We start from the raw sequence: 144,179 nt of genomic DNA, 5'->3' as shown, positions 1-144,179 counted from the left end.
AAAAATTTCAATTGACTTTTAAAAATATTTTGTTGTAACCACTTCTCACACCTCTCCAATCTTTAGGCTGTCTCCCTGGCCACGCTGACTCAGCCAGCTTCTTCTGAAGTGCCTTTTGGGGGGATTACACAATCTCTTTCCTATGATCAAGGACTCAGATTGTAGCCTTCACCGTTCACTTGGCTTCCTCTGAAGTCAGATTTCTTCTCTCTGGCCGATCCAGCAGCAATTGTGCCCCCAGAAATCAAATTCTTATTCAGGATAAATAAATGTTTATTGGAACATAAGTTAGACTAAGCACTGATGTGTGTATTGCAGTTTAATTAATTACAGGGATATTTGTTAAGCAAGATGAAACATCATATCTGGTAGTAAGTCCTTTTGTTTGACTCAAAAGCTGTCTGAGTGTCCATAGCTAACTCTCCGACAGTTGATCTCAGGCTTGCATGTATATGAAAGGCTCAAGGAGGCATCCCTGTACTATGGCGCTTCTCACCTCTGCATTGGCTGCCAGTATCCTAAGGTTATATGTTGACACCTTCCCAAACCAGTCTGGAGGCTGCCTCATCCTTTCCCCAAGTGTGGGTTGACGGGTTGATGCAAGAGAACCCCCTCTGGCTGTGTGGACCATTGCATCTGAGTGCATTTTGGCAGGGCTGTCAGTCAGTTCCTGGTGCCTAGCGAGTCTGAAACCCCCTCAGTTCTTAAGTCTCTCAGGGGTTTGCTAGGGGAACCCAGGCCCAGCCTACTCCACTGGGTTCCAGCTCAGGGCCCTTAAGCCAGCCAGGCAGAATCAGGACTCAACTATTCCATCAGTGCCCTGAGCTCCTTCCTACCATCCCTGGGTTCTGTAGGCTTTTCAGCCTGTTGGGCCAGGTGCTCAGGGTACTGTGTCTGAGCAGTTTTTCTGCAGTTTGTAGGCAAAAGTTCCTTTCCGCCTGCCTGCTTGCTCATCTGGCAGTCCCATCCGTCTGCTTCCCACCTCTTATTCTGCCAGCTGCTATGAGGCTGCCAATCAGCACAGGTCTGCTAGCAATACCTGCATTCTTGTTGGGTCAGCATGGGGTATATACACTCCTTGACACTAAGCCTCCAATTGTTTTGTTCACTGTAATGACACTTTGGAAATATGTCCTGAACATATTGACTATATTCCTAATCCTTTAAAATTCTTCCTATACTACAGGGGATCTCTCCTGTTCTGTCGGTGAAATTCATTGAACTGAATAATACAGAGTTCTTGTAAAACTTGAATGCTCAGTTCCTTCAGGATAGAAGGAATTTTAAAGGGCGAGGATTGGAGACATAATTGTGTTGGCAGTTTGCCTCCAAACCACCAGTACTAGGTATCTATGCACTACAACAAGGTTCAGAACTCAGATATTCAGTTTACCTAGATTGTAAACTTTTTGGGGCAGGGACCATGTGTGTCTCTTGTATTTGTACAGTAAGCCAAGCACAGTGGGACCCTGATCCATGACTAGGGCTCCTAAGTGCTACAGCAATGCCAATAATTTATTAGAATATAGCTATTGAGACATATAACAGAGAAATTAGGTTATTTTTTAAATAATTATTAGCTAAATTCAGTAGAATTTAGCTAACAGAGCAACATGCATCAGAAATATGGTGGAGCTTGTCCTAATATGTATACCATTAATATTAATGTCTAGTTTCACAAAACAGCACGTCATTATAGTATATTTGTTCTGTTCTAACTTCAAGGAGGGAAAATGGCAGAATTAGATCGAGCAAAATTCCAGAAGAGTATAAAAGTTATTTGAAGAAAAATCACACTCAAACACAGAGGCAGATTAAGGTTTTGTGGGGCCCTGGGCCAGAGCAAGTGGGGGGCCTCTTCCCACCCCTTCAGCCTGAGGCCTGAGCCCGTGTTCTGCTCCTTCCACCTGAGGCCCTGCCCACAGCCCCACCCCTTTCTGCTCATTCTTCAGGGATGGAGGTATTCTGCAGGGGTTCCCCTGTCCTGCAACTTCTGCTGGGAATGGGGGTGTGGCTGGGGGGCTTCCCCCATCCCGTGACTTCTGCCAGGGATGGGGTTGGGAGGTGTGGGGGCTTCCCCTGTCCTGCCCGCTGGGTGACAGAAGCTGTGGGTCCCAGTTGGCCAGGGTCCCTGGGCATGGGCCCAGTGGCTAATCCGCCACTGCTCAAACAATAGTCCCCATACAAGAGATATATTAGCAAAAATCAGTAACGCGTATTGTATATTCCCCATTCTGTTTTACATTAGCCTCATGTGCGAAATAGAATGTGTTTTCAGCATTCATATTCATATCTATTTACTGGTGAAAAGAACAAAAAGGCACATTTTTCTTTAAAGTCGCTAATTGAAATCTCTTATTTCTGGAATTACCAAATATGGTTCCTAGAGCATGAGAGCCAAAACTTTCCAGGCTGGGTTCCTGAAGTTGATTGTCCTCCCTCAGCCATAACGAGGTGCCTATATATAAGTATCCGAACTGTTCATAGGTGCTGAGCACCATCACTGAAAATGGCAGCTGTGGGTGGACTGCTCATGCACCATTTTTGTTGCAGAATCAGCATAGTTGGTGGTCTTTGCTTGGTAGCTTTTTCATCATTCCCAAGCTGCTTTTATGAGACCACTCCCAAAATGACAGTCTTCCTACTTTAGCCATAATTTCTGATCTAACTGCCCTCTTATACCATTCTTGATTCCACCACCACCACCTCTTCTCCACTTGCTCCCACAACACCCCTTATACAACAGATAAAATACGTAGAATGGGGACTTTTTCAAAGTCCATTGAAGTCAACATGAGACTTCAATAGGTTTTGGCTCAGACCCCATATTGGTTTGCAGTGTGACCAATACAACATTATTATGAAGGCCTGATACTAAAGCAGAAATTTTGAGAAAGCTGTTCTTTAATTGTTAAAGAAAGTTTTAAAGTGATGACAAACCTCAAAGGCTGAACAGTGACTTTCATCTTAAATGACTGGTATATGGACAGCTTCTATTGTGTATCTGAAAATCTGATTGGCATCTCAAGGCTACAGAAGTAGGTACTGCACAAATGATTCCCACTTCAAGAGTGCAGAACAAACATTAATTTCAGACATCTTATGAATTTATACAAAACCTAATCCCGTGTTAGATCATTTTTTGCATTTAAATTACATTTACTACTGATATGTGAGCTAGGACTAGAGGTTTACAACAGCTCAGGGAGGTCTGGAAAGAAGGGGGGATTAATATCTGGAGAAAATATTTGTTTGTTAATAATAAAGAATGTTGTGTTTATAGGACCCAGGCATGATTCTCATTTATAATAAGAGCCCTCTAGACCACTCTAGCGGTTTTGAATAGGCCTCAAAGTGTATGTAAATCTTAAGTAATGATTTGGAGAGTCTCCTATTCCTTTTATGAGACCTCTTGAATGAGCATGCAGAGCTGCTGCTGCACCAGGCTGGAACTGGACAACACACTGAACTAGCATCGCACTGCTCGGGCTGAGTATTTCAGAACATTTTGTATAGCCCTACAGCTGAAAAATAACCAAACGGTGCTCATTTTTATTCTATAATAGAGAAGTTCTGAACATAAGAATGGTCATATTGGGTCAGACCAAAGGCCCATCTAGGCCAGTATCCTGTCTTCCAACAGTGGCCAATGCCAGGTGCCCCAGAGGGAATGAACAGAACAGGTAATCATCAAGTGATCCATCCCCTGTCACCCGTCTGTATAACCTCATCTTGCTGTCTTTGTGAGTTCTTACCATTGCTAGTGTGACTGATGACCATAGCCCTGGTCCTGCAATATGATCTACATGGCCTGCAATATGATCTACATGGTCCTGCAATATGATCTACATGGCCTGCCTGGATCTGATTACAGGATTTTGACCTGTTAGGTGTAAGACTTACAGAAGAAAATATGAATCCCCATATAATTAAAATGCTTAATGCAGTTAAAAGATTTGTAGATTTTTACTTATATAGACCTACCTCTGAGTAATTAAGTCAGCAAATGCAGCGACACCTGTTTTGAATAACATCCCAACTGGTAGCCTAGTAAAGGGAAAGGTCTTTCATTAAAGGTCAAACAAATTTAATTCCAGTGACCTTGGTGATACTTTAATGTGGCTAGTTCAGATGCTAAAGTAGGGTGGACTTTCAAAGCAACTACACCAGGGATCCGTAACCTTTGGCCCATGGCCCACCAGGGTAAGCACCCTGGCAGGCCAGGTCAGTTTGTTTACCTGCCACATCCGCAGGTTTAGTTGATTTTGGCTTCCACTGGCCGCAGTTCACCGTCCCAGGCCAATGGGGGCTGCGGGAACTGACACGAGCCAAGGGATGTGCTGGTTGCCACTTTCTGCCACCCCCATTGGCCTGGAACGGTGAACCACGGCCAGTGGGAGCTGCGATCGGCCAAGCCTGCAGACATGGCAGGTAAACAAACCGGGCCGGCCTGCCAGGGTGCTTACCCCAGTGAGCTGCGTGCCAAAGGTTGTCGATTCCTGAACTACACTAAGGAAATATTTTGGGAGAGGTGGTTTGTGCAGCATCATCAATTCACAGCCTCATCATCTCCCGCTGACAGCAGGATTGGAAGGGGAGGGAACTCTCACAGCTGAATTCCTTCCTTCTCCCACTTCTTAATTCTAGCTACAGAGGAGAAAGCAACTCATGACCCCTTATCTTGGTATTTACAGTCATGCTTGAGATGCTGTAAAGCTGGATCTGCTCTGGATGAGCTCCTCAGTGTAGGTTTCACTTTCTGTATGTAAAAAAATAAGAACATTTCCAGATCTGCCTGATGATAGATGTACTCTGTGTGTTTATATAGCATCTTTTATAACTGCGTTTTCTAGATAATGCGCCCCCTGGGAAATGAGGAGAAAGGAAATAACTACCAGTTGTAATGCTGACAGACCTGGTTGGTGGTGGGTGGGATCAATCCTGGGACTTCTGGAGCTTAGTGCTTGAGCCTCTACCGCAGGAGCTAAAAGCCAACTGGCTGTCAGCCCAGTGTCTCTCCTGTGACACTAGAGGGGACATAACACCACACCCAGGAGGTATGTGGGTTACGCAGTCACTATTGTCTGAACCAAAAATCATGAACTTGACTAAAAATGAGACTTAAAGGATATAAAAAGAACCCAAAATGTATTATTTATCTTCTGATTTTTTTCGAGCATTTCAGAGATATGTTTCCAATCTTTTCTCCACGCCCACAAGGGCTAGAAACTTGTATTAATATGAAAAATGAGATTCTCATGTAATTGTAGGATTTTTCTTAAAAAAAATCTCCCAAATATTGCAAGACTTGTGATAAATTCACAAGACTTGGCATCACTGTTTACTACTCTGGGTGAACTCCCGAAAGGGACAAGAATGTCAGTGGTTTTTCCTCTTTGTAACATTTATTCCCATCTTTGTTTTTTAAGGTTTCCTAGATTGCTGAGCCACTCTGGCAATGTTTGTTGGTTTGGCTGGTTTATTTTTTGTGTTTGTTTTTGGTAAGATTTGCAGCAGCTCATGAAAATACATCAGAGCACGGTTCAGCTTCTCCTTATACTCATGACACACATTTCATGTCAGTTACAGGAAGCAGGTAAAATTTCATGAATGTGGAGTTATCTTATAGTTTTGGGGGGAGGGGTATTTTATCTTTGTATTTAGAAAAAATAAAACTCTCAAAGTGAAACCAGCCCAGTGAAATTGTGTTGTTTCATGCATGAGACATTTCTCTCAACTCTAACTGTATCCTAATTCTTAAGTGAGTAACCAAGTTTAAAATTTCTTTCCCAACATTTCCTAAACTTTTAAAGCTTGAACTTGTTCCAGGAAAATAAGCCAGAAACGCTCCTTTTGCAACAGTGCTATGTGTTAAAGGTCTACACATTAATTTATGCATCTTCTGCACACCCAGCCCCGTCTCCGCTAGTCCTTTGCACTGCCTCTACTTTGAGAAATGCTGATGGCAATATTCATAATATGCTCCTTCTCTCCTTTTCTACATCCTTTTGAGCAATGCAATAATGTTAACAGTTCAAGTATCATTGGCACTCACTGAAATGAGTTAGCATCCATTGAAATAAATGGGGCAGTTCGAACTTCAAAGCTACCTTTGTTTTCTTATGACATTGTGTAATGTATTTGATAGATAGCTATGATTTCATCATTAGTACAGGTTGACCATAATCCACATTATAATCAAAACCCCTTTGAATGGGAAGGTATGCATGTGTGTGGGGTAGGGGTGGGTTGCGATGAGATGTAATAATGTGACTCTTTGGATCTTGTCTTGAAATTATGGTTTTAATCCTTGATCTGACTGAAAACTGGAAGGGGCATTGTGATGTTTTGGGGATCACACAGACTCGTTAGGGATTCTGTCACTGCCTGCCTTGTAATCTTTGGTGATCCGACACTGGTAGCCTGCCTGCAAACACAAGGTCTCACCTTTGGTGCAAGGAGCAACTAGGCTGGTGGAAGCCAACAGCCCTTTCAGTTCTGAGGGCTTGTCTACACTTGAAATGCTGCAGCTCTAACACTTCAAATGTAGACACTACCTACACCAACAGGAGGGGTTCCCCTGTCGGCACAGGTAATCAACCTAGCTACCACCTCTCGGGGAAGTGGACAGAAGAATTGTTCTGTCAACCTAGTGCTAGGTTGTTAGGTTGGCTTAGCTGCACTGCTTAAGTGATATAGCTGGGTCAGCCTAACTTTTCAATGTAGAACAGGCCTGAGTCTCCCCAAATCCATCCCTCCTGAGTCCTTAGCTACCAGACACTCTAACTTTTCCCCTCTGGTTCATCACCCTCAAAGATGTGAAACAAGCCCTCCAGTTATCAGCTCACTTTGGCTCACACTCATCACCCAGTTTGTACAACAGATACCTGCTTGAGGTAAAAATAAACAATCACAGATTCAGAGATCAAATAGCAAGGAAAGAAAACATGTGCAAGTTAGATGAAAATAAACAAAGACCTAACCTCAGGCTTTATTTTCTATATTAGATAAAATTCCTTTTTGTAATACAAATTACTTGTTGCCTTTGAACAGATTCCCACCATACCTCTTAGCCATCGGATTCCAGCATTCACAGGCAGCCTCCTCCTGGTTTGAGAAGTTCTAGCTGAAAACCTCAGATTCAAGTTTCCTTTTTAAAAGACTTTTTTTGTCCTTCTGGCATATGGCTCATGATTATTCAGAGTGGGGGAAATTCCTCCTTGTCTCAATGTCATTCCATTAACTTTAATGGTCCACCATGTCTCTTGCTGGACTGTACCATGAATGGAGCTGATTTCATGTATACAACTGGCTTGGGAGATGTCTCTCCTTGTTTGATCTCTCACTGTCCTGCTGTGAAGTGGAACTGAAGTTTTATGAACCCAGTTCCCCATACACAAAAATTCTTAACAATAGTCTGTATGTGTATCTCAGTATAATTATTAAGTTGAGAACATTACAAGCTTTCATAAAATACCGTACTCAACATGTTTTACAGCACAATTACATTGTATACAATCATTTGATTCAGCTGCTTATTCTTTGGATTCAAACTCCCTTTTCTCCCCTTGATGTGTCTGGACCCTGAATGGCACAGGTATCTTTTCCAAATCTGGTTTAGATACAGCCAAAATCTCAGGCAATGTCTATTTGTATGAGATTTAGACTTTAAGATTTCAGAAATCTCACACGACCAAATGATTTCTTCTTTTTGGTCTTGAAATCTTATGACAATAGCTTGAAAAAATTCCAGGTCTGTTAAATACAAACTTTAGCCTTGATTTAATTTGGCCCTCAAACCCTATACTAATCCTTTTATGACAATCCGCCCTCCTATTCCCTGACTAGGGGGAACAGCTGGACTCTGAATGAGCTGGGAAGCCCCTACCCCCAAACTGAGGCTCTAAGGTTCTGAGACTATGCAAGGAGAAGGCTGAGGCCATGACCCAAACTGAAGGAGAAAACAGTGATGGTAGGAAGTGGCCCAGGCAGCTGATCTGGAGTGGTAGCCAGAAGGTAGAGCCATCCCTCACCTCTCTCTGCTGGGACCCAGTGGAGAGGGAGGTCCCAGGTCTCTCCCACTTTTTCTCCTCCCCTGGCTGCTGGAGAGATCCCAAAGGACTTTGGGGGGTGATGAACTGCCACTTGTCCTCTGGGCACTGCGAACAGCCCAGAAGAGAAGCCTCAAGACTTGGAAATGCTGTTTGGCTGCACCCTGATCACTGGTCTTGCTGGACCCCAAGTAAAGCCTGCAATAGCCCCCTGTAACTGTCTCATCATTATGTATGTACGTGAGCACACACGCACACACACACACCCACCACACAAACACACACACACACACACTTATTATTTGAGCAGAAACTCAAAAATATTGACTAAATTGGGATGAAACTGAAAGACCACTGACCGGTTATGTTTTTTCCTTGAAGGCCAGTTCTTTATTTTGTAATCACTTTCTTTGATGGATAATGCCACATGGATATTTTTGTTTTGTGTTGTTTTCGGTACAGCAAGCTGCCTGTTAAAATAAATCTAAAAGAACAGCAAAGTCATGCTGATCTGGTCCCAAGTGTGCATAGAAGCATATGTTGAGACAGGTGCTTAACTTAGCCTCCTGGACAAAAACAATACATGGAGGAATTTCATCTGAACTCCAGGCAGGTGGTCAGCTCATCACAGAGATCTGTGAAAATGTTTGTCCAAAATATGTACATGCATTTAAATTGGAATCGTGGACTCTCTGGGTCTAAGCAAACCCACCATCCCGCAGTTTAAGGTGAGCCATTTAGTCTTCATTAAGTAACTATGTGCGTAGTATTGGAGATAGAACTCCTTTGGTTCAGACAGGTGCAGCGTATCTTCATTGCACTGTGCCTCTGTCCTGTTCTGGAGCGGTTCGGGTCTACTGTTGAGCTAGCTGTCTCTGTATGAAATAATACTTGGTCTATCAGTTGAGTGCACCTGCAGGACACCACCGTTTTGGTAACTTTTGTGTTGTGGACGTAGAATAATTAATCTTTGTATTATAGAAACGTCTGGCAATGGTGCAGTTGCACTGGTGATAAGCAGCAGTCTCTTTACTATCATGGCATGAAAATCAGCTCAGCAACTGCTGACATTCTAAATGCTGCAACTGTCCTCTTCCTTCAGGAACAGGGTAGGTGGAGTGGATAGTAATTTCATTGACACTGATGTAAATTTAGGGAAACATCAATGACGTTTCCATTGTAGCTGAAATCACACAGCCTTGTGTCAGTTACTTTAGATAGCGGGGTCCTTAATCCCAGGATCCATGCCAAATGGTGGCACACACCACTCTATCCTCCTCCGTCCTCAGACAGTGCTCTTCAGCAACCGAGAGAGGCCCCAACCCTTGTCAACATTAGAAAAAATAGGACACGTATCTTTGTAAGTGGTAGCAGTGAGGTAGGAATAATAATATCTAGCTTTTGTATATCACTTTTCATCAGCAGCTCTCAAAGCACTTCCCAATCTTTAATGTATTTATCCTCACAACACATGTGTGAGATAGGGAAGTGTTCTTATTCCCATTTTATAGATAGGAGTTGAGGCACCGTGAGGCTAAGGCCCAGATTTTTAAAGGTATTTAGGTGTTGCTGTGCTCAGTGTTGCAATGCATTGTGATTTAGCAACCTAAATCTCATTTTCAAAAAGGATTTAGGCACCTAGGAGCCTAGTTGATGCAATTTATGTTCCTAAGTGCCTAAATGCTTTTTGAAAATGAGATTTAGGCTCTTAAATCAGTTAGGCATTTCAATACTACATGCAGCAACACCTAAATACCTTTAAAAATCTGGGCCTAAGTGACTTTCCCAAGCTCCGACAGGAAGTCTGTACCCTATGTCTTCTAAGTCTAAGCTAGTCCCCTAACCACTGATTTCCTCTCTGTAAGCACCAGTGTAGAGTAGGCTTATGTGTCTTTTTACCGTTGGGTCATGGACACTTATTGAAACATGGCGAGGCTAATTGTCCTGTTGGTGTGACATTCCCCTCTGGTGTTATCCGGACCAGTGATCTGCTAGGTCACTCCAATCCTTGACTCTGGGAGCCAGTCCTACCCTGCTTTGCTGTGAGAATCCCGCACTTCTGGGCTGTTCATGTACAGCTTCTGGCATGTAAGCTGCTCCTTGGATTGTGCAACTGAATAACACTAGCCAATATCTACTTAGGAACCTCTGTCTTGCAGGGTCCAGTTATGCCCACTGGATGCTAAGTTTTTATGAGTTTGTCAATTTAACAAAGAAATTGCTATGTACCAGGCTTGTTATCCCAACGGGTGTCTCTGACCTGCTTCAAACCAAATGCACTGCTTCAGGTGGAATAAACAAACAAATGTATTAACTATAAAAGATAGATTTTAAGTGATTATAAGTCAAAGCACAACAAGTTGGATTTGGTGAAATGAAATAAAAGCAAAATGCATTCTAAGCTGATCTTAACACTTTCAGTGCCCTTACAAACTTAGATGCTTCTCACCACAGGCTGGCTGGTTGCTCTTCAGCCAGGCTCTCCCCTTTGATCAGCACTTCAGTCTCTTGGTGGTGATGGCCATAGATGTAGGTGGAAGACAGAGAAAGAGCATGGCAAATGTCTCTCCCTTTTATCATGTTCTTTCTTCCCTCTTGGCTTCACCCTCTCTGCCCCTGTTCAGAGTCAGGTGAGCATTACCTCATTGCAGTCCCAAATTGACCAAAGGAAGGAGGATGACTCACTCAAGAATCCAACAGATCCTTTTGTTGCTGCCTAGGCCACTGTCCTTTGTTCCTGTGAGGCTGGGCTGGGTTTGTCCTATACATGCCCTGATGAGGTGTGAACTTCCCCTCTGCTCTCAGAGAGTTTTTGTCTGGGCTTATTTGAAGCCATGAAGACACATTTTCAATCTCATAACTATATACATGAAATTACAACCTATAACATTAAAATAACATTACTATAACAACAATTACTATAATGTCACTATAACAATGCTCAGTGCATTATGAGCCTTCTGAAGACACCAGACTTGAAAAACTTTGCATTAGATACCAAACAATCATATTAGAAGGATGAACATGAGGGTGTAGGGTGTTGCCATGAGGTACAGAATGTCACAATTGAACTTGAGGTTTTTGTGACCTTTCTTAAGACTGTATCAGGGTTTCCATCATTAATTTCTGCTTTCACAGATACAGAACTTACATACAATTTTTTTGGTGGGGTTTTTAAAATTTATGGTATATTAATATATAAAAAGTATTTTCAGGCTCTTTTTAAAGGTCCTGAAAGTTAAAATTTTGCAGTGGAGTTTTATATTATTGGCTTTTGTATTAACATGTTTTAGTATCCTGGTGGATATTAAAGGAAAAAAAACTAGTAATTTAAAAATGACCAAGTTTATCCTTTTAGAAAAGCAGGTTTATGTACTTGTTGGTTTTTTTATTTTTTTGGTTGCTTTTTTTCAAAGGAAATTTCAAAATGAATTCCAGTACATGGCTTTAGTGAATATACGGACCAACAGGGGATTAATTTGTGGCTATAAAAATCCCCAAGCACTCATTGACGTGCTAGGCTGAAATTTCTCCCAGGGATCACTGAGGGTCTAATTTGCTCCAAAACAGTATCAAGTTGCATGAAATAAAGAGCGCTAGCACTGGGAAGCTGCAACTGCGGGCATGTGCTGCCCTTACAATTGACTTTATGGATTTTAGTACTAGTGAAGACTTAATAGTGTACTTTGGAACTACAAGGTATCTCAGGTATACAATGCTAGTGCACAAAACTCACATTTACAATATTTAAACAAATTGGTGTCCTGTGATTTTCAAGGAATGAAAAAGGTTTGCCTTAAATTGTCTTCTTATATTTGGTTAAATTTCATAATACTTTCAGATTATGCTGCAGAAATAAAAATCCTAATTCTTCCCTAATTTCATTCAGGCAAGCCTACTAACTCCAATGAGGGCTCACTACATATCGTCTCTTACAGGATTTTTTGACCCTTTCTTTCTGGAGCATCTGATTGATACTGAACTAGATGAAACACTGGTCTGACCCACTATGTACTTGCTGTCCTCCTACGCAATAAGGGTTGATCCAACTCCCATTGAAATCAAAGGGAATATTTCCAAAGATTTTAGTGGGAACTAGATTGGGCTGCACTGCTGAAATGAGGGCAGACATTCTATGGGTGATACTCTGGCTCCATTGAAGTCAACGGGATCAGGCTTTCACCCTCTGTCTGCAGCATGCAGTTGGACTATCTGAAAATGTGCTTAAATTTAATCAACTATAATAGCCACAAATAGTCATGGCACTCTTTTTATTGCTCAACAATCAAATAACATACTCTTGGGTTGGTAGTACAGAAAATGCAAGTGATCTGCAAGTTAATTGGGAAGTTTGGGTTACACATTATTAAACACATTGCAGAAGTCCATTTTTTTCCTTCATGACAGCGTTTTTAATTTAGTAGACCATAGGATTGCATATATAACTGTCTATAATTCACTAGCTTAACTTCATGTTCCACCTTGGAAGAAACATTTTACCTCAGCATCAGTGGCACTGGAGCTGTTAAATACTCATATCTTTGCCACTAATACTGCCTGAAAAAAAATTAGATTCTGTGTCTTGGTATCAACCAGGGCTTTAAAATTGAAGACAAGAACCCACTGAAATACCCCTGTTTATATATGCTCTATAGATACAATGACATTTTTTCCTTCTGAAGTTTGGTGTCACATTTTATGTTCTGATCTAATGGAATTATAACATGAAAAATGTCACAGCAAATTACTTGAGGAACTGAATACAGATTGAACACATTACCCATGAGGTTAATGAATATTTCAGATCTTACCCAATATATACTTTTACAGATGATTCTTATTAACTAAACTAAGATTTATTAAAAAAGAAAAGAGAGGAAGTATTGGTTAAAAGCTCATATCTGTATGTATATGATTAGAGTTAGGTCAGTTTCATAGTAGCGATGGTGAGCTTTAGAGCTGCAAAAAAGTTCTTTCAGAATTAGTCCATATGTTGAAGTCCAATATCCAGAAGTGATGGAGACCTCAGTCTTGTGACTCAAACTTCCCCTGATGAAGTTTAAGCAGATCTGAGATGAAAGGATCAGGGCCCAAGAGTTTTTATAGACCCCTGGCAAGTTATTGTCAGCCTCTTGACAACAGGCATTCCTTGGGTGAAGAATAGTGTCTTTGAAGTAACCTCTTATTTCCTAAACATCACCAGTAATTAGCTACATGGATTAACATAAGGCAATTGCCTATCTCCTGCCATTTACAGGTAATTTACTATATACTTCAAAGAGAAGTGGAGACAGTGTTATCACTACATTCACAGTTCATTTAAATATTAACATCTCCTTTTGATCTCTGAATTAACAGAATACAGCAATAGACAGGAACTGACTGGTTACATTGTCCACCTCTAATAATATATATGGAAATACACAAAACCCACAAACATCATCTGCTAATATGTCTCTAAAGGTTGACTCTGGGTCAGTTAGCCTGCAAGTTGCTTAACCTTTTCTGGCCATTTGTCACAGTTGGCATAGATTGTCTGCACTAGCAGTGCTACAGCGGCGCAGCCACATCGGTACCGCTGAGCTACTATAGCGAGTCTAGTGTCCCTAAGTATTGGTTGTGAACCAGAAAACAACATATCAGACAAAAAATGTAAAAAGAGAGGTAAATTCCTGAAAAATAATTGTGAAAACACCACAAACTTTTCTATTTTGAAAAAGAGACAAAGCATCTTATAAGCCACCATAAGGCATCTCTGTGGCATAATTGATCAGTATGTCCAGCTTTTACTAAAAGGATGTTGGTTTGAGCCCACCCAGAGGTGATAGTAAGGCAGGGCATGCTGGGCTTGCCCAGTAAGCCCCAAACCAGGCTCCTTTTTGTTATGTTAAATCTTTACATTAAGATTGGATATTTCTCTGGAAGCCAGGCTCTAGCTAAGGCAGAGGTTAAAGGCTTGATGCAGGAATCATTGGGTGAAATTCTATAGGCTGTATGTTATACAGGAGGTCAGACTAGATGATCATAATGGGCCTTTCTGGCCTTAAACATCTTTGAATTTTCTAATGGTGTTTTTTTGCTTTTAACAAATGAGAAGGGCTGAATGATTCTCTGTTGATGTGACTGTTGCTCATGATCTACCTGGGAAAGAGAAAGTAAATACATCAATAATCATCACAGTTTTAATGCTACTTGTCCAATCTTCCCAGCATCCTTTTGTTTTAGAGACTGACACTTCCATATTGTCACACTACTGAGAATTCCAGGGCATGTGGTGATATTCAGTGAGATGTTTAAGGTCCAAAATTTTCAAGTGGTCACTGATCTTTGGTGCCCAACTTGAGACATCTTATTTCTGACTCTTTTTCAGAGGTGCTGAGCACTTGCAGTTTGCATGCATTTCATTTGAACTTATGGATGTTCAGTGCCTCTGAAAATCAGATAACCAGGTGTTTCAAGTTGGATGCACTTGAATTGGTGGTCATATCTGAAAATTTAAGCTTAGTTGTAGACCCCAAGTGCTGAGTGTTCACACCAGCTTGCTGTTCAGCCTCTTACCACTGCAACTAGAAAACATGGCCGTTAACTTAGACATCTCTTCAATGTATTATCCATTCAGTGAACTAACAGAGTAAATAAAATTCAGATCAAGTTCATTTGGAAGAATTTAGGTGATAATTTAATAAAACTTGATGGAAAAATTCGAGCAGAGCTCAGTTACAGTTTGCTGGTTAATGGTCTAAATATAAGCAAAGGTCTCCAAAGGCTGCAGTATGCTGTAAATTACTGAAGGCAAGTTTCCGTTAAATAAAACGAACCTCATTGTTTAAAATGATTTGCATATCTGGCCGATACAAATCTGTGATCGCCACTAGGTAGAAATCTAGTTAGCTTTTCAACTTTGTACTATTGTTTTTCACTTACTGCTCTGAAACACAAAGGGGAAATGTGTGATTATGGGGGACTTCAACTTCCTGGATATAGACTGGAGGACGAGTACTTGCAAGAATAATAGGGGTCAGATTTTTCTGGATGTGATAGCGGATGGATTTCTTCATCAAGTAGTTGAAGCACCTACGAGAGGGGATGCCATTTTAGATTTGGTGTTGGTGAGCAGTGAGGACCTCATAGAAGAATTGGTGGTAGGGGACAACCTTGGTTCGAGTGATCATGAGCTGATTCAGTTCAAACTAGATGGAAGGATAAACAAATGTAGATCTGGGATTAGGGTTTTTGACTTCTCGAGGGCTAATTTTAAAGAGTTAAGGAAATTAGTTAGGGAAGTGGATTGGACAGAGGAATTAGTGGATTTAAATGCGGAGGAGGCCTGGAATTACTTTAAGTCACAGCTGCGGAGACTGTCGGAAGCCTGCATCCCGAGAAAGGGGAAAAAAACCATGGGCAGGAGTTGTAGGCCAAACTGGATGAGCAAGCAACTCAGAGAGGGGATTAGACAAAAGCAGAAAGCTTACAGGGAGTGGAAGAAAGGCAGGATCAGTAAGAAAAGCTACCTTGGTGAGGTCAGAACATGTAGGGATAAAGTGAGGAAGGCTAAAAGCCGCATTGAACTGGAACTTGCAAAGGGAATCAAAACCAATAGTAAAAGGTTCTACAGCCACATAAATAAGAAGAAAACAAAGAAAGAAGAAGTGGGGCCGCTATACACTGAGGATGGAATGGAGGTTAAGGATAACCTAGGCATGGCCCAACATCTAAACAAGTACTTTGCCTCAGTTTTTAATAAGACTAGTGAGGAACCTTGCGATGATGGAGGGATGATAAACGGGAATGTGGATATGGAAGTGGATATTACCGCAACTGAGGTAGAGGCCGTACTTGAACAGCTCGATGGGACGAAGTCGGAGGGCCCGGACAATCTCCATCCGAGGATATTAAAGGAACTGGCGCGTGAAATTGCGAGCCCGTTAGCGAAAATTTTTAATCAATCGATGAACTCGGGGGTTGTGCCATATGACTGGAGGATTGCTAATGTAGTTCCTATTTTTAAGAAAGGGAATAAGAGTGATCCGGGTAATTATAGGCCTGTTAGCTTGACATCTGTAGTATGTAAGGTCTTGGAAAAAATTTTAAGGGAGAAAGTAGTTAAGGACATAGAGGTCAATGGTAATTGGGACGAATTGCAACACGGATTTACTAAAGGTAGATCGTGTCAAACCAATCTGATCTCCTTCTTTGAGAAGGTGACGGATTACTTAGATAAAGGAAATGCGGTAGATATAATTTACCTAGATTTCAGTAAGGCGTTCGACACGGTTCCGCACAGGGAGCTGTTAGTTAAATTGGAAAAGATGGGAATGAATATGAAAGTTGTAAGGTGGATAGGGAACTGGTTAAAGGGGAGACTCCAGAGGGTCGTATTGAAAGGTGAACTGTCAGACTGGAAGGAGGTCACTAGTGGAGTCCCTCAAGGATCGGTTTTGGGACCGATCTTATTTAACCTTTTTATTACTGACCTTGGCACAAAGAGCAGGAATGTGCTAATAAAGTTTGCGGATGACACGAAGCTGGGGGGTATTGCTAACACGGAGAAGGACAGGTATACTATTCAGGAAGATCTGAACCACCTTGTAAACTGGAGTAATAGAAATAGGATGAAATACAATAGTGAAAAGTGCAAGGTCATGCATTTAGGAATTAATAATAAGAATTTTGGATATACGTTGGGGGCGCATCAGTTGGAAGCGACGGAGGAGGAGAGGGACCTTGGGGTACTGGTTGATAGCAGGATGACTATGAGTCGCCAATGTGATACGGCTGTTAAAAAAGCAAATGCGATTTTGGGATGCATCAGGCGGGGTATTTCCTGCAAGGATAAGGATGTGTTAGTACCGTTATATAAGGCGTTGGTGAGACCCCATCTGGAATACTGTGTGCAGTTCTGGTGTCCCATGTTCAAGAAGGATGAATTCAAACTGGAACAGGTTCAGAGGCGGGCTACAAGGATGATCCGAGGAATGGAAAAACTGCCTTATGAAAGGAGACTCAAAGAGCTTGGCTTGTTTAGCCTGGCCAAAAGAAGGCTGAGGGGGGATATGCTCGCTCTATATAAATATATCAAGGGGGTTAACGTTAGGGAGGGAGAGGAATTATTTAAGTTTAGTACTAATGTAGGCACGAGGACGAATGGGTATAAACTGGATATTAGGAAGTTTAGACTTGAAATTAGACGAAGGTTTCTGACCATTAGGGGAGTGAAGTTCTGGAATAGCCTTCCGAGGGAAGTAGTAGGGGCAAAAGACTTTCCTGGCTTTAAGACAAAGCTTGATAAGTATATGGAGGGGATGTTATGATAGGATCGTTAATTTGGGCAATTGATCTTGAATTACCACCAGACAGGTCTGCTCCATGGTCTGCGGGGAGATGTTGGATGGGATGGGTACTGAGTTGCTGCAGAGAATTCCTTCTTGGGTGCTGGCTGGTGACTCTTGCCCACATGCTCAGGGTTTAGCTGATCGCCATATTTGGGGTCGGGAAGGAATTTTCCTCCAGGGCGGATTGGCAGGTGCCCTGGAGGTTTTTCGCCTTCCCCTGCAGCATGGGGCACGGGTCGCTTGCTGGTGGTTTCTCTGCAGCTTGAGGTCTTCAAACCATTTTTGAGGATTTCAATAACTCGGTCCTGGGATAGGGGTTGTTATAAAATTGGATGGGTGGGGTTCTGTGGCCTGCCTTGTGCAGGAGGTCAGACTAGATGATCAGATTGGTCCCTTCTGACCTATGAGTCTATGAGTCTAAATACAGTACTAATTGTTTAAGCGCTCATGGAAGACCTTAAAAATATCTTAGTATGTCACCTTCCCTTTAACCCCTCTCCCCAATATATTGTCAATATTGATCAAGGGGTACTTTCATCAGCTATAAAGTAAGTATTAGTGGTAAAAAGAAGGAGCTGCACATGCTGCAGGGGTTTGGAAAACATGAAGCAATGGTCTTAGCTTTTATTTTGTGGATGAAATAGTGTTCTTGATAGTGGATGAGAGAGCAGGAAGAATGGCTCATAGTTCTGCATAATGAATCTACATTCTCCAGATGAGCCCTTCTGTTGTGAATCTTGGACTGTCTGAGAAGATTTCCAAGCCCAGCAATCAGGCTACAAGAAGACAGCCTGCTTACAAAACAAGTACTTAGAAAAGTTGTGGCAAGGATATAATTAAATTTAATCTACATCAGATGATGCACAGCGCTAACATATTAGATACATGCTGACTGATTCAGATTAGATGTTTTTTCCTATGCAAGTGCATTTCCATTGCATACTGAATGCCTTTTTAAAATATGCCCAGATTGTAAAGCATTTTTTAACATGGACATAAAGATATTAATATATTTTAGATTCAGATACTGAGTGAATAAATTATTTTATAGTCGCTAATCACATTCACCCTTGTGACTGGATAGCTGAACTACTTAGTCATACTAAAGCAGCTTTACTGGTTGACATCTATTGGGAGAACAGATTTCTTTACCAAGCCACTCTCCCTAAAAAATTAATTTAATTTTTATGCATGAATTTATAAACCATTAAATTAAATTGAACATTCTTGCACATAAAAATGCTCCTTGTAATTGTGAAATATAGCAGCTATAAAATATTGATTACAGCTTTTATTAATTTTTTTTGTAAATTGTAATGATTTCTCTAATGTTTCAGGAGTATCTGACATCCTTACACTGTTCTTATAGATTCATTAGTCTTTTTTTTTATCTTAATCTCACAAAGGGAAATAAACATGCGGTACAAACTCTTTCTGAAGCACTCACCATAGGAATTGCGCCTGGATCTTAACATTTCCTTCCGCAATTAGAGTCCACAAGATGGCAGACTTGGACTGAAAGTGTCCGAAATACAGTTCTGTTTATTTGAGGGTGCTGCTGCTGAAGCTGTGGCACTGATTTCTGGGCTATGTGTATAGGTATGGCTAAGATAAGTCAGGGACAGATCACGGATAAAAAAGAAAAATTCATGGAAGCTGTGACCTGTCCCTCACTTTTACTAAAGATATCTGTGACAAACTGGGGATCTGCAGGTACCTACACTGCCTGAAGCAGGGCAGCAGTGCAGGGACTAGGAGCCATCAGCAGTTGGGGATCATGGGGTACCCCTGCCATTTGCATCTCTGGGGGTCCCCCACTGCCTGGGGGGGGCACGAGCTGTAAGGTACCCATGCCCCAACTCCTGTGTCAGCGGGGAGCCCTGGTGGCTGGGATCAATAGGGTACCCCTCCACCCATGGCAGCTTGGAGCTCTGGGGGCTGCCAGAGGTGGCAGGGGTACCCTGCAGCTCCCTGCCCCCTTGCACTACAGGCTGAAGTCAAGGATTCTGTGACTTCCGCGACCTCCACGACTAAATCATAGACTTTTTCAGAGGCTGTGCTGACCACTACTACAATTTTGTCTCAGCCAAGTAGCAGCACTAGCTCTCATGATGGTAGGTCGAGCAAAGTGAAAGTGTGCCTCCTAGCTGTAGCAGCTGGATTCTAGTTTCCTGTATTGTCCATTGTGCTTGAATTCTAAGGGCCAGATTTTAAACCTGCTTAACATGTAGAACTGAAGTAGTCCCTTTGATGTTGTATGCATGAAATCAAACCAGCTCTATATGTTTAAAGCAAACAAGGGCGTAGACTGCAATCTACGGTTGTATGTTTTTTCTGTTGTACTTAAGGGCCCCCATTACTGCAGTACTTCAACATCTCAGACTCTCTTTAATGTATTTATCCTCACAAGACCCCTGTGAGGTACAGAAGTGTTGTTATTGGCATTTTACAGCTGGGCAGAGAGAGATGAAAGGCTAGAGTCACAAGGGCCACTTGGGCTAAGCGATGCAGTGTTCATGTGTCCTGACACCCAGTGGAATCCAGGCTCCCTATCCAAATTATGAGGAGAGCTAGGCCCCCCCAAAAGAGGACCCTGGAAGCCAGCACACTGAATGGGGAGCTGCCTCACATAGCCAGTAGGAAATGTCAAAGTATTTCCCCTTCAAGGGGAGTTAAGTGCCTAACTCTAGGCCAGAGGCAGGCACTTCCCTCCACTTGGGATTCACAGCCATGAACCTTCTCCTGAAGTCAGGCTTCAAAGTCAGGTTAACCCTTTTTCACAGAAAATCAAGGGGCAGGAGGAGTTAGTATTTGTCCCCTCCCACCTAATAGATCAGTTGTTCAAGTGTGGGAGACCTGGGTTCAAATTCCCACTCTGGCTGGTGTGGAGTGGAGACTACAAACAGAGGTCTGCCACTTTATAGGTGTGTGACCTAGCCACTGGCCCATGGACATTCTGGGTTGGATAGGTGTTCCACTTTCTATATAAAACTACAGTCCTTGACTGAGAGAGAAAAAGCAAGTGAGATTGACTCAATAGCCCAGTGGTTAGGACACTCACCTGTGGTGTGGGAGATTTAAATTCAAGTCTCTGCTCCACATAAGGCAACTTGGGTCTCCTGCATCCTGGGTGAGTGCTCTAACCACAGGGCTATTGGGGGACGCTATCCAGGGGCGGCTTCAGGCACCAGCACAGCAAGCGCGTGCCGGGGGTGGCGTGCTGGTCGCCGAGGTCTGCTTGGGATGGCAAAAAACATAGAGCTGCCCCGACGCTACCACCATTGCCTGTTTAGTGCCAGTTCCAATCTGATAGACATGTTCTAAGGTTGCCTCTGAGTACGTCTACTAGATCAGGCCTCACTGGTGAGATAGGTGGGAATGCCTTGCTTTTGAATCCTACCGGGGCTTAGGCATGAGTCAGGCACTGAGCTGCTTAGCAGGGTCAGGAATAAGATGGCTGCCTGCATTCCTGCTGGCAGATATCAAGGAGCCAACTGAGCAGGGGTTTTGAAGCTTTAAATGTTGGATTTAGGCACCTAAGTCCCCCTTGTGGATCCCACCCTAAGGATATGTCTATATGGTAAAGAAAAACCCATGGCTGGCTTGTGCCAGCCGACTCGGGCTTGCAGGGCTCAGGCTGTGGGGTTGTTTCATTGCTGTGTAGACTTTCGGGCTTGGGCTGGAGCCCTGGCTGTAGTACCCTGTGGGGGCCACCCACAGGTTTTTCTTTGCTGTGTAGAGATACCCTGAGCCCAAAGTCACACAGGAAGTTTATGGTTGAGCTGGGCATTAAGCCCAATCCTCCTGAATCCCAGGCTAGGGCCCTGCCGAGTAGACCAATCTTCCTCCTTATATAATCCACGCTATGGACCAGATCCTTAGCTGGTGTAAACTGGTGTAGAGCCATTGATTCCAATGGAGCTATGCTGATTTACGCCAGGTGAGGAGTTGCCCATATCATTCCATGGGGCACTGGAGAATTTAAGTAATGAGGTCTTAAAATTGTTTTAAGATAAGATGGGTTCTATGTGTTATTTAATATGTTCAAGTTGATGGCTCACCCCTCTGAAATAATTCAATTTCAATATAGCGACATTAAAAATGGGTAAACTGAAGCACCTTTTTAAGTAGTTGCACAAGGTCATACAGTGAGTAAGGCCTGATCTATACCTAAAACTTAGGTTGACATAGCTACATTGCTGAGCTGTCAAAAATTTCACACCCTGTGCAATGTAATTAGGTTGACCTAACCCACTTTGTAGATACAGCTATGTTGATAGAAGGATTCCTGTGTGCACCTCGCTTCCACTTCTCAAGGGAATGTATTTTCTACAGCAATGAAAAACTCCCTTCCGTTCATGTAGTAAGTATCTGCACTGCAGTGCTACAGTGATATAGCTGATACAGTATTGTAGACAGCCCCTGAGTGTCAGAGTCAGGAATCAAATCCAGGGTTCTTATCTTCCAATGTTCTCCTCTGTAGAAATACTCCAAGTTTAAAATATCATTTACAGCCTACACCAACAGAAATAAGTACTTGCCAGAGTTTTAATAGCCAAAAGAGTTATATTTTGCTATTTATTTGTAATCATAAGAACAGCCAAACTGGGTCAGACCAGTATTCTGTCTTCTGACAGCGGCCAATGCCAGATGCTTCAAAGGGAATGAACAGAACAGGGCAATCATCGAGTGATCCATTCTATAAACAAACCATATCTACTCATTAATCCTTTCACAGATCTGATGGCATTATGTTCAGCTTAAGCAATTTTAGTATGCTCAGACTGATCACAATTATGCTGTTTTAATATAATTGAGCTGAAAAGCAACAATGAATTCTTTAGGAGAGTCAGTAGAGTTGGTCAGAAATTTTCCAGCCTTCCATTGGAAAATGCTCACTTGTCAAACCTGAAATTTCTCACAAAAGTGTGTTGGGTTTGACAGACTTTCAACAACCTACACGGTTTCCTGCCAGCTTGCCTGGTGGGTTCTAGAGCAACCCCACTGTTCGCACGACCCCGAGGCTTGGAGGCTTTGGTTTTCCAGAGTCTGTAGCAGCTCTGAGCAGCCCTGCTATGTAGATCACCCCATGGACATGGACCCTACTCTTCCAGGTTCTGTGGTTCTGAGGCAGCCGTTCCACGCTAGGGATTCCAGGCTCCCTTTCAGAGAGCTAGGGAGCCTGAAATCCTGGCTCTAGCCGGTGCTTATCTCTCAGCTAGCCAGCTCAAGCCAGGGCTCTCAGGACTACCAAACTCCTTGCTGCAGAGCTGGGAGTCTGAAAGTCCTGGAACTAGTTTCTGAGTTTCAGGGTCTGCTTCTCTGGAGCAGCTCTGCCATGCAGAATACCCCAGCCTATAGACCCCTAGCTGGCTACTGGGGTTGCCAACCGGCCTGGGAGTCTGGAAACCCTGGGGTGCCAGGTCCAGGCAGCTGTCGACCCTGGGAGTTTCTGAGTGAAATTGATATTCTTCTCTGTTTCAACACTGTTCTTAGCAGTGTCAATTTACTCATCAGCCGTCGGGGTTCCTGGGGGCAAAAGTCATTTCCGGAAAACCACAGATTGGTGTGTCTGAAACAGCATTTTTAAGGAGTTCTGTTTCTGGGAAATTTTGGTTTCTTTCCAACTTGGAATGAAACTCAATTTCAAAATGTGAGATTTCCAGTTCGTGGAAAAATTCACATCTCAGACACTTCTAAAAGTCAGTGCCTCTCAACAGGACAAGGCCAGAAACTGGGATAGAAAGTATGACAGAGCCCCAAAAGAGGGATACAAAATACATGAAAAAGCTTAAAATGCAAGCATAAATACTTCTCTTGCATCTTGGTTCCATTTGTTTCTTTGCTTTCAGATGGATTGAACAACTTTCAGCAAACTAAGTGAAGAGACATTATATTTATGTATAATGTTGGGAACTTTGAGACTAAAAGGAGTGACACCCCTTGAGGTGAGTGGTAAGTTGGCAGGAACAAGGGTGGGATAGACCAAAATGCAGAAACTCTTTGAAGAGAATGTATGGACCCAGATCAATTTTCCATTCCAGTGAGAGGAGGAAACATGGGCAATGTGGTTGACTCAAAAGAGCAGAGTGTTGCATCTCCAGCAATATTTCCCTGACTCTGTGGAAAACAGATCATATAGAAGGTTGATATAGAGCTGAGGACTGACTGCTCTATGTGGCATCTTCCCTATCTGGTCTTGGGGATATTGGTGCTGATATCCCAGTGGGAATTGATGCTGCTACACAGATCTAGGGAAATCATCATCATTTCTTGATCTATTCTGGCATTACTCCTTCCCAAGTTTCCACCTCCTAACTGTCTTGATTTACAATAGTCTCACTCAGCTGTATTAGCTTATATTTTTCCAAGAGGAATCTTTCACTTTGGGATCTGTATTTCTAACTTATCTAGGCACTTTTGTGTTATTTTTCTGACCTCACTGGTATTTGAAATATCTTCTGCAAATTCCATTAATGTGGAGGTCTTTCCCCTCCACTTCCAGATCATAAATGGAGATGTTTTAATAAGATTGGACCTAACTCCAATTGCTGTGACATTCACCGGATACTTTCTTACAACGCCACAATTTGCCACTTATCGTTTACCTTTATTTCTGGTGTTTTAGACAATTTTCAATCCACACAATAATGTTCATTACCCAAGGAAATTTCAGTTAATTTTGAAAATTTGATTTACTGAGTCATTGTACCAAGTGCTGTAATAAATCTGTCAACTCTTCACATCATCCACTTTTTTTTTTGCAATTCTAAATATTTTTTAAAATGCATTTGTTGGGCACTTATACTAAAAAATTCCTGAAAAAAGTGCCTGCAAGAATATATTACTGCTGATTATAATATGTGTCATTGGTAGAACTGGTTGAACAATGAATATTGAATATTTCTAAAAAATTTCCCCCTTTTGTCAAAATTTGAAATTTCAAATAAAAATGTAATTGAAGTTGAGAATTTTTTTGACCATCTCTAGTCTGAATATATCTGTCTGAACTATCTAAGGCTGTCCCTCCTGTTTTCATAGGATTATGTTAATACAAACTAGGAACCTTTTAATTCATGCCTCCAGTGTCCACACAGGGGAGTTACAGAGCAGAACTGCGGTGCATACTGCTATTCACACCCCTTAGTCCAGACTGTGTATCAGTGTAGACAAGCCCTTAGACTAATTGTGATTTACAAGCAGTATCACTTTTGACTGAAATGAACAGCTTCCAAAACCAGACTGATTAGCCCTGAGGCTAGAACTGGACTGGCACATATTGAGCTACTCTCATTCATCCACATAGCTACTCACCTGGCTAAGAAAGGCCTGGGTCAGAAAGTTAGCGCCAGCATAGAACTTATCCTGCACACACATGAAAAGTTTAGAACAAAATACAATCTAAAACCTATAAAAACCCACCCGTTGTCATTTCTTTCTTTATCTTTAACACCAGTAAACAACAACACACTTGCATAATGGTGATGTAAATTAAAGGTCTGATTCAACTCCTGTCTAAGTAATGGGGAATCTATCCATTGACTTTAATAGGAGTTGGATCAGGCCAAAAGAGTGTGAACAATAGGCAGTTATTTGTGCTGATTGCTTTTATTCTTTAAATCATCTCAGCAGGATTCTTTCTTTAAAACATCTCAGCAGGGTTCCCCTCTTAATTTTGTCTGCATGAAGAAACAAGCTTTGGTGTATGCTTTTTACCATGTGGGTATAGCTGTGTGTTTGGAGGGAGGGATGTTGTCCTCAGCTTTCTGGTGTTTTACCTCTTATTTATATCTCCCGTGTGAGTTTCTCTTGCTCTTTCTATATGTCTATATTTTTGTGTGTGTGTATGCAGTTAAAGGGTGATCATTTCACTGAAGTAAATACATGTATCTATCTATATTATCATTGTATTAATATTTTATTAACTATCATATACACCAAAACCCCATAAAAGAAAAGACTTGTTTTTACTAAAAACTACTGAAGCAGGCATAGGCTTCCTTATCATTTTAATAGAATGTTTTTAAGCTGTTTGGGTAATCTCCAATAGAATACCCCCAATGGCTACCGGTACTGAAAACATAAACATGGCATTTGTTACATTTTGCAGTAGTAAATATTCTGTTTTATTACAAACTCTGATCTTCATAGCAAAGTCTGGAAAAACTGCATGCCTTTCTAAACCAACACAATAACAATGGGTTATATCATACACAGGCTTGGCAGAATTCAATTTTTATTTTTCTCCAATGTTGACAGTTAATATTGAGGTTATTTTCATTTTAAAGACTTTTTTATGCCCAGTTTTCAACGGTTTTTATTTTTACAGTTGCTGGAAGTTAAGAGGAGTTAGGGCTAGAGTAAAAAGTTATGGCAGCACAGACAGCGGGGCTGAGGGGCTCAAGACACTGGGTTGCAAGGTATAAGGGAGGCTGTGGTCCTGGCCCAGCTGAGCAGAGACCCCTAGCCAGGCTTCAAGGAGGATGATGAGCCCCTTGGCCACAGGATGTTGCTGAACAATTCCTGCCCAGGTATGGCCCCTGTACTCCTGGCTGATGAATGAGTGAGCGCGGCCATGACAGTGGAGCTGCAGAGGGCTCCCTACATGATCACAGGGCTGGTGACTCCCAAGTGCAAGATGCAGGGAATGCTGTGGTCCTAGCCTAGTGGATCAGAAACTCCTGGCCAGGACTGCAAGGACCACGGGGCAGGCCACCCCACTGCTGAGTGGCTTCATCCCTAAGCAGGAGTCATTCAGCAGCAGGGTATCTCCCCCACTGCTGAGGAGTAGGGTTGTCAAGGTTCTATTTGCAGAAAACTGAACACCCTTTCCCTCGTGCTGTCCTGCCCCTTCTCCAAGGCCATGCCCCTCACTCGCTCTCCCCCACCCTCACTCACTCACTCACTCATTTTCACCGAGCTAGGGCAGGGGTTGGGGCACGAGAGGGTTAGAGCTCTGGCTGAGGGTGTGGGCTCTGGGGTAGAACCAGAGATGAGGGTTTGGGATGCAGGAGAGAGCTCCAGGCTGGGGCAAGGGGTTGGGGTGTGAGAGAGGGTACAGGCTCTGGGCTGGGGGTGCCGACTCTGGAGTGGGGCCTGGGAGGAGTGGTTTGAAGTGTGGGAGGGGGATCTGTGCTGGGGCAGGGGGTTGGAGTGTGGGGGAGGGGGAGGGGGAAGGGCTCCGGCTGGGGGTGCGGGCTCTGGGGTGAGGCTAGAGTTTGGCATGCAGGAGGGGAATCCACGCTGTGGCTAAGGGGTTCAGAGTGCAGGAGGGGGATCCGGCAAGGGGTTGGGGCATGGGAGAGGGTTCAGGCTCTGGGTTCTACCTCAGGCGGCTCCTGGGAAGCTGCACGCATCTCCCTCCGGCTTCTAGGCAGAGGCATGACCATATGACTCTGCGCACTGCCCGCACATGTATGTACCGCCCCTTCAACTCCTGTTGGCCACAGGTCCTAGCCAGTGGGAGCTATTGAGCTGGCGCTGGGGGCAGGGGCAGTGTGCAGACCCTCCATGGACATCTCTTCACCTAGGACCCAGAGGGAGATGCTGGCAGCTTCCCAGGAGTTGCACGGAGCTGGGTAGAGAGCATGCCTGTGCCACCAACAGGACTTTTAATAGTCTGGTCAGAGGTGCTGACCGGACCCATCAGGGTCTGGTTTTTAACCAAGCATTACATTCGAAAACCAGACACCTGGCAACCCTACTGAGGAGGGGGACTTTTCTTCATTGCCCTGGCTGGGGTGGTCTCTGCTCCACAAGGCCAGGACTGCAGCCTTCTCTGCACACTGGGCCTGTAGGGATCATGTGCCGCAGGCCCTGTGGCCATGCCAGGATCCCTCTGCAGCTCTGCCACCATGGGAATGAGGGAGCAGGGCCATGCCAGCGAGGCTGCAGAGGGCTCCCAGCGCTGCCACAGGACCAGGGACACTCAGTCCCTTCAGGCATGAGTTGGGAAGGCAGCATTCTGACCAAGTGTTACCGATCGATATTTTTCATTGGTTTCAGCGTGTCAGATTAAATCAATGATATCCAACATCTATTGATTTAAATCGAATCCTGCCAAGCCAAATCCTGTAACATCAGTTAGCTTGCTGATGTTTTACTTTAGAAAAGCACAGCCAGGTATTCAGTTAAAGATTCTTATTACACTGATATCAAAAAGTGACCCCCAACTGTTTTCTCTAAATGTAAGATGTAAACTGGTGGGTGGTTTCAGTAGGTAGGAAAGGCAAGTAAAGCTTTAGGCATTAATCTTTTAAGGCTGTTTCCTCAGGGCTTGTCTTTTTGTTCTTAAAACAAAAGGCAAATCAAATGAAAAATGTCGGTCAATAATTCCTACAGGCTTTCCCTTATGAACTCATCCAGGAGGGACGGACACATTGAGTTTCCCTTTGACCCACCTTCCTCTTCTTTCTGTATTCCACCCCTGCACAGCCATGTGACAAGCAGGGACCTGTTATCCTTTACAGACTGCAGCTCTCTTACCTTGTCCCACAACCTGATGTTAATTTTGTAAATAGAAATTGCTGTACTACGCATAATAAAAAATATGCACCCTGAGAGGGAACTGAGTGGCTCAGCAGACTGGTAATAAGATACAAAGGCCAAGACTGGCAGAGGACTGGTAGACAAGATCTTGTGAGAAGCAAGTCTATGGGGAAAAAAGAGTTCAAGAGAATTGGCAATTTTTAGAGAGACATTATCAAGTACACAAGAGAAAACTATCACGATGCATAGGAAAGATAGGAAGTAAAGTAAGTGATCACTCTGGCTTAACCAGGAGATCATCAATGAACGGAAACTCAAAAAAAAGTCAGGTCAAATTACAAAGGATGACTATATATAACACAAGCCTGTAGAGATGAAATTAGAAAGACCAGGGAACAAAATTAGATTAAACTAGATAGGGACATAAAGTGTTTTCTTGTTACCCTTTACAAATACGTTAGAAGCAAGAGGAAGACCAAGGACTAAGTAGACCCATTACTGAATGCTGAGGGGAAGACAAAAACAGAAAATCAGCATTTATTGAAGAGTTAAATGCCTTTTTTGTTTCAGTTTTCACCAAAAAGGTTAGCAATGATCGGACAACTTGCATAGTGAACATCTGTGTACATGAGGTTGGTTCTGAGGTTAAAATAGGGAAAGAATAAGTTAAGAATTACTTAGACAAGTTAGACATCTTCCAGTCGGTGGGGCCTGATGAAATACTTTCTAGAATACTTAAGGAACTGGCTGAGAAGATCACTGAGCCATTAGTGCTTATCTTTGAGAATGGGAAAGATCCTGGAGGACTGGAAAAGGGCAAATATAGTACCTATCCATACAAAGGGGAATAAGGACAACCCAAGAATTTATAGACCTATAACTTCGGTACCTGAAAGGACAATAGCACAAATAATCAAACAATCAGGGTGTAAGCATCTAGAGGATAATAAGGCCATACCTAACAGTCAGCATGAATTTGTCAAGAACAAACTATGCCAAATCATTCTAATATTCTTCTTCGAGAGGGGGAAAATGGTAGATGTTGTACATCTCTATTTTTGTCATGCTTTTGATACTGTCTCACAAGAGCTTCTCATAAGCAAATTAGGGAAATATAGCCTAGATCAGAGGTTCTCAAACTGTGGTCTGCGAGCTCCATTCACGTGGTCCATGAATAGTTCTCTCTAAGGTGTGAGCCTAAGAGAATGAAAGGCCACCCAACCAATTAGTGGAGCCATGCAGGCGTGATTCCACTAATTAGGTGCCTAGACCCTGGAGAAGATGCACATGTGAGGTGGTGGCCTTGCGGGGAACAGGTGGTAAGTGGAAGGGGGAAGTGGGTGTGAGAAGAGGAGTTGGGTGATTTTGGGATGTGCAGGGCTGTGGTGGCCAGAGAAAATAGCAACTTTCCCCAGCTCCAGGGCTGCAGCTGCCAGGGAGAGATGGCCCTCCTTCCCAACTCTAGCTTGGGGGCTGCTGTGGCAGGGAAGAGAGGGAGAGCCCCTCCTCCTTCCCAGCCCCAGGGCTGCCGCAGTGGGGGAGAGTGGGCACATCCATCACATTAGAAAGGTAAGACTACTGATATTAAAATATGAGTTGTGTGCTTTTATTTGTAGAACAAAAACATTATTTTAAAGCTTTTTTTTATATAGTGCTATTATCCAAAGCACTTTATGATAGTTAGATAACAGTACAAATAACATTTGGAAAGATCATTATGTGGTCCACCAAGACCCTCAGGAATTTTCAAGTGGTCCACTGGGAGAAAAAGAGAACCATTGGCCTACATGAACCCACTATAATGCTGGTGCACAACTGTACTCAGAGTAGTTATCTATGCTTTGCAATTGAGATGGAAGGGCACATCGAGTGGGGTTCCACCGGGATCTGTTCTGGATCTGGTTCTATTCAATAGCTTCCAAAAGGATCTGGCTAATGTAATAGAGCGTACACTTATGAAGTTTGTGGATGGAACCAACCTGGGAGTGGTTGTAAGTGTTTTGTAGGACAGGATTAGAGTAAATGATTTTGACAAACTGGAGAAATGGTCTGAAATGTAAATAGGATGAAACTCAATAAATACAAATGAAAAGTACTACACTTAAGAAGGAATAATCAACTGCACAAATACAAAATAGGAAATGACTACCTAGGAAGAAGTACTGCAGAAAAGGATCTGGGAGTTATAGTGGATCACAGAATAAATATGAGACAACAATGTAATGCTATAGCAATAAAAAAGTGAACATCATTCTGGGATGTATTTGCATGAGTGTTGTAAGCAAGACATGATAAGTAATTCTTCCATTCTAGTCAGCACTGATAAGACCTCAAGTGGATTACTGTGTCTAGTTCTGGGCATCACACTTTGGAAATGATATGGACAGGCTGGAGAAAGTCCAGAGGAGAGCAACAAAAATTTTTAGAAAACATGACCTCTGAGGAAAGAGATTAAAAATGGGTTTGTTTAGTCTGGAGAAGAGGAAACTGAGTGGGGACATGGTAACAGTCTTCAAGTACATAAAGGGTTATAAAGAAGAAGTTCTGCACTGAGGACAGGACAAGAATCAATGGGTTTAAATTGCGGGAAGAGAGATTTAGGTTAGACATTAGGAAAAACTTCCTAACTATAAGGGTAGTTAAGCACTAGAACAAATTACAGAGATTCCATGGCCTCTCTAGGTAACTGGAAGCTTTTAAGAACAGGTTAGACAAACACCTGTAAGTAATACTCATACTGAGGCTTGCAAGCTGCAAGTGGCTCTTTGCAGCACATCATATTAAAACACTGTGATTTGGTTATTTTTCTGTACGAATATATGCCCCGTGCCCCTAAGAGGGCCCCGCAACGTCTGTAAGAACCCTCCGCTGATGTGCCGCCAAAGTCCTGCCGCTATCCTCAGTGACATCTCTTTTGAATTGGGCCCCGCAGTGCCTAAAGCCAGCCCTGAGTGTCACTGGTTTAAGTAATATTTGTCCATGCCTCTGTGCAGGGGTCTGGACTAGTTGACCTATCAACTTCCCATCCAGTCGTACATTTCCATGATTTTCTAAAGCATTCAGCATTGACCTATTTCCACTGAAGTCCAATAGGAGTTTTACCATTGATTTCAATGCACGCAGTTTAGTACCATCATTGAATGCTTTATTAAAAATGGTTCAAGTTACTAGTAGGTTGCTGGGTGCTTGTCACTTTTGAAAATTGGGTCATTTATTTAAGTGTCTAAATGTGGAGTTGGGAGCCTTATTTTTGGCACCAGTTTTTGAAAATTGGCCTTCGACTTTCACTTTTTAGTTGCCAGTTTCTGTGCTCAAATCCAGCTCCTGTTGGCAGTGATTGTTCCGTTTTCTTGGTGAAATGACTTGGATGCTAGATCCTGTTCTTATTTGATATCCACATCACTTGCAGAGGCCAATGACAGAACTGACTCTGGAAACTGAATGACCTCCTCACTCAAAGGGTTATCGCTCCAGACTAGGGCTGGGACACATGGATTGGGAAGCTTACACTGCCATTGCCCAGACTGTACCAGCTTTCTGGGGAGACCATTCCCATTACCTGGCATCTGTCATGAGCATGAAATTTATTTCAAGTTTTAAAAAGAAGGCCCTAATACATCTCTAAAAAAAAAAAATCCTATCGTTGTCAGAAATGCTTCTTGACAGTTGTCAGTGTTACATCTGAGGTACAAGGTAGGTGAGAGAAACAAGCTTTCCGGCTTACACAAAAGTTGGTCCAATAAAAGTTATCACCTCACCCACCTTGTCTCTCTAATGTCCTAGGAACAAAATGGCTACAACAACACTGCATACAACAGTCTCTTATATTTGGTTGAATAATCTAGCAGTGTTTCCTATTATTCACACAGGAATAAATTACTACTTGTTACTTAGATGAATCTGACTAATCAACCGTTTTGTACTGAGATACATTGCCTTGTGGACTATGCACAGGTTCAGACTAGGATCTTCTTGGGTCTTGTTCAAGTTCAATTTAAAACCTGCTTCAGTTACCACCTCTATAGACTGGAGATAACAATATAGCCATCTCAAAATGTTAAATCAGGACATATCAGGCTCCATCAAAATCTTGGCTTAAAAATCTTGAGGGTAGAGCTGGTTTGTTTTATTTATTAAACAGTGGCTTATTTTTGTTGTTTTGGGGGTGAGGGATAGCCCAGTGGTTTGAGTATTGGCCTGTTAAACCCAAGGTTGTAAGTTCAATCCTTGAGGGAGCCACTTAGGGATCTGGGGCAAAATCAGTGCTTGATCCTGCTAGTGAAGGCAGGGGCTGGACTCAATGACCTTTCAGGGTCCCTTCCAATTCTATAAGATAGGCATATCTCCATATATTTGTTTGTTTTCTTGGATTTTTGGAGCCTTTAGGATACACTAGGGTCACATTCTCGTTTTTCTTTGCAGCCATAAACTTACTTTAAAAAAATTCTCATGTATTCATACCACATCTTCAGCTGGGGTTTTAATATAGACTCCAATTATCATGAGACAAACAATAAAATTATGAGATTTGGCCCATGTCATGAGGATAAGTTAGTGTGCATAAATATGAACTATAATGTTCAACTGTTGATGAAACATACTTTTTCCAATCAAAAATATGGTAACAAATCATTTTGACTTTCTCATTGCATTTTTAAAATGTTGTTGAAGCATTTCATTTTGATAAGGAAAAAATAATTGTTTCAACTTTATAATTTTGATATCTTTTATTTTGATTTTTATATCAAACACATTTTAATATTTATTAACGTATGTGTAATATATTAAATATTTTATTTTGTAATGATTCAGGATTAGCTACATGATATGATTTGATATTATCAATTAAATGATTCAATAGTTTCTAATTGAAAGTTTTCATTTTGTGGGAAATTTCAGCTTTTTGTTACTTTCTAAGGTTGTTGTGTGTTTTGTTTTGTTTTCCCCAGCTAAAAATGAGCTCTTTCTACTAAGATCAGTGCATAAAATCTATTCATATTTTAACTGATTTTGCCCAGACTCTGAATGAAGAAGTTGCTGCAGTTTCAGTTCATAAATAAGGGTATCCTCTAGCAGAAGACATCTGGTGACAGAGGGTCATTATGGCTTTGTTAGAAGAATAATGACCTTGATGGCCTGTTGACCTAAGATGAGGTTGAACCAGGGCTTATGGTGCTCCATCACTGGACCTTCCCCTATTTCGAATAATGATAGTCTCCACTCCTCCCTACCTCCGCCGTTCCCAGAATGAGAGGATATGAGAGAGCCTCTTCTCCTCAACCCCAAGGAGGAAGAGGAAAGTGGTCTCATCTTCATGGAATCCTCTGCCACAAAATAAAATATAATGAAATATGTCTTATGTGACCACTCAAGACATCAATAAAAACTGGTTGTCAATGACAGGGAGAGAGGTGTCTAATTTAAGGGAAAAGAAATGTGTACTAGGAACCCTGATGGGAGGCCACCTGTTTTTAGACCCACTTGAGAGGAGGTCACCCAGTCGAGGAGTTGCTCTGCTCAGAATTCAATGCAAAATAAAAATAATGAAAGCCGGATGCTGTTACAAATAAATAATACATCACTGTGAAATTCAGAAGATGGCAGTTTAGAGGTCAACCCAAATAAGTTGTAAGAAAGCCACTGATGTTTCTGCTTTTTAACGAGTGGACATTTATTAAAGGCTTTGGTCATATTATGATTTATTTTGAAATGCAATATCAGAGGGGTAGCCGTGTTAGTCTGGATCTGTAAAAAGCAGCAAAGAATCCTGTGGCACCTTATAGACTAACAGACGTTTTGGAGCATGAACTTTCATGGGTGAATACGCACTTCGTCAGATGCATGTCACGACATGCATCTGACGAAGTGGGTATTCACCCACGAAAACTCATGCTCCAAAACGTCTGTTAGTCTGTAAGGTGCCACAGGATTCTTTGCTGCTTTTGAAATGAAAAGCACTGAGGTTGATTTAAGGCAGTGCCCAGCATTATAATTGTGTATCTTTTTAATGTAATGATTCACTTAACTGGAGAACCTAGCCCCAGAGCTTGCTGAATCTATTTATATGTTTACTTGCCCCAAGGTACCTGCAGTGAAAATCCTGTGAAAAAGCACCATCATTGGCACCGAATTAAAGAGAAAACTTATGCTAATGAAGCCAGGAGTAGTTTTAAAAGGCTAGGAAAAGAAAGTGTTTAATGAATATATTTCTGGAAACCTTTTGATGTTCATGATAATTAGTTTAGTCCTGCTTCTAAATTAAGGACAGTTTAAACATTGCACAGGCATTTGAAGGTTGCTGTATTCAGAGAAGACCTTTTGCAGTCTTCTGGCAGTGAGCTACATCTTACTGAGTATTCAGATTTAGCCAAAGTGCTTTACCAGTGGAAAAATCTACTAAAGAATTCTATTTGTTTTTTAGATACTTTTTGTAAATCTTGGGATGTGGAAGTATAAACTAAAACATTTGAAACTGAAGCTGTATAACAGCAGAAATTTATAGTTCCTACATTCACAACTTTGACAACTATTATTGTCTATGCAGTACACTGAAAAATCCATATTATGTCACTATTTAGTCTATGCAGTCGCTATGAGTTTTAGGACTGAGTTCAGGCAAAGTTAGAAATGCTGGAAGTGCTTTAGTTCTGTGCAAATACCACTCTTTGCTCAATGACCTCATGTTCCTAAGAGACAAGAATTTCAGAGGACTTTTATAAATATTCATTTTTGAAAACTCTAAGTTGGATCCTGATCCTTGTTCAGATCAGTTCAAAGGGACCAAACACTTCTCTAGATAAGCACCTAGCATGTCCGATGGCGGAGGGGGCATGCTAAAGTACAGAGAGTTTGCAGCTGGAGCAATCCAGCAATCCCTGGCTGCTCCCAGAGTCTAAATGGGGGCTGTAATATGCTGATGTGATTTAGCATAGCCCTGTGGCTCCTCTAAGTTATGTCAGCAACCTAATAGCACCGCAGCTGCTCTGGGCATCTAAGGACTGCAAAGGTTTTAAAGCCTCACTTACCCGACTCTCTTCCTTTGATGAAGGGTGTCATAACATTGCCTGATTGATATTAATTAATCTTGTGCTTGCTTAGCTCATCTTTCTCTCTAATGTCAAGATAAATAACAAATCAAGGCACACCTGGTTGTTGTTTGTTGTTGTTGAAGACCTTCATGTGTGAGGGCTGGCTGGCTGGGCATCACCCTCATTAAACTCCCATGCCAACTTCAGTTTTTTTATTCCTTGTCTCTCTCTTTCTTCTCATCTAGTTCTCTCTCTCTTTGTTGATTCTCCCCAGGAAGCTCCTAAATGAAACACAGACCATAGAAAAAAATTTTTTTTGAAAGTGACTGGTGATTTTGGGTGTCTCTGTTTTTGGGTGACCAACTTGAGACCCCTTGAAGAGACTGAGCTTCCAAACCCTGCAAATCAGGCCCTTTAAAGTGTTCAAAACTGGGAACCCAAAATCACTAGACAGTTTTGAAAATCTTGGCCCAAGTCCAACTGTAAAGAATGTTTTACGGTGCCATCACTTAGGCAAGGTGTTCAGGTACTACAGTGATGACAGCTGTATAAGAACCTAGCTGTACTATCTTCAGCTCAGAAAGGAAAGAGCATATTCTGCTTTTGAGTGATGAAACTATCTCCAAGACTGAGCTGAAAGGTCTGTCTGACTCGTCATTGAGCAAATCATTTAAATGAACATGCGTAAAAATACAACATTTAATACAAGTAGTGTAAGTGTATCTGCATAAAGGCATGCACAAAATAGCAATATCTCAAAAGCAATGGAGAAAAGAAACAGGATTAGAAAGCCCTGCTCAGGTGCACACATACAGATCTCCAAATAAATGCTGCCACCTGCACTCAAAGTTTGCAGTCATAACCTGTAGTGAGTCCAAATCACATAAACCTGACAGGCATGACAATTCTGGCCAGTAAGATGCTGCTCTCAGCCTCAGTAGATCACGTCCACAGGCTGTGTTGAGTTTGGAACAGTGATTTGTACTGTAAGCTAGTTCAGCTGTGAAGTCCTTCTGCTTGGTAATTCCTGAGCGCTTCTGTAAATACATGTACAGAATTGCTAACTGTGGGCATTAGGTTCTATGAAGGTCTACTGATTCTATCTGCTGTGCAAGCCAAGGACTTGATCTAACACAGACTTCTTATGTGACCTTGTTATTTAGTCCCTTGTGCCTCAGTTCCCCATCTGTAAAATGGGGATAATAGCTCTTTCCTACATCACAAGGATGTTGTAAGGATAAATACATTAAAGATTGTGAGGTGCTCAGACACTACAGGAATGATAGTCATGTAAGTATTTAATATAGCCAGATATAATATGGCTTGTATTGTGTTCCTGTCCATCATACATGGAGTGCACCATGTAAGAGTATTTGAGCATGCATTGATACTGCTTCCTTTAATTTGCTAAGGGCAGTTGTTGCAATATTATTCATTGGTTGCATTGTGGCTATACCCTGGGTCTGTAGTGATGCTGTGGGATAGTACTGGCTGGGGATGGCATGTACACCACACTTGAATAGTTTGTAGTTAGCATTGGTGGGGAGCAAGTGTGTTGTGCTGCATTAATGTGTGATAGCTTACTGAACTATGTTTTCAGAACTGCTTCATAAACTGTAACGTTTCTTTTGCATGACCTGTGGCTAGTGCCACCTTTGGCCACACAATGAATTTTGAGATTAAGGTTTGGAAACATAGACCCTATCTGGAAACAGGATCTTCCATATACCACAATTTCCATTGATATATGTTTTTCTGCAGACCACATTTTCTGCAATGTAAATGTCTACCTGCCAACAGTTCTGGCCTGTATGGATATGCAGTTTGGAGCTGATGCAAGCATATACTGCAACATTAGCCACAGAATACAAATTGCACTATACCACACAATCAGTGGTGAGTTTCTGGGTTTTAAAATGAAACTTGCTTTCTCTACCACAGGCTCCCAAGATCTGGGCAAATTCTGTTCTCTGGTGCACAGGAGTAAATTTGGAGAGTAGTTCCACTGAATTGCTTTTATTTTCCTCCTGAGTCTTGGTAGGACTCCATACATACGTGGACCCTGCCCTGTCTAGGGCCTTCAGGAGTGACTGCAATGAAAATAATAGATAATACTTTACAGGTGAAAGCAAGATCAGAACTTGACTCACTAAGTAGCAAACACATGAAATATGGAATGTCATCTTAGCTTTGAGCTGGCTACATTTGTTAGTTTGAATCAGACTCATAACCCCAAAGTCTGACCTCAGGCACATATGTGCAAAGGCTGTGGCAAGGGGGAGGCAGTTGAGAAAGACTCAGTCTCTTCCCATTGCTTCCCCTCTACCAGTGCTTTTCTTCACCTCAGAGAAAGACTCTGGCAGTGGGAAAAGTCTCTGCTGGCTCCCTGTTGCTGGAGCCTTCCCTAGCTGCAGTGAAAGGCTCCGGTAGGGGGGAGCTGATGAAGTCTTCTCTTGCTGCCTCTCTTCTGCCAGACCCTTTCACTGACATGTAGCTAGTGGTGTATATTGTAGATGCAGCCAAAAAGGTGGTCCCTGCCCCAAAGAGCTTACAATGTAAGTAAAGTACCTCATTCCTCAAAGCCCTTCCAGACATCAAAGGAACATAAGAGCTATCTGGTGCAAGTCTAAAATTACTGCAGAATTTTTTTACTCTAATAAGGACAAGGGGCATCTATATGTGTCATTTCACAATTCCTCACTCTCCCTTGCGGATAGCTGTGCTGCCATAATGCATTTTTGACAATTTGGTGTAAACAGATTTATTTGTCTTTTGCTTTTTACACAGAAAACATAACATGAAGGAACCACAGGCATAGAGGGGTTTACATAACTATATTTACTAGCTGTACACAACATGAAATGCCCTGTTATACATATACAATGCTGCTATGGCTGGTTTCTAAAGCACAGAAAATGATGAGCACCACTAGTGCTTACTGGCTACTTAAAGGGATACTACTCAATTCTTATATACTACAAGATCACATGTAATTTGGAAATCAGTAAAGGTTTGATAAAGTAATTTTTCAGTCTCTTTTAGGGGCATGAAGAAGTGGGTTTTGTTGGACAACTTGGTAAAGAAATAGTTGAAGTGAAAGACAGAAAGATAGCAAAAGTAACCTCTCATTCCAAGTCAATGGAAGTTGTCTTATTGACTTCAGTGGGCTATAGATCAAGCCTTTGAAGCATGATCGATTAGCTATTACTTGAGATATAGGGTTGGATCCTTGACTTAGCTCTGGCTGATTTATGCCACTCTTCCTGTGCAAAATAGCCTCAAAAGAGTCTTAATGTGTTCTTGGGAGATTTCTCCAGTGCAGCGGGATCCCCAGGCGGTACAGAGTCACCATAGTGACTCTGGTGCCACCCCCTCCCAGTCCACAGTGCAGGAGGCCAGGCAGGAGCATCTCCACATCCTGGCAACCTGCCAGTGCCAGAATGGCCCCTTTTGGGGACTGTGGGCAGCCAGGACTAGTCAAGCAGTTCACTTGCACTATGAGTCCAGAATGGCACAGATCAGCCCAAAGAATAGTGCTTAAAGCCATCTTTGCCCCACTCCTTTGGTCTTGAACCAGGAGCAACTCAGCCAGACTAAAGGCTTCTGCCCATTAGTTTTGTATTAGTTCAATGCAGATACATCAGAGCTTTCATGGGGTTGCTCCCTGACCTCCAAATAATTTTTTTAAAGAAAAGGATTAGGATTAAAATTTTCACAAAGGCTCCTAAACTATTCAAGCCTTTTGGCAAATCTTACCTTGCAGAGTGAGATGGTCATTAAATTATCAATACAGTAAATTAAAGAATAGGCTGTTGACTTTCACAGTTATTCTTTTAAAAGCAATAATACATTGAAAGGGGATTTATTTTCAAGTGTGCACTCAGGGGCAAGGGGAACAGGTGGAAGGTCCTAGCAATGGGACACGGAGCCTTTCTTTCAGTGTAGCTGCTTTTACATCTGGCCAAGTCAGTAACTAAATTTCATTATCATGTGATGGTTGTTGGGTGGGCTGTGGACAACGACGTGGATGTTTGGGGATGGGAACAGAGCTTTTGGAATTGTGTTAATGAAACAAGGAGAGAATAAATTTAAAGCTGTTTGCTTTTCACAGTTTTGAAGTGTCTTCTGAATCTGGCACCATTGAGACATCTATGGTTTTTTGTTTGTTTTTCCCATTAGTAAATTGCTGAGCATATCTTACAAAGAATAAAATAAATGAGACTCCTTGATATGCATGAGGAATTCTGGGCAGGACAGCAGAAATCTGAATCCTCTGGAAATGGTTGTAAGCATGGTGTAAAATGAAAATTATGGTGCCCTGTTTCTCATTAAGCAGTTATTTTCCTATTCCTTTAGAAAGCTCTGTCTCCTTTTGTGGATTCACTGTATCTCAGGTGGAAAGGAATGACACTCCACAGTGACACTTGTCTGAGAGACAGATTCTTCAGTTTCAGAATCTTGAACGGGCACAGCAGAAAGGTGAAGCATGCACACGAATGCCCGTCCCTGATCCCAAAGAAATCTGCTATCTGCACTGTTGTGACTGATTCTCAAAACAGAGCAGCTGAGATTTTTAACAGCATGACAACCTTCTCTTTGACTCACTGCTACCATTTTGATGTAACTTTTTGAGGGTTTATGCTTAGGTTTATTGAGCTGGTCACTCATAAGGGGTAGAGGCTTACTTGTTGTTCTTCCATTATCTGAGGGAAGGAAGCACTCGCTAAATGTTTTATTTTATTTAACTGCAAGCCTTTTACACAAATTTTCTCTTTCTCTAATGACTCTTTTTATGATGAAGGCAAATGCAAGCTAAGGGTTTTTTAATCAAAATATAAGGATTTTTTGGATGTATTTGCATGTGTGTATTTCCTATCTATACACACAGATATATCTATATTGATATCTAGATCTAGATTAGATATAGATATTCAAGGAGTAGCTCTGTTAGGTGGTAATAGCAACAGGCTTTTATCCTCTATGATCCTGTGACCTTAAGAGCCGCTTAATGCCCACTGGCAGAGGGTTTATGTAACAACAACCCCTTTCAAGCCTGACAAACACACTACACCTAACACATTGCTGTCACAATAGTTACCTATAAAGAATGTTGTGTGAGATAGCAAATGTAAGCTAGTGACACACTGGTCATTAATGTCATTGTGAAATGTATGTATTACCACCACAGAGGAATTCTGAGTGCTTACTGACAGTATGCTTGAAAGTCTGTAGCCAAACAAAGTGAGGAACAGGTTTTCTTCTAGACAAGAGGGAGGTTAGTTATCTCCATGTCCCCAGTGTAAACTGAGCCTGGTGATGCCAGAGATAATGATGAGTTCATTTGCCTGGAAGATAAACAGCAGGCACAAATTAACAAGAGGATGTGAAATCAGCAGGGGAAGGCACTGGAGTCTGAACTCCAAGGGTTCATCCTGATGCTAGTGACAAAGACAACAAACTTTGGGTAATATAAGGAGAAGCAAGAAGACATTTGTGTTGTCCATCACTGAGGGAACAAAGAGGTCAGCACTCTTTGCAACTATGAACAGTGAATCCCCAGCTGTGTAGGCTGGTGATGCTAACAAGTGACTGTAGGTGAGAAAACTGCCTTAGGCATGATTGTAGCCTGCTGAGTTAAGTTTTAGTCACTGGAAAGGCTGATTACACGTTTGTTTTATTTATAAACATTTTTTATTACCTCTGCTTAGTATCACTTACATCTCTGGTCTTTCTTAATAAATTTATTCTTTGTATTATAAATTCATCTCAGTACTGCTGTGTTAAAGTGAGGTGTGCATCCTCTGCTGAGCCAACAATCTGGTGTGTGTTCTGCCTCTTTGGAGACAGCAGACTCAGTGACTTCTGTGAGTGTCCGATGGCAGGGGCTGGGTACCACAGAACAATCCTTCAGGGAATTCAGGAGCTGAGGAAACAGCATGTTACGTGCAAATCAAATGGATGTTTTGCAAAGGAGTTGTCGAAGTGAAGGAGGAGTGACTACATACCCCTCAGGGTGAGTTGGTATGTCTGTTTGCTTGTAGTGTGCTTGCTTGCTTGCCTTGAGTCTGCTTGATTTGAAGTTTATAGTGTGGTCTGGTTGTGGGGCTGTGTGCTGAGCCTAGTGGCCTGAGAGGCAAGGCTGAGAGCTTCCTAACGAGGCTATAGCCTGCTATTCTTTGATCCCTAATCCTGTTAGCCCCATCTTCTTGCTAAGGGCTCCTAACTCAGAGAGAACAGGGGTTTAAAAAGCCAGCTCTGAAGTGACCAGAGGAGCTAGCGAACAGGAACAGCAAATGGGAGTTTTGCAAAAGGAGTCTACAGAGGGAGTGTGAAATCCTGATCCTCCTAATAAACATTATCTAAACTTAGACCAATAACTCCCACTTTAAAAACACGCATGCACACGCACAAAGAAGACACAGAAAACCACCCCTGCAAGCATAAAAATAATGCAGGCAGAAGTCCACAGCAGAGTAGGGGCTATCCAGTTTATTGTCCTGAATTCAGCATGTATGATTTACTTGCCTGTGAGCCAATGGCATGTGTGTGCATTCGGTGCAAGCAGCTCATGGCCCTCAGAGGCAGAGTATGGTCTCTTGAGACCAGAGTGGTGGAACTGGAGGAGCTAAGGGAGACCGAGAGGTATGTATATGAGACTTTCTGGGACACAGTAAACTGGTTCCAACTCCAGTCTGACAGATTCTGTGCTGCTGAGGTGGATGAATGTCTCAGGAAAAAAGAACATCAAGCTGGAGCAGAGGGAAACAATCTTGTAGTTGAGAACCTCCTCCAGATAATGTCATGGTAAATCCTCATACTGGGGATATCTCTCCTAGGGAGAGGACCCATGTTATTAGGAAGAGACAGGTAATAGTGATAGGGGAAAATGATTATTGGAAATATAGATAGCTGGGTTTGTGATGACTGGGAGAACTGCAAGGTGAATTGCTTGCTGAGTGCAAAGGTTGCGGATCTCTCGAAACACCTAGACAGACTTACGTGCACTTCCAGGGAGGAGCCGGTGGTTGTGGTACATATAGGTACCAATGACATGGGGAAAGCTAGGAAAGGAGTCCTGGAGGCCAAATATGGGTTGCTAGAAAATGCTTCCAGTTCCAATCACAGGACCCGTTAGACAGGCAGAACTGCAAGGTCTCAATGCATGGTTGAGATGATGGTGTTTGGAGGAGGGTTTTAGGTTTATTAGGAAATGGAGAACCTTTTGAGAAAGATGGAGCCTATACAATAAGTATAGGTTCCACTTTTGAAAAAATGGAAGTCAAATCCTAGTGAGGTAAATAGAAAGGAGCATAAACACTGCCAAGTTAAGTGTAAAAATGTAATAAGAAAAGCCAAAAACGAGTTTGAAAAACAGCTAGTGAAAAACTCTAAAGGTAATAACAAAATCTTTTTTAAGTACATCAGAAGCAGGAAGCCTGCTAAACAACCAGTGAGGCCCCTGGATGATTGAGATACAAAAGGAGCACTTAAAGATGATAAAGTAATTGCAGAGAAACTAAATGAATTCTTTGCTTCAGTCTTCACTGCTAAGGATTTTAGGGAGATTCCCAAACCTGAGCCGTCCTTTGTAGGTGACAAATCTGCGGAATTGTCACAGATTGAAGTGTCATTAGAGGAGGCTTTGGAATGAATTGATAAATTTAACAGTAACAAGTCACTGGGACCAGATTGCATTCACTCAAGAGTTCTGAAAGAACTCAAATGTGAAATTGCAGAACTATTAACTATGGTTTGTAACCTGTCCTTTAAATCAGCTTCTGTACCCACCGACTGGAAGATAGCTAATGTAATGCCAATATTTAAAAAGGGCTCTAGAGGTGATCCTGGCAATTACAGACCGGTAAGTCTAGTGTCAGTACCGGGCAAATTAGTTGAAACAATAGTAAAAAATAAAATTGTCAGACACATAGAAGAACATAAATTGTTGGGCAAAAGTCAACATGGTTTCTGTAAAGGGAAATCATGTCTTGCTAATCTATTAGAGTTCTTTTAAGGGGTCAACAAACATGGACAAGGTGGATCCAGTGGACATAATGTGCTTAGATTTCCTGAAAGCCTTTGGCAAGGTCCCTACCAAAGGTTCTTATGTAAATTAAGTTGTCATGGGATAAGAGGGAAGATCCTTTCATGGACTGAGAACTGGTTAAAAGAGAGGGAACAAAGGTTAGGAATAAATGGTAAATTTTCAGAATGGAGAGGGGTAACTAGTGGTGCTCCCCAAAGGTCAGTCTTAGGACCAATCCTTTTCAACTTATTCATAAATGATCTGGAGAAAGGGGTAAATAGTGAAGTGGCAAAGTTTGCAGGTGATACTAAACTGCTCAAGATAGTTATGACCAAAGCAGACTGTGAAGAACTTCAAAAAGATCTCACAAAACTAAATGATTGGACAACAAAATGGCAAATGAAATTTAATGTGGATAAATATAAAGTAATGCACATTGGAAAAAATAACCCCAACTATACATACAATATGATGGGTGCTAATTTAGCTACAATGAATCAGGAAAGAGATCTTGGAGTCATTGTGGATAGTTCTCTGGAGCCTTCCACGCAATGTGCAGCAGAAGTCAAAAAAGCAAACAGTATGTTAGGAATCATTAAAGAAAGGATAGAGAATAAGACAGAGAATATTTTACTACTCTTATATAAATCCATGGTACGCCCACATCTTGAATACTGCATACAGATGTGGTCTCCTCATCTCAAAACAGATATATTGGTACTAGAAAAGGTTCAGAGAAGGGCAACTAAAATGATTAGGGGTTTGGAATGGGTCCCATATGAGGAGAGACTAAAGAGGCTAGGACTTTTCATCTTGGAAAAGAGGAGACTAAAGGGGGATATGATAGAGGTATATAAAATCATGAGTGGTGTGGAGAAAGTGAACAAGGAAAAGTTATTTACTTGTTCCCATAATATAAGAACTAGGGGCCACCAAATGATATTAATGGGCAGCAGGTTTAAAGGAAATAAAATGAAGTTCTTCACACAGTGCACAGCCAACCTCTGGAACTCCTTGCCTGAGGAGGTTGTGAAGGCTAGGACTATAACAGCGTTTAAAAGAGAACTAGATAAATTCATGGAGGTTAAGTCCATTAATGGCTATTAGCCAGGATGGGTAAGGAATGGTGTCCCTAGCCTCTGTTTGTCAGAGAGTGGAGATGGATGGCAGGAGAGAGATCACTTGATCATTGCCTGTTAGGTTCACTCCCTCTAGGACACCTGGCATTGGCCACTGTCTGCAGGCAGGATGCTGGGCTGGATGAACCCTTGGTCTGACCCAGTATGGCCATTCTTATGTTCTTATCTAAATCAAAATGGAACCAAATTTCTGGAATGTAAAATTAAAAAGGTTGCAGAGGAGTTTTTAAACTAGGGTCTAGGGGAATGCTGGCAGGTGTGGAAGAGAACATGGTTCAGACAGACACTTCCTCTGGGGGAGGATTTATTGAGGGGGATATTCTACATCTTAGGAAAGAGAAGAGGATAAAAGTTGATAAAGTACAGGTAAGAGCTGATGAGAAACAGACAAACAAAAGAGTTCCATTCAATTACAGCACATGAAGACAGACAACAAAATAATGACAAATTTTATAAGTGCTTGTATACAAATGCAAGAAGTTCAAATACTAAAATGGGTGAAACTTAGTGTCTGGTATTAAATAAGGATATTACTTTAATAGGCATCACAGAAACTTGGTGGAGCAATGATAATCAGTGGGACCCAAAATACCATGGTACACAATATGACAAAGTAGGCTGCATTGGTGGGAGAGTGGCACTATGTGAAAGAAATCATAGAGTCAAAAATAGTAAAAATCTTACGTAAATCGAACAGTACCATAGAATCTCTATGGATAGAAATTCCATGCTTGAATAATAAGAGTATAGCAGTAGGAATATACTGTCAATCACTTTGACTGGGATAGTGATGATGATTGTGAAATGCCGGAGACATTAGAAAGGCTACAAAAACAGAAAGCCCAGTAATAAGGGGGCATTTCAGCTATTCCCATATCAACTGGGAACACGTCACTTCAGGATGGAATGCAGAGATAAAATTTCTAGACACCATTAATGACTGCTCTAGTCCTGGAACCCATAAGGGGAGTGACAATTTTTGATTTAGTCCTAGCAGTGAAGAGGCTCTAGTCCAAGAGTGAATAATAGCAACCATAATGTAATTAAAGTTAACATCTTTATGGGGGGGAGGGTGAATACCAAAGAAACTCATCACAGTAGCATTTAACATAAAAAAGGGGAACTACACAAAATTGAGGAGGATAATTAAATATAAATTAAAAGGAACAGTCATGAGTAAAATGTCTGTAAGTTGCATGGAAACTTTAAAAAATCTGCATAATACAGGATCAAACTATATGTTTACCTGCCCACATCACCCCAAATAAAAAGTCAGTAAGAGGACCAAAAAATGCAACCATGGCTAAACAGTAAGAATTAGTTAGAGGCAAAAAGACATCTTTTCAAAATTGGAAGTCAAATCCTACTGAGGAAAATAGAAAGGAATACAAACTCTGTCAAGTCAGGTATAATTAGGCAGGCCAAAAAAGAATTTTAAGAGCAACTAACCAAACACAAAAACTAACAGCAAATTTTTTTTAGGTACATCAGTAGCAGAAAGCCTGCCAAACAATCGAGGAGCTAAAGAAGCACTCAAGGAAGAAAAGGCTGTTGTGGAGAAGCTAAGTGAACTATTTGCTTTCTTTTTTCAGTGCAGAGGATGTGAGGGAGATTCCCATTCTTTTTAGGTGACAAATCTGAGGAACCATCCCAGATTGAGGTGTCAGTAGAGGAGGTTTTGGAACAAATTGCTACCAGTCACCAGGGCCAGATGGTAATCACACAAGAGTTCTGAAGGAACTCAAATATGAAATTGCAGAACTACTAACTGTGGTATGTAACCTGTCACTTGAATCAGCCTCTATACCAAATGACTGGGTGGAAAGTTAATATAATGTTGATTTAAAAAAAAAAAGGCTCTGGAGGAGATCCTGGCAATTATAGGTCGGTAAGCCTAACTTCAGTACCAGGCAAACTGGTTGAAACTATAGTAAAGAATAGTATTATCAGACACATAGATGAACACGATATATTGGAGGAGGAGTCAACACGGCTTTTGTAAAGGGAAATCATGACTCACAAATGTATTAGAATTCCTTGATGGTGTCAACAAACGTGGACAAGTGTGATCCAGTGAATAGAATGTACTTGAACTTTCAGAAAGCCTTTGACAAGGGCTCTTGACCTTAAGCAAAATAAGCAGTCATGGGATAAGAGGGAAGGTCCTCTCATGCATCAGTCACTGATAGGAAACAAAGGTTAGGAATAAATGGTCTGTTTTCAGAGTGGAGTGGGTAAATAGCAGGATCAATACTGGGACCAGTGCTGTTCAGTATAGTCATAAATGATCTGGAAAAAGAGGTAAACAGTGACGTAGATGATACACAATTCGTAGATGATACAAAATTACTGAAGATAGGTAAGTTGAAAGCTAATTGTGAAGAGTTACAAAGAAATCTCACAAAACTGCATGACTGAGCCAAAAATGTTAGATGAAATTCAATGTGGATAAATGCAAAGTAATGGACTTTGGAAAACATAATCCCGATCCTTACATACAAAATGACGGGGTACAAATGAGCTATTATCACTCAAGAAAAAACTTGGAGTCATCATGGTTAGTTCTCTGTAAACATCCCCTCAATGTGCAGCGCAGTCAAAAAAGCTAACGGAATGTTAGGAACCATTATGAAAGGGATAGATAATAAACCAGAAAATATTATAATGCTCTATATAAATCCATGGTATGCCCACACCTTGAATACTGCATGCAGTTGTGGTTGCCTCATCTCAAAAAAGATACATTAGAATTGAAAAAAGTACAGAGAAGAGCAACAAAAGTCATTAGGGGTCTGGAATAGCTTCCATATGAGGAGAGATTAAAAAGGCTAGGACTGTTCATCTTAGAAAAAAGATGACTAAGGGGTGGTGTGATAAAGGTCTATAAAATCATGAATGGTGTGGAACAAAAGAGTTAATCCTTCACATAACACAAGAACCATGAGTCACCCAATGAACTTAATAGGCAGCAGATTTTAAACAAAAGGAGTACTTCTTCACACAACACATAGTCAACCTGTGGAACGCATTGCCAGGGGATGTTGTGAAGGCCATAAGTACACCTGGGTTCAAAAATGAATTAGATAAGTTCATGGAGGACAGGTCTATCAATGGTTATTAGCCAAGATGGTCAGGGCCACAACCCCATGTTCTGGTTATCCCTAAACCTCTGACTACCAGAAGTTGGGACAGGATGACAGGGGATCAATCACTTGATAAATTGCCCATTTCTGTTCATTCTCTCTGAAGCATGTGGTGCCTGCTCCTGTCAGAAGACAGATGCTGGGCTAGATGGATGATTGGTTTGACACAGTATGGACATGCTTATATATTTTTTGGGGGAACAGGCCACTTACAGAGAAATGTTACCAGTTCCCATCTCTAGCTAGCCAGGACTCCAAATTCCTGTGGAGCTCAGCACACACATTCTTCACAGGGACAGGATTCTATTAGCTTAAAGAGTGCCTTTCTTGTCCCTTCAGAGTTCTGCAGCTTGTCTGCCCACTAATAATATGCATTTGCCCCCTCTCTGACAAGTAACTTAATATATGACATGAAGTTATTACAAAGTACTCAGATGGTGACTAGTGCACCATTATGTTTTGTAAATCAGTACATAGGAGGTAAATTCTCTAACCTTCTTTTCAGCTGTGGAGGTACTTAGCTGCAGTAGAGCAAACCTATGTGGTTTCACTGAGCAGGGGGACCAAGATTTGAGAAGCCCATGAAAGAAGTTTGAATCCCATCTTCCCTGACTCATGTCTTTCTGTCCTGCAATCTTCAAAAGCCCTCTCACCATTTTTCCATATTCTTCCTCATCGTTGTGGGGACACATCTAGTCTTGCTATGCAGGCTGCAGTTTTCTAAGCCAGATTTTCAAAAGCACCCAGCAGCTTCCTTTATTCTCAATTCTCTGTCCTCTTACACACTCGGATGCATAGCAGGAATGAGGCATCTTTATTGTCCTCAATGGGAGTCGCTCTGCTACTGGACATATTTGAAAACTTGGTCATATATCTGAGTGCTCTTGGAGCTTCCTCAGGTTTGAAATGCCTAGAAAAAAATTCACACTTGTGACTAAAGTAACTAGACAAGGTTTTAGAGTAGTATGGAACAGGTACAACTGATAGGACCTACAGTGGTCCTGATAAACTACCTGTCTTGAAATGTTCATTTCTTGATTGTATTTTATATAAAACAGTGCCATGTTGATGCTGGAATATATGTCTATAGCTCCATCAAAAGCATCCACTGATTTGGCTATCTGTTGTGCAAGGAGTTATGACTTGGGGCCATGATCCAAAGGCCACTGAAATCAATAGAATAGCCTATTAACTTGAATAGGCTTTGGATCAGGCCCTCTGTAAATATGGCACATATATTCCCAAGAATTGAAGCTGGCTAGAACTTACCTAAAAACCTTGGTTGGTTGATAAATAACAAAATTGATCTGTTTTGTTCATACAATGGCTAACGTTTGGAATGTGGCTTCTCCTCTGACAACTTATTTATAATTATTTTCCCCCCATGGAATTTTTCATACTTCTTACATGATGCATCAGCAGAAAAATCTTGTTCTATTCCTGTGAATACACAGTGAAAGAAATCTGAGTTATGAGAGAAGTATTGCTTAGAGGGGGAAAAAAGAACAACAAAAATACCCATTTAACTACTTGCAAAAGTTATGGGTCAAGTGCTTGCAATTTAAAACTTTTTTTGCAAGACCCTAAGCCTATATCTATTAAAATTCTAGTAGACATTTGATGAGTGTGTTTAAGTGTTATAGAATTTGCTATAGTTATTTGTTTTATGCCAACTAAATGCCAAAACGTCCTGTGTGTGTCAAAACAAAATTAATTTAATATGTTAATAAAAAATGCAATTTTATCCCTATTTCTTCTTATGTAATTGAGTTAACTGAGTTAATCTTGAGAAATTGGGTTTATCTTTCATAAGTGCCATTCAGTTTACACTGAAATTTGCAATAACTACCACATTAAATGCAAATTACTGCCAAGACTTTGCGCAGCTCAGCTGGCCCCAGGAATTGGTCCCAGTCTCTCTCTGGGAAGCCAATGTGAAGGGAGTGTAGGGGGTGGGGTGGGCAGATTGCATTGTCCTTCAGTTGCCTGGTACCTGCCCTGGTGCACTTGGTGTGCTCTATGCCCTTTGGGATGATGTGCCAGGACTGCTTCCTGATGCATCACACATTGAGGCTGGCCCTTGTGTTGGCTACTCAGTTAGGTAGCCTGTTTATGCCCTTCCTTGTGCAAGCAGCAGGTATAATTTGACTTTTGGTCTTCATATAAAAGAAGTAGATACCCAATTATAACAAAGCCACCGTAGCTTATTCAGAATGACACAAAGGACATCCTTCTTATTCAGATGTATGCTCTTCCCCCACCCTCATTGGTTTGTTTAGCTGTGAGTTTGGAACAGAAGGTCTATACGTCAGCAGTTGGATTAGTAAAAAACTCAGGCCATTATCTGGTATGCCTGCAGCTAGGCAGCTGTACTCACGTTACTGAATTAAGCTGTTTCCTACTATGCATCACACACAACATTGTTTCCCCTTAAACTCTTGAATTCCATTAAAGTGAACTAGGCTGGTGTTGTGCTAGTTGTGTGGCCAGCCCAGGAGGCATTGCTTTAGGACTTGTTTTAGGACTTTGGCTTCTCCCATTCCCCACTACACCCACAAGCTTGAGACTAGGACCTCAATTCATCCCTGCACTGGTGTGGAGATTGGTACAAAGAAGCTTGTGCCTCCCTTGTCTTGGGGATGACTAGTTTGCTCCCCAGCACAAAGTAATGCATCCTGAGGGCTATACAACGTGTACAATAGCTGCCATGACCGCTGTGGGCCTTGCATCAGCCAGGGAACAGCTAGGGCATAGGAACACCCAGCCAGACCTCTTGCACAACTCTGCTTGCCCCCCAGAGCCGAGGGCTCCTTGAGGTGTGTGTGTAAAGTTGGTAGATTCAGCTTGGCATCTGCTGGAGAGGCTGTCATGGTATAATTCCCCAATCTGAACCTTAGAGTCCCAAAGATGGGGTACCAGCATGAATTCCCCTAAGCTTAATTACCAGCTTAGATCTGATAGCTGCCACCAATCAGGACTTGGAGTGCCTGATACACTCTGGTCCCCCCAAAACCTTCCCTGGGGACCCCCAAGACCCAGACCCCCTGGATCTTAACACAAGGAAAGTAAACTCTTTCCCTCACCAGTGCCTCTCCTAGGCTTTCCCTCCTGGGTTACCCTGGAAGATCACTGTGATTCAAACCCCTTGAATCTTAAAACAGGGAGGAATGTCCCTTCCCCTCTCCCCTTTGCCTTCCTCGCTCTCCTTTCCCCCACCAATTCCCTGGTGAGTACAGACTCAGTTCCTTTGAGCCTTACAAGGGGAAAAAATCAATCAGGTCTTTAAAATAGAAAACTTTTAACAAAAGAAAGAAAGAGTAAAGATAATCACTGTAAATTCAAGATGGAATATTACAGGGTCTTTCAGCTTATAAACTCTAGAGAAAAGCCTCCCCCAGCAGAAATACAATTTAAAATACTTCCAGCCAAATACATATTAAATTCCTACCAGCCAGATACACATTTGCAAATAAAGAAAAACAATTAAAAAGACTAAACCGCCTTTCTACCTTTGTACTTACTAAATTTGAATAGAAGATTAGAGAGCCTGTAGGTACGTGCAGTTACTCTCAGAACCCAGAGAGAACAACAGACAAAGAAAAAGAATACACAAACAGACTTCCCTCCACCGAGATTTGAAAGTATTTTGTCTCCTGATTGGTCCTCTGGTCAGGTGTTCCTGGTTTCACTGTTTGTTAACCCCTTACAGGTAAAGGAAACATTAACCCTTAACTCTCTGTTTATGACAGAGGCCCTCTCCACCAAGGATATTTCCTGGGCATGTGCATGTGTGTAATTCAAATGGGATTCAAGGTGTGCTGCAGAAGTGAGGCACCTGAGGCTCTCTGATGAGAGTGGAGAAAGATCAGCAATCAGTATGTTTATATGCTATTTTGGTCAATAAGCAGAAGAGCTCTCCACAGTAAATCTTAACAGACCCATTGCCTTCTCCATGTTCCGCTTGACTGTTTAGTTTTCTGGAAATAATTTATCTTCCTTTCTCTTACATATAATCAATTGGAATAAATAAAAGCATAAAGAGCTCACAAGTAGCTCAGGATCAGTCTTGCCCTCCTTCAAACCTGCCTGGCTTATGATAAGATGACCCATAACCAGAACAAAGATGAAAAGGAAAACAGGTTAGAAGCATCAACATAAAATTCAGTTAAAAACATGACTGAACTGAAAAGCCTGAGGAGGATTTCTTTTGTTCATCAGTGGTATCCACATTACAGTAAATTGGGCTACTTTCCATCAAGCCAAGCAAGAAGAACACAGAGAAGGAATATAAACTCAGAACTAGTAGGCGAGGAAAAGAGCCATAACAAATTATATATTTTTTCAGTCCAAGCAAGTAATTTAAGGAGATTCAGTACATGGCACACCAGAAAAATATTTTTTTTTTCCTAGCAAAACATTTGATTTCAAAAGCAGCAGCAAATGGTTACTAAGCAATTGACATTTTCATAAGAAATTAAGCATTGTAAGCCTAGGGGATAGCAAACTGTATTTCAGCAAGCATATAGTTCCACTTCGATAATGTAGAAGATACTATTGGCCTAAAAAAGTTTCTGTGAAAGAATGCTCATATTAGCAATTTACCTGCAAGGTTAAATACTACAAAATCCAGTCCACTATCTTTATTTAGCTTTCCATATCAGGCTTGAAATTGAACTGGAATGGTTGACAAAAAGAAATTGTAATGACATATACCTTCGGAGGGTCTGACTGCATCTTAGTGAGGTTGTGTATTGAGCTGCCTTTGTGCAAGTCTTTCTATCTGTATTTTCTACCTTCTGGACTGCTACCTTTTTTTTTTAAAGTCAATTCAGTGCTTCAAAAATGTTGTCAACCTAGCAACTGTAGAAGAGGCCAAAATCGTTCATGGCTCCATGGTAGAGAGATGCCAGATCCTACCAGGCAATCTGCTTGGGTGGACCCCTGCTCTTTGCCAGAGCGTTAATCTATACATGTCCAGTCATGCAAATCATGAATGACAATGTGGACAGTGGTGGATCAGGACTCCCCATCGCACCCCGCTGATGAACATCTCCTTGACGTGGAGGGGGCTCCTAAGGATGAGAGTTCAATCTCTTTGCCATTTTCATTTTGGGGAGCTAAACTGTGCCTCCCTCAGCTCAGCAATCAGATATAAACCCAGCACTGGGGAGTGCTTGTAGGAAAAGCAACTAGCATAGCTAGTAATGCTAATGACCCTAGAAGGACATTTCTATATGAGTCTCCCTGTACCAAGCATGGCTGCTTGGAGTTGTGGGGTGTGTGATGGCTAGTCCCCTGAAAAGATCCCCCTTCTCCTCTCTATTTTTCCTCTGGCTTCTAGAGAGATTATGCCAGTCAAAGTCAGAACATCTCCAGGCAGTACGACTCAGCCAGTGTTCTTCCTCAACTCTGACTGTTAGAGTCATACCTGTGCACTTGGAATTCTGAGATTGCTTCCAAGAGAAGATGTGTCTATTTCACCTTGTTCACAAAACAATTGCTAGATGGTCACAGCTTTCTGCCACAGTGCCCCACTTACAACTTATTGTATGGTTTGGGGTCTGTAAATGTCATTTATGCTACTTTGGGGTTTCCCTTTTTTAGCTTCAAAGCTCATTAACTAGATTGGAGCTTCCTCTCTTTGCAAACATTGAAAACTACTTACATGGAACATTGAACCTTGGTTCTATTAGGGAATGGCCTTGGTGAGGCTTCCAGCAGATGTCATCGACTCCCCATAGATGAGCCTAAATAAATCTGCAGCTGACAAAATCCACACTCAGACATGCTCAAACAACATGAACATGCCTGCCGCAGCCTACAGCCAACTGGAAAATGGGTGGCCAAAGGAGCTAGAAGGAAACAATAGCATGCTCATTCAGCAAAGAGGCACCTACTGCCAAGTGAACCTTTTTCATAGACTGGGGAGTCAACTACCACAGAAGCTAAGTACTTGCCTCTTCCCCAGAAATGAGTGCCAGGGAAAGCTACTGAATTCTCATTGTTTCTTGCTATTAGATGGGAAGGATGGTTTTGGGGCTAAAGTACAGAACTAAGAGTAAAAGAAATCCAGGAGATATATACACAGATTTGCTACAGATTTCCTTAGGGACATGGGGCAAGTCACTTAACCTCTCTGTGCTTTACTTTCCACATCTCCAAAATGCAGATAATTCTGACCTTCCTCAGAGGGCTGTTATTAGGCTTAAAATTCAATACACCTATCGATACAAGACCATATGTGGCACCATTTCCAAAGTGGCCAAAACCTGTCCCCCAGCTCTGCTTCTCTTGTACTGCAAAGGAGCATAAAGCAGATGAAATTCTGCAGGAGAGGGAAGAGCTGACATAGCCAGTTCATATGCCGCAGCCCTACAGCACCTGGCAGCGGGCACCTGTGAGGACTAAGAAGGGGTGGAGAGATAGCACTATGCTTTTGCAATCCTCAGCTGGTGAATGGCCTCTGAGGGCCATAGCTGGCCAGTGTAACACAGAACAGGCTTTAGGCCGCTCTAATTTACCCTAATGCCCGTGCTTGCTTAGAACTGACTGTGGCTTTCTTTCACTCTCCCGTCACTAGCTGAGCCTTGACTTTCTGGCCCAAAGAGTTGAAGCAATTGCATTTTCTTTAGTTCACTGAAATTACTTTGAGTGTTTTAATTGTGACTAGGAGTTAATAATGTTATATAATAACAATAATAATTCTTAGCACTTTCCTAGCACTTTTCATTTTCAAAGCATATTACAAACATTAGCTAATTAATCTTCTAGGTTTCTTCCAAGACACAAAATTGCAGATTGATCCTTCAGACCACCTAAATAATTATAATTCTCTTTGTAATGAAGATTATTCTGAACAGTCTTTTTGTTATTTTAGGCATAGCCTGACAAATGCTAATTTTATCAGATAAGGGTTGAAGCTAAAATGATTAAATGATAGATCTTCTGTTTTAAAAACTTCAAGAGCAGCACCCTAGTAATCCTTTTTGAAAGAGAACATCTTTCATCTAAGCTTGACTAGTAAGTACTAAAAAGTAGTGCTAAAATGTTGAAATGTCTGTTTTTGACAGAATCCAGGCACAGCCAGGAAATGAATTAATCCAACTTTTATCCTACCAGAAAAGTAAATAGCTGAAGCTAAATATTTAAAATTGCACACGTACTTTTTTTTTCCAATTTTCATATTGGTTTCTTTAGAACACACTGAGCAATGATTTTCATGTAACATTTAGTGAAAATTGGTTCTTTTCAGTCCTTTTCACCTAAAAGGACAATTACAAAAGCTGCAGTTTGCAATAAATAATTTGCTAAGAATATATAAATCATGACCTACTGTGTTCTACTGACCCTGGATTTCTAAATTATTGACTACTATTGTCTATTATTTAAGTGATTATTTCACATTCCCTAAGGGATAGCAAGTGGTTAAAAAGATGAACTGCCCTAACTGTGTTTTCCATACAATAATCATCATCAGAATTAGACAATAAAAGTATTCATTCTGAGCAATAGTTCAAGTTCCTTAAATGTCTCCTTTCTCTTTGCTCTCCAGAGATGAGTGAAATGAGGTGAATCTCATCATTATTCGACTTTTCAAGGGCAAAGCTGTGATAGACAGGGCTTAATGTGTATCTTGGTAGAATTGGATTTGATCCTCAGGGCTGGGCCAGAGGGCTGCTTTGTTAGATTTGTTAGATTTACTTTCTCTCCCACAAACAAAATTACCTCTTGGAGGCCTGCATCAACCCCAGCATCCTGAGACTATCCTCTTTTCATGATTTCAGTCACATCTAAATCTGTTTAAATTGTCGACATGATGATTTGTGGAGAGACAGGGATTAAGCAGAGGGGAGATTAACACAGTTGTCTGTCTTTGAAATAATATACCTGCTGACAGTAAGGGCATTCTTCAATTTACATAACTTAGTTCACAAGGAAGCCTTTGCAGTTGTTACTGGGTTGTTTTTTTACCATCAGTAGTACAAATTCAACTGCTCCCTACACACTTAAAACCTTGACAGATCATCTCTTCAATTCCTGTAAGATTGAAGAGACATGCCCTGTCCTTTTTCCAGATGAAAAGAGTTTCTTTGGCATCTGACTAATATGCCAGTTGTATTATTGAAGAAATATGCATTAAATTCCCCTGGGAAAAAGATGATCTTCCCTTGCTCCAAACAAAATGTTTACATTCTAGCATTCTAGAATGTAAACCAGTAGAGTCAACGTTCTTTGGATGATCAATCTGAAACAGAGGCATGGTTTGTTGGCTATTTTCTTTTGACTTGTTGGGAGAAAAACATAGATTGTTTATTTTTCTAATTGCTGGGAAAGGAATATGCAATGTTCTCATCTTGATACCTCAATGTGTAATTCTCACTGGTGTTAATGAGGGTTACCTATGTGTTATGTTCTTGGCACTGATATGCCAGAAAAGAAGGTATTATGGAAGAGTTAATTCTGGGCAAGAAGAAAATCTATACTTCATCTATAAAATGGAAATAATTATATCCCTCCCACTCTTTGTCTTTCTGTGTGTATGTACAGTGTCTTGAACAAGGGGAGCTTGATTTCAGTTGGGACCTCTATTATTGTTACCACAAAACAAATAATTAACGGAGGAAAGGAATCTTGTGCCACCAAACTGGTAAACAAGACATAGGGGACTAGGCTTTATAGGGTACAGAAAAATGGTGCATATTCTAGAATAAGGGAAATGATGATAGTGAAAGTCAAAAGGAAGCTGTTGATTTTTTTTGTATTTTTTTGTCTGAAATTTCTCTTTTTTAAAAGGCTGATTAATTATTGTCCAGTAATATGCTGTCTCAGTAAGACAAAAGTGCTGAAAAGCTATCTCAAAATATTGACTATTCCATAGTCAACCTGTGGAACTCCTTGCCAGAGGATGTTGTGAAGGCCAAGATTATAACAGGGTTCAAAAAAGTACTAGATAAGTTCATGGAGGATAGGTCCATCAATGGCTATTAGCCAGGATGGGCAGGGATGGTGTTCTAGCCTCTGTTTGCCAGAAGCTGGGAATGGGCGACAGGGGATGGATCACTTGATGATTACGTGTTCTGTTCATTCCCTCTGGGGCACTTGGCATTGGTCACTGTTGGAAGACAGGATACAGGGCTAGATGGACCTTTGGTCTGACCCAGTATGGCTGTTCTTATGTTCTAAAATTTCCTTCATGGAGGGTGTAGGCACTGATGGAACAGAATCAGGAAATGTGATAGTGTTCCAGCCAGCAACTTTCCAACTTGAACATGGCTGTGTGTGAGATACGGAAATTCCTCATGTTTTCATCTCTCTCCTGTTTATTCTGAGAGATTTTAGAAAGTGGTTTTAGGGTGGGATAAAATTTCTCCTTAAAGACTAGCAATTAAGGATGGTAATTTTTAATAAAATAAGATCTAAGCCAAACCTTCATCCATCTCTCTAATCACATCTGAAACAAACTTTATTGCGGAGGTTTGAAAGAGTCTGATTAATCTCTCTCTTAAAACATTATCTTTAATAGTTGTCTCTGAATTTCCTAATTCAAGTCAGTAGAGAGAATTTCCAGAAATCTTGTGGGACAGGATCTTCTCATAAGACTGCCTGCCAAATTAAGCAGATTCAGGGCATTTGGATTGTTTGGGTAAACCTTTGGGGGCTCACCCAAATTTGTATTGCTCTTCCAATAGTGAAGAAATGCAAAGTAAAAACTACTTTGCTGGATCAGTACTAAAGGAGCACTTATGAATACTTATTTAATATTTGTTTTTTAACACTTATAGGTAATACCATTCATTATCGAGAATAAAGATGTGTCAGCTGTCCTGAGAAGTACATAAATACTAAATAAAACATGACATAAAAACATATCAATCAGGAGGGAAGGAGAAATGTGGACAAATGAGGTGGTGAGCAGAATACCTGCTCTTATGAAGTATGCACTACAGTCTTGCTCTAAAGCCAAATGAAATCAATGGGAATCTTTCCATTGTCTTCAGTGGGCTTTGGATCAGGTTCCATGTAACTTCCAACTATTATTCTTCTATTTTTTTGTTGTGCTTAACTTAGAAGGTTGCTATGGGAGTTGAGAGAATCACTGCAACCTGGAAGAAGAGATTTGAAAGAGGAGGAGGAGGTGTTATGTGTCACACAGGACTTCATTAGAGAAGGCACATAATGATTAACAGAATGGAAATACTTGATTAATGTCTTCTGATGAAGTATAGATTTGAGTGGTTATACAATCTGCCTAATGCCTGGTCTACTCTACATGGCTAGATCGATGCAAGGCAGCTTATGTTGACCTAGTTGTTCATGTGTCTACACTCAAATTGGTCTCCCACTGATGTAAGTGCCCCATTAGGTCAATATAGTAACACCACCTCCCCTAATGGTCTTGACCCACAGTCGATGTACTTACATCCGTGCACTGTACACACCGCATTAGTTACGTCAACTCTAACTGTCCTTCAGAAGCTGTCCCACAATGCCCCTCACTGACTGCTCTGGTCACCATTATGAACTTCATTGCCCAGGGATCATGAAGACTGGAAGATCCCCCTCCCCTTTAAAGTCCTTTTGAAATTCCTTTTCTTTATTGCATGGCTTTGTGATCACACCTAGCAGCTCTCCATTGTTGAGTGCAACTATCCAAGTGACCATGACACGCTCCTGCCTGCAGTGCACAGGAGATACTGGATTCCTGGGCCTCTGGGAAGAAGAGGCTGAGCAGGCACAGCTCTGATCCAGCCACAATGTCAACATTTACAAGCTGATTGCTCAGGGGATGTAGGAGATGGGCTGTGACAGGGACCAGCAGCAGTGCCCCATGAAAGCCAGGGAGCTGCAGCAGGCATACCAGAAGGCCAGGGAGGACAACAATCAAATTTGATGCCAAGCCGCAGACCTGCTGCTTTTACAAAGAGCTGCAAGCCATACCTGGCAGAGAGCCCACCCCCACCAGCACTGTGAATATTTCCTAGAAAACTGAGCATAGCCCCCTGCTGTGAACAGTGGGGAGGAGGAGGCGGTGGATGAGGAAAGGAGGAGTATGGGGACAGGTAATCAGAGGATCAGGCTGCACAGTGAGCCAGAACCTGTTTTTTATTCCATTGCATTCCAGCCTGTCCCACCAGTCGAGCTTGATGCAGGGGATGAAACCTTGGGTAAGTGTATAGATACATTTTCAATTACAAGGATGCCCTCCACTCCAAGAAGCAGGATACATTTTGTGATTTTTTCATTACTTTCCTCATGCTAGCAGAGATAATGGTACAAGCAAGAGAGGTAGAACCGCTATCTGCTTTTCATTCCCCTCTAGAATTAGATGGGGTAGAACAGGCAGAGCAGTTTGTTTATGTACACAGGGATGTCCCTTGAATCCTCCTGAGAGATCTCAGTGAAACTTTCAAGGGGTACCCTGCAATATTCTACAAAGATTTCTAGGGAAGTGTAGTGAGGTGGACAGACCTCCCTCCTCTGGGGTGAGTGAGGGAATATTACACGCCCCTTGGAGGGTGGAGCCCAGGACTCCCTTACCGGAATGACAGGGGCATGGCCAACAGTATAAAAGACCAGATCCGCAGCCCATTTGGGGGAAGCCTGCAGAGGGGAAGGATGTTTCACTGGTTCCAGAGGAGCACAGAGCCGGATCACCCCAGTTGCGACCCACAACTGGCCCGGGGTGCACGCCACCGCTTATCTGGAGGAGCCAGATGATGACTGGACATCAGAGGTACCCACCACAGAGGAGGCAGGAAGTGGCCCAGGGGCAACCCCCAGAGCACTGGCTGCAAAGCCCCGAGCCTCCACATGTTGTGGTTGGTTCCCCGCCGACCCTGGGGATCTGATCCCACCCCTGCCAGGGCCCTGGGCTGGGATGCGGTGGAGTAGGGAGGGCCTGTGTCCCCCTGCCTGGGTGGCTGATCCTCGTGCCTTTGCAAGAGGCTCTCACTCTGAAGACGAGTGGCCCTAGCCCCTGGAGACTGTAGTGCAGGGGGTAGGCAACCTATGGCACGTATGCCGAAGGCGGCACACGAGCTGATTTTCAGTGGCACTCACGTTGCCTGAGTCCCGGCCGTCGGTCATGGGGGCTCTTCATTTTAATTTAATTTTAAATGAAGCTTCTTAAACATTTAAAAAATCTTATTTACTTTACATACAACAATAGTTTAGTTATATATTATAGACTTAGAGAAAGAGACCTTCTAAAAACATTAAAATGTATTACTGGCACGCAAAACCTTAAATTAGAATGAATAAACAAGACTCAGCACACCGCTTCTGAAAGGTTGCCAACCCTGCTGTAGTGTTTGCTGGCTGCCTGAGCCCCACCCAGGCTATAGCCAGCCCCTTGAGACTGTGTTGTTTGCTGGCTGCCAGAACCCAGACAGGCTCCGGCCCTAGTTAAGCTGCGACAAGCTTGGTGGCTGGCAACCGCCAGCCCTTCAGTGACCTCCCTCCTCCGGGGTGAGTGAGGGAGTATTACAGGAAGGCTGTCTTATTTCTTCTGCTGTGGTAGGACACTTTCCCATGCCATTCAGCAATAGCTTTAGCAGGCACTTTGCAGCAAACAGGTTAGCATTACATAGGCCTGGGCAGCTTCAGGGACCCCAGCAGCTGGGCTCTTTGCCTTTGTTACCTGCAGAAGTGAGATATCAGCTAAAATCTCCACCACCTATGGAAAATGGTACCAGTATTCAGTGACATTGTGCTATATTACCATAGACTCATAGACTCATAGGTCAGAAGGGACCAATATGATCATCTAGTCTGACCTCCTGCACAAGGCAGGCCACAGAACCCTACCCATCCACTTTTATAACAACCCCTAACCCAGGACTGAGTTATTGAAATCCTCAAAATTGGTTTGAAGACCTCAAGCTGCAGAGAATCCACCAGCAAGCGACCCACGCCCCACGCTGCAGGGGAAGGCGAAAAACCTCCAGGGCCCCTGCCAATCCGCCCTGGAGGAAAATTCCTTTCCGACCCCAAATATGGCGATCAGCTAAACCCTGAGCATGTGGGCAAGACCCACCAGCCAGCACCCAAGAAGGAATTCTCTGTAGTAACTCAGTTCCCATCCCATCCAACATCTCCCCGCAGACCATTGAGCAGACTTATCTGGTGATAATTCAAGATCAATTGCCCAAATCATGCAGCCAAGTAATTCTCTCCTCATTTCCCCAATCCCCTGTGGGCCATACTCACCATGGATGGTCCTTTGACTGGCACAATGCTTAAGCAATCCCAAGCAGAAATGAGAAAGTAGTGCTTAAAACTTCAGGGGAGCAAGAGGAGTGAGTACAGCCACTTAAATTTCAATTTCTGTTAGAGGTGCCAACTTTGAGAATTCCCGGGTGGTGCTCAAGCCCCGCTCTGCCCCAAGCCCTACTCCCACTTCACCCCTTTCCTCAAGCCCCCACCTCGTGCTCCAGCTCTGGCATACTCACCGAATTGGTGCCTATGTTTTCTGTAGTGAATGTGCTGATGACGGGACCTCTGTGTATTTTATCTTCAGCTACTGCACCTGCAGACTTCAGGCTCTCCTCCTCTACACCCACAAAATGCCTGAGCCAGATAAGGAGGAGAAAGAAGAGAACTCAGGATGACATATTCATTGATATCCTGCAGACAGTGCTGCATCAGGCTGTGAGCACAAAGCCTGGAGGATGAATACTGGGGACAGCCTGGAGAAGGAAAGTGGCGAGGAGAAGGGTCCAGGAGTCCCATCAGGAAAAGGAGAGGGAGATGCACCAAGACATAATGTGGCTCCTGAGGCACCAAACACAGATGCTTCAGACTCTGATGGACCTGCAGAGTCAGCAGTCCCTGGCTGACCTCCCTGGGCAGCCCACTGAGAGCTCAATGACGGGGCTTACCTATACCCCACCCCCAACATTCCACATGGCCTCAGGTTGCTGCACTACTCTGACCACTCCAACCAGGTGACATTAAAAGACAATCACAGGTTCACATACACAGACCTGTAAAACCCATGGTTGGTGTATGTGTAGCTAAAATGGACATGATTGTTCTTTCCCCTTCATGAATTCTGTTCTCTTAATTTTGTAAGTTTTGTTATTTTTTTTAGTGTATTTGTTTTAAAACTGCATGGGTTATTTATGCATTGATTTTGTTACAGAATAAAATTCTATTATTTTGAACATAACTCATCTTTATTAGTTCACAACATATGCTGCTGAGCGCTCAATAGTTCTGAAAACAATCAATGATCCGTTATTTCACAATGTCCCTCAACTCAGAGGATCATTCACAAACAAAATTAATAGGTGCATTGACTTTATGCATTACATTTCGACCTATACAGCAATAACTACACAATTCCTACCGGGCGACAGAAGAGCAGGCCAGATAGAGCACACTATAACAACAACACGCACTACTCTGGCTCACTGTTAAAATGGTCTTTCAAAATAGTTCACGGAGCAGCTGCAGGTGTACAAGATTGGACCTCAGTGAGAAAAATATCAAAAATAGTTATAGCTTCCTGCTATGTCTTGCATAATATATGTGAAGCAAAGCAGGAAAAGCTTTCACCAGGGTGGAGGGTGAAGGTAGGGCCTCTATCTGCTGAATGTGAACAGCCAGATAAAAGGGCTCTCAGAAGAGCTCAATGTGGAGCTATACAGCTCAGGGAGGCAGCTCTTATTTTGGTGTCCCTGTGCTGGAAGGCAGGTGTGAGCTCAGCGTGCAGATCCAGGAATGTGGCCTTGTGAATCCAAAAGTTCTTCAGCCACTGCTCATCATCTCACGCCTGCATTATGATGCAGTCCCACCACTCAGTACTTATTTCTTGGGCCCCAAAATGGCACTCCTCCACCTGCAGCTGCTCTGTGAACACCATTAACAACCTTGAATTGGTTCTCGCTATGTCCCCCAGCAATCTGTCCTCCAAGAAGTTGTCATGTTCCTCACTCATTTAGTTCTTCTCACAGCTCTGCAAATATTCCAGGACTGTGCGCCCAGTGCTTGCAATGTCCATGACAATAGAGCTAAGCTGTGCAGGCTCCATGTTTCTGTCAATGAGGGGGGCAACACTAGTTTGTGGGATTTGGGGAAAAAAGGCACAAAAATGATGGGATATACTATAGATGGCATTACAGGATGGAGACAGTTGCAAACTGGGAAGTTGACCCCATGCCCTCACATTACCCCTGCTTGATTCATCTCAGCCCTATCCTGGATGGTTAGCACTGACCCCTCCACTTGGTAAGGCAACTCCCATCTTTTCATGTGCTGTGTATTTATACCTCCCTACTGTATTTTCCATTCCATGCATCTGATGAAGTGGGTTTTAGCCCACGAAAGCTTATGCCCAAATAAATTTGTTAGTCTCTAAGGTGCCACAAGGACGCCTAGTTGTTTTTGCTGATACAGACTATCACGGCTACCACTCTGGTAACCGTGGTCTGTAACCTATCATTTAAATCAGCTTCTGTACCAAATGACTGGAGATTGCTAATGTGACACCAATTTTTAAAAAGGGCTCCAGAGGTGATCCTGTCAATTACAGGCTGGTAAGCCTGACTTCAGTACCAGGCAAAATGGTTGAAATTATAGTAAAAAACAAAATTGTCAGACACATAGATTAACATAACTTGTTGGGGAAGAGTCAACATGGTTTTTGTAAAGGGAAATCATGCCTCACCAATCTGCTAGAATTCATTGATGGGGTCAACAAGCATGTAGACAAGGGGGAACCAGTGGATATAGTGTAGTTATATTTTCAGAGAGCCTTTGAAGGCTCTTAAGCAAAGTAAGCTGTCATGGGCTAAGAGGGAAGGTCTTCTCATGGATTGGTAACTGGTTAAAAGTTAGGAAACAAAGGGTAGGAATAAATGATCAGTTTTCAGAATGGAGGGAGGTAAATAGTGGTGTCCCCCAGGGATCTGTACTGGGACCAGTCCTATTCAACGTATTAATAAATGATGTGGAAAAAGGGGTAAACAGTGAGGTGGCAAAATTTGCAGATGATACAAAACTACTCAAGATAGTTAAGTCCCAGGCACACTGCAAAGAGCTACAGAAGGATCTCACAAAACTAGGTGATTATGCAACAAAATCACTGATGAAATTCAATGTTGATAAATGCAAAGTAATGCACATTGGGAAACATAATCCCAACTATACATATAAAATGATGGGGTCTAAATGTGGGGGAAGGATAGCTAAGTGGTTTGAGCATTGGCCTACTAAATCCAGGTTGTGAGTTCAGTCCTTGACGGGGCCACTTAGGGATCTGGGGCAAAATCAGTGCTTGGTCCTGCTAGTGAAGGTAGGGGGCTGGACTCAATTCGATGACCTTTCAGGGTCCCTTCCAGCTCTATGAGATAAGTATATCTCCATATATAAATTAGCTGTTACCACTCAAGAAAGAGATATTGGAGTCATTGTGGATAGTGTTCTGAAAAAATTCACTCAATGTGCAGCATCAGTCAAAAAAGCAAACAGAATGTTGGGAATCATTAAGAAAGGGAGAGATGATAATAAGACCAAAAATATCATATTACCTCTATATCAGAGATCAGCAGCCTTTGGCACATGGCTCACCAAGGTAAGCACCCTGGCAGGCCAGGCCAGTTTGCTTACCTGCCACATCTGCAGGTTTGGCTGATCGCGGCTCCCACTGGCCGCAGTTCACCACTCCAGCTCAATGAGGGCTGCAGGAAGCAGCATGGGCCAAGGAATGTGCTGGCCACCGCTGCCCTCATTGGGCTGGAGCGGTGAACCACTGCCAGTGGGAGCCACAATCAGCCAAACCTGCAGATGTGTCAGGTAAACAAACTGGCCTGGCCCACCAGGGTACTTACCCTGGCAGGCCTTTTGACAAAGGTTACCGACCTCTGCTCTATATAAATCCATGATATGCCCACACCTTAAATACTGTGTGCAGATGTGGTCACCCTATCTCAAAAAAGACATATTGGAATTGGAAAAGGTTCAGAAAAGGGCAACAAAAATGATTAAGGTATGGAATGGCTTCTGTATGAGGACAGATTAATAAAACTGGGACTTTTCAGCTTGGAAAAGAGACAACTAAGGGGGGATATGATTGAGGACTATAAAATCATGACTGATGTGGAGAAAGTAAATAAGGAAGTGTTATTTACTCCTTCTCATAACACAAGAACCTGGAGTCCTCAAATAAAATTAATAAGCAGCAGATTTAAAACAAACAAAAGGAAGTATTTTTTCACACAATGCACAGTCAACCTGTGGAACTCCTTGCCAAGGGATGTTGTGAAGGCCAAGACTATAATAGGGTTTAAAAAAGAACTAGATAAATTCACAGAGGATAGGTCTATCAATGGCTATTAGCCAGGATGGGCAGGGATGGCGTTCCTAGTCTCTGTTTGCCAGAAGCTGGGAATGAGCAAAAGGGAATGGATCACTTGATGATTATCTGTTCTGTTCATTCCCACTGGGGCACCTGGCATTGGCCACTGTCAGAGACAGGATACTGGGCTAGATGGACCTTTGTCTGACCCAGTATGGCCATTCTTATGTTCTTATGTTGCGAATTCCATTTTATATCAGGATGCCTAAAAGCTGAGTACTACAATGCTCAACTTAAGTCCCCCTTGTGAACCTGGCTCTAGTCTAGCTCTGCCCCCATGGGTAAAATTCAATAGGAGTTTTACCACTGACATATGGCAACATAAATAAGCAAACATGGGCCCACTTAGAAAATCTCATCCACATAGACATTCCCAATTCTCCTCTCAGATACTTCTATACACTCTCATTGTATTTGATTGAGTTGCACGAGTAAAACTAATTTGGCCCCATATATTTCATTTAAGCTCATCTTATTGAGATGCAGGCTATATAACATTTTAGCCCAGTATGATAATTTTTCATTAAAAAAAGAATGTCAGTTTTAAACTCTCTCAAAGTTATGTTTCACTATTTGATTTTAATAGCTACTAGATCCTGGAGCTCCAAGGCTAAATTCAGGCCATAAACCTATTTAGCACAAAACTCAGATTCATGTTAACATCACTTCAGCATTCCTGTGAGCCTATCTTCAGACCAGCAACTTTCCACACTGCCTCTTGCACAGTTTATTTCTGCAGCATGACTATTCTGTTTGAGACATAGGGCAGCCAGGTAAGCAAAAGAACATGTTAAAACCCATGGATTACATCTTTGAAATGCCTTCTTTTGCTGTTGCAGACAGGGCCAACGCCAGGCACCAGCTTAGGAAGCAGGTGCTTGGGGCGGCCAATACAAAGGGGCGGCATGTCCAGGCCTTCAACGGGAATTCAGCAGCAGGTCCCTCAGTCCCTCTCTTCCTCTTTGAGCTGCTGCCAAAGTGTCGCTGAAGAGGAGGAGAGGGAGTGAAGGACCCACTGCAGAACTGCCGCCAATGATTGGAGTGGTGTGATCGAGCTGCCGCCGACATATCACTGATCGCCTTTTTTTTTTTCCCCTCCCACTGCTTGGGGCGGCAGAAAACCTGGAGCCAGCCCTGGTTGCAGAACTGTGTGAACTGTGTGAACTCTGCAGCTTTTGGGAAGCTAGCAGTGAGGTACAATTGCACCCTCATAAATTTCTCCTTCCAGCCTCAGCACTGTAGATCTGTTCCTAAGTGTGGCCCATGTCTGGAATTTGACCTCCTGTGTAAAACAACTGTAGCAAAGAAAATGGCATTCTGCAGTGGCATTTGATAAAAGCAGAGTTCTATTTTAAATTATATAAATGAAAGATTCCTCTGCACATGCAAACACAGATATGCAACAACTACAGTACTAGCATTATGCATCAGTCCCCTGCTTATAAGCAAGCACATTGACATTCAATAAACAGTGCAGCATAAAATTTCATTTCCCTGTAGGGAAAATTTAAACTTACTTTATTATTCCATTGGAATATTTTAAATGAGGAAAAAATGAAGATAAAGTGCAGTTGACCCTAGGCATTATAAATGCCATTAAGGGTCTCGCTCTGCTAGGCCTATCTGTTGCTTTTCAGACCTTCTATTCATTAACCTTATTAGCGCCAGCCCCTCTAGCCTTGAATTGACATTTCCCTGGTTAAATTGGAAGGCCCATTTCCTAGCACACATGGAATGGTTGGTTAAAGAATTCGTATGATTCGTCTAATAGATGCAGTAGGAAAGAGCAACAACTGGTCTGCTGGCTGATAGGTCCAACTGAGAAATTCGCTATGATTGTTTCCAGGGGACTTCAACGTTCTTGCATATTAAAATGCAGCTTTCTATAGCCACACTCCTAATCAAATCAGCAGAAAAATCAGTCTTCTTGACATCAGTAATAATCTCTGTCTGCTGAAGCAATATAAATTTTACTGGTATACTATCGGAATTTGTACTAGATTTACTGATGAGCCAAAAAAAAAGAAAAGGCAAATTTATTCACTTAGCTGATGTACCCCACAGCTTGAGGTGATATGAATATACATAAATTGTTTATCCAAGTTAACCCATTGATATGATACCACAGTTAGTTGACTAGCTTGACTTTTAATCCACATTCTTCTTCCCATAGGGCATTTATCCAAATTCTTCCTTATACTGGACATACTAACACGCATTCAGATTGCATGCAGGTATAAAAGGAGATTTTTTTCTTCTGTTTCTCTATTGATTAGATTACATATCATTGGGGATAAGAATTCATCATTTTTTCTGAGCTGACTCACATGAGCAAGTCATACATAAAGGTGACACTTTGAAGGTCTTCAATGTCTAGAGCTTGGCAGCATTCAGTGATGGTATTTCACATCACAAGTAAAAAGGAAATATCAGTTGTTCCTTGACAAAAGGTTGGTGTGACAGTCCATGCCCCTAGAGTCAGGGCAGCATGGGCTATTGGTCACAGTCCGTAAAGCTGCCCTTAAGTGCAGGGCAGCATGGCCTAGCAGCCAGAGTCTATAGCACACCTTCAGTGCAGGGCAGCGTGACCTAGCGGCCAGAGTCTATAGCGCCACCCTTCAGTGCTGGGCAGCGTGATCTCAAGACCCAAGTCTAAGGAACCGTCTTTTGCTACAGGGCAGTGGGGCCTGATGGCCGAAATCCATAAAGCAACCCTTTGGCATAGGGTAGCATGGCCTAGTGGCCAGAGTCTCTAGCGTTGGGGTGTGGCAGCCCTGGTAGGGGGGCTTGGGCCCACCCGACTCCACTGGGCCCCAACCCAGGGTCCTAACAGTCGTGTAGAAGCTTGCCATTGAGTCAATGGGTGGGGGGTCCTATCGAAACACGCTGAGCTTCCCTGGGTGGGAGGTACCACTCCTTCACCCTCCCTGGGTCACTTCCTACCAGAGTCTATGTAGGAGTTTCCCATGAGATGTTGGGTCCTCTGTGGTCGGCTGGGCCGGTCATCTCCAGGGTTTCCTCCAGTCACCGGGGTGCAGGTGGGCCATGGACAGCTTCGATTCCTGGTGCAGTCAGAGGCTGTGGTTGGCCCTCCGCAGGAGCTTCCCAGGCAGGTCCTTCCCCTGTAGCCTCCAGCCCAGAATGAGCTGGACTCCCTCCCTTTATACTACTAGAGCACTTGGAGTGTGCCCAGTCTTGCCAGGGGGGCAGAACTTCCGCTGTCAATACTTGGGGCTTAACCCTCTGGGCTGGTGCGAGGTAAGCGGACCCCGTCACAGTTGGTTACAATTATGGCTGAAAAGATCAGGAGTGAAGTGGGATAAATTAAGGGGTTAAACTAGAAAGAAGAGTTCAGAAGCCATTCACATCATCCTGTTGGCATTTCTGGTCCTTCCTGTCTCTGTGACAATGAAGGTAATTATCAGACTTTTTCCCAAAAGTGAAATGCCAAGATAATTTGTAGAAGCACCCTAATCTCTCTGAGTGGTTTATGTATTTGAAACAGGCTTTTCACAGTACTGAGGCTAGAGTTACAATGTCTCTCCCACAAATATCAGAGGGGTAGCCGTGTTAGTCTGGATCTGTAAAAGCAGCAAAGAATCCTGTGGCACCTTATAGACTAACAGACGTTTTGGAGCATGAGCTTTCATGGGTGAATACATCTGAAGAAGTGGGTATTCACCCACGAAAGCTCATGCTCCAAAACGTCTGTTAGTCTATAAAGTGCCACAGGATTCTTTGCTGCTCTCCCACAAATGTCCAGTTTAACTCCTACTCCAGCAAGTTAGCAATGTAACTAGCTAAAAACTGACTATTTCTGTGAGCCAGAGATATAGTTGCTGTAAGTGCAGTGGAAGGCCATGTCTACACTACAAACTTATGTTAACTCAAGTTACATCAGCACACAGCCTCTGCAGTTAGTACATTGCCGGGGTGTGCATACTTGGCTCCTGGTATTGGTGGTGTATGTACTCACCAGGAGTGCATGTTTTGCTGCAGAGTTCAGTGCATCATGGGTAGGTATCTCACTCTGCCACTTGCCACTGTCCAGTTGGGGGGCTGTAGGTGACGGCTAGTGGTGTTCTGTTACTTTCTTTGTTGAGTTGTATCTTAGTGCTTGGCTATAGACAGTGGATTGTGTGATGTGGTCTGGATGAAAGCTGGAGGCATGTAGGTAAGAGACAAACACCTACAGGATCTCTATCAAGTGTACACGTACATATCTACAATACCCACCTGGTGAAGTGAAGAAACAGATTGACAGAGCCAGAAGGGTATCCAGAAGTTACCTACAAAGAAAGTAACAGAACACCACTAGCCATCACCTACAGACCCCAACTAAAACCTCTCCAGCACATCATCAAGACTCTACAACCTATCCTGAAGGACGATCCCTCACTCTCACAGACCTTGGGAGACAAGCCAGTCCTTGCTTACAGACAGCCCCCCAACCTGAAGCAAATACTCACCAGCAACTACACACCACACAACAAAAACACTAACCAGGAACCAATCCCTGAAACAAACCCCGGTGCCAACTCTGTCCGCATTTCTATTCAAGGAACACCATCATAGGACCTAACCACATCAGCCACACCATCAGGGGTTCGTTCACCAGAACATCTACCATTGTGATATATGCCATCATGTGCCAGCAATGCCCCTCTGCCGTGTACATTGGCCAAACTGGACAGTCTCTACACAAAAGAATAAATGGACAGAAATCAGACATCAAGAATTATAACATTCAAAAACTAGTAGGAGAACACTTCAATCTTCCTGGACACTCAATAACAGACTTAAAAGTGGCAATTCTTCAACAAGAAAAATTCAGAAACAGACTCCAATGAGAAACTGCAGAACTGGAATTAATTTTCAAACTGGACACCATCAAATTAGGCCTAAATAAAGAGTGGGAGTGTGTATGGGTCATTACATTAATTAATTTCCCCCTGCTGATACTCACACCTTCTTGTCAACTGTTTGAAATGGGCCACCTTGATTACGTTGGCCTCATTAGCATTACAAAAGTGATTTTTCCTCCCTTAGTATTCACCCTTCTTGTCAACCATTGAGAATAGCCCACTTCCACCTTAATTGAATTGGCTTATTAGCACTGATCCCCACACTTGGTCAGGCAACTCCCATCTTTTCATGTGCTGTGTATTTATATTTGTCTGCTGTATTTTGCACTCCATGCATCTGATGAAGTTGGTTTTAGCCCATGAAAGCTTATGCCCAAATAAATTTGTTAGTCTCTAAGGTGCCACAGAGACTCCTCATTGTTTAGACTACAATTAGTAGTTCTGCAAATTCACATTTGAGTTCCTTCAGAACTCTTGGGTGAATGCCATCTGGTCCTGGTGACTTATTACTTTTTAGTTCACCAATTTGTTCCAAAACCTCTTCTAATGATACCTCAAGCTGGAACAGTTCTCAGATTTATCACCTAAATGAATGGCTCAGGTTTGGGAATCTCTCTCACATCCTCAGCCATGAAGACCGATGCAAATAATTTAGTTTCTCCTCAGTGGCCTTATCGTCCTTGAATGCTCCTTTAGCATCTTGATCATCCAGTGCCCCCACTGGTTGTTTAGCAGGCTTCCTGCTTCTGATGTACTTAATTTTTTTTATTACTTTTTGAGTTTTGGCTAGCTGTTCTTCAAATTCTTTGTTGGCCTTCCTAATTATATTTTTACACTTCATTTGCCAGAGTTTATCCTCTTTTCTATTTTTGTCACTGGGATTTAACTTTCACTTTTTAAAGGATGCCTTTTTGCCTTTCACTGCTTATTTTATTTTGTTGTTTAGTCATGGTGGTACTTTTTTGTTTCTCTTACTGTGTTTTTTAATTTGGGGTATGCATTTAAGTTGAGCCTTTATTTGGTGTCTTAAAAAAGTTCCCATGCAGCTTGCAGGGATTTCACTTTTGGTGCTGTTCCTTTTAATTTTTGTTTAACTAACCTCCTTATTTTTGTGTAGTCCCCCTTTCTGAAATTAAATGCTACAGTGTTGGGCTGCTGTGGTGATTTTCCCACCACAGGAATGTTAAATTTAATTATATTATAGTCTCTATTACCAACTGGTCCAGCTATATTCACCACTTGAACCAGATCCTGTGCTTCCCTTAGGACTAAATTAAGAATTGCCTCTTCTCTTGTGCGTTCCAGGCCTCGCTGCTCCAAGAAGTAGTCATTTACGGTGTCAAGAAACTTTATCTCTGCATCCCATCCTGAGGTGACATGTACCCAATCAATATAGGGATAGCTGAAATCCCCCATTAAGTTTTTAGTAGCCTCTGTAATCTTCCTGATTATTTCACAGTTACTATCACCATCCTGGTCAGGTGGTCGGTAATATATCCTTACTGCTATATTTTTATTATTGGAACATGGAAAAACTATCCATAGAGATTCTATTGTATAGTTTGGTTCATTTAAGATTTTTACTTAATTTGATTATATGCTTTTTTTCACATATAGTGCCACTCCCCCACCAGCATGACCTGTTCTGTCTTTCCAATATATTTTGTACCCTGGTATTATTGTGTCCCATTGATTATCCTCATTCCATATTTTTCTGTAATGCTTATTATATCGATATCCTCATTTAATAGGAGGCACTCTTGTTCCATCTTAGTATTTAGACTTCTAGCATTGGTGTATAAGCACTTTAAAAACTTGTCATTTTTTAGCTGTCTGCCATTACATAATGTAATTGAATGGGACTTTTTTTTCATTTAACTCTTTCTCATTAGATTCTACCCGTATTGTATCATCTTCCATCCTCTCCTCCATATAGGACATAGAGAATCTCCATTACTAGATCCTCCCATAAGGAATGTCTCCGTCCGAACCATGTGCTTCTCCGCACCTGTCGGCTTTCCCTCAGCCTTTAGTTTAAAAACTGCTTTATGACCATTTTAATTTTAAGTGCCAGCAACCTGATTCTATTTTGGTTTAGGTGGAGTCCATCCTTTCTGTATAGGCTCCCCATTTCCCAAAAGTTTCCCCAGTTCCTAATAAATCTAATCCCCTCCTCCCTACACCAATGTCTCATCCGCACATTGAGACCCTGCAGTTCTGCCTGTTCAACTTGCCCTATGAGTGGAACTGGAAGCATTTCAGAGAATGCTAGCATGGAGGTCCTGGACTTCAATCTCTTACCTAGCAGCCAAAATTTGGCCTCCAGGACCTCTCTCCTATCCTTCCCTATGTCTCTCCTATCCTAACGTAAGCCAGCCCTAACCACTGGACTACAGAATCAATCTCTCTCAGCTGCAATGGCTAGTTAAGTATTTTATATGGCATGGAACAGCTTCAACAAGAGAGATTCATCCCATATTACCCAGGCCCAATGGTTCAAGTCCTTGTTTTACATCTGGTAGAGTAAGTATTTGAATCTAGCTCTCTCATATGCTGAGTGCTTAACCACTGGTCTTTTGGTTATAAGGATGTGGCACCACCTCCTCTTCTGTTTTGTGTGGGACCTGGTTCAATAGGCCTGCAGGCAAGAGGGGCAGGTGGGGGAAATGCCTAGTTTGTGAATCCCACTGAGGCTTAGTTGTGAACTAGGGGCTGAGTGCTTGGTGCTGTTAGGACTGAGGTGGCTGTGCACATGCCCAGTTGCAGAAATTTAGGTGTTACAGATATAATAATATCCTAGACAAGCCTACTCAATTCAGTTAAACCTTACTGAATTAAGTTGAATACCTCTAGGGTCCACTGTATTAAAATGCAATTGTTTATGTGTTATTGTGAGATTGTATGTAACTTCTCTAGGAGTAGGGGATGCTAATACAATTCCTCTGCTTATCAGCCCTTTGAAGCCACCACTTGGAGAGATTCACATAGACTAGTTTCAACTAATTCCCCAGGGACCAACAGCTAAAGAAAAGATTTTTGGATAAATAGCCTGGTTTTAAACAGGCTTAGGGGCTTTGTTCTGATTCAACAATTGGCCAAGATCTCTGGTCCCTGGAAGGCCCTAATCCTTAGGGAAGGGTTGGATGGATTGACACTGCCCGGATCCCTTGTAAAGATGTGGTGGGGATTGGTCTCTGGCAAACTTATTAGCATGCGTGTAGGTTCTTTAAATATTTTTAATATGTTTTCTCTGAAATGCTTTTTCTGTAAGAATAAAATATGCTTGCTTAGAAAGAACTGTGTGTTAGCTTGTAACTATGGGCAGCTACAGTGTTATTAATCTCTGGAGAAAAAGCAAGCAGGCCTGCTTAGGTAAACTGTCTTTTGCTGGGAATAACAGAGTGCAGGCAGGGAACTGGTTAGCCTGGGAATACTAGGCTAAACAGAAAGGAGAGAGATGCAAGTCTCCTCCCAAGACAGGCAACAGCTAGGGGGCTGGAAGCCTGAGACTGGGAGCCCTTGCAAGGCCACTAAGGGGAAATACAGGTGCAGTTGCCCTGAAAATTTAGGCGCATAGGGGACTTTACCAGTGGAAACTTTGGTGCCTAGAGGGCTAGGTGGAGACTGAGTGGAGGTTTTGAGGAACTACATTTTGAACTTAGATGCCTGAAGTGGCAGATAGGCACCTAAGTGCCCCTTGTCAGCGCCTCCCTGAGTGCTTTTGAAAATCCTATTATATATCAACCTAAACTGTAGCAGAGTAGAGGCCTAGTGATCAAGCAGTAGTCCATCATTTTAAGTAGTTCTGGGTTCTCCCAGCTGGCATGGGGGGAAAGGAAGGAAGGGAGGAGGACCCAGGTCCTCTTTCTCCATCAGCTCCCAGCTCAAGGCCAAAGGGGTAGAGGCATAGAGTGCCTTAGTTGTGTCTTCCTTATGTACCTGACCAGCTTCCCATGGGCCACGTCTGCCTCCCCTCACTCTTTGCTGTTTGGGGTGTGGTCACAGCCCCTTTCCCCCACAGTGGAATCAGTCTCAGCAGCTCAGTTGGTTAAATAAATATTTCCCAGCTCTCCTCCCAGTGTCCAGTTATATTCCCTCAATAGAAAGAGGGGGAGGGAAGAGTCAGGGCCCTGCCCTCCTGGCTGGGGTCTTACCCACAGTCTAGACCCTTCTCCTGTGGATTGCTCTGTCCTCAGGAGCTGAAAACTGGTTTCCACACTTTGGACAGTCTTTCCCTCATATACTTGCTCCTTCTCCCACTTGGCTATCAAAGTCTCATTAGGAGCAAGCTCCACAGCTGCTGAGGTGGGGAAGTCTTAGCCCAGTACTGCTCCTGGACTCCTTTAGTCTTTGTGTGGGGTCTGTAAACCTCGTCACATGAGGACTTCATTTCTGCATTTGTTAGTAGTTGAGCTACTCCTCTTTAAGCAACTGGCAGACATCTTAGAGCTACCTGTCATAAACAGATAGTTAAGGGTTAATGTCTCTTTTACCTGTAAAGGGTTATAAGCAGTGAACCTGGACCACCTGACCAGAGGACCAATCAGAAGACAAGATACTTTCAAATCTCGGTGGAGGGAAGTCTTTGTTTTGTGTTGTTTGTTTGTCTATTGTTCTCTCTGGGTTCTGAGAGTAACCAGATGTACCTACAGGCTCTCTAATTTTCTGTTCAAATAGTAAGTACAAGTACAAAGGCGCTTTAGTCTTTTTGATTGTTTTCTTTATTTGCAAATGTATATTTTGCTGGAAGGATTTTAATTTGTATTTGTGCTGGGGGGAAGGCTTCTCTCTAGTGTTTATAAGCTGAAAGACCCTGTAACCTTTACCATCTTAATTACAGAGACAACTTTTACGTTTTTCTTTCTTTTATTAAAAACTTTTCTTTTTTAAGACCTGATTGGTTTTTTCCCCCTTTTTGAGGCTCAAGGAATTGAGTCTGTACTCACCAGGGAATTGGCGGGAGACAGGGAAAGAGAAGGGATGGGGAAAGGTGGAAATCCTCTGTTTTAGATTCATGGAGCTTGAATCTATTACCTCTTGGGGAGGGGAAAAGTGGGGGGGGAAAGGTGCATTTCCCTTTGTTTTAAGATTCAAGGAGTTTGAATCACAGTGATCTTCCAGGGTAACGCAGGGAGGGAAAGCCTGGGAGAGGCGACGGTGGGGGAAAGGGTTTACTGTCCTTGTGTAAGATCCAGGGGGTCTGGTCTTGGGGTCCTCTGAGAAGGTTTTGGGGGGACCACAGTGTACCAGGCACTGCAAGTCCTGGTTGGTGGCAGCACTACAAGATCTAAGCTGGTAATTAAGCTTAGGGGGATTCATGCTGGTACCCCATCACATGAGGACTTCATTTCTGCATTTGTTAGTAGTTGAGCTACTCCTCTTTAAGCAACTGGCAGACATCTTAGGGCTACCAAGTTCTGTTTGTGTAATATTATTGATTTAAACACACAAAGAACCTTTGGATTTTTAGCTGAAACTCATCCATAAGCCACTCCTTCTGCTTATGTACCACAGGACCTAGGTTGGCAACATCTTGAATGCAAAAATCCATACACCTGTCATTGGGGACAATGGAATGTTTCTAATGAGGCAAAAAGTGTTGGGAGCTATAGGGAAGAGAGAAAAGATCATGAACTCTGCTGTTTCTCACTTGGCAGGGTACCAGGATGGTTCCATGGGCTTTTTATGAGCAAGTAATGTGAGCACTGTATAGGTACTGTGAGTTCAGATCTAACCCAGGAATCTGAAATAAACAAGGAAACATATTGCTCTAAGCTGCCTTCTACCTTGTCAGCTGAATAATATCCCTCTTTCCCTTCACACTGTTATGTTCCAACCTATGTACATAGAAATGAAATAAAAACACAAGTACTCTTGCTGAGAGTTTGCATCATGCTATTTCCTAGAATTCAGAACAATAACACACAATTGCTATATGGAATCAGCCAAAACATCTCAGAACTGGCTTATTTCTTTGGTGTTTTTTGTTGATGGCTATATTATTATGAATATACCAATCTATCCAGACTGCCTGTGTTTCCACAGACCAGAAGAGGTATTCAACCCTCTCTTAATAATTTACTAATTATTCAATCATTTTTATAAACTGGGCAAAAATGAAGAAAAATATCCCTAATAATTGTATGGACTGAAATTCATTAAATTTGTCAAATAATCTCTTTGCTATGATTGGTTCAGCCATCTCTAGCTGTAGGTCCCAGCAAGACTGTCAGGGCTTGGAATAAATCCCTCAGGAGAAAGTCAGTCTCAGAAACGTGTAATTTTGAGGCCCAATCTATCAGAGAGATGGCTGCATCTGCAGCACTGAGGGATGTGATGTGACACATGCACAGTGTCTACTCATTTGGGAATGGAACCTTTATGAAACCTCACTCTAGAACCTCAGATGAGGGCCAGGACAAGCCGGCAGCTGCAAATCTCAGTTAGTGGGAAGCGGTGCTGCCCAGCTTCAGGAAAATATCATTGAATTATTCCTAGACATATAAAAACAGATCATCTTTGATTTTAAGAAGGGGTAGTTCTGTGTATTTGAAGGGAATTATGACATCTTACTTTTCCCCAGCTGAGTGTAATATCAAGAGAGGCAGAGTAGGTACATACATTCAAGGCCGCCCAAAGGATTCAGGGGGCCTGGGGTCTTCGGTGGCGGGAGGCCCCCACTTCAGCAGTAATTCGGCGGCAGGGGGTCCTTCAGCTCTGGGACCTGCCGCCAAAGTGCCTTGAAGACCTGTGGCAGGGACCTCCCGCCCCCGAATTGCCACCAAAGACCCGGAGCGGAAGAAGGTCCAGGGGCCCGGGCCCCGCAAGAGTTTTCCAGGGCCCCCGAAAAACTCTCATGGGGGCCTGGGGCAAATTGCCCCATTTTCTCCCCCCCCCAGGGGGCCCTGCATACATTTCCTACTCTTTGGTCACCTGTACCTAATATATTTGCTTTATTTACATGACAGCAAACATCCATCATTTAATTTTCTCCTTTGTAGGAAGAGGAAAATCTCAAACTGATGTCCTCGGTTGAAACCAAAGGAAACTCCTACTTCTAGAAAGCATAACTGGATGCTTTCTGTTGTGGACTTTACAAGATGCCTGAATTTTGTTTTTTATATGAGATTAAATATAATAATAAATATTTCATAATTTACCTAGTCTTCCCAACTTCTCCATTTCAATACTTTCTGCGAAGGGTAACTTTTTCATAATTTCATTTTATAAAATTATTTTATTCATGAGACCAGTAGAATTTCCTCCTGCTGTTGGTTATATTAAACTTGTTCTGTTTTACAGGCACCATGATCTTGTTTTTGCACATGTCTGATTCAAAGTGTTCTGTTACTGGAAGGTAAGTCCTTTATGTGTAAGAGAGGATGTCAAACTTTTGGCACAAGTGATCTGTCAGTTTAGAGCGAGATGATAAACCAGTTGTTGAAAAAAATTGCGAATATTGCTCTCCAATGAACAGAAATACCTACTTTAAAAGTCAAAGATAATCAGTTTCTTGCTGCTGGAACAGAGGCAACAGTGTGTTTACCATGGTACTATATTTAAAATGTATCATATTTCTTTGAGCTGGTAGTGCCCTGCAAATCTGAGTTAGTGTATGAATGGGCATTTTTTGCTCTATATCATAGCTTCTGCAATTTAAGCGTTATAAGCGTTTAATCGTTACAGAACGAAGTTTGGATTTGTGCTGGCCTAAGGAACAATATTATTTTAATGAAATCTGATAGATGGCAGTGTTGGATTGCTGATGATGGGAATATGGAAATGTTTAAAGTCCATCTTCTACATTATTGGTATTCTAAAACTCAGAAGCTTATGATCAATTGTTTGCAAAACAGTCACCTTTAAGAGTCTGGTAGAAACACATTTATTTTTTAAATAATGTATTTTTGGTGGTAACAGCAGCAATAATGATCTGAAAGTTGTGTTCCTTAGCAAGGCTACTTAACCCAGAGAGAATACTTAGCAAGGGATGGGTGCTCATTACCTCAGAGCAAGGGACATCTTTGCAGATGGATATAACCTTGTTTCTTTCACCTATTCCTTTATTGTGGGCCACAGCTTTTCACATACATAGCCCCATTCTTCCCATCTTCCTGAGATTACTAGTAGACAAGCAACCTCCTTTGAGACTGCCTTTACCTGAAGAAAATTGAGTCTGATTACCTACATCAATTAAAGGGGGCTTATCCTGCTCGTGCACTGGTTTAGGGACAGCTGGACCAGGAAGAGCTATTTCATTTAGACTGGTCCAGGAACAGCTACTGCATTTGCAAGAATGGTAGAATAAGAATCTTCTTCGCACAGTGTCTGCTATACAATATGAGGGAATAACAAATGAATCTAAATAATGTGCAGCAAGGCAATGATGCTCCTCAGCTTCAATACATAATGATGCTGTTGAGTAACATGTACATTAAAGAGTTATTTTTATACAGAACTGGGATTCTGTTATACATAAATCTGCATACCAGTAGTGAACTCCTGATTGCTAAGACAAAATTCAAAGCTAGATAGAGACTTGTTGAACATCTGCTTTACAGTATTAATTCTGTCTCTGCTGTGTCATTTAGTCCCAATTTCCTCAGCATTTTCAGCAAATTAGATCCATATTAGAAGCTTTTATGCAAGCAGTAAAACATATAGCATTATTAAATACTTTGTACAATTTTTGCTGTATTGCAATCAATGATAATTGTGCAATTTGTGTCATTTTCAACCATAAAAAATTTACCCAAAATCACTAAATCCACTTAGAGGACCTAAGGAATGCTTTGGAGGAGCTAATGGATTTAACGAGGTGGGATGAATCTGTGCTATTATCATAACTCTAAATTTTCCAAACACCATCTGAATTGTCCCTTATGATACCATTAAAAATTATCTGAAAATGAGTTTACTGGTTAATTCCTTTTGGATTTCAGGCATTTGATAATTATAGGACCAGATCATCCCTATTGTCTAGGAAAAACTGGGAGAAGGGACCTAAAGGGGAAGTTATCTCTGTACGTTTCCTCTTGGGGAATCTTCTTCCCATTCATTCAGTTGGGGTGGGGAAGAGAGGAGGAATATTTTCTGTGCTGTGGAATAGGTTGCAGGGCCTGTCCTCAAACACTCTGGAGCCTGATGTGGTATTGGGGACTTTGTCTTTTAGCACAGCTTCCTAGATGGAGTCTGAGTAAAGTGCTAGGAAGCTCTTGTTACTCACAGCCAGTTGGAAGAGGACACAGAATGAAGCAGATCTCTTGTAAGCATCTTAAGCACTGAGTGGGACCCATGAGGTATTTAGGCATCTAAGTCCTCTGTTTAGGCCCCTAAGTTCTGTTTTAAAAAGTTCCCGAGGTGCCTATATTTTTGATTCAGAGCTTGCACACTGCTGCCTCCCTGTAGGTGCCTGGGCACCTATCTCCTCCCTAAACCCCAGAGCAATCCAGGAACCAAGGGAAAGACAGGTTTTTGAAAGGGGGAGGGGAGGAGTGGAGAGGAGCAACAGACAAGGCAGCCCATTCCTCAGCCCAGTGGTGCCAGTACTCACCTGAAATGAGGGAGACTATGGGTTCTAGTCCCCCTTGCCCCTGAATATAAGGGGACAGCTATCTCTCCAGTCAGTGCCCTACCCTCTGAAGTATTCTGATGTGGGTTTTCTTCCATTACTCTTATTGGAGTTCTTCCTCTTTAACTGAATATTAATTGGGCCAAAGCAAAAGTCAGAATGACTATGCCTAGTGGTTAGGGCCTTCACATGGAAGGTGGTAGATCCCTGTTCATATCTCTAGTCCTCACCAGAGAGAACTTGAACTAGGGATCTCCTATGCTGGGCTAAAGAGTAGAAGGGAGGCAGGTTGTCACAGGAGTTCCCTCTACCCCCAGCTGTTTTGTGTAGAGCTAGGCAGCTTCTGATTGGGCCACACATCCAACTTAGGCAGTTGAATACCTATTTTCCCCAGGTTCATGGATTGCTAGCAGAGCTGGGCACCTCTCTGCAGCTCAGACTCTGAGAGAGAGGTGGAGCTTAGCACATACCGTTCTCACCAGCTTCTCTCATTGGCTAGCTTAGGTGGGGCATTGCTTACCATGCTGGCTTTGTAGATTGCATTCTAAGGTGCCTGTCTTTCTTTTTAGCTGCCTACCTCAGGATCTGTGGATCACAAGGTTGTTCCATTCATTTTCTGGCATCTGAAAGTGAGACAATCCTGAGTGTCACAACACCCTTTTGTGGATCTGGGTGTGAATGATCACTGAACACCACCTCTCAGCTACCAGTGAGAGGCTCAAACTATTCTTGTTGTGGTCCTGTGCCTCCATGCTGGCTCTGTGTACCAAACACATTCATTCTCCAACAACACCACTTCAGTACAGCTCTCTTCCCATGGTGCCTGCTGCTAGTGGCAGCCCCAAGGCCTCTGCTTTAAAAGGGGAGCCACAGGACAGGTGGGGATCCTGCCTGTTTTCCTGTACTTAAGTCCACGAGGAGAAGTAAGAGAGTGCATGTCTCTCCCTACTCCCTGCTGTGTCTTTGGCCTATCCAATCCTCCCACCCCCTATTCTATGTAGATCCTTTGATCTGCAGAACACTTTCACAGGGTGCAGAAGAAGAAGTTGATGGGACTGACTTCAGCCTGTCCCCCAACCTCCTTCTACTTTAAAGAGGGGGAAATCTGTAAGCGGAGTGTCCCACCATATGAAAGGCTCAAGGGAATGATCCAGGTTTAGAGCTTGTCTGCACAAGGGATTCTGATTAACTGTTCCTGATTAATTGTTCCTGATTAACTCCATGTGTAGACAAGGTTATTTTAGTGGTTAATGATTTAAGATCAGATAAAGAAACTAATTTAGCAGGCTGATGTCTATCTGCACTGAGCTGAATTACAACACCGAGATATGATTTTTTCTGCAAATAAAAGTATTTGTGCAAAAATATATCATCCCTACTATTCATGTCTTGCAAGGTTTTAAAATTTCATGGCTATATAGGGTTACCACGCTATAATCAAGATGCTAAGTGAGTACAGCTAATTCAGCAATTCAGATTCAGTAGAATCCTCTAATAATAACATCTGCTACAGTGGGAGTCTGTTTGTAATGAACTGCTTGAGTTTTTAATGAAACAGAAAACAATTATGGTAATGAATTTTACCCCTTTCTTTTTTGGAGGCATTTTTCGAAAAAAAAAGAAAAAAAAAAAGGTTCCTGCATAGGTAAGCGAAAAACAATGGATTATTTGGTGATTATTTTTCTGATCATAAACTGCATGCAGGGTCGTGCACAAGGGGGGGAAGCAGGGGCATTCCCCCAATAATAGTCGGGGCACAGAACTCCTCTGGCCTAGGGGCTGTAGCATGGGAGGGAGAGCAAGCTCCTCTCAGTCCTGGGGCTGTCATGGGAGCTGACTGCTCCTCCAGCCCCGAGGCCATGGTGAGAAGGGTAAGGAAGATAGTGAGCTCCTCCCAGGTGCAGGGTTACAGTGGGAGCTGACAGTTTCTCTGGCCCCAGGCCTCAGTGAGGGCACAGAATGTGCCCCTCCAAAATGGATCACATTTAAATTCCTGCATATACCCCTGACTACGTGCGGTGCATTGCCGAGATTATCTTAGTGTTACTTCTTACTGGGCCAGAATTGTCCTGAATCTAACTCCAGTTACACCAGAGTAACTTGATCATTGTATTTATGGACATTTTATATCTTAAAAATGTCACAGGACTTCAAAATCCTATTTAGAATGGTCCTGATTTAGCAAAGCACTGAAGTATGTGCTTAAGTGCTTTGCTGAACTGGGGCCTCAGCAAAACCTTTATAAGTATATACAGTAGACGTGCCTAACCTATAACTGCCATGGGTGACCAGCGGAGCCATTTGTTGTGCATTAATATCTCAAATGCTTCTGTGACCAGATGCTTAATATTCAGAAAAAAATGAGTTAGTAGATGTTAAAAAGAAATCTGCTCACTTAGGCAGAATACAACAGGCCCTGGAAGTAATCAGGGACTACTTGAATGTCTGCAAGAATTCATCAAGGCAGCTTTTTTGCCTAATGATCCAACCATGCCCATAAATTATTTGAGCAATGTAGTTTCAGCTAGTTTTTGTTTCAACTATAGGAGAAAAAAAAAGATGTGATTTGGCAAGAGGAGGAAAAATAATCTCAACTAGTGGTTTGTTTGTGTTTAAAGTCTGAAAATAACCATGCATTTAATTTTTTTTAAATGTGTGAATTGCCTTCCAATGAGATCTCTCACTGTCATCTCAGTAGCATGTTCATGGTTGTGATTTTTTTCTCTCCTGAAGCCAGAGGATGGTTTTGTCTTGTAAAAAGTTAATAGGAAGGTGCCATCCAATAATTTATCCCAAACACTCAGAAAATCCACAGGAATTTTAGAAGAAAGTTGTTCCAGTATGACAAATCCAATTTAGAACTGTACTCAAGTACTCATGCAAATATACTCATTTTTAAAAACAAATGAGATAAACTCTGTTGAGCAACAAATATTAATTTCTGTATTATGCAGTGTTGTTGTAGCCATGTCAGTCCCAGAGTATTAGAGATACAAAGTGGGTGAGGTAATATTTTTTATTAGATCAACTTCTGTTGGTGAGAGACAAATAAGCTTTCAAGCTTGCACAGTTTAAGCACAAGACTACCTCTCTCTCACCAACAGAAGCTGGTCCAATAAAAGATATTACCTCATCCACCTTGTCTCTCTAATTTCTTATTGCAGTTTCTGACAGAGTTGGATTAAATTGGTCAAGAAACTTTTGCTCTTAAAAATGAGATTTGAAGCTTTGAAAGTCTGGCAACATTTTGATAGTGGATTGCAGTAAACCATTGTTGTGATGAGGACATGCACAGTTCCAAAGAGAGGGTAAGAGACACACAGTGGGACAAGTTCAGATCCCACTCAGAACCTAGCAGTAGGATCATGAGCATTGAATGCAAAGAGGCTATTCTTATTTCCATGCTATTATGCATACTTTTATAATGTGATTGGTCCTTATACAACCTGAGGGTCTTGCAAAGAAACCTCTTATAGATGTGTTCTCTGGAACTAGCTACACCTCTACCCGATATAACGCTGTCCTTGGGAGCCAAAAAATCTTACTGCATTATAGGTGAAACCACGTTATATTGAACTTGCTTTGATCTGCTGGAGTGCGCAGCCCCGCCCCCCCGGAGCGCTGCTTTATTATGTTACATCAGAATTCATGTTATATCGTGTCGCTTTATATCGGCGTAGAGGTGTATGTGCAAAGTCCACGACCTAGCAAAGATGAGTATCCAGAAACATATATACCATGCTGTCATAAACAGATGGTTAAGGGTTAATGTCTCTTTTACCTGTAAAGGGTTAAGAAACTCAGTGAATCTGGCTGATACCTGACCAGAGGACGAATTGGGGGACAAGATACTTTCAAATCTTGGTGGAGGGAAGTCTTTGTTTGTGCTGTTTGTGTCATTCGTTGTTCGCTCTTGGGGCTAAGAGGGGCCAGACGTGCAACCAGGTCTTTCTCCAATCTTTCTAAAACAGTCTCTCATGTTCAAAATAGTAAGTACTAGCTAGAAAAGGCGGATTAGTCTTATGTTTGTTTTCTTAACTTGCAAATGTGTATTTTGCTGGAAGGATATTTTACCTCTGTTTGCTGTAACTTGTATCTTAGGCTAGTGGGGAGGGAGTCCCTCTAGTCTACATAAGCTGAAGACCCTGTAAACATCTTCTATCCTGGTTTTACAGAGATAATTTTTACTTTTTCTTTCTTTAATTAAAAGCTTTCTTTTTTAAGAACCTGATTGATTTTTTCCCTTGTTTAAGACCCAAGGGGATTGGGTCTAAACTCACCAGGGGACTGGTGGGGGGAAAAAGGAGGTGGGGGGAAGGTTAATTCCTCTCTGTTTTAAGATCCAAGGAGTTTGGATCAGTGTAGCCTCTCAGAGTAACCCAGGGAGGGGAAAGTCTGGGAAGGGGAAGGAGGGGAAATGGTTTATTTCTCCTTGTTGTAAGACCCAAGGGGTTTGGGTCCTGGGTCCCCTAGGGAAGGTTTTGGGGGAACAGGCAATGTACAAGACACTGGAATTTCTGGTTGGTGGCAGTGCTATCAGATCTAAACTAGGAATTAACCTTAGAAGGGTACATGCAGGTCCCCACTTTTTGGACGCTAAAGTTCAAAGTGGGAAAAATACCTTGACATGATGTGCAGTGATTGGGATTTCTAGGACCAAAAACCAGTGAGTTTTTTTTCTCTCCTTTCTAACTGCTTGGAAAGCAGCCTGAGAGGGTTGGGATTTAAAAACCAAAGCCAGTGAATTTTTTTTCTCTTCTTTCTGGCTGCTCGGATAGGAGCCTGAGGGCAGAGGTGTTACGTTTTTTAACAAAGGTCTTTGTTAAAAAGGAGGCTCAAGCTGCAAGACACCAACAAAAGGCATTTACAAGTGAATTGATTTTTTTTCTTTCTAACTCTCGGCATAGTTAGTTAGAAAATCTCTGTTAACCAAACAGTCAGTAAGCTGCAGAGGGGGCAGCCAGCACAAGAAAGCAGAAAAATGAGTACCAGTGGAGCAACTAAACTAAAAATGGCTAGACTGAAAGCAACAAAGAAAGACAACGAATATAAAAGACGGATGGAACTAATTAAGGCAGAAATAGCCAGCGAAGAGGCTGCCCACAGGAGAGAGCTAGAGATAAAAGAAAAAGAGATGGAAGAGAAGGAAAGAGAGAGAAAGCATGAACTGGAATTAGCAAAGACTAAGCCAGATGTTCCAGCCAACCCTAACAATCCTTCTCCAGGTACTGTTTCCCATCCCAGAAAATTTCCCACCTACAAGGCAGGTGATGACACTGAGGCCTTCTTAGAAAATTTTGAAAGGACCTGCCATGGGTACAACATCTCTGCAGAACAGTACATGATAGAGCTGAGGCCACTGCTCAGTGGACCCTTAGCAGAGGTGGCGGCTGAAATGCCTAAGGAACACATGAACGATTATAAACTTTTTCAAACCAAGGCCAGAATCAGAATGGGGCTAACACCTGAGCATGCCCGTCGGCCGTTCAGAGCCCTAAGGTGGAAACCAAATGTGTCACTTACCCGACATGCCTACCACATTGGAAAGAATTGGGATGCCTGGATATCAGGAGCAAATGTTAAATCTCTGGACAAGCTGTCCCTCCTGATGCAAATGGAACAGTTCTTAGAGGGTGTTCCTGAGGAAATAGAAAGGTACATCCTAGATGGGAAGCCCAAAACTGTAACCGAGGCGGGGCAGATTGGAGCCAGATGGGTGGAAGTGGCAGAAAAGAAAAAAGCTACTAGCAAGGGGAGTGAATATCACAGGGGGCAAACAGACAATAAACTCTATCACCAAGGGCAACCCAAGACCCCACCTACAACCCAAGGAAAGCCCCAGACTCCCTGTTGTCCCACCTCACCAGTCTCCAGCAACCCACCTCGGCGCAGTGACCAGTCAGCTGGGCGATGCTTTAAATGTAATGAACTGGGACATATAAAGGCCAACTGCCCAAAGAACCCCAACCGAGTTCAGTTCATTACACCACCATCACACCAACGATCCCCAGGCCCAGATGCCTCTCAAATACCCTCGGAGCGAAGGGAAACTTTGAGAGTGGGCAGACAGAAGGTTATCACTTGGAGAGACACGGGGACACAAGTGTCAGCTATCCACCAATCCTTAGTGGACCCCAAGTTCATCAACCCAGAGGCCCAAGTGACAATTTACCCATTCATGTCAAAATCTGTAGATTTGCCTACAGCTGAACTGCCTGTCTAGTACAAAGGCTGGTTAGGAATGTGGACTTTTGCAGTCTATGACAATTATCCCATCCCCATGCTACTGGGGGAAGACTTGGCCAACCAGGTAAAGCGGGCCAAGAGGCTGGGAATGGTTACACGCAGCCAAGCCAGGCAAGCTTCCAGACCCATCCCTGTTCCCTGAGCCGTCCACTGGGCCCCGTCTGTGTTACCAGAGACCCAGACAGAGGTGGTGGATCCGGATCCCCTGCCAACGACTGCAACAGCCACAGTGCCTCCAGTCCCAGAACTGGAACTGGAAAAGCAACCAGCACCAGAACCGTTGCCAACACTGACGCTAGCGCTTGCAAACCCATCTCCAACCCCAACGCCAGAGGGTGCCAGAGGGCCTGAACTGGCAGAAGCAGCAGACAACCCTACACAAGAGGCTCAGCCAGAGCCTGAAATATTGCATAGTGCACCAGCGGAGAGCGGTTCACCATCAACGACAACAACCCCATCACCTACAATGTTTCCAGAGGGACCAAGCCCAAGTCCACAGTCTAAGGAGGAACTGGCGTCTCCAGCCTCAAGGGAACAGTTCCAGACTGAGCAGGAAGCAGATGACAGCCTTCAAAAAACTTGGGCGGTGGCACGGAGCACCTCACTGCCTCTCAGCTCTTCTAACCGATCCCGGTTTGTGGTAGAACAAGGACTTTTATACAAGGAGACTCTTTCTGGTGGACACCAGGAAGACTGGCATCCTCAAAAACAGTTGATGGTTCTAACTAAGTACCGGGGGAAGCTCTTAAGCTTAGCCCATGATCATCCTAGTGGCCATTATGGGGTGAACAGAACCAAAGACAGGTTGGGGAGGTCCTTCCACTGGGAGGGGATGGGCAAGGACGTTGCTAATTATGTCGGCTCTTGTGAGGTGTGCCAAAGAGTGGGAAAGCCCCAAGACCAGGTCAAGGCCCTCTCCAGCCACTCCCCATAATTGAGGTCCCATTTCAGCTAGTAGCTGTGGATATTCTGGGTCCTTTCCCAAAAAAGACCCCCAGAGGAAAGCAGTACATACTGACTTTCGTGGACTTTGCTACCCGATGGCCGGAAGCAGTAGCTCTAAGCAACACCAGAGCTAAAACTGTGTGCCAGGCCTTAACAGACATTTTTGCCAGGGTAGGTTACAGATTCAGGAACTAATTTCCTGGCAGGGACCATGAAAGATCTGTGGGAAGCTCATGGGGTGAATCACTTGGTTGCCAACCCTTACCACCATCAAACCAATGCCCTGGTGGAGAGGTTTAATGGAACTTTGGGGACCATGATACGTAAATTCGTAAATGAACACTCCAATGATTGGGACCTAGTGTTGCAGCAGTTACTTTTTGCCTACAGGGCTGTACTACATCCCAGTTTGGGGTTTTCACCATTTGAACTTGTGTATGGCCACGAGGTTAAGGGGCCATTAAAGTTGGTGAAGCAGCAATGGGAGGGGTTTACGCCTTCTCCAGGAACTAACATTCTAGACTTTGTAAGCAACCTACAAAGGACCCTCCGACACTCTTTAACCCTTGCTAAAGAAAACCTAAAGGATGCTCAGAAAGAGCAAAAGGCCTGGTATGATAAACGTACCAGGGAGCGTTCCTTCAAGGTAGAAGACCAAGTTATGGTCTTGAAGGCACAACAGGCCCATAAGATGGAAGCGTCATGGGAAGGGCCATTCATGGTCCAAGAGCGCCTGGGAGCTGTTAACTATCTCATAGCATTTCCCACCTCCTCCCTAAAGCCTAAAGTGTACCATTTTAATTCTCTCAAGCCCTTTTATTCCAGAGACTTAAAGATTTGTCAGTTTAAAGCCCAGGGAGAAGATGACACTGAGTGGCCTGAAGGTGTCTACTACAAAGGAAAAAGTGATGGTGCCATGGAAGAGGTGAGCCTCTTCACAACCTTGGAACGTCTGCAGCGGCAACAGATCAAGAAGCGTGCACTAGCTTTGCCCCATTGTTCTCAGCCACCCCAGGACGGACTGAACAGGCATACCACTCCATTGACACAGGTAATGCTCACTCAATTAGAACCCCACCCTACCGGGTGTCTCCTCATGCCCAAGCTGCTATAGAATGGGAGATCTAAAACATGCTACAGATGGGTATAATCTGCTCCTCTACCAGTGCATGGGCATCTTCAGTGGTTCTGGTACCCAAACCAGATGGGGAAATACACTTTTGCATGGATTACCGTAAGCTAAATGCTGTAACTCGTCCCGACAACTATCCAATGCCATGCACCGATGAGCTATTGGAGAAATTGGGACGTGCCCAGTTCATCTCTACAATAGACTTAACCAAGGGGTACTGGCAAGTACCGCTAGATGAACCCGCCAAAGAAAGATCAGCCTTCATCACCCATGCAGAGGTGTATGAATTTAATATGCTTCCTTTTGGGCTGTGAAATGCACCTGCCACCTTCCAAAGACTTGCGGATGGTCTCCTAGCAGGATTGGGAGACTATGCAGTTGCCTACTTCGATGATGTGGCCATTTTTTCTGACTCCTGGCCCGAACACCTAGAACACCTGGAAAAAGTCTTTGAGCGCATCAGGCAGGCAGGACTAACTGTTAAGGCTAAAAGGTGTCAAATAGGCCAAAACAGAGTGACTTACCTGGGACACCAGTTGGGTCAAGGAACAATAAGCCTCTTACAGGCCAAGGTGGAGGCTATTGAGAAGTGGCCTGTCCCAAAGTCAAAGAAACAGGTCCAATCCTTCTTAGGCTTGGCCGGGTATTACAGGCGATTTGTACCACTACAGCCAAATCACTGCCCTCCTAACAGACCTGATCAAAAAGACCCAGCCAAATGCAGTTAAGTGGACTGATGAGTGTCAGAAGGACTTTACTCAGCTTAAGGTGACATTCATGTCTGATCCTGTGCTAAGGGCCCCAGACTTTTACAAACCATTCCTAGTAACCACAGATGCATTTGAGCATGGTGTGGGAACAGTTTTAATGCAGGAAGGACTGGATCAAAACTTCCATCCTGTCGTGTTTCTCAGCATGAAACTGTCTGAGAGGGAAAGCCACTGGTCAATCAGTGAAAAAGAATGTTACGCCATTGTGTACGCCCTGGAAAAGCTACGCCCATATGTTTGGGGACGGCGGTTCCAGCTACAAACCGACCATGCTGCGCTAAAGTGGCTTCATACTGCTAAGGGAAATGACAAAAAACTTCTTCGATGGAGTTTAGCTCTCCAAGATTTTGATTTTGAAATTCAACACATTTCAGGAGCTTCTAACAAAGTAACTGATGCACTCTCCCGTTGAAGTTTCCCAGAATCAACTGGTTAAAAATTGTCCTTGAAATGTGGAAAGTCTTGTAGTTTTACATAATTAGTAGTATATGTAAAGGTGCATGTGTTTTATTAATCTGTTTATTCTAAAGTTCTAGGAAGAAATCACAGCCAGTATGGTTCCACACTGTCTGAGATTTGGGGGGCGTGTCATAAACAGATAGTTAAGGGTTAATGTCTTTTTTACCTGTAAAGGGTTAAGAAACTCAGTGAACCTGACTGACACTTGATCAGAGGACCAATCGAGGGACAAGATACTTTCAAATCTTGGTGGAGGGAAGTCTTTGTTTGTGCTGTTTGTGTTGTTCATTGTTCGCTCTTGGGGCTAAGGGGGGCCAGACGTGCAACCAGGTCTTTCTCCAATCTTTCTAAAACAGTCTCTCATGTTCAAAATAGTAAATACTAGCTAGAAAAGGCGAATTAGTCTTATGTTTGTTTTCTTAACTTGCAAATGTGTATTTTGCTGGAAGGATATTTTACCTCTGTTTGCTGTAACTTGTATCTTAGGCTAGGGGGGAGGGAGTCCCTCTAGTCTATATGAATCTGAGTACCCTGTAAAGCATTTTCCATCCTGATTTTACAGAGATAACTTTTGCTTTTTTTCTTTCTTTAATTAAAAGTTTTCTTTTTAAGAACCTGATTGATTTTTCCTTGTTGTAAAATCCAAGAGATTGAGTCTAAACTCACCAGGGATTGGTGGAGGGAAAGGAGGGAGGATGGTTAATTCCTCCTTGTTTTAAGATCCAAGGAGTTTGGATCAGTGTGAAGCCTCTCAAGGCAACTCATGGAGGGGAAAGTCTGGGGAGAAAAGGAGGGGGATGGTTAATTTCTCCTTGTTTTAAGACCCAAGGGGTTTGGGTCTGGGTTCCCTAGGGAAGGTTTTGGGGGAACAGAAAGTGTGCCAGACACTAAATTCTGGCAGGTGGTAGCGTATCAGATTTAAGCTAGTAATTAAGCTTAAAAGTGTTCATGCAGGTCCCCACTTTTTGTACCCTAAAGTTCAAAGTGGGGGAAAAAACCTTGACACATGCTGATGAGATCAAAGGGCATTATCAAATGTGGAGAGAGGTCAACCTGAACCTGAGAATGATAGTGGTTCAAACTACCAGCCCAGCATATTAGGTTTCAGGGTTTGTAGTTAGATTCCCTAATTGGCAAAAGAGCCATTAGATCTTGATAATTAGTATGGAAAGGTAGATGTGTCATTTTCAACCACATAGGCCCTGTAGCTAGTCAGACAGAAGTAGAGAAGCTGTGATGGAATGTGCTCTGGAAAAAAATAAATAAATAAGAGGTATGAGAAGATTCTACCCTTGAATCATATAAAATGCTACTTGTGACTTAATGTATTGTTGAAGATTTTAAGACATTTAAAAACAAAAAAATTACATATTTCTAAAATGCAGATATAATGGTTATTTACCTAGAAAGCTGTAGTAGAATGAATTGCCAGTGGCAAATTATGTTCTGTTAAATGATCAACAAACATTATGCACCAAAACCACAAAGCCCCAAGTGCTCCAGTGCATTCTCCATCATAAATGCATGCAAAATATATTCAATATACTTAAACTCATCCCAGTTTATCAGAAATATGTGCAGTTATATTACATACAAAATGACACACACACACATACACACATATTTTGTAGTAGTAACCATTTGAAATGAGATAATTTAAAATTAATTCCTAGAAAAATCAATCACTTACTATGTCTCCCCTGCTGTTTTTCATACTTCATTTCCCCTTTTTTCCTCGTTCCATTAGTGCATTTTTGATATATCTTTTCCAGGTTATGTAAAAGCAGAAATGCAGTACTATTGTTGGCACGTTTCCTTAGTTAATCTCTCTTGATTTGCTGGGATTCCAATGGGACATTGGCCCTGAAAAGTACTCAACAGTGGACTGCAGCACCAAAGTAGTAGAACTTATTTGAGGTGATAATTCCATGAATCTATTCTATTTTAGATATTTACATGGCACATTACCATAATCTCTGAGAACCTTAGAAATTTTAATGTATTTATCTTCACAACACTCTTGTGAGGTAAGGAAGTACTAATTATCCCAGTTTTACAGATGGGAAATTGAGGAACAGAGAGACTAATTAGGCTCAGATTCGTTTTTAAATTTATGTAAGCGTTGTTCTACTCAGAGTCATAATGCCTAACTGATTTAGGAACCTAAACATCTTTTTCATAAAGTGATTTAGGTACTTGGGAAGCTGATTTTTAAAGGAATTTAAGCACCTAAACAGGCAGATAGGCACTAAGTCCACAATATAGGTTCCACTGACATTTTCAAAGCTGCAGGTAAGAGGTTGTCATACCCCCTAGATGTTTAAATCCTCTATGTACCTATGTAACCCAATCCTGAGTCATGGATGCAGCTTTTTCCTTTTTCTCCTCAGGGATATGGATCCTGGGCTTGCCTATGAAGTTCAAGGAAACCCCTCTTAGTGAAGACGGGTTAGTGAAAAAAGGATTAGGATAATAAAAGACAAAAATTAACAATACATAAACTCTCCCCCTTCCCAAAATTACAGCCAACAAATGACACTCTGCTCCCTTCCAGCACCTGCCTACCCAAATAGTGAATTTAGACTCAGTCTTTGATAGGTGGTGCAGTGCTGAAATCAGAGGCCATCTTAAAACACAGTATCAAAATAAATGAACAAAGGTGTTCTTACAAAGTAAGATCATCCTTGTAGTTCTTTGGTCTGGGATTCCAATGTACAGTCAGGCTGGTTCTTGGGTAGCCTGACCTTGCCTCTCTCCTCAGCCTCCTGGGTTTCTGGTCTCTGCTGTTCAGTGTCCCGGAAATCCCCAAAGAACTGAAAGTCTTCCCTTGCATAGGAAAGTGGAGAGTAAAAGTATCTCCTCTGGCTGTGTAGTGCCTTTCCCTACTGCAAGTCCCCTAAAGGCTCAGTATGTTACTTCAGGAGCACCCCCTTCAGAGGGGTTTACACCCTCCTCCACCTAAGAAAACTTCATTAAACATTTAAATTAATACATAATAAAAAACATCAATAATACATCACATAATGTCCTATTAAAACTTGAGAACAACATAGAGGGGTTTCAAACACTGGATAGTACACTTCTGATACCCACTTATGAAGAACCTGGAGAGTCACGTTGGAAAAGACAACAGGGGATTCATGGGTTAACCTTATAATGGGTTTTATCTCTCATCCAGAGCTTCTGGGTACTACTGGATTTTTGGTGGCAGTATGGCATGCACTCCGCAGCTTAAGCTCCACTCCTGGGCTTTTCCTTCGTAATCATGGCCATGTCTTCTGGATTTTGTGGGAGAATGAAGAGTTCTGCCAAAGGGTTTAACTCCCCTAGGACGGTATCAGGCATAGAGTGATCAGATATTGGAGGTTTTGTTGAAAATGGAGTTTTAGTTTAATTGTGAGTCTTGTTCCTGCGAAACATAATCAGACTGATATGTCATAAACCATTTCTCCATATAGGAAACTATACTCACTATTAATATCTGAAACAACTAGTTCTTCAGCTGTGGCTGAACATGCTATATCAGGTGAAGATGGAGAATGCAGTAACACCCTCTTGCCTGTATTTCTGTTTCTAATGATAGGAGTCCATTGAAGACATGTTTGGGATGTAATTACTGCTTAGGGTAAATAGTTCAGTTGGTAACAGATCATTCCTGTGAAGGGTCTTGTTAGATCCTCTCCCATCCTCTGACAGAACTTTATAAACAGGTAGGTTCAGTAAATTTTCTACAGTGCCATAGGGGTCAAATTTCCACCACTCTGCAATTTGATGTTTTCCCTGAAATCCCAGATTCCTTCTTAACATCTGCTTGCCAGTTGCAGGATATGATTTCTTATTCAGTTATCACAGCGGGCCTTGTTAGATTCTTTGCTTTTTCTTGCAGCATCCATTACTGTTTTATAGGCCTCCTTTAGCTGCTTTCTTGGTTGATTAGCACTATGACAAGGGCCCTTTGTGTTGAGCAAGGGCACTCCCATTGGCCTAGTGTGTGGTTGGTACACTCTGTCGTTCAATTGTCGGGATTCCCCATTAAGTGGGTGACTTTGGTCAACTGGGTCCCGGCCCCCTGATTGGATCACTTAAATGAACAGTCCATGGTCTCTAGGTGGGCAAAACAAACAGTCTGCAGCCCTGCAGCTTCCTGGCTGGGGTGGAAGTGGCACTCGGAGAATTAGCCCCCTGGGCAGGGCAAAGCAGCAATCAGGCTGTAGCCCCAGGGAGGGCAAAACAAACAAACAGTCTGTAGGCCTTACTTCTCTCTGGGTGGGGAGGTACAGTAGGCAGCAGCCTCCTCAGCGGGTAGTGGCTTGGCTTCCCTGGCAGTCTCCGCAGTCGGCAAGTTACCTGGAGTGTACTCCAGGTCTTCGGTCTACCACCAGGAGAATTGCAGGCACCTCTGCAGGAACCAGCAGCATACGTCCTTCCTCCTCCATTGCTCGCCTCGACTGAGCTGGACTGTCAGCTTCTAAACCTGAAGCATGCACAGCAGGGGAAAGGGGGCATGGCCACCTGGGCCCACAATGATTGGTCCACCTCGAGTGGCCCAGTGCGGGATTGGTACACCCTGTCACAAGCACACTGGGACTATGTCTCAGGGTAAGCTCCATCAGCTGGCACAAATCTACTAGCAGTCTAGCTTCTCTTCCAAACAGTAAGTAATCTGGAGAATATCCAGTAGACTCATTTTGTGTACAGTTACAGACATGCACCAGAAACCTGATGTGCTGACTCCATTTGGGTTTTTGATTGGGACTTAAAGTGCCCAACCTGTTTAACAGTGTTCTGTTAAATCTTTCTGGCTGATGGTCTCTTTGGGGATGGTATGGCATGATTTTGGATTTCCTCACAACCACCATTTGCAACAGTCCTTTAATAAACTGACTCTCAAAGTCTCTTCCTTGAGCTGAATGGATTCTACAAAGCAATCCATACTGTAAAAAGAATTTTTCCCACAACAGTTTAGCTACAGTAGTGGCTGTTTTGGTCCCTGGTAGGGAAAGACTGTGCATATAGGTGGAATGATCTGTTACCATGAACATATTTCTAATGTTCTTAGTATCACTTTCCAAAATTACAAGGTCCATGCATACAAGATCAAGGAGTCCACTGCTGGTGATGTTAACCAAAGGAGCAGATTTTCTTGGCAATGTCTTCCTCTGTATACATCTAAAAAAGCCTTACAATGCTTTCCCATATCATTAGCCACATGTGGCCAATAGAACTGGCATTTCACTAAATCAAGTGTCTCATTCTCTTCTGAGTGTCCCTTCATGGCAAGAAGGTAGTACAATCCTCCTAAACTTAACCAGAAGCGCTAGTTGTTTCTTCAGAGCTGCTGAACCTTGACTTGTGAGATATAGCAGACCATTTATGAGGGTAAGCTTACTCCATTCTCTTAAAAGCATCCTGGTGAGAAGACTTTTCTGACAAATCGGGCTGTCCCTTTTCTAGAGCATAAATAAAGACTGTCAAATCCATATTTCTTGTCACTGAGGGAAAGAAAAGTTCAGACCTCTGTATAAGCAAGTATAAGCATCAAGTTTTAATAATTGTATCTGGCTATGTTGAGCGGAGCATCAGCTATTTGGCCTGTTGATACTGAAGAAAGAAGAAAGAAGAGGCTATAATTTCAGCTAGTGGCATTTCTTACTGTTTGAAGACGGCACTGCATGTCCATACAAAGCTCTTTAATTTCTGGGAGGCTGTTTTTATTAGTATCATTTCCTCATAACAGAAATAAATCTGAAATAACCAGAACAGTTTGTAAGAGCTATGTATAACAGTCAGATTTCATATATTCATAACTCTACACAACATAGACTTGTTTTCAGTTTTAGATTTTGTCATTATTTAATTTAATGGCACACCTTATGAGTTCAGAAAAACAAATGAACTTGTATAGAGTAATAAATTTAACCCTTCTGTTACTCAGTGAATATGCACTCGGCCATGTACCTGTGTCACAGAAATAAAACCGCAGATTGTGTAAATCACATACAAGAATGTAGCCTTTGTTGTTAAATGTGAGTGAGGTGTTATGATGACTGATTATTAATATTAAGTATGTGGAGCTGTAGACTAACTTTACGTTCCAGTATGTTGTGGATCATTATGGTAGAATTCTTTAGATACTATTGAGAAGGAGTCCAGCTTACTATGTAATTTTATTTGTTTCAGGAAAAAGAAGAGGATGTTTCTGCATAATCTTACTTTGATGCTTTTGGAGGGAAGGTATTACTGCACATTTTTTCTCCTTTCCTGGAGGTTTTGGAATGTTATAATTTAAGCAGCTCACTGTACTGCAGTCATTCTTTATAAGATAAGGTGGTAAATAATAGCCAGTGATTTTACAATAAAATTCTATTGATCAATCAAAATAGTATTTTATAGTAATTTCATTGCTGTAGTAATTTGTAACTAATTGGGAAAGATAATATGTCTTCCCTGTAAAAAAGGAGACTGGTAAAATTAAAGAGAAGAGAAAAATGGTAAAATACAAGAATGAAGAAAAACCTTTTTTCATATAAAAATGAATATATTCTGAGTTAGGAAACATGAGCCAACTTATGTTGTTATCAATATAATTATCCCCACATTCCATCTCTAAAACAAGTAAAGAACACAACTAATCCAGTTCAGTTTCAATCTGCAATATACATAGAAAAACACAAAAATATCTGGTCATACAGTTAAAGTGTTAGAAGAATACATTTGCTGAGCATAATATTTAAATTCTGTCCAAGTTTTGTCTCCCCTAAATTAGTATTGTTCTGTATATGTTAAAGGAATACAGGTGGCAGATAAACAGATATGTTCCAAAAAAGAAGCATACATATTAAACTGATTATACACTTTTTCTTATGTTCTCTAATTTCTGCTTAAACCAGAAACTGAGACACATAGTTCTGGTTTAACCTCATTAAAGTCAAAGGAACTGTGGGGTGATGGTCCCTAATATCTCTCAATATCTAGGTTATTTATTTTATGCTGTAGCTGAATCTTCTATTGAGGTAAAATATTTTGGGCCTGGTCATTTAGTCCTTCACCCCAAACTCTTACTGGGTCAGATTCAGTAGGAGGTAAATGGTGATGTTATTTAATAGTGGTAACCACTCCATAGTAAAGACTGAAGCTAGTTGTTCATTAGAAACTGGGTTTACATTCTCCCAGCTTCCACAAAAACAAGCCACATTTACTCTGACGTTTCATATTGTACATTTCCTCCTGGGCTCAAATGCCTAGCAACTAAATTAAAATAATGATATAACACTCATGCATTTGTCTTTGCAATTTGTTATGATTCAATATAAAGAAAAAGCATAACTGGCAGAATTATAACTTCATTTATTTTACCCTCTTCAATATATTAAATCATGTCAATCACAATCCTGAGTATGATTTTAAGGGCACATAGCTAAAATGCCCCCAATCCTGCACTGAAATAAAGAGGCTCCTCATGGGTGCAGAGGTCCGCTTCCAGGATCAGGGCTTAATAACTAAAAATCCAAATTTTGATATAGATGGCAAATAGCAAGCAAGCAGAGCTGCAGGACGTTTGTGATTCCACAATAATTTTCAAATCTACTGTAAGGCAGAAACAGATTATTTTAAAGCATGAGGCATTGTACTTGCATTACAGTTACAATTTGCGAAAAATCCCATTGCATTCTTAAAGTGTGTCATGTTTAAAGGAAACATCTGAATGCAGTATTTCTGAAAATTACAAAAGTCAAGGTGGTGAGAAGAGGTTGTAGTAGATATCAGTAGATTGAACTGCACTAAAGGTCCCCGGTGTGTATAAATAACAACACAAATGTTGAGATTGGGGTGGCAATGCTTGTGGAGGCATGATCCATGCAATTTGCTGATTTGCTTGATTTTCTTGGAATGATGGAAAAAACACCTACTGGTTGTTAAAAGCCATCATGATATCAGCTGTACTGAAAAAAAAATAGAACTTTTACCATCTGCACATATACCTGTAACTTTATAGTACATAGCCCCATTAGTTTAACACAACGCTTAAGAAAAAAGCTAATGACAATAGACAATCTGATGCACTTTTTTTTTCTTTTAGCATAAGGAATGGCAAATAGCCCTTTTTCAATTAAACTCAACTGCACTATGGGAAAAGATGCTTTTTTTATTCTGTTTCTGGGTCTCAGATAAGCTCTTCCTTATGGGATTCTCCTTTATTATTATTTTTTCTTATTGTTAGTAACATGTTATTTTTCATGATAACCTGACTGGGGAATCTGCTTGTGGATCTTTCATTTAAAAACAAAAACAGAAAAACCCAGCTAATCATTTACCAGATTTTGAAGGCCAGATTTTGATACCCATACTCATCTTGAGTAGCGCTTTTCTTCACGAGTCCACTGAGGGCAACAGTACTACTCAGACAGTAGTGTGTTGTTCATCATGTGAATAAGGGCATCAGAATCTGGCCCATATTAAATAATAAAATCAACATATTTTTCATACAAGAAGGGCTTTTCTACATTAAAGTGTTCAAAACAGAAGACTATAATGAGAAAAAGATAAAATTGTTTGAGTGAATAAATCTGTCCTGTTGTTCAAGCAGTGGGATGCTTTTAGGCTTTTGTAGCAGTTGCTTTCAGTAACCTCTCCAGTTCAGCAGCCATAGTGCTGATCGAGTATTCAGATTCCTTTTTCCTCTACTTGATTGGTACTGTGTGAGAACTGGGTTGTTTATGATATTTTCTCCCTTTCTAACTTGAGCCTTCAGATAAAGGTTCACTGTATCATTCTGCACCATCAAATAATACATTTTATGGATGTATGCCTGTTCAGATAGTATGTCAATAACTTGTAATTTTTTATTTGGAAGACACTGTGTATGTTTGTGAGCTGGCCATCATCTTCAAAACTGAACCTTGAGTCTCTTTCAAAGAGCTCTCTCAGAATTTCTATTCTGCTTTACAATAAAAATAGCTTTAAGAGTGTTTTCAGATTTTGACAAAAATATCATCTTTTTTGCACTGAAAATATTAAACACTAAGATGTTATAAATAGACGTTCAAATAACCAGTGAACTTCAATTGCTGTCTTTGACACCATTCACTTGAATGTGTAGGTGAGAAATTTGAAATGATAATCATTAATTTAAAATGAGGTGAAAAGCATATCATTTAACAAGTTTAAAACTCTGATTTAGGAAGGTACTTAAGTGTGTTCCTAACTTTAAGTTTGCAAGTAGTCCCATTAAAGTCAAGGGCATGTGCTTAAATGCATTCCTGAATCAGGTATTAAGGCTGGATCCTGTACACAAGGAAGTCAATAGCAATTCTGCCATAGATATTAGTGAGAGCAGGATCTGGCCCTTATATCTTATCTGCTGGATTTATTATATGATCAATCAATTTTTTTCAACTAGACTCTATATAACTCCTAGGGGAATTCTGCTCCACTACACATGCAGAATTTGTGCAGAAAATAACGTTGTGTGTGCAGAATTTCCTTTTTCACACACAGAAATGTGCTGCAGATCTGCTGGCCACCACTAGGGGTCGACAGACCCAGCAGAGCCCAGCTCACAATAGAAGACACTGTGGTTGGGTGGGGTAGAGGAAAGCTGGAAGGTTCCCAGCAGCTGCCATTCTCAGCATGCCCTGAAGGAAGGAGGCAGCGTGCAGGAAACTCCACACAGCATCAGGCTGTTTCTCCCTCTGGATTCCTGGGTTCTGAGGTTAGGCAGTTTAGCTGTCTGGGTTGGGGGGGCCATAGCTGGGGTCTGGTGGGGGAAGGGAGTGCAAGCGTCTGGGCTGGGGGGGGCAGAGCTGGGGTGGAGGAGGTGCGAGTGTCTGGGCAGGGATGGGCTCTGCAGCTAGGCTTTGTGCGGTGGGGATGCAGGTGATTGGGCTGGGGGGGCACTCCATGGCTGGGCTGTGGGAGATAGGGGAGTGTCTTGCACCACCCACCGCTGGACTCTGAGCAGGAGGGGGCAGAGAAACAAGGGTTTCTTTAACTCTCTACTCCTGAGGGAATTTTATATGTCTGCAGTGTTACAGACATAGTTGCTGACAGGTATTTTGAAAGAAATTACTGAAATAATTGAAACTGGAGTGTTTATACAGTGGTATTTTGACAAATAAAATATGCATAATTTTAAAATAATTTGCTTGGAATTTTTAATTTTTTGGCACAAAATTCCTCCAAGAGTATCATAGTCACGTTTACCAGGATATTCTGACTCAGGCTATATCTACCCTTCAAGATGGAGGTGTAAATTCCAGCATGAAGAGACATACCTGTGCTAACACTGATCAAGCTAGCATGCTAAAAATAGAAGTGTAGCCACTGCAGCATGAGTGGTGGGATGGGCTAGCTGCTCTGAGAATGATCCCATCTGAAATCATAGGGACATATGTGGGTGGCTAGCTTGTCATGTCACTGCTGCTACACTCTATTTTTAGTGCAATAGCTCGATCAGAGCTGGCACAGGTATGTCTTCTCAAGCTGGAAATTACACTTTCAGATCGAAGTGTAGACCTACCCTTAGTTTACACATTAATGATACAAACCTGCTCCTGTTGAAGTCAGTTGGAATCCTTCCAATGAATTGTGAGATTTGCTCAGCCACTTACCAAGCATGAGTAGTTAATATGGTACTTTTTAGCACTAAACAGAACAGTAAGTATTGCTGTGATAAAAAATTGCCCTGTAGAGTCTGGAACTTGATCCTACAATCTTTACTCACATAAATAGTCTAACAAGGGTAAGGAATATGGAATCAAGCACTTGGACACCATATTGTAAGACTTTTCAATTATATATATTAATGACTATGGAAAAAACTGTGTGTGAGCATGTAATTAAAAGCTGTATCATAATGAATACACACAACGGGCAGAGTTAAGGTTGCATGACCAACCTTAATTCTGGCATTTCCTAATTTTTGAGTGCTCAACTTTTCAGCCCTAAATGTTATTTTAATGACATTTTTAAAATGTGAACTAGATCTAGGTTCTTATACTGTCCTCATCCCTGTAGCATCCGAGTGGCTTCCAGTAGTGCATTGAAGCAACATGGCTAACATCTGTTATGTGTGGGTTTTTCTGTCTCCCATCCTCCCCAGGGGGAGAGCTGTCTGTGCAGTGGAGTGTTTTGTTTTGGCAGTTCTCTGTTGTTTTTTAAATGTACATGTTATGTCCATGGAAAAGGAGGTAACCCATTGCTACACTGATAGCAAGGCCACATATCATGCATTTATTGGGAATGCAATAAAATACATTCCATAACAATGGATAACAATACTAAAGCATAAACAAAAAATCTTCCTGAAATACTTTGTTAGGCAAACACATTAAAAGCTAAAGCCTCATAAAGCCAATTATACTATCATTTACTAAAATCCTGTCCTAATGTAGTCAGGAACAAAGCTCTCATTGAATTCAAAGGGGCATTATTTCATTTAATGTGTAACAAACAATAATGCTGGTTAAGATCACACTTACATTACTTCAGTGTTTGCCCCAAATAATGTACCTTACATTAAGATGATATAGTATGTGTGATATTACTTAAGAAAGCCCACTAATGAACTCCTTTATTTTTTTCTATCTCCCAAACTCTGCTCAACTGCAGTGGGAGTTTTGGGTGTGTAAATAATGCAGAAACACATTAATTTATAGCTAAGATCACGTAGCTGTTTTTCAAATGTGTCGGAGATGCTTAATACAGCTTCAGCAATAAATAAAACCAGAATCCTATACAATACCTGACTGCGCACTTAGCTTTGCCAGGTATGTTAGTCTGCACACAGTGACAGTCATTGTTGGTATAAATGTGATTATGCGTTTGGGTGCACGTTTTTGGTAAGCACAGTTTGCTTTTGCAGTATCAATTCAGTTGTAACAAAATATCTGTTGCCATGTGTTAACGCTCAAGGGGGCGTGTGCAGAAATTTAAATGTGACTGCTTTTGGAGGGGCACGTTAAACACACACAAAAGAAAAGTTTGCGTGACCTGCACTCTCAGATTTCTCAGGACACCCAGCAGCGAGGAGACAGTGGCTCCCTGAGAACTTTCTGTGTCCCTGCAGTTTGGGGAAGGAGGAGGCGGCAGGGCTGCTGGCTGAGCTCCTCCCCAGCACCTACAGCTGCTGCATCTCTTTCCTGGCTGCTGGAGTTGCAGTGCTGCTTTGCAGATAGAGTGACCAGACAGGAAGTGTGAAAATCGGGATGGGGTGGGGGGTAATAGGCGCCTATATAAGACACATCCCCTAATATTGGGTCTGTCCCTATAAAACCAGGACATCGGGTCACCCTATTTGCAGACCACCCGCTGAGGTGAGTCGGGGTGGAGGTAGAGGCAATGCGTGGGACTCCAGCAGCAGGGAAGGAGAAGCAGCAGCTGTAGGCATGGAGGGAGCTTCCTCCCTCCATGGGCTACAGGGAGACATGGATTTTTCGGGGGAGGGGGCATGCCCCTGCTTTCCCCTTCATTGTGCATGCCCCTGTTAGCACCAAATGCTCATAGCAGTGCTACATATTCTACTCTGAATTATTTCTTCCCTAGCAGTGCCACTGTTCTAGCAAACCAGACATAAAAATAATCTAATTTAAAAATGTGCTATCTCAGAACTTCATTTCCCAGAGCAATGTCATGCCATGCAGATTTCATATTCATTTTAATAAGGAGGTCTGCTTAAATGCTAGTGGCACAGTATCACTTTTATATTACATTTACAAGCATTAAAAATCAAGGGGGAATACTTGGTATCCAAATTAGAAAATTACATCTATCATATTGCACTAAGGCCTTGATTCAACAAGTTTCCTTTAAAGCTAGGCAAACATGCTTATGAACCTTGCTGAATTAGAGCCTAGGGAGTTGTGAAATCCTTATCACTCGAGGTTTTTAAGAACACATTAGACAAACACCTGTCAGGGATGGGCTTCTTTAAATTCATTTCATGCAGCAGAACAATGGGAACAACAGAACATTTCATTGTAGCTATTGTAAGAGAAGACCCAAACTTTTTTTTTTAAAGGGCGCAGGGCTTACAAGTAGCAGGTGACAATACTTACAATACAAATTATTTGCAAATGTGAAATGATAACTGTGACAGGTTACCCCTGAGGTGACATTTGGAACTGGGGTACCATAGACCTCGCCTGACCCACCAGCCTGGGCTCCCTTTCACACTGTGGTGCTGTGATAAATTGCTAAGCTCTCCAAGCCTGCTGTTTCACCAGCATACACACAGATAGGGACACACCCAGCCGCAGCTTAACACAGATACAGAGGTCAGCTCTGCATGGGAAGGCTCAGCTAAGGCACCTCCCAGTTGTTAAGGCAGGGACTCTTCTCTGGAGGGTAAACCCAAAGTTAAACGGTCTTGTGCTCCTCTCTCAATGTGAAGAGAGAAATGCAACAGCTTTCTGCCCCGAGTTATAATTTCTACACACTGGTTTGAGACAAAACAAAAACAAATTTATTAACTATAAAAGATAGATTTTAAGTGATTATAAGTGCTGGCAAACAGATCAAAGCAGATTACCTCAGTAAATAAACAAAACCACAAACTGAGTTTAACATGCTAGATAGGCAGGATACGAATTAGCAAATTCTCACCGTGAGTGATAAACATACTGGCAGATTCTTAAAGCACAAGCTGCCTTGGCTTTCCCAGGTTTTCATTAAAAATTCATTAGCCTGGGACCATCACTTCTCACAATTCAGTCCTTGTCCCTTAGGTGTTTCCAGGTGTGTTGTTATAGGGAGAGTGACATTGTTTCCCTTTTATATCTTCTTCCCACTTGCCAGAAAGCTCTTTTGCTGTGACTTGGGTCAAATAGTTCCCATTGTGTAGTGCTATCTCTGAGAGGTTTCTATTGTACACAGGGATTAATAACAAGAATTTTTGTTATAAATTGGGGACTCATCTGTTGGAAATAACAGAGGAGGAGAAGGACTCGGAGTATTGCGGACGATACCAAGTTTGCGGACGATACCAAACTGGGAGGGATTGCAACTGCTTTGGAGGACAGGGTCAAAATTCAAAATGATCTGGACAAATTGGAGAAATGGTCTGAGGTAAACAGGATGAAGTTCAATAAAGATAAATGCAAAGTGCTCCACTTAGGAAGGAACAATCAGTTTCACACATACAGAATGGGAAGAGACTGTCTAGGAAGGAGTATGGCAGAAAGAGATCTAGGGGTCATAGTAGACCACAAGCTTAATATGAGTCAACAGTGTGATACTGTTGCAAAAAAAGCAAACATGATTCTGGGATGCATTAACAGGTGTGTTGTAAACAAGACACGAGAAGTCATTCTTCCGCTTTACTCTGCGCTGGTTAGGCCTCAACTGGAGTATTGTGTCCAGTTCTGGGCACCGCATTTCAAGCAAGATCTGGAGAAATTGGAGAGGGTCCAGAGAAGAGCAACAAGAATGATTAAAGGTCTTGAGAACATGACCTATGAAGGAAGGCTGAAGGAATTGGGTTTGTTTAGTTTGGAAAAGAGAAGACTGAGAGGGGACATGATAGCAGTTTTCAGGTATCTAAAAGGGTGTCATCAGGAGGAAGGAGAAAACTTGTTCACCTTAGCCTCCAATGATAGAACAAGAAACAATGGGCTTAAACTGCAGCAAGGGAGATTTAGGTTGGACATTAGGAAAAAGTTCCTAACTGTCAGGGTAGTTAAACACTGGAATAGATTGCCTAGGGAAGTTGTGGAATCTCCATCTCTGGAGATATTTAAGAGTAGGTTAGATAAATGTCTATCAGGGATGGTCTAGACAGTATTTAGTCCTGCCATGAGGGCAGGGGACTGGACTCGATGACCTCTCGAGGTCCCTTCCAGTCCTAGAGTCTATGAGTCTATGAGTCTATTGGTTGATCACAGGATGACTATGAGCTGCCAATGTGATATGGCTGTGAAAAAAGCTAATGAGGTCTTGGGATGCATCAGGAGAGGTATTTCCGGTAGAGATAAGGAGGTGTCAGTAGCGTTATACAAGGCTCTGGTGAGACCTCATCTGGAATACTGTGTGCAATTCTGGTCTCCCACGTTTAAGAAGGATAAATTCAAATGGGTACAGGTACAGAGAAGGGCTACTAGGATGATCCGAGGAATGGAAAACCTGTCTTATGAAAGGAGACTCAAAGAGCTTGGCTTGTTTAGCCTAACCAAAAGAAGACTGAGGGGAGATATGGTTGCTCTATAAATATATCAGAGGGATAAATATCAGGGAGGGAGAGGAATTGTTTAAGATCAGTACCAATGTGGACACAAGAACAAATGAATGTAAACTGGACATCAGGAAGTTTAGGCTTGAAATTAGACGAAAGTTTCTAACCATCAGAGGACTGAAGTTCTGGAACAGCCTTCCAAGGGGAATAGTGGGGGAAAAAGACATATCTGACTTCAAGACTAAGCTTTATAAGTTTATGGAGAGGATAGTATGATGGGATAGCCTAATTTTGGCAATTAATTGACCTTTGACTATTAGCGGTAAATATGCCCAATGGCTTGTGATGGGATGTTAGATGGGGTGGGATCTGAGTTACTACAGAAAATTCTCTCCTGGGTGTCTGACTGGGGAGTCTTGCCCACATGCTCAGGGTTTAGCAGATCTCCATATCTGGGGTCGGGAAGGAATTTTCCTCCAGGGCAGATTGGCAGAGGCCTTGGATGTTTTTCGCCTTCCTCTGCAGCATGGGGCATTGGTCACTTGCTGGAGGATTCTCTGCATCTTAAAGTCTTTCAACTATGATTTGAGGACTTCAATAGCTCAGACATCTGTTAGGGATTTATTACAGGACTGAGTGGGTGGGATTGTGGCCTGTGTTGTGCAGGAGGTCAGTCTAGACGATCATAATGGTCCGTTCTGACCTTAAAGTCTATGAGTCTATGAGTTCCTCGGGCAATCCTTGTGCTTGTGTGCATTTCCTCAATAAACTATTAACATTGTTTGGCCTTTTTGCTGTTGTACCTGAAGGGCTGCTTGTGGGTGTTTTCAACCTCACAACATGTTTCAGTAACACATATGTAGCCGTACTTCATAACTTCACATACGATGATAGCACATACAATCCAATGAGATATTAATGTCTAGCATATCACGACTTTTAGAATGATAACTCACAAGGCATACTTTGTACAAAACATATCCTAATTACATGACAGTGGTGAATATTGGGGTGCCAGGGTGTCACAATGACATATTTCTCAGTGAACTAGGAAGAGGTATGTAGTGGGGCAGCTGCCCTACTCTCTGAGAGGGGGGACTAGAGTAGGCCAGAGAGGCTGCGCAGGCTAGCAGCCAATCAGGAAAGGGATTATTGGGAGCTGATCAGGGCCAATATTAGAGCCAGCCAGTGAGGGCTAGGCTAGGCCCTATATAAACGCTGCTCAGGGAGAGAAGAGTCAGTCTGTCCCAAGCTTTTGATAGGGGAGGGTCTGTCTCCAGAGCTAGGAGACTAGCACCTGGGACAGCGCAGTGCTGGGCAGGCCTGGGGGAGCAGAAGGGAACTCCAGCCCAGTGTCTGCCAGGCTGCAGGCCCTGAGGGGAAGGGCCTAGCTGTGCGAGGGGCTGAAAGGGAAGCGGCCCAGGGACATGGACAGATGGAGGGAGAGGAGGGCAGGACGGCTGCCACTAGAGGGTCCCTGGGTTGGGACCCAGAGTAGTGGGTGGACCTGGATCTCCCCTCTTCTCCCTTGCCTTACACTCGGCTGATGGGAGTGGCTGTCTAGGGCTGCACCAACCCCCTGCCAAGAGAGGTGTGACTTTGGGGGTGCAGTTGCCCACATTGGCTGGGGTGCAGAGAGACAGCTGATTGTCCCCCCCTCCCCCTGGAAGGGGGTGAGGATGGACTAAGGGGCACTGCCGGCAGGCAGTGGCTCGAAGAGGACGCCGCAAGTTGGGAGCAACGCGGGTCCACATGCCAACCGAGGGTGAGATAACAGAGAGGATGCCACCAGGAGGGGGTGCTCCACTGGACTGAGCTAATTCTCAAAGCAACCGGGGGAGGTGCTGTGGTGGTGAGTCCCAACACCCTTACAGGGTATTTTTAGACTAGGGAAGAAAGTCACACATGATTCTCTCTCAGCCCCTTCCTCAAAGGTTCATGTTGTTCTATAGAGATGGTTCTAGCGTGGCCTTACACTTTATCACAGAAATTACTGGATAATATTGATCTCTTCCATTGCTAATGTGGATCCCAACAAGTGCTGTAAAAGGATTTTGTGTGTGTCTGATAGACATCTTAGAGTGTACCATGGTGAAAGATAACTATGCCATAATTATTTTAAACTAGACCATTGAATTTAAGTTTCATTTTTGTTGTCCTGGACCTCATGGTAAAGAGACTTTTCTGATACCCTCCTTCCACATTTAGTTATGGGTTGGTTCAACTCTTACTGTACAAAAAGGAGAGACATTTTATGATAAGTCAAAAGTAAATGGCTGATAATAAGTTCATGGCATGTAATCCTTCCCTATCAAGCTGTGCTTTTCTGTAAGATTAAAGGGGATTCATATATCACTGCTGTCTTATCTGCTAATTCACTAACACTGGGCACAGGACACGCATTATTTTATCTTTTTCATTGCTATATTCATTGCTAAACAATGATACTTTTTTATAAACTGTTGATTATATTTGACTCAAAGTTCCAAGCATGTTTTATATTTTCAAGAGCTATAAGCCAAGGCCCTGGGAAATCCTTTTCTACACCATGGCTGGTGAAATAAAATGTCTTCTGAATAATTAAATGACCTAGCCAGTGATTTGACTGCAAAGACAAATAGTTGCATTTTGCAGGCAATTGTGGCAGTGCTTCAGGTTGAATAACATTATGGTAGCAACAAAATACTTATCTTTTATGAAGGTATTTAAACTTAATTAGGTAAAAAGAAATTAAGCAACCCAGTATCATTACAGCATAAACATAAATGCATTTTGATTGTTCTGTGAAGGTTTTATTTTCTCTTTATACAATCTATAGCTGCAACACACTGAGGATAAAGAACTAACTCCATGGATCAGGTACGGTATAAAGGCCCCATAACAGAGCTCAATGCCCAACTTTAGTTGCAGTGTCTGGAACCATGTGAAACTTTGCTGTGTGTGTGTGTGGTGTTGTTTTTTTTTTGTCTTGTCATCTGTCTGTCTTTTCCCATTTAGGTATAGGCCCCAATTCAGTAAGCTACTTAAGCACATGCCATTGACTTCAATGGAATTACTAACATTTTAAAATTGGGCATGTACTTAAATATCGTGCTAAATTGTAGCCTTAATAGAGTGATGCACTTTTATGGCGAAAAGTTTCTTTAAAATTTACATGAAATAAGATTTGGAGGCATTTGCCTGTGGAGTTTTGATTTCTCATACTATGGCTTTTCAGGCTAGCTGCAGACTTTGAATCCATACATTCTCAAAGCAAGATGGGTGATCTGATTCAGATAACTAAGATACAGTGATCTTGTATTTAAGCACTGCACTAGGACTTAGAAGACCTGAATACACTTTCTTCTCTGATGCAACTTCCTGGCTACCTTGGTCAAGACACATAGGCCTGGATCAACACAAGGACTTAGTTGATTTAATGTAATGCCTAACTTTTGTGAACTTAATCATTGGAACAACAACAGGATACAGAAAACATGAGTTAGGCACCTAGGATCCCTGTACAGCGCAAGGGGAGAAGCAGGAACCTAAGAATGTGTTCCACAAAGGCCAGCACACTAAGTGGGGAGCTGAGTAAACTCACAAATGAGAAATGCTGATGGTAGAGGGTGTCCTAAGCCTGCTCCTCTTGCAAGCAACGACAGCGGACTTGGTTCTGCCTTCCTTGTAACTTTTACCCCAGTGGTTAGAGCATTTATTCAGGATGTGAGACCCAGATTCAGTTCCCTGCTCTGCTTCTCTGTAGAAGCTCTTACTTCAGATACACTGTATTACATTTACTAAAGAAAAGCAATCTCCGATTTTAGTAACAACGTTAGGACATGATCTTTTGAGCTGCCAATCATCATATGAAAGGCGCAGAGCACCTGCAACTCTCATAGACACTAGTGGAAAATGAAAGGCACAGGGTACCTCAAGATTTATGCACTGATCTTTTTATTTAGTTTTTGGCTAATGATGAAAAGTGAGGCTTTGTTTTGTTTGCATTTTAAAGTAAAATAAAAAGATATATTTTAAATGGAGTTTAAATATAACTATCCTAACTAGGTTATTATGATATCATATGTCTTAGGTCTGGTCCTCGTGATTGCTTCATATGAAATGACTGATTGTTTCACTGTGTAATATCTAAACAGGAAGAATATATCATCTCCTCCTAAAGTATGACCTTTAAAAAGAACTAGGTCAACTCTGATATCTCACTGGTATTAAGCCTCAGGCTATTCCAATTTTCAACTTCAGACCCTGATTATTGAACAATTCCCTACCTAATTACATCTTGCTCCCTAAGAGGCACACCCCCCAGCGGTGAGAGTATGTTTCATTAACTCTGATCTCTACTGCATGGGCTTTTGGTATAATGGAAATGCTATGTCTGAGTACATTGGTTAGTAATATCAATGAAAAATTTTCTGCAAACTAGTTTCTGCTTCATTCAGTCCAATAAAATAGAATAAATATATAGTTGAGTGGAGAATATCAAAATACATTTTCAAAAACCATTAAATATTGCTTGTATCACAAAAGAAGAATGGGCTTGTGTTCAAGCACTGCGCAGAACCCAGGGAGATCTGGAGTCAATTCCTGGCTCTGCCACAAACTTCTTGTACGGCTTTGGGCAAGGCACTTACTGGCAATCTCTCTGGCCTGGATCCAAAAGAGGACTTAGGTGTTGCAATGCTTAACCTTTAGGTGCCTGAAAAAATCACCGGAACAACGCTGAGGTTCACAAAGCATGAGTAAGGTGCCTAGACTCTCTATATAATGAATGGTGCCTAAGAATGGGATCCACAAAACCTAGTGTGCTAGGTGGGGAGCTGCTTATACTAACCAATGAGAGATACCAATGAGGGGCGTGTCCACAGTGCCACCCATCTCCCAGAAATAAGTCTAGGGTGCAGGCAGGAGCTGATCTCTGCCTGTGATCCATAGGCAGGAACCCACTCCTGAATCAGGTGGCTCAGGAATTTAAGCTCTTTCTTGTAAAAAGGAGTTAGGTTGATGCCTAACTCCACACAAAACAATTGGAGAAGGAGCTCTTTATAACCTTTACTCCAGGGGTTAGGGTGGGAACCCTCCCACTTAACCTGATGAGAAGATGGAATCTCTCACTTCCCAAGTGAGTGCCCTAGCCACTGGAGGATAGAGTGATTCTCTCAATTATTTAATTAAAGTGGAACACTTTCAGTAGAGATTGAGAGAGACCCACATCATAGTATCCCAGAGTCCAAAGGCTAGAGTAATCACTGCAGAGATGGGAGATGTCTGTTCAAATCCCTTCTCTTCATTAGGCAGAAGGGGGACTTGAGCTATGGTTTCCTATCTCCTAGATGCATAACCTAGCTACTGGGCTAATTTTTATAAGGGAGGTACTCCATCTTCCCCTGCCCTGCCACTTTTTGTTGTTGCCATGCTCTGAGCACTCCTACTAGATCAAGCCCCCCAGGCAAGCTAGGTGGAGCAATGGTTCTCTTCCCTGTCTTGTGTATTGCACTGTGGCTTAGGCAGGAGACAGAGATCTGGGTAACTACAGGGAGGCAGCAGTGCACATGCCCAGAAGCAGAAACACAGGTACCTAGGGAACTTCCAAGTGAAAATCTTGGCACCAAATGAGTTTAGGTGCCTACAGTGTTAGGCAGTATCTGAGTGGGTGTTTTGTTGATTTCAGTGGTGCCTACAACTTGAACTAAGGTGCCTAAAACTGGCGTTTAGGCACCTAAGTCCCTTTGTGGATATAGCCCCTTCTGCCTCAGTTTCCAGCTTTAAAATGGGGTTAATAATACCGTCTTTACTCCCCCTTTGTCTGTCTTGTGTCTTGAAATTGTAAACTCCTCTGGGCAAGGACTGACTTTCATTCTGCGTGTGTGCAACATCTAGCACAATGGGGCTCTAATCTCAGCTGGGACCCCGAGGAGATACTGTAATAACAAATGAAGAGATTAAATCAATTAATTAAATATACTATGCAAATAATTTTTTTTGGCCATGGTGGGCAAAGGGAATATGTAAGTAGGTGTGCTGGCCCTTTAAAATCAGGCCCAGACCTGTTACAGATTTCAGCCCAGAATGAAATCTGGGATAGTAAGAAGTGCTGGGAAATGAGGGTGTGGATATAAAAAAGCTCACTTTTCCTTACAAGCTGACAGATAGTGATAAGTGATTAGGGACTTCTTGTGGGCCTTTCTCTGTTGTTGCCAGATCTTGAGATTTTATTGTGAGTCTCATTATATTTGTCTTTTTTCCATCTAAGTCCCAGCTCCTAGACCCAGTGGTAAACAAGAGAATCTCACCTCCAAAGAGAAAAGCTTGAAAGTGTCTATCCTAAAGGCTCAGAAAGTAGAAGGCAAATAAGTAAAACTCAAATTTATTATTTAAAAAAAAATCTCATGACTTTTAAGCTAATCTCATGACTTCTGACAGCTTGGGTCTGGTAATGCTGTGACGGGGCAGAGCACAGTGGAGCATTTATAAGGAAAGCCTCATGGCTGGAGGAGAGAAACCCAGGAAGGGAATGTCTGAATTCCTTTTTTTGTGAGGCTCGGAGTCAAGAACCTGAGTGCAAGAGGAAATAGATCCCCCTCCTCACTCCACTCTCCTGAAGTAAGTGAAGAATGGTGCATGGATCTGGGAAGAAAGCTGGTGGCCTTTCATTCACTCTAGAAGGGAAGGAGGGTTTTGTTCTCCACCATTTAATCTTAGGGATAACCTACACTTCCAAGAAGAGAGAAAGTGAGGCAGTGACTGTACTTGGGGCTGGGGAGAAGGGTAAGCTGCTTCAGAGTAGAAGGAGTCTTTCTCCTTCCTGAATATGTCTGCAAAGAGTAGCCACCATAATCCTACTCGCTGCATACCCAAAATGAAAGAAGGCAGGGGAGGGTATATAGCAGGCATGCCCAAATTGTGGCTCACAAGCTGCACACGACTCTTTTAGAGTTAAAATGTGGCTTGCAGAGCCCCCTCCTGCCCCCATTCTTCACCTACCAGACTGGGGTGGAGGGAGGCTTGAGGTTTCTGCCCTGCGACAGGGTGATGGGGCTAGGGGCTTCTGCCAGAGATGACTGGTAACTGATAAGTGTGAGGAGTACAATTTAAAGGTACATGCCCCCAGCAGCACACACACTCTCTAACCCTCAGTGGCCCCTCTCTGCAGCTCCCAGGTGTTAGCTCCTTGTGGAGAGGTAGCAGCAAAGAGCTGGGAACTGCAGGGAGAGCTGCTGCTTTTGCTGCTGCCTCTCCCCATGGCTTCAGTTCCCAGCTTACCCGCTCCAGCAGCTGCCATGCACCATGTGACTGAGCAGGGCCAGCAAAACTCAGGGCGATGGGAGGCGGCAGGAAATGACCACACACTTCCCCCCCACCATGTGCCATCTAAAGCCCTGAGATCCCCTTTCCTACTGGGCAGAAACCCCAAGCCTTGGCAGGAGTGTCCTGGCTCTTGAAATTCTGAAGATTATTGTATGTGGCTCGGTAAGTTTGGCCATCCCTGGTATATAGCAACACTAGGAGTATGATTCCCAGTTCATGCAGACATATCCATATTAACTGTCATTGAGCTAGTGCACTAAAAATAGTAGTGTAACCATGGTTGCACAGGCAGCAGGGAGCATCGACACAGGTGTGCCACCTTGAACACGTGGTGTTCAGGCAGGTCTGTATCAGCACAGCTAGCGCATGCCACTGCCCATGCTACTATTGACATAGCCTTAGAGTGAGGCATTAGACTCCTCAGAGGGAACAAGGCCATGGCCCCACTGCACTGCTCTATCCGTAGGCCAAAATCAGTGCAGTAGGGAGCACATCTAGCCCCCTTTGGAAATAGGTAGGAGTTGCTGTTCTGACATTCCCTGAGGGGTTTTGCCCGCCTGCCTGAGGAGGCTTCTTGGAACTACTACTGATGCAGAGCTTGTAGCTGTATGCTGGAGATCTGCTATTAAAAATCCCAAATCCGTCTAGCTCTGCATATATCTATGTAGGTACTTTAATGAAAAACATGCAGTACATATCTCTCCCTGCTGGAGTGGTGCTTCTTTAGGCTGCCTGAGTTGGTGTAGTTTAAAAAAAGAAAAGCTATTTTATACTAAAGCACTGTACATAGTTGTAGTTTTGATAATTGGCCAAACAAGCTAATTTGGTGAACTTAATTTGATTACTTCTTGCATTCAAACACTTTGTTGTCCCTCAGCTGGTTAGTTATGTCAGATCACAGAAATGTTGCAAAGAATTTCTCATCTCATTGATGTGGTTTGCCAAACACACACCAATCTAGTTCAGTGCCCACATGGGTCCCCTGTAAATCCTACAGCAGATCAAGTGTGTAATGATGTAAACAGTTTAGAAAGAGAGGTCATTTTTCAAAAGTTTAGTACTTAAAAAATTTGAGACTCTTCTGAGAGATTAGGGCTTCAGTTCTGCAAGGCATTTAAGCACATATGTAATTTTCAGCATGAGTATTCCCATTGAAGTCAGTGGGACTACACACATACTTAAAAATATGCACATATTTAAATATCTTAAAGAAGTGGGACCTAAGCACACAATCTGTGATGTGCTGAGGATCCTGCAACCAGAATTAAGGGTGCAGTAGTCTTGCAATTGTGGTACCAAAGTGATAATTTGTCTAAAACATGGACAAGAAATTAGTAAGAGCATATTTATGTGTTACTTTAATTTTAGCTCTCCGTGTTGGCTGGCTACCCAATGGCCAACATGTTCAAAGGTTGGCACCTAAAGTTGGACAGCTGAAGAAGCAGCTTAACTTTAAGAGGTGTTGGACACTCAACTGCCATTCAGCTTTATGGCAGTTGCAAGTTTTTGGCACCTCCCCAAACCTGTCTATTTGTTTGTAAGCTCTTAGGGGCAGGGTCTGTTTGCTATTCTGTGCGTATACAGTACCTGGCACAATGAGACCCCATTCTTGGTTGGTCTTTAGGAACTACTGTAATAAACATGATTGATAATAACATTAATAGGTGCCTAAAAGATTATTTGGGTTTCATTTGAATACAGTTTCACAGTATTTATCTAAATCTATTGGGGACCTTTTCAATTCTCAGTCACATCTTTATAGGCTGATAACACTACATGTAACAACTGTAATGCATATAAGAGAGAACTTGGAAATAGATAATAAGTGTATTACTATGGAAGCATATCTGGTAATAACAGTGATGTTAAGTAAATATTCTAATTTTCCTTTGGGATAAAAATCACTGTAAAACGGAAGGAAAGTGTTCTTAAAATAAAAATTTTAATATAGTTTTATCAGCAATTCACATTAAATACTGTGAGTGATAATTTTTTAAAAAAGATCTAATGTTTTTCTATTAAACTGTCATGAACGTCCTCATCTTTTCAAAACATAACAGTTTGTGAACAGAATGCTAAAGACAACTGTGGATCATTGCTAATTCTGTTAACTAGATGATTAAAATGACAAGAACATCTGCAAACAACTGTTGCTAGTAGTATAACTGTGCCTGGAAGCTCTGGTATATTTAAGGATCTGATAGTGTTTCTATTATTAAATCTCATTTTAATTCTCATTGGGCTTAAATTTGGCATGCCTATGCTCAGACCAAATGACAGTTTTTGCACAACATTTTCAGCTGGCATATTTTAGTTACAGAAAAGCAAGCCACCAGTATTTGACATTTGATATGATGTTTTTTATGCTCTAATGAAATAAGACATTATTTTGCAAAATTATTTTTAAATGATAAATTTATGGAGTTGATTAGGCTGTCTTACTGTTTTGAAGAACAGCAGCAATTACTGGAGCTTTCACTTTAAATTTGAAAAGTGGCTAATGTACCTGGACATTCATTCTGTAAACTCTTACACACATACTTAATTGTGTGAACGTGAGTAGTGGTTTCAATAGAGCTACTCAAGTGCAGAAAATTAAGCACTAATGCAAGTGTTTTCAGGACTAGGGTAAAAACAATAAGTAACTATGGTGCTTGTCATAACTTTATTTTAATGCTTATTTCCTGTCTCTTTGTATATTGTGGATGAAATCCTGGCTCCATTGAGGTCAATAGCAAAACTCTTGATTCAGTGGCGCCCAAATTCCACCCTATATGCATAATACAAATATTTAATATCACTGGGCCTTTCTTCACTGTCTTTCACAGTAGATATAGCATGCAGAATCTCATGGGCTACTTTTTTTTTTCAGCTCACCTTGCAGGATAGCTCAGAAGACAGCCTGAATAGTCATCCCAGTGAAACTAGTGCACGTATCCCATCATCACTTCTAGAAGTAAGGCTCAGCAATGGTCAATATACGGCAGGTATGAGAGAAGAAGGAAAAGTAGCAAATGCTGACCTTCAGTGTAAAAATAAAGCAAAAAGAAATCAACTGGGAATGACTTTCAGGTTAAAGTCGGGTATGGTAAGGGAGAACCAAACAGAGAAAACCCAGAATCATGTATCCTTAAATTGTACATATACATCTCATATATGTTGGCAGAGTCATCTAATAAGCACTTACTCATAAGGCTGTGAGTCTTTCAAGGAAGTCACGGAAGTCAAGGATTCCATGACTTTCCTTGATCTCTGTGACTTCTGCAGTGGCCAGCGGCAGCAGTTTGGGTATACGGGAGGGGGTTGAGGGCTAGGGGCAAGAGATTGGGGGATGTGGGAGGTTGCTTGTCTCCGGGCGGGGGACTCCCCGGCTCCCACTGGCATGGCCCTGCAGCTTTTAGGTGGGAGGTCCGGGGGTCTGCATGTTGCCCGTGCCCGCAGGCCCTGCCCCTGCAGCTCCCATAGACTGTGGTACCTGGCCAATGGGAACTGCGCAGCCGGTGCTTGTGGAAGCAGCAGTGCATGGATCTCTCTGGCCCCTCCGTGCCTAGGAGCTGCAGTGACATACGGAGCCAGGTAGGGAGCCTCTGCCAGCCCCATCAACCTCCCCTCCTCCCAGCACCAGCAGAGGTCCCAGCCCACGTGCCACTGCCTGCCCCCTCCCAGCACCAGTGAGGTGCTGGGCCACCTCCCCCAGCACCCGCGGCACCCCTGAACTGCCTCCCCCAGAGCACCTGCGGCCCCTCGCCCAAGTTTTAGTTAGGGGTATATAGTAAAAGCCGTGGACAGGTCACGGGACATGAATTTTTGTTTGCTGCCCGTGACCAGTGCATGACTTTTACTAAAAATACCCATGACTAAAACGTAGCCTTACTTATGAGGGACAGCTGTTAGAGCTACGGAGAGGGACTATTAAAGTGTATTCTGCATAAGTATTAGAGATGGGTCCAAGCTGTAAAATTTGTACCTGGATTCACATTTCAAATACTCTAAAAATCTGGGGCTGTTTGGATCTGTATCAAGATACTGGACATAACCATAAGCATTAGCTCTCCTATAGTATTGAATATTACAGTCGGTAACTGTAGTAACAAAATAGCAATTATTTCTTTATAAGAAAACTTCACCTAACTTTCCTTGAGCAATCATCTTGGATGCTCAAAAAGAGGGAGAATTTCTGATAATGTACAAATCATGTATCTGAAAAATACATTTGTAAAGTATAGTTAGCATTTTAATGCTATTATTTTAAAGCAGTTTGTGATATTTAAAATACTATATAGAAGCCCAGAGTCAGAGACTGTAAATGTATATCCTATTTTAAATGACTATGCAATACAAATTTGTTACTGTTTGGTGTAACTGCCTATAATTTAACACATCCTTCCTGATGCAAGTCATAAAACAAACAATTTTATGCTATAATTCTAAAGAAATATCTCTTTGTGGAAGTGGTTTGTAGGCGATAATTACATACAGGTGTATTTATGATTTTATTATACCCACAAAATGAACTGTGCATTTTCACATGCAAATGTTTTCATGGCGTATAAACCATACTGCACTGGGCAGACAGTCAGGAGGCATCGTTTCTATTCATGAAGCTGCCACTGATTCTGTATGTCCTCAGGCAAATAACTTAGGCAGTACTTTTCAAAATAGGGTAGCTGTACATAGCTATCTAACTCTATAATTTTGTCCCCCAGAATAAGTGACCTGATTTTCAGAGGTGCTGCATACCAGAGAGAAAGAACTTTGGGAAAGAAATAACAAAAGAGGAAAGACAACAAAAACATTAAGGTCAGTTGGTTTTATTTTCCAATAGTGACCTAATTAACAAAAATATCTGAGTTTCATTGTTATATAGCTGAAAAATAACATAAGACCAAATTAGTATAGAAAACATTTCCCAATAATAGGAGACTTCTTCAACGAACATAAATATTATACTGCGGATTATTATTTATGAACACCACAGGTGTGCATTGTGCTGTACAAATAGAATCAAAGATTTGCCATAGGTAGTTTAAAATCTTAAGGTCTAACCCTCTGAAAATGTCAAGGACTCTCAACTGCCAGTGACTTTGATACTGGATTCCTCACTTCGGCAAAACTTCCACTAAAGCTAATGGGAAATTTGCCTGAATAATGACTTCAGCAGTAAGTGTTCATTCAGACAGAGTATCATACAGTATCAGCAGGGATGAGATGTAAAGTGAGTGCCCAGTCTCAGAGGAGCCTAGAGGTGTGTGCATTCATCTGTCTGTTGTGTGTGGTGCTGCTGCAGGTCTCTGGGGAGGAAGTGAAGATTTAAGGGGGAGCAGTTCAGTTAGGTTTCAGGGGATTCCCTATTACACATGAGTTTTAAATGTATTCTTTTTACCTTATTCTATCCTCCTGGAAATATATTTTTATACATAATCCTCACAAGGGAGTGAAAAAGAATGGGTCGTATCCATTTCTAATTTATTAATTAATTTTCTTTCCCTAGATATGTTTTGCAGACAAGTAATCTGAGTTCTGTTGTTAACCCTCAATGTTTTCTCACAGGAGAACCATTGCTAATCCTTCTGCTTGCAGATATCACCCACTCCTGATTTTCCACCAGCCTGCTATACACTTCCTAGAAAGATACCGATATTAAGCCTTTTGGTCTTGAAGTATTAGTGTAACACCCAGCAATGTCACACAGTGAAGGGTCTTGTCAGTTTCTATTATAAACTATGATTTTCAAGAGATTGTACATTATTTTTTCTAATTACATCTGGCTGAAATTTGATTTGCACAAGTTGCCTGCCCCCCAAACCTCTTCCTTGTCTTCAAAACCTCTCCAAACCCCAAGAGCCCTATGTAATACTTTATATTGGGTGAACCAGATGAAATTATGCTGTTATACTGATATAAATCTGAAATAACTCCATTGTCGTCAATGGGGTTACTCCAGATTAACACCATCATAAATGAAGACAGAATTTGTTCCATAGATTGATTCTTTTTTTAAAGCTTCAGACTTTTGTGCCAACTTCTAGTTGAGGAAACCAAAAGGTTTTAGCACTTTGACCTAGACTGCACAAGCCCTTGTGTTGTGTACAGTAGGGAATGCAAGGTTGTTACTTTCCAGCAAAAGTGATAGCGGAAGCTACGCATGTGTGCAATAGACTTGAAACACTAGGCATAGTCTTCACTGCAAAGAAGTGAATCCCAAGGCCTTATCTCATCCACTACCTTTTCCATAAGAATGCATGGTAACAAAGTGGTAGGATATGGACAGAAGATGGATATGTTTGAGGAGATGCAGATTTAGGTGATATCTGCATCATACTAGTGAAGCACTTAGTTACTGAGGCTCTTTTCTTTGACCTCAGTTCTGTTACCAGGTAAACAGATGGCTGCACAGTAGTTTTTTTCCGTTTAAGGCAGGAATAGGTTTGCCTGTGTTCTCTGTGTCCTTACCTTGCTGGATGTGCATTCCTGTAGGATCAAGTCTGTTGTGTTGATATTTGAGACCTGAGTGTAAGTGAGAGGAGCAGGGATAAATGATTGCTTTGCCAATTGGGGAATACTAAGATGTGTGTGGGCTAGGAAAGAGGCAAAATGGTGGTTTGAAAAATCCTGGCTAATCTTACCAAGTGCTTTTTTCCTTGAGTCACAGTACAACACAGTATGTTGAGTTGATGGCAGTTGAGGATGTATATGTGAACATCTCATCTCCATGATTCAAAGGGTTCATTTTTAATCCAATTAAAGCTTAATCATCTAAATCATGATCCTACAAGCAGAGCCTGAGTAGAAGGGCTTTGCCTGAGGCAGGTATTTAAGAATTGAGTGTGGGGGCAGCAGGGCCACCCAGAGGTTTCTGGGGGCCTGGGGTCTTTGGCAGTGGGGGGCCCCTGCTTCGGCAGTAATTTGGTAGCAGGGGGTCCTTCTACTCTGGGACCCACCGCTGAAGTGCCCCAAAGACCCATGGCTGGCCCCCCCCGCCGCTGACTTACTGCCAAAGTGCAGCCGGGTCTTTGAGGCACTTCAGCGGTGGGTCCCAGAACGGAAGGACCCCCCCGCCGCCAAATTACCACCAAAGACCTGGCTGCACTTCAGCAGTGGGTCCCACTTTGGTGATAATTCAGCGACGGGGGGTCCTTCCGCCCCGGAGCGGAAGACCCCCCACCGCCGAAGACCGGGAGAGGAAGAAGCTCTAGGGCCCCGGGCCCCGTGAGAGTTTTCCAGAGCCCCCAGAGCGAGTGAAGGACCCTGCTCCAGGGGCCCTGAAAAACTCTCGTGGGGCCCCTGCGGAGCCTGGGGCAAATTGCCCCACTTGCCCCTCCCTGGGCAGCCCTGGGAGGCAGATGGAATCCTAAGCTGCTTCTGCCTCTCTACCCTCTGCCTTTCAGTGTCAGCCTCGGCCCATGCTGCTTTTTGTAGCCCCCAGCAGTGGGACCCGTGATCTGCTGAACCTGCAGACGCGGCAGGTAAACAAACCAGCCCGGCCTGCCAGGGGTCTTATCGTGGTGAGCCGTGTGCCAAAGGTTGCCAATCCTTGTCCTAGATAATTCAGTCCTACCCAACCCATACATACCTCTATATTTTTTATTCCTACCTAACTCTGTGTGTCTAAGGAGGCTTGTATGATAAATACATGTAACATGCTGCATAGTGCACCAGAAATGTGCTTTTAAAAATCTACTCTACATGCAATCAAGTATATGAAACACAGGTGCATAGAGTTAAAACTATCAGGCCAAGCCAAGTCTCAGCTTTATTGCTTTTAAACACAAGCATATTAGACATATTGCACTTATCAGACTTTAAATGTGTTTTAGAAACCTACACTACCCCAGTTGAGCAACTTTTCTGGAGGAACAGACGTCATTCCAGTGTAGGTGATGCATGTGCGATGAAGATAAATTCCTTTATGAAGGGTGTTGCTTTTGGGTATGTTGGAGAGGAGGGACAGGAGGAAGTGCATACTTTGAAATGGCAGAGACATTTAGATTTGAAAGAAAGCTAGTGAGTTTGCTTTGTAGCTATTCTTTATTAGTTATTATGCCTGTCCTAATTTTTTTTTATAAACTTGGGTATTTTGGATTTAAACCTCAGATATTTCAAACCAAATCTCTGTATGTAACCTGTCAGTCCATGGAGACACTTTTTAAATTATTTTATTTTTTTACCATTTATCATAAATGTTTACAGACTTATTCCTATTATATATACAGTATTTGCCCAGCAAAGCTGGAAAATGTGAGAAGTTTATTAATTCAACAGAACCATGTTTGATCTATAGAATGGCAAAAGCTATAAATATCTCAGTTTCAGACCCTTTTTATTTATGCTCTAGACTAAAAGAGAGCTAATTCCAAATAAAAACAAAGGCCTTTTGGCAACAACTTTTGAAAAGCCAATAGCAAATAAATTTATTCCGTGGTAGCTTTGTTACACAGTACAGCTGCATATTGTAATAAACCCCATCTCAGGGGTTACTTAGCCATGGATGTTACTCTTGAACTGGATCAAAACCACAAGAAACAGTGCACCAATGTAATCAGATATTAAACACTAGGGGCCAGACCCTTAGCTGCTGTAAATTATTATAGCACTACTGAAGTTAATGGAGCTACACTGACATAGCTGCTGAAGATCTGGCCCCATCTCACTTCAGCTAATGCCAATTTATCTGTCAAGTTGAACAGACTGAAGTAGTTTGCATCTCTCTCAGAAAATGCCTTTCATGGGCATTGTCCCACTTGCAGTGCTCACATTTTTTGCATTCTCTGTATTGCATATTGCATATGAATAGGCAAAAACAATAAGAACACACTCAAAATGTAGCTTACATATCTAACCTAACCAATCCTGAACTTAAATCCTACATATAGGAACAAGACCTCTTTCCTCTTCAACAGCCTGCACTCTTAATCACCTTTGCGAAAGCCCTTTCTCAGGTGTCATTCGGCAAACAATGAGAAGTCAGCTTTACTTTTCCTTAGAAATCTCACCAGTGGAAGCTGACCGGAGGGTATACTGAATCTTCACATCGCCAAGGTACTCTGGTAATATCCTTTCACAAGTCAGTGCCACTCACGCTGGAGCTGTGTTAGCTGACTCTGGGCTCTCTAGCAGAGAGGGAGATGTGTGGACCTTTTGCAAACCCCTTCTCTGTGGACCTACCGTCACTGTAGGCCCTGTATCCAGGTTTCTGTTTAGAGAAGACTGAAGAACCTAGGACTGAATCTGGTCCAGTATCTGGGGATATTGTTTGTTAATAAACTCCTGATAGTGAGGTTTTAGGAAAAAGTCACATTGTTTCTTGTGCATCTTGCTAAAATAATTACAGTCATAGGGTGTTTACACTGGAGCTGGAGCTGATATGAATTTCACTCTTAGTTCAAATCCACCTACATGAAAGTGCAAATACACTCTGCAGATAGAGAAGAGAACAGATATAATTGTGGTATTTTATATTGTTCCTTGATTAAAGTGGATTTTGTGGGGGCTGGATATTTAAAATCCCCAGAGGATGATTGACAGTTTTGAAACCAGTCAGATTATGGACCTCACCTAATAAATATAACTGTAAAAAAGAATTGGTTCTTTCAATAATTCACATATTGCTAAGACCATTAAAGTTTCCATTACTAGAATATGAAACAGTGATCAGAGACCATCATAGCAGAGGGTTAAAATGACCCATTTTGGTCAAATTATATCCCATTTTCATTATCTTTGAACACAGGTGTTACTTGGGAGTTGGAATAGGAAGGAAAAAAAGAAGGTAGTCTTAAATTGTTTATATCTCTTAGTTCTTCGCTCTCTCCAGTATTTTACATACATTCAATTACTGCTGCATCTGTGCTGTGATATCAGCAGGATGCTATTTCATTGCTTTTGTATAACGAATTACACTTCATCTTCTTTTACATTTTAGTTGAGGAAATTGCGCTGATGTTATGCAGAAAGAAAAAAAGTGCCGTGTAGGAATAAGACAAGAGAGAAGGGAATAGCAAAAACTGATCTCTGAGGCAAGTAGAACTCGGTGAAATGTTTCAGCCAAATAGTTTATTCTCCAAAACTTATGATTTTGTTTGACTCAAAATTATTTGTGCATTTGACAGAAATATGTTGAATAATTTTTGGTCAGATTTTTTTTCCTTCTTCAGAGGCAGAAATGGTGGTGTTGGTGCTCACCTTACACTTTAAACCCAGGGGTTAGAGCCCTCACACAGGGAGTGGGAGACTCATATTTGAATGCCCACTTTAGAACAAGGATGAGAACATAAGTCTCCTCTCTCTCAGGTTAGTGCCCTAATTCCGAGGCTTTTTGGGGTGGGGGCTTTCTCCATCTTTCCTGCTGAAGTGGTTCCACTTTTTATAAACTACTTGGCTAGTCAGTCAGGTAGGGAATAAGAATGATTCTACAGCTTGGTGATTAGGGCTTTCCCTGGGGGGGGAGAATAACCCCAGGTCAAATTCCTGCCCCAGCAGACAAATTAGTTATTTGCCCAGCTCTATTGCAAGGTAAATGCATCTTGGTGACCTTATGAAAGTTCTGTCTCAGCAAGTTACAGTACATCTGAACCAATAAAGGTGTTTTCAGGATAAAGTCTTATTAATGGGCTTATTATTATTGTTATTTATTTCTGTAGTGCTAACAGATATAAAGTGAAGGCATGGTCCCTGCACTGAGGAACTTAACATTTTAGGGCTTGATGCTGTAGGCTGCTGGATGAGGTTGAAGAGAGAGAGCAGCACTGAGCTTCCCCCAGGGCTTTTGGCATGAGGTTTAGTTACTTAAAATTGAAGCTGAAATTTTATTGCAATTGTCAAAATTTGATTGTTCACTGAAAATCCACTTGATGGTAAGTAAACATGGTTTTGAATGCTGATTTTGGTAAAAATATGGAAAATAGGTCCCTCTTGAACCCTGTGAAATGGGAACAACTTTGAAATTGTTCATTTTCCCCATATTTTGATCAGCTCTTCTCTGTACCCTCTGCCAGTTATAGGTAGGAATAACAAATAGTTCTGTTTACTAAGATCTTTCTTGCATCATTATTTTGAGGACCATTATGTTAGTCCACCAATAAGTGGACCAGGAAGTCATGTACAAGGGTACAGAGGTAGTTGTATTACAGCAGGCACTGAGAATTCAGCTATAATTAACAGCCCAATCCTGTGAGACGTTGGCCACCCTCAGCTGCCATTGAAGTTAATGACAGTCGAGGGTTCTCAGGAGTGTTTGCAAGACACATTCAGGATCAGGTCCTAAGGTTTCCAAAGTGTTTCATTATAAGTATAACCTGCTGCTTTCAAGCACTCATAGCATTCTAGAATATTCATTATTTGGGGCTGAAATTTTCCATGCTTGATCTGATGTAAAGCATTTTTTTTCCTTTGTTGAAAATCTGAGTGAATGTCTTCAGTTGCTTTTGAATTCAACAGGTGTATGAAAAAACATCCACCTTTGTTTGCACTTCCATAGCCCCATTTTAAGATGATTCTGCCAAACACTGATTTATTTAAATCCTATTAGAACAATTTTCATAGGGGGAAGAAAAAGATGAAGAGTTATACTGTTGAGAGAGGTGCTGAACTCAAATTACAGAACACAGGCATAATTTTTATTTCAGAAAAATACAGCCTATCCTAATGTTCTGAAGGTCAATCTGTTTTGAGCCTGATTGTGCACTTCTTACTCAGGCAAAATGCATTGATTTGAGGATCAGGTAACTTGGCTGCACTTGGTTTAAAACTCTTCCCAGAAAGATGCAACAAGACTTGCCTAATCCTCTTCCCCACCTCATGCTATGGTTAGTCAAGCTGTTGCAGGACATGTGAGTTGCGGTCATGCACATTAAGAGAGCTAGAGCCTCGCCACTTCAGGAATGTGTAAGGAAGGAAGGGATACAAGGAGCCACTTTTCCACAGCATAAGTACTAGCCTCAGAGTAGTGACTGGTGGACAGAGGGGAATAGATGTAGCACGCTAGCCAAGGAAGGTACAATAGTTGATGTTATGTTCATGGCATCATCTCAGAGAAGTTAGATAAAAAACCATAAAATACTCTTACTGGCAGGATGCAATGCCACACTACTTTATTACTTAGAATTCAGAATAACACACAAGAGGCTCAACTCACTCTACCTGTTCTAGACTGACTTGACCCAGACTCATTGCTGAGCTGGGGTGACCAGACGGCAAATCAGGATGGGAGTGGGGCTTAATAGGTGCTTATATAAGAAAAATATCCAAAAATTGGGACTGTCACTATAAAATTGGGACATCTGGTCACCTAGGCTGAGACCCACCATGCACGCTTCCCTGCAGAGTATCCCAGCCTGCAAGCGGGAGCAGGATAATGAAGTGATAGCTTGCAATTCAGCACAGTCCTCAACACACACTGCAGTTAACTCTTCCTGTGTTCTTTGGTGTTCTTTAGCTCTTGTTCCTTCCCAAGGCAATGTGAGACTGTATGCCACATCCAACCCAATGAGTAAATTCATCCATGGCATAAAGATTGCCTGTTAAGCGCCAATTTGGGGCTGTGTGGGGCCTGTTGACGGGGCTGACATTGCAGGGTGGTCTCTCCTCTACATCCTCTGATCCACTGAGGGTAGCTCCATGCCAGACTGAAATAGAGCAGCACAGAAGAGGGAAAGGAGCCCTGGAATCTGTGACTACACATATCCGATCACTATAATGCTATGCATAGGGTGTGGTTGGCCCAGCCCCACCTCTTTTCGAGCCTGCAGGCTAGAGAAATAGCATTGGAAGGGCTGAGAGGGAGGCTTATCGCCTTCCCATGAACTTGAAGAGTTAATCCCATTTCCCCAAGGTCTGTCTAGTGTCCCACATAGCTGCCATCTCCAATTATTTTGCCGAGAGCATAGTGACAGAGATGTATGAAAAGCTATAAAGACCTAATTACCTGTAGGTAGTCATTCTTATTAATGAATACAACTTGGGGGGAATAAAAAGCAGTTTAAATCCAAGGTAAAATATAAAAGTTTTCATTATTTTTTTATGATCATTTCCTTTTTTCTGAAAAAAGATAAGGGTTTTGAAAAGTAAATATTACTATAACTGTTTATCTCTGTATATTGCATTCATCATTAGCTGCCTATGAATCATTTACCAATAGATAAGTATGGAACACGCAGTGTGAATTTTAACATTTCAAACAAGTTTCCTCATCATTATGGAAGGCATCAGTCATACATCTGCTCTTCCAAATCCTTGACAGTAAAGATCTGTAACTCAGAATTCAGCTAGTAGCTTTCAGCTTTTGACACAGACTGCCTTTATGATGCTGAATTGAAGGAGGTTAAGTGCTTGTAATGGATCCCTCTGAGAAACAGTATAATTGGTATGGCGAGGGTCCACTCTCTCTCCATTGCCTGTAGGATAACTATTACATTTTAGATTTCCTTCAAAGTGAAAGCACTTTGGCAGACAGGTGCCCTATACATGGAATGCACTGCTATAAGTGAAGCCTCTATGGAGAGGAGAATTTTCAATTCTCAAAGTGTCTCAAATGTTGCCTATGACATGTCTGGAGAGATCCAGACATACCTTTAAGCCACTTGTCTATTGCTCTGTTCCCTATTGTGGAACTCAAGGTCTGTTAGAGGAGCAAAGGATAATTGGCAGCCACTTGGACAGTCTCCTAGAGTCAGGCCTTCCTTTCCTTCACCTATTACCTGGTCAGCCCTGGCCTTCTCCCACTCCAATACAAACCTCCCATGCTTGAATATAGCCCTCTCCTTCGGGGCCAGGTTTTGCTGATGAAAGCAGCCAGGCAGCAATGGGACAACACCCAACCCTCTATCTGAGAAACATCATCCTTGTTCCCTCAGCTCCTGTCTTTTATTTTATTGTATTTTGATTCCCCTCATTCTTTGTTCTTCACCCCTTGGCCCTCTCCTGTGTTATATTTTCTCCTCTCGTTATTTCTCTTATTCTCTCCCATTTGCCCACTGTTCTTCCTGCATTTCTCTATTTCCCACCCTCTTTATCCTAACTCTATTTCATTGTCTTTTCCCAGTCTGACCTTGCCTTTTCCTCCCTCTCCTTCTCCTGGAGCCTCTCCCCATACTTTTCTCTTGGGTATCTCACCTTTTGTTTCTCTTTCAGCCTTTTCCCTCCCTTGTGGTACTTCCTTTCTGTACCCTTGTGTTCCCCTCTGTCTCCCTCGCTAAGGTATCTGTACTCCTCTCTTGGGAGGCTGCTGCACTAGATGGAGGTGAGAGCTGGGTTCCCCCTTCCTCTGCCCTGCATGTTGCCAGCTCTTTCTTCTACCCTTTCAGTGGCTGCTGCTGCTGCTTTTTAAGGTCACTATTCTTTTCTGCATAGCTACCAATTCTCCCATACAAGTTGCCTTCAGCTGAGCTGGTTCCCTCAAGGTGCTGAAGATGGATTGACTCATCTATTCCATCACCTTGTCCCCACAGTTTAGTCTCAGTTAAATCAATATAGGCATAGCATCTTTTCCCTCCCACTGCACATTCAGGGTCGTACTTCTACACTGACATCCCTTTGTAATCTGTGAAACATCGAGATATAGGTCACATTGTGGTGAGAACAGAATCTCAATGTTGTCACAGTCAGTTTGCCTTGCTGATTGTGTTTTATCTGATTCTATGATGTGTATATTCATGTCCAAAAGGTTTAATAGAAAAACTCTAAGGAGAAGCTTGAAATGGACATAGCAGTGGATTGCATGCAATAAATATGGCATGAGTGATATACTAAGCAAACAAACCTTCAAACTCCTGGAATTATTGCAAAGAAACCTGTGATGTAGTAAAAAGGAGACTGAATAAGGCAGAGGAGGCTTACTAATTTGCCTTCAGTGAAAAAGATCATCTCTTCTGTGAGATCTGTGAGTTTGCAGTAGATTGTATTACTCACATGGAATCATAGAACTATAGGGCTGGAAGGGACCTTGAGGTCTATCCCTCTATCCCTTGAGTCTATCCCTCTTGCCCACGCTGAGGCAAGACATAGACCATCCTTGATCAGTGCCTAAGCTGCTTTTACAAACTTCCAATGATGGGGATTTCACGATTTCCCTAGGTAACCTGTTCCAGCGCTTAACTATCCTTATAGTTAGGCTAGATATTGCGGAAAACTTTAACATGGTCTCTTCTGAATTTAGCTCAGTTTGTGGGAGCCTTTTCTGATACATTTCTGAAGCTTTTGTTAGAAGTTCTGAAATACAAAGCATGCTTGAGAATGGAAACAGTTGTACGTAGTATTGTATCCAGACCTGAAGAAGAACTCTGTAAGCTCGAAAGCTTGTCTCTCTCACCAGCAGAAGCTGATCGAATAAAAGATATTGCCTCACCTACCTTGTCTCTCAGTGAAAACAACACAACCCCCTTAATATCTTAGTACTTAATAGGTTTTTTTAAATTGTTGAAAAACCAAAAGACCTAATCCAGTCAACAACATTTTTTATGATCTGCACTTTAGAAATCCCAGCACTAGTGAGCTGATAATTATAGTGATGACAGAACAATGACAGAACAAAATAACCTTGTACTATCAATCAAGTTCTTTACTCAAAAAAGAAAAGACAGATAGCATTTCTTTATAGATTGTATGACAAAGTTCCTCCTCTACCTTGGTGGGTCCTGCACTTATTTGGCAGTGATCTTCCCCACAGTCTGGGTCAACTTCTCCTGTGTCTGATCAGGAGTTGGGAGGTTTGGGGGGGAACTCGGGCCCGTCCTCTACTCCGGGTTCCAGCCCAGGGCCCTGTGGATTGCAGCTGTCTATAGTGCCTCCTGTAACAGCTGCATGACAGCTACAACTCCCTGGGCTACTTCCCCATGGCCTCCTCCAAACACCTTCTTTATCCTCACCACAGGACTTTCCTCCTGGTGTCTGATTACGCTTGTGCTCCTTAGTCCTTCAGCAGCACACCCTCTCATTCTCAGCTCCTTGCGCCTCTTGCTCCCAGCTCCTCACACACACTTCCTCTCCTCTGGCTCCCCTCACGCCCGCCTGACTGGAGTGAGCTCCATTTTAAACCCAGGTGCCCTGATTAGCCTGTCTTGATTGGCTGCAGGTGTTCTAATCAGTCTGTCTGCCTTAATGGGTTCTAGCAGGTTCCTGATTACTCTAGTGCAGCCCCTGCTCTGCTCACTCAGGGAACAGAAAAGTACTCATTCAGTGACCACTATATTTGCCCTCTACCAGACTCCTGTAAGCCCCGGTGGGCCAGCTTATACTCTGCCCTGGTCCCGAGGCCTGCTGGGGATGTCAGCTGGCAGCTCCTTCATGGGGCCGTGAGCACGGGCATGTACTTGGCGCGGTTCACCCCTGTCCCCAACACCTGCCCTTTTTGTGGCATGGAAGAGACTCTGGCGCACATTTATTTGGAGTGCGCCAGATTGCAGCCCCTGTTCCAGCTCCTCTTGAATATCTTATTGTGTTTTTGGTTGCACTTTTCCCTTCACCTTTTTATCTATGCACTCCCCATCCGTGGCCCCACAAATTCATGGGATCTCCTTATCAACCTCCTCTTGGCCCTAGCCAAACTGGCCATCTACAAAACCAGGGAGAGGAGGTTGGCAGACGGGATTTCCTGCGACTGTGGGGCCTATTTCTGCTCCTCCGTCCGTTCATGCATCCGGGCAGAGTTCCTCTGGGCGGCATCCACTGGCTCCCTTGACGCCTTTGAGGAGCAGTGAGCATTGTCCGGGGTTCTCTGCTTGGTGTCCCCATTAGGTTCCCTTCGTTTAGCCCTATGACCTCACTCCCGATCCTGTTTTTTCATTAGTTGTCCCACAGAATCATTTGGTGTCACAGACCTGTGGATCCTCTCCTTAGGCTGAGGGGAGGTCCTTTAGAAGTGGGCAGGCTTTGCCCGCCCACCTGCAGGATGCCAATAGGACCAGACTCCTGTAAGCCCAGGTGGGCCAGCTTATGCTCTGCCCTGGTCCCGAGGCCTGCTGGGGATGTCAGTTGGCAGCTCCTTCACAGGGCCGTGAGCACAGGCGTGTACTTGGTGTAGTTCATCCCTGTCCCCAACACCTGCCCTTTTTGTGGCATGAAAGAGACTCTGGCGCACGTTTATTTAGAGTGCGCCAGATTGCAGCCCCTGTTCCGGCTCCTCTTGAATATCTTATTGCGTTTTTGGTTGCACTTTTCCCTTCACCTTTTTATCTATGCACTCCCCATCCATGGCCTCACAAAGTCGCGGGATCTCCTTATCAACCTCCTCTTGGCCCTGGCCAAACTGGCCATCTACAAAACCAGGGAGAGGAGGTTGGCAGACGGAATTTCCTGCGATTGTGGGGCCTATTTCTGCTCCTCCGTCCGTTCACGCATCCGGGCAGAGTTCCTCTGAGTCTGTCACAATTGTCACTGTATTTTTGTCTAGGTGTAATTCATTTATTCATTAGTTTTTTTCATGAAGTTGATGGATTTCCACTGTTTGATTGCAGTTGTTATTTTACTAACAGAATTCCACTGAGAGTTAAAATCAGAGAATTTGGGATTGCTACTTGAAAATGTTCCCTTCTTCAAAGAGATAATGCATATTGAGGATTTGTGGACCTATCGCTTCTCAGTATCTATAAGGAGCAGAAACAAAGCTGATTGGGTGGCTGATGAGGGACTAGCCCCCATCTTCCCAAGACCCCCTCAGTTTGAGATGCTTCCAAAGCTAGCCCTTCTGCAATCTGGATTGTGAAACAAAAGACTAATCTCGTGCCCTGTGTCAGCACCTTGCAAAGAAAAAAAAAACTCAACAAAAATCTTTATGAACAAGCAGAGAACTTCAACCATAAGTTAAACAGGCCTTCCTCAATGGTTCCAGGCAAGGTTGGATCTGTGGACCTATTCCTTTGAAGAAGGGAAAATGTTCAGGTAAGTGACCACAAATTCTTCCATTCTCTCTTAGGGCTGGGTCCAGAGATCTTCACTGTGGGATTTTCTCTTCAGTGACAAAATTCCTAGGAAGGGAACAAAACAATGTCACTTAGAGAAAGTGATTAAGGAATCATCACAGCCTGCACTGGCTGAAGACTGAGTACCTCTCTTGTTAAAGTATGCAGGGGCAACAGTGTTGCAGCTTTATAGATTTCCTCATAATGAGCCAGTCCTTTCCCAGGCCTTGATGGCACCATTGCTCATACTGAGTGAACTCTTGTGCTCACTGAAGGATTGAGTTGTTATGCTCTATACGCCTCAGCAATGCATCAGTGTATCCACCATGAGATTGATGATTTAAATACCTTACCACCTCTTTTCTTGGGGTGAAATAAGACCAGTAAGGCTGTTGTTTCTCTTAAGGTCGGTTCTTTTCAGATAAATCTTTCAGGCTTGCCTTGTTGCGTCCAACAAATGCTATATTTTCTCCCTTGGGTAGGAAGGATGTGAACAAAAGGACAGTATTGAGATCTATTGTGCTGAATGAAAAATTGAACATACTTTTGGAATAAATGTGGGATCCATTCACAAAACCACCTTTATCTTTATGGAAGATGCAGCAGGATGGATCAGTTAACTAAGCTCCCAACTCTTGACACCCCTCTTGCTGAGGTGATAGCAATAAAAAGGTTGTTTTGATATTCAGGTAGTGCAATAAAATTGACTTCATAGGCTCAAAGGGTGCCTGCATTAAAGCATGGAGAGCAGTGTTCAAATCCCAAGTTGGAGCTCTTTTGCACCTTAGGAGAATACAATAGCTGAATTGCTCTAACGAACTGACATATGTCCTTATGGTGGAAAATGGCAGACTTTCTGGATACACACAACATTGCTGACAGTGCAGAAACATGTAACTTTCAAGGTATTCACCTGCAACCTGAAATGGAAGCTATTTAGTAAAAATTCCAGAACATGAGACACTTTGGGTATATGATACTACATATCCCTCTGCACCAAGCTTTGAATTTACTCAAATCCTCAAGTAGGACCTCTTTGTCAACTTTCTCCTAGATGCCAACAGTTTCAATGAGACTAGCAGAGTATCCCTTTTGTTCTAGAAACTTCCTTTAAAATGCCAAGCTGCTAGATTTAACTTGTTTGGAGCTTGGTGAAGAACTGGTTCTTGAGATAACAAATCCAGCCTTGATTCAAGAACAATGGTAACTTCACTGCATGTTCACCAAGTTAGGAAACCAAGACCTCCAGAGCAAATGGGGAACTGCTAAGATTACTTCATGTCTTCATTCCTGATCTTCTGTATTACCATGGAGGTGATGGGCACTGGGGGAAAGGCATAAAATAAGCCTGTTGGCCACTTGAGCGACGGAGCATCAATGCTTAGGGCTTCTGGCTCTCTTCTTCTTGTCAAGTATTGGCAAGTCTTCTGGATTGCCTTGGATGCAATAAAAATGTAAAATAAAAAAATCTGGTGATTAATTGGAAGGTTTTGTTGTGAAGACTCCATTCTTCCTAATCAGTTTTTCCTTTTGCTCAGAGCATTGGCATCTGTATTCTAGTGCCCTTGATATGCACAACCGTGATAGACAGTAGATGGACCTCTGCTTTCTGTATGAGTGAAGCTGTTTCCTTCAGTATATCCTTCAACTCGTATCTCCCCGATGGTTTATGTAAATGATTGCTGACTTATTGTCCATCATGATAAGTATATGACTTTTCAGCAATGCTGGGGCCAGTTATAGAAGATCATATTTTATTGCCCTCAGTTCTAGAAAACATGTGTTTTTCTTTTGTCCCTTGAGTCACCAACTTCTCAGAAAATGCTACGCATCCCTCCAGACTTGCATCTCTTGTTATGACAGACCTCTCTGGTTCCACCGTGTCCATTCCTCCCTGGAACCTTCCTGGACTCACCCACTATTTCAGTCAATTCATCACAAGTGAGGGAATGTCTACATTTTGAGATGGAAAAATCAAAAAATGGTTGGAAAAGGGACAGCAGGAAGACCTGCAGAGTCTTCAGATCCATTCTTGCCCAGGACACTATCCCTATGCAGGACATGATCATCCTTAGAACACTCATTAGCATGCTTACTGACATCCTCTGGTATTTCATCAGTAGGGTAATCACTGACCTGATCTTTTTCTGTCTTTCGGCTGACAGAAAGATTTTGTGGGTCTTTGGGTTTGTCATCACTGTGAGATGAACTAGGTGTTCCAAAATGAACAGATGACTCTTTTTAAAATGTACTATAAATCTGTGCTAGCCTAGCTTCACTACCAGGCTAATTGTTTCAAACTATAGCAAAGAACAGAATTACCAGACACATAAATGAACAAGATTTATTGGGGACGAGTCGACACATCTTCTGAAAAAAGGAAATCATGCCTCATCAATCTATTAGAATTCTTTGTGTGTGTGTGGAGGGCAGGTGGGGGTCAACAATTGTGGGAAAGAGTGATCCAGTGGATATGGTATACTTGGACATTTAGAAAGCCTTTGACAAGATCCCTCACTAAAGGCTCTTAAGCAAAGTAAACAGTCATGGGATAAGAGGGAAGGTCGTCTTATGGAGCAGCAACTGGTAAAAAGACAAGAAACAAAGAGTAGGAATAAATGGGCAGTTTTCAGAATGGAGAGTGATAAATAGCGGTGTTCCCCAGGGACCTGTACTGTGTCCAGTGCTGTTGAACATATTCATAAATGATCTGGAAAAAGGGGTAAACAGAGAGGTGGCAAAATTTGCAGACAATACAAAATTACTCAAGATAGAGCAGACGGCGAAGAGTCACAGAGGGATCTCACAAAACTGGGTGACTGGGCAACGAAATGGCAGATGAAAATCAATGTTGATAAATATAAAATAAAACATAATTCCCACTATACATACTAAATGATGGGGTCTAAATTAGCTGTTACCACGGTGACAATCTATGTTCACCTCTTTTACAGGACTGATAAATTTCGTACGAAGTATGCCTTGTGAGGTATCATTTGAAAATTCGTAATTTGCTGATCACTATTGCCTGGTGAAATATGTGTTGCAACACTGTATGTAAAGGTATAAGATTCGACTGTATGATATTACTAAGACATGTTCCAAGTCTGGAGAGCATACAAAAACCAGACACACGTACTGACTTTTTCTTCTTTGGATTCTTCTTCCTCCTCCTCCTAGTTGTTACCTCAGCAGGGTGGGTGGCACTGTGGTAACTTCAGGCAGGAGACAAACCACTTTTTCAAGTCTTTTTTAGGGTGACCAATGTGTCCAAATTAGACCAAATCTTATCCAGATTACTAGTGAACTAAAATGCTCTTTTCAGCAGGTGCTGGATTCCGCCTAGGGTGACCAGGTGTCCGCTTTTTGACTGGAACCATCAGTTGAAAAAGGATCCTCATGGCTCTGGTCAGCACTGCTGACTGGGCCATTGACTGTCCAGTTAGCGGCACCATGTAGCAGGGCTGCCAGACTCCCTGCTAGCCTCCATACCACACAGCTTCCAGGAAGCAGCCATCATGTCCCCCCTCTGGCTCCTACGTGTAGGGGCAGCCAGGGGGCTCTGCACACTGACTCCTCCCCAAGCACCATCCCTGCAGTACCCATTGGCTGGGAACTATGGCCAATGGGAGCTGCGGAAGTGGTGTCTGCAGATGGGGCAGCACGCAGAGCAGCCTGGCCGCGCTCCACATAGGAGCTGGAGAGGGGATGTGCTGTTGCTTCCGGGAGATGCTTGAGGTAAGCGCTGCCCAGAGCCTGCACCCCTGACCCCCTCCCGCGTCCCGACCCCCTGCCCCATCCCTGATCCCACTCCCACCCTCTGAACCCCTCAGTCCCAGCCTGGAGCACCCTCCTGCACCCCAAACCCCTCATCCCCAGACCCACTCCAGAGTCCATACCCTCAGCCAGAGCTCTCCTCCCCTGCACCCGAACCCCTTCCTCAGGCCAGAGCCCCCTCTTGCACCCCTTACCCCTCATTTCTGGCCCCACCCCGGAACCTGCACCTCCAGCCGGAGCACTCATCTCCTCCCACACTCCAGCCCCCTGAACCAGCCTGGTGAAAATAAGTGAGTGAGTGAGGGTGGGGAGAGTGAGCTACAGAGGGTGGGGGATGGAGTGAATGAGGGTTGGGGCCTCATAGAAGGGGCAGGGTGTGTGCACGGCCTCGAATGAGGGGCGGGGCAGGTCGTAGGGCAAGGGTGTTCAGTTTTGTACATGTAGAAAAATGGCAACCCTAATTCCACCACTCTGCCAGTAGCTACGGGGGCAGAACACAAAGAGGAAGTCTTCGTAAGGTGGGACCTAGTCCCTCAGCCATCCAGTCAGCTTTGATTCTGCCCCATGCAGCTACAGGAAGGCGACAACCTACACTGAGAATCTGCAGACCTAGCTCACAGAGATAAATTCCAATTTCTTTATCTGATGTACAGTCCAGATAGAAGCATGGTTTTCTATGAAGATTGTTAGTGAAGGGTCAGGGTACAAGGCCTCAAGCCTCTCCCACCATACTAACCCTAGTGCATCTGTATAGGGCCCAGGCAGAATGCTGACTGATGCTAGTGCTGTTTGAGAGGGTGGAGCTAGCCTGATGGTACTTCACAGACCCAAGTCTGTGTGGCCAGTGAATTAGGGGTATGGACAAGGTCCCAAGCTACTGCATGCCTGCCAGCAGGTAGTACAGGGAACACACACTGAATTTCCACAAGCAGGTTCAATAAGTCTTATATGGCACGATTCAGGCAATGGGATTAGAGTTCCTTTAGAGGGCAGGGAATATTCTTGCATTTATTCTGGAAAGGCAGAAGTTCCCAGAACACTTCTGCATGGTTGGTACATCTCTGCAACACCCTCTCTCCTATTTACTAATCACCAGCAGCAGCAGCAGCAGCACTTGATTAGCTGATTTTTGTATCTAAGAATTTGGATTGTATCTTGGCTTCTAGGATGCTTTTATCAAAACATGTTTTGGCTTGAAAACTGCAGTTCTTTTATTTGGAACAGGAGACTGAAAACACACATATGTGATCCTTTCACAATTCAGTTAGAGTAACTCCCCTTAATTCCAACCATTTACCATAATTCTAACAAATCATCCAGGGACAAAGGCAGATAAACAACGTGGAAGAGAAAGAGAGGAAAACAAAACTGGAATAAAGCAGGAATGATTTAATGATCCCTCTTTCTGGTTCCTTTGTTCTTCATTCCTCTCCTCGTCATCTTGGCCACTCATCTAGATCATGAATCTCAACAGTGTTCAGAGAACTGACAAGTCCATTTAGGTCTTCGGTTCCATTGATTTCCATCTTTTCTTTGGGGACAATGCCAGACAGTTATAAATGACTCTAAAGGGCTTCAGTTCCCAAAGTACTGGCTTAAGTACATTCTTTTAGATGATATCCAGTTAGATGCTTTAAATCCACAGTTACAAAAGAGTATTACAAAGTTTCCAAGCCATGAGCCATTTTATTTTTTGTCAAAAGGAAAAACAATCCTAGGAGTAAAATCAAGAAAAGAAAAAAGATAAGCTATAATGTCTGTGCAGCTTTCTGATGATCTCTTTGCTTTAAACATTGTTATGATCAGTGCAGAGAGCAACTCCATCATTAGGCAGTGCTGTAGCTTAGTGCTAAGTTATTGTCTTGTTTTCATAATATGTTGCTGTCTTCTTTCAGGAGGGCTAGGAGGAAGTTAAGCCCTGCCTCAGTGTGCTGGAGTTATTATTTGAAATATTCCAATAAATACTTTTATTTTCTGTAAGGGCCTAACAGGGTACACTACACATTTGTTTTGGTACAGCGAAGTGATAAATGATTCCCTTCAGGGGTCACATGAAGATTGTTATTAAAAAAAAATAAGCTATTGGGGCACAAATCCTTTCTTGAAGACTCTTCCTTCTTATTTGGCAAACATTTGACATGGTTAGCAAGACTTCGGAAGATAGAGGAGCAAGGGCCCAACCTCGTCCTTATTTTTAAGCACATTATCCTTCCTTCCTTCTCTTTCAATTGTCTAGCAATATGTTGCATAGAGTCTTTTACTGATTAATTCTTTTGATTGTATATCCAAAATATACATATGTGAAAGTTTGGTGTAGAAGGCATGGCTCCATGAGTCGTGGGTATAATAGTCCAGGGGAGGCTAAGCTTTCCCTGGCACAGCCAGCGCCGACCCACCACAGAATATCTGTGTCATGGTGGCCCCATCTCTTCCCCTTCCTGCTCTACTCATCCCAAGACTGCTGCTGCTGCCTGATGAGTCTTCTTCCTCTCCTCCATTCCATCCTCCCTGCTCTGGAGGTCCCTGCAATTTGTCATCTCTCTCCTCTCCTCCACACCACTCCCCTGTTGGTGGGTGGATGAGTTAGGATGCACACGGCGAGTAGTGGGTGAGGTGGGACTGGGCAAAGGGGAGTCTCATTGGGGAGGGGGAGTGAGGAGGGACATGGTGGATGAGGGGTGAGGAGGGATGTGGTGATCGACAGGTGGGGGGGCTGAGTGGGGAGGGGGCAGGCCCTGGGGCAGAGCTGGGGAGGCCTGGGATGGAGCCGGGGTTGAGTGTGGGCAGGACCATGGGCAGAAGAGGCGGGACAGGGAGCTAGCCTCTTCCAGGGAAAGCTTCACCCACCACTCATGCATGGCTGTGCAATTCATGCCTCTAAAAGACAAAATTAGGGTTTGATACTTAGTGAAATGTTGCTCATTCTTCCATTTAAAGCTAAAGTTACAAATGATGTAGTAACAATGCTGAAGTTGTATTCAAGTGCACTGAGAAAATTAATCCTAAAATAAAGAGCTAATTTAATAACTGATTACATGAGCACGAGTTATTCCAGAACAGTAGGAGATCAGTACTTAGCACATACCTGATAGATTTATGTAAAATCTAGTCACACTCTTAATTAAGGCATGTTTACAAAGAAATTAATGTATTTGTATAGTTACCAGGATTCAAAATCTAGCTATTAAAAGTTAGACTTAATATGTTGATTTAACTGTGAATAGGACTGTAGGCAAAGTGATTAACTGGGATTAAAGCATTTGCATATCTGTAAGGATATCTAACTTATCTGAAAATAAGTGCTCCTTTGATATGCTGCAAAGTATTTTTCTACTAGCTAACTATACTGTCATCTGTAATTAGTGGGTTTTATTCCTTAGTTTAATCACATTTGCATATGTAATCAATACACAAAGAAAACTGACTGACTGCAACAGGTGTCTTTTCTTTTGTCATAATTTGATAGTGATTAAAAAAATTTGGTGAAAAATTATATTTTATTGAAGAAACAGACAGAGACAAAAATCAAAGGACCAAAGTCTTACTTCACGTATACTGGAGCTGATTCTGCAAAATCTTCATGAGAACAATCTTAGCCATAGTATCCTATGTATTTGGTAATCTTCAAGAAGAAATCCTAAATTACCATATATTGAACATGAGAAATATTTAAATGAATATTTATGAAAGATACATTCTAGTTCCTTTTATATTTAGTATTATATACGTATGTATTTGTATTTATATGAGTTGGGCCCATAGTTAGTGCTTGGGGACAGCTCTTATATTAAGCACACAACAATTAGAAAATGGTCTAAGTAATGTGAAGTGAGTCTACTATTGCAGCTTGCTGATTTGAATATATAACACCCATTACTATATCCTTTGTTGATGGTAACACCTTCCTTGGACAACTCGAATATGGCCTGAGATGCATCGAGAGGGTTAACGATGGCAATATGACTTACTTATCTTTCAAATTGCATTAAAAACAGGGAAAGGATAAATCCCTAAGAATTTTCTTTTCTAGATTAGCTTTCTAGATTAATGTATTCAAATTAAGGAGAATATATGAAATCCTCTCAATAATATCTACTGTCTGTAGGAGAAAAGTTCCTTATTTTCTTATCCAGGAGACGTGCAATGCTATTTTATATTGACTGAAATATTTCCTATTGTCAGTGTATTAAGAATAGCTGTAACATAAGTGCAAACTTTCCTCCAGTTATATTCTATTAAGCACTTTTTCAAAGTAGCCCCTCCCTCCACTCACTCATATAACTGGAGTAATTCAAGAAGGCAATCTGACATATGCAAGATTACAGTATTTACCAAAGTTCTCAGATCAATAAATTGTCTAGTTTTAGCTTTCATGATATAATCTAAAAGGGATTTGATGTGTTGTGTTCATGAAAAATGCCTTGCTTAGTAATCATTCTGGTATTATGTTGTTCTAAATGCAAAGCTTGCAGTATTTACACTATTAAAATCCATTCCAAACAGCCTCCCATGGGTCTCTCTTGTCATTTCAACTCGAGGTTGTGCATACATTTGCAGCTGTAGGGAAACTCTTGTTTCTTGTTTCTCAAGTAACTCTTGTCACGAAACAGCTGAACAGTCCTTGTGAGTCTTTTCTAGATTTCTAAAGAAATAGTCTCAGGCAAGAACTTTTCCTCCAAGCTCTGTAGTGCATGAATTCAGGCAAATAAAAACATTCACAATAATCGAGCAAAGCTACACCCACAAACTCCCAAGTCCCAGGCTACTTTGTAGAGTCTTATAAAAGTGTCTGACCTCATGTAAATTTGCTCTTAAGACTCAATCTGCTCAAGAATATCAGGAAAAGAACCAGTATGTGGATTTATTCTGTTTGAACCTAACTTCTTAACAATTCAAGCCTAAATAAATTCAGACTAAATAAATACCCCACCACCACCACCAATAACTTTTTTCCCAAATGTAGGGCCTAATCCTGAAAACCACACTCCTCTGAAGTCAAATAAGATGGACTGGCATGAGAGAGGTTGCAGGATCTGGTTCATCTTAACTTTAAATAGTTAAGATAGTCAAGCATTAGTTGGTATTTTTGTTTACGCATCAAACCTTGCTGTGGAACTATACAAATGAGCAAATATGTTCACTACAGTGCTACATTTTTATCATTAAGAAGCATCAGACATATCTACATTTTAACACACGTTTGATGCTAGTCTCTGAGAAGGATATACTATTCTGTTTGGCCTAATTTAAATAGCAGCATTCTAGACTGTCTTGTTTGGTGAATACAATTATCAAAGTCTTTTTCTTGTAATTCTTGTAGATTTCTGCAAATATATTTATTTGCAAGTATATGCCCAATAACATAATGGAGACAAGTTCACATGTGGCCTTCTTCACTTGCTGCCTCTTTGGATACTGCATCTGTTCAGTGTTCTTTGTGAGCAATGTCATGACAGTTCTTATTGCCCTCTACACTTTAAACTACTGCTGGTTGCCCGACTGATTTCATGGCTCACCCCCCACGCTTGGTCCTATTCTCATGCTGGTTCAAACCCCTCAGATCCAACTGCAGCCTTGGCAATGGACATCTGTTCAGAAGTCCTGCCTTGTGCCTTGGTTCGTTCATGTGCATTGCAAACTCATTCAGCCTATTGCTTAAAGGAATCAGTTGTGTGAGGCTGAAAAAGAGGGCATTGGGGAATTATTCTAGAATGGCCACATGGAATGACAGAGAAGACACCTACCATCTGCCATTTAACTGGCATGAGAAACAGGTGATCTGTATTGGTTTGTGGTAGGATTTAAGTTGAAGGGCTTGGAAGAGATGAAGCTCAATAGAGGATTTCAGAAAGATTGAGCCATGGGTGGCATGTGACTCCTGCATTTGGGGAGGTTGTGTATGAGCACCAGAAGCTCCCTAGAAGTAGGGGGGGACACTGATGCCTGGACTGTGGTCCCGCCTCCTGCTCCAGTCCCACTTGACCCTAGGCCCCGCTCCTGCTTGGCCCCCTCTCTGAGGCACTCCCCACCCACTGCTCACACCTCTCTGCCCCCTTCCCCAAGCCCCCCTTTCCTGTGACTCTCTGCTCCCTCCCTCGAGGGCCCCCTCACCTGCTGCTTGGGCCTCTCTGCCCCTGATGGCTGGAAGGGCTCTTGGGGGAGGGGGTGGAGAGGCACGAGTGGCGGGAGGGGGTAGATCTCTGGGGCAGAGGCAGAGCGGGGACAGGAAGAGAGAGAGTGAGGATAGGGCTTTGGGGGAAAAGGCAGAACAGGGGTGGGAAGAAGAACAATGTAGGCAGGGCCATGGGGGAAGAGGACAAGAGGGAGTGGGGTCTCAAGGTGGAGCAGGGCCATGGCTCGGATGTCCTTTGGGGTGGCCCTCCAAAGCTGGCGGGCCAGTGCATCTCCAAAGGGAGGTGCACTGCATCTTGTCTGAGGAAGCTTAGCCTTCCCTGGCCTCTTATACCTGCCACCCATGGACTGAGCATATTGCTGAGAAGTTGCAGCTCCTTCTGTGTGCTGTCAGTGGTCAGAGCTGAGGGCCTCTATTTCTGAGCTACTTCCGAGGAGCAAAGCAGCAGAAAGGCAGGGTGGTGGGAAAGGATGTCCTTCACAGACCATAATGTGGAAGGCTGGGCCGAGGGGCAGTAATTCTTCAAAGTGACCATCCTCAGCCCTCTGTGTTCAGCAGTAGAAGCCCTCCCTCTTAATTTTAGGTGTAGCATACCTGTTTTTACAGCAATCATAGTATGAGCAAATAATTTAAATTATTGTTTAACTATTACAAAACAGTACTTTACTTTTAATTGACTATAAACTGGAAAGACAATGAGAAATCCCGAAAGTCTTATTTTAAAAAAAATGTAGCCCTTTGAGACAGGAAAATAAATGATGATTGAAATAAAAAGAAATCCTTCTAATGCTTAATGAAAAGGGTCTAGGGGTCAGAAATATCTTGAGTTTCACAGGCATTGTTTTAATCAAAGGCTTGCTTAATTGTCATTACAAAATAGGTGGGAAAAATTGAATGATCTAACAGGGTAATAAAAACAACTGGCTGGAATTTATGAGCCTTATTAATAAACATATACAAATATTTTTTTAAATTGCATTTTACAATAAAAATTTAAAATGGCAATAACAGACTCCTGTGTGTGAATAATAATGTATTTTTCCATACCTCATTACACTGAAGGCACTGGCCCTTAACAACATGCCAGGCATGAAGTAATATGCCATAATTCTTGTCCTATAGTGTCTTATTGCTTAACTAGTCATTGCATACTTTCCTGTATTCTCAGCACTTTCTAGGTCACTCTGTCTGCAAAGAACCATTCAATAAATACACTTGGAAGGCTTCTTCAAGTAGTATATTAGGCTCTGATCCTGCAGAGTGTTAGGCAGATGCATCACTGGGTGACTGTCTCCAGTAAATGAAGTAAGTCCAGTGCTCCTGTTCCAGAACAGGTGCTCTCATTTGGCTATTTAAGAGAGCACAGCAGCACCTGGGGGCTGTAATGGTCCTGGGAAAATCTGAGAGAACACAGTGGTTCAGTCAGGAAAAAAGGGCAGGTGAAAGCTGGCAGAGATAAGAAGGGCACTGTGGAAGGGCCTGGAGGGATGGCTGAAGGAAGGCTGAAGGTAAAGAGAACAGTAAGAGGACTTTGCTGGCTGACGTCCCCAAGCTAGAAAGGGAGGCCTGGAGAGGGCCGAAGGTGGGAGGAGCAGTAGTAGAGGGAGGTACCTGCTGGCTGTGTGTTGCAGAGCCAAGGGTTGGAGAGGGCTGAAGGCAGGAGGAGCAGTGGAGGGGCTTGTCCTCTGACATCTCCACACAAGAGAGCTGGTCTGAGTTGGGGGAGTGAGGGGCGTGCCACTGAGGAGGATGATTTTCCAACAGAGAAGCTGTGGGGGTTCCCATTAGAAGAGTAGAGCTGCACTCCAACTGGAAGGGCTGAGATGGCAGAGGGACAGAGGAGGACAAATAAAGAGTGTGGGAGTGGCAGAAGATACCAGCATGTGGCATGTGTTACATCAGTGGATGAGATGTCATGGGATTTTAATGACTGCCTGTTCTGGAGTGATAAATGGACTATGGATATGTCTACATTTGAGCTGAGAGGTGTTCCTAGCTGGCATACGCATATCCATGCTAGCTCTGCTTGAGCTGGTGCCTAAAGGTAGCAGTGTGTCCACAGCAGCATGAGTGGCGCTCAGAGTAGCTGTCTGCACACACACCCGGGGTTGGGCAGGCATGTTGGAATAGCTAGCCCAAGCAGCCATCTGTATCGCTGTGCACGTGCAGCTGTTTTTAGCTGCTAGCTTGAGTAGAGACAGTGTGGGTATGTCTACATTTGAGCTCTCTCAACTCAAATGTAGACATACCGTAAGTGTTGACACACCTCTCAACTCAAATATAGACATACCGTAGGTGTTGAGATTTATGTTTTGGACCATTTGCACAAATGTTTGGTAATAACCAGCCTCAAGGAGGCTAGAATCCTTCAGTTACCTCAGAGGGGAAATCGAGGCAGGCACATTTGCTGTGCTGTAGCTTGTTGTAAGAAAGTGCTCCAGGTGGGACCACCCTGTGACAACAGGTTGAACTTTAAGCATGAGGGCTGCCCTTTTGACCTGCAATGTTTCCAGTCCACTAAATCTATTTTTCACTGTGATGATATTTACTAAATTGATTTTTTTTAAAGGAATGATAGTTTTTGGCTTTCATCTGACATAATGTTGTAACCTGAAGACCTGAACTGATGACATTGCTGCTATCAGTGCTAAATATTTGCATGCTCACTGTTACAAGAGATTTTTCATGATCAGAGCTGTACAAATGTGTAAGACATTGTGAGTTATTTTCACAAGATGGACTTAAGCATTGCAATGACAACTTTTAGGCACATTGCTACCTAGTGGAATTCACAGACCTGAGATTGGTGCCCTATAGAATGCCTGGGGAGTTTTGGGTGTCAATATACTTAGCTGGGAGCTGTGGAAGCTAGCCACCAGATAACACTAAGGAAAGGAACGTGGCCAAAACTCCCTCTCAAAGGGTAGCCCTGCCCCTTTCCACCTAATATCCCAGTGGCTAGAGCACTCCCCAGGCAAGTAGGAGACCTGGGTTCAAATCTCCATTCTGGCTGATGTAGAGCAGGGACTTGAACCCCAATCTCCCAGGTGAATGCCCTAATCAGTGGACCATGGTGTATTTGGGGTGGGTATCTTGGTCTCTCCTATTGAAGCTGTTTCACTTCCTATAAAATACTTAAATATTTATTGTGGCAGAGAGAGAACACCTGAGAATGACTCTAAAGTGCAGTGGGTAGGGGACCTTCTTAGGAAGGGGAAGTCTTGGGTTCCAGTTTGCCTGCTCCATTGAACATTTAATTATTTTATACCAGGGGTCGGCAACCTCTGGCACACAGCTCACCAGGGTAAGCACCCTGGTGGGCCAGGCCAAGTTTGTTTACCTGCCGTGTCTGCAGGTTCAGCCGACTGCAGCTCCCACTGGCCGTGGTTTGCCGTCCCAGGCCAGTGGGGGCTGCGGAAAGCGGTGCGGCTGAGGGATGTGCTGGCCATGGCTTCCCACCACCCCCATTGGCCTGGAGCGGCGAACCGTGGCCGGTGGGAGCCGCAATAGGCTGAACCTGCTGACGCAGCAGGTAAACAAACGGGCCCGGCCCGCCAGGGTGCTTACCCTGGCAAGCCGCGTGCCAGAGGTTGCTGACCTCTGTTTTATACAAATTGGAACAGCTTCAACTGAAGAAACTGAGCCCAACTGATCCCCTTCATCCTCCAGCCATTATGTGTGCAGATTTAGGCATGTTCTGAGCATGCTTACCGGACTGGGCCCCAAAGGCCAGATAGGCCAGGGAGTGCCTAGTTTATGAATCCCACTGGGGGTTAGGTGTGAGTTGGGTGTCAAGCTGCTGGGTGCTGCAGGACACTAGATAGCTGTGCATATGCACAGCTGCTGAAATGTAGGTGCCTAGGGGACTTTATTGGTGGAAATGTAGGCACCTAGGGCCTTAGGCACAGGGTTAGGTAGCAGCTGAGCTGTAGTTTTGTGAATGCCAGTAACGCCTAAATGTTGGATTTAAGTGAATCTAGCTTTGCATCTATTTCTTTACTTCACCTGTCTTCTCTGCTCTTCTGTGCTGGAAGGGACAGGGAGTGGGATAAACTGTATTGTCTGCCAACTCAGAGGAATAAACCAGGCAATCATGCAGAGGCGAGGGGTGACATGAGGTCTTTTTGCAAACTGAAATAAGTTGGTACATATCATTTTAGGCCTTGAAGACATGGCAGTGCCCCTTTAATAACAATACCTGTAGTGCCCAATGCACAGCAAAATACAACTTTCATTGCTTCCCTCCCCGCCACCATAAACAGGCTAGCCTCACTGAAGAACATATGCTGGTATTTGCAGTGGTCCCCTGCTGAATTATTGTGATTATTTTAATTAAAAAGTGGTGCTAGAAAAATGTCTAATGGCTTGTGTTTCGATATACCTTCTATTCATTTAGGGGCATAAAGCACAATTGTATTTAGCCGGAGACAGTTTTAAAGGAAACTTGAAGCAACTGCAAGAGGAACTTTTAAAAATAATGATAAAAGAAACAACTCAGAAGACACGGTGAATAGAATCAGCAATAATAGAAGAACTAAAGTTGGAAATGTCATTGAAAAAGACTGTTAAGTCAAACTTGGGAGTTAAAGTTTGATTTGAAAAAATGAGGGAAGGAAGAAGACTCAGACAGATGATGCACTTTTGACTAGGAAAAAGATTCAAGAGACTGACCAGTAAGGACATGTATGGATGATGATGCTGATGTTATAAGAGTAGGAAGAATTAATCCTAGTGAATCACACAGGTTACTTTTTCTCATATACTTGGAGATATGGAGAAGAAAGTTTAAGGGTACAGTATTAGATCTTGCATGGTGCCAAGTTTGGGGGGGTAGCCATGTTAGTCTGTATCCACAAAAACAACAAGGAGTCCAGTGGCACCTTAAAGACTGACAGATTTATTTGGGCATAAGCTTTCGTAGGTAAAAAAAACACTTCTTCAGATGCATGGAATGAAAATTACAGATGCAGGCATTATATAATGACACATGAAAAGAAAGGAGTTACCTCACAAGTGGAGAACCAGTGTTAATAGGGCCAATTCGATCACGGTGGATGTAGTCCACTCCCAATAATTGATGAGGAGGTGTCAATCTCAGGAGAGGCAAAGCTGCTATTGTAGTGAGCCAGCCACTCCCATTCCCCTTCAAGCCCAAATTAATGGTGTTAAATTTGCAAATGAATTTTAGTTCTGCAGTTTCTCTTTGAAGTCTGTTTCTGAAGTTTTTTTGTATAGCTACTTTTAAATCTGTTATAGAATGTCCAGGAAGATTGAAGTGTTCTTCTACTGGCTTCTGTATGTTACCATTCTTGATGTCCGATTTGTGTCCATTTATTCTTTTACATAGAGACTG

General features: G+C 42.5%; 1 long non-coding RNA gene across 1 annotated transcript; it reads right to left on the bottom strand.

Annotated features, from left to right (window-relative positions):
- Window positions 1-35,022: 35,022 nt before the first annotated feature.
- On the bottom strand, window positions 35,023-91,400 carry LOC127042917 (uncharacterized). The gene is made up of 3 exons (XR_007772104.1): window positions 91,224-91,400; window positions 60,659-60,776; window positions 35,023-35,180 (listed from the first exon to the last, which is right to left on the bottom strand). It is a non-coding gene; the product is annotated as an uncharacterized LOC127042917 (long non-coding RNA).
- Window positions 91,401-144,179: the final 52,779 nt, after the last annotated feature.

This window comes from Gopherus flavomarginatus, chromosome 1, assembly GCF_025201925.1.
Source record: "Gopherus flavomarginatus isolate rGopFla2 chromosome 1, rGopFla2.mat.asm, whole genome shotgun sequence".
Taxonomy (NCBI): Eukaryota; Metazoa; Chordata; order Testudines; family Testudinidae; genus Gopherus; species Gopherus flavomarginatus.
The sequence above is the reverse complement of the archived record's forward strand: the minus strand, read 5'-3'. Positions and strand labels throughout refer to the sequence as shown.